General features: G+C 37.7%; 1 protein-coding gene and 1 pseudogene across 4 annotated transcripts; one reads left to right on the forward strand and one right to left on the reverse strand.

The window, feature by feature from the left end:
• The first annotated feature begins 8,763 nt into the window (after positions 1–8,763).
• Positions 8,764–118,280, forward strand: col18a1a (collagen type XVIII alpha 1 chain a). 4 transcript variants are annotated; one of them, XM_073854650.1, is made up of 43 exons: positions 8,764–8,923; positions 9,007–9,080; positions 84,159–84,695; positions 88,309–88,397; positions 90,298–90,351; positions 94,433–94,496; positions 96,281–96,853; positions 97,669–97,799; positions 99,912–99,938; positions 100,228–100,425; positions 100,710–100,736; positions 100,863–100,925; positions 101,054–101,140; positions 101,243–101,290; positions 101,529–101,657; positions 101,787–101,849; positions 102,097–102,141; positions 106,213–106,344; positions 106,432–106,500; positions 106,661–106,687; positions 106,774–106,872; positions 107,066–107,101; positions 107,201–107,290; positions 107,366–107,395; positions 107,689–107,724; positions 108,964–109,023; positions 109,104–109,178; positions 109,267–109,302; positions 109,385–109,438; positions 109,534–109,605; positions 109,693–109,755; positions 109,884–109,914; positions 110,135–110,188; positions 110,304–110,338; positions 110,432–110,554; positions 110,630–110,783; positions 111,569–111,633; positions 111,795–111,923; positions 113,197–113,229; positions 113,362–113,697; positions 113,789–113,986; positions 114,136–114,251; positions 116,714–118,280. In XM_073854650.1, exons 1-43 carry the CDS (start codon positions 8,913–8,915, stop codon positions 116,925–116,927), a joined length of 4,587 nt encoding a protein of 1,528 aa, XP_073710751.1. In that variant the 5' UTR covers positions 8,764–8,912; the 3' UTR covers positions 116,928–118,280. The 4 variants fall into 4 exon arrangements, with proteins under 4 accessions (XP_073710751.1, XP_073710748.1, XP_073710749.1 ...); XM_073854647.1 differs by lacking the exons at positions 8,764–8,923; positions 9,007–9,080 and adding an exon at positions 69,580–70,727; XM_073854649.1 differs by lacking the exons at positions 8,764–8,923; positions 9,007–9,080 and adding an exon at positions 69,616–69,968.
• LOC129452597 (5S ribosomal RNA) lies at positions 43,977–44,093 on the reverse strand (annotated as a pseudogene).
• Positions 118,281–127,900: the final 9,620 nt, after the last annotated feature.

The following is a 127,900-nucleotide window of genomic DNA, read 5'->3' on the forward strand; positions in this document are numbered from 1 at the left end:
AAGAGATATTTAATATGGCTTTAAAAAGGCTTATGTCTCCTAAAAGTACTGAAAATAAAACACTTCATAGACTTTACTGTATTAATTAAATATACACGCATTCGTATTAAGTATAAAAATTCTTTAGTCAAGAGCAGAAAGTGATTTTATTGAGAGATGAATTAGGTTACTGCAGCTTTAAGACGTGAGAGCGAGAGATCGCTCTGTTCACGTGCACTGATGACAGGCTGCTGTGTGTGTGGGCGGCGGCTGAACGCAGACAAGCAGCTGTGAGGAAAATAAAAGTTTAAACGCTCAAAACTTTAAGACGCATGCAAATAAGAAACTTTTGGCATGAGGATGCAATTGTCCGTGATAGATATGTGTTGTACACGCTGTTTGATGGGGATGTGAAGACGCCTCGCGCTGTTTACCGGAGCGCGATCCTCATAAAAAATACGCATGTCTCTGTAAAGGCAAAGAGAGACATACAAATCTGCACGCTGCACATGAGCAACAGGTTGTAAAAATGCTCGCGCTACGTAAAAAATGTCTTTAATTGCAGCCGCATTCAGGATGCTTTTGATGACAAAAGTAAACAGAAAGATCGGTTTATGAGATCGGCAGATTTAGCGAGCACCGATCGAGTCATTTTATGCCATTATCGGCCGATACCGATCGGCGGCCGATCGATCGGAGCATCCCTAGTTAGTTGTAATCAGTGCAATTATGATTAAATGAAGAAGTGGAAAATTATAATGTCTACATAATTTTTGCTTTTGTGAGACACACTTTTATTGAGGGACGGGTTCGGTATTTTACACTTGAAGCCCTGTTTTCAGATTGTTTGTGATGGGGTAGAGCCGTTTTGACTGAAATTTCGACATATGCGGCTGCCTCGAGAATTTTCGGGTGTTTGTTGTATCACCTCCCACCTCTACAATGGGTGTATAGGTGAACAGGAACAATCCTTCCTAAAATGCATTAAACTTTCGTTTACAAAGACGTGAAACTCAACGAGTGGTCAGGGGTGTTCACTGATATGCTCACACAAAAAGGTGTTTTAGCATTCGTTGTAAACTTGTGGACCTATTTTTCCAAACGCCTCACACCCGTACATTCTTCCGCTTAGAGCTTGAATAATAGACACTCCAGCCCAGTTGGTGGCGATAATCCACCTTTGCCAATTGCAAGAATACACAGAAAGTTCCTGGCACGGAGTAATACCGTACCTCACAGCACATATAGTACAAGTCAATGGAGTTGGACAAAAATTACGATAAAACTTGTTGGAATGCGTCTTTTGCAGCGATTTTTGTGTGAGCATAGCAGTGAACACCCCTGACCACTCGGTGAGTTTCACGTCGTTGTAAATTAAAGTTTAATGCATTTTAGGAAGGATTGTTCCAGTGCACCTATAAACCCATTATAAAGGTGAGAGGTGATACAAAAAACACCCGCAAAAATTCTCGGGCCAGCATCATATGTCCAAATTTCAGTCAAAACCGTTCTATTTCATCATAAACAATCTGAAAACAGGGCTTTAAGTGTAAAATACCGAACTTGTCTTTTAACTCTTAGGTTAGAGCTTACTCATATTTTATGGTAGGGCGGTGAGTTGACTTTTTAAACATTAAACCAATAGTAAGCACACACCGCCTTTTATCTCTTTCCCATGAAATTTGCCATTAAAGAGATAGTTCACACAAAAATGAAAATTCTGTCATCATTTACAGTACCTGTATACATTTCTTTGTTCTGGTGACCACAAAGGAAGATATTTTGAGGAATGTTTGTAACCAAACTGAGCAGAAGCCCCATTCACTTCCATAGTATTCCTTTTTTCCTACTATGGAAGTCAATAGGGCCTCTGATTGGTTTGGTTACAAACATTCCATTAAATATCCTTATCCTTTATGTTTTTATTAGTTAACTGCAGTTACTCCTGCTAGTTAAATTATACCAGTTTATAGACTAAATTTACAGGGCTTTTCTCTTTGAATATTGTTTACCTTATTTGCCCCCATCTGTGAAGCAGATCTGGTTCCTTAAGATTTGATGCCAAAAATCTGGGGTTCATGTACTTTTTTCTAGGTCTAAGTAAAAAAAATGAAACCACTAATATGTTCCTGACTAAGAAAACATCTATTCAGATTTACAAAAAAAGCATGCTGTGTGATCCAGATGGCCCTTATTTTTCGTTTTTAAGGGAATAGTTCACATAAAATAAAAATGTTTTATCATTTCTGTCAACATGCCTAATATGACACATTTATGGGTAACAAGTTTAATTTGAGAGCTGCAACAAAAGGCAAGGATAGTAGTGCAAAACGAGGCTATTAAGGCAAAAGTAAGAAAAGAAATTAAAAGTTAGGTTTCAAAATGCAACACTCTAAAAATTGCTGGGTTATTTTCAATCAACCATCTTGAAACAACCCAGCAGTTGGGTTAAAATAACCCAGCAGTTGGGTCATTTTAACCCGGCAGTGTGTTCTGTCCAATAGTAACATTTTTTTAATAAGTTACCGCCAAAATCAGTATTGTATCAGGTCAGTATTAAAAAGTAAATACGCAAAATCCAATATCTGCCATGTTATTCTGTCATCTTTTCTCCCTTTTTTCAAAACCACGACAAACACCAGTGCTCTATCTCTGCAGAATGCAATAAATCCACTCAATCAATCACATCGCACAATTCCACGCGTTGTAAACAATAATGGCAACCCTTTGAATTCACATGGAATCCAAGTTTTCCTCATCTACTTTGTACTTCATGATCAACAAACAAGCAAAACAAAATAATACTTTGATGGCATTGATAAACCTGTGGTGGTTTCTGTGGCGGGGAAGAAACATAAGCCATCAAAATCGAAAAATTTACGTGAGATGCATTCAGGTGAAGGAAAAATGCAGTCTGTTGCTTGTTCTTACACGACCGCATCAAGCTTCTGTCATGCTAACACATTGACCCCAGGGGATCTTATGAAAAACTTTCCATTATTTTACTCAAAGTCAACGAAAATCGAGCAGGACCAAAACAATTTGTAGCTGATCGCTGTCAAAAAAGTTCAGCTACGAGTATTCATTCACAAGTATAACCGCAGCAATGACAGTGTTGTTAATATGACACAGTAAGAGTTTTAATTAATGCCATTAATGGTTTTTTTTTAATCAGTGTATACCACTAGTCAACTAAATGAATATAACATGGCAAAGATGAATGCACATTTATATATTGATTCAATAGATTTTGTCATTTATTCAGTTTTTATAATAAATCTTCAAAAATCAAATTATGGATTTTAATTTTTAATGTTATTATAACCTAAAGATGCCATGTGAAAGTTTGTAACAGAAAAAGTGGTTTTCATCTTGTCACGTTCTTGGTATAGAAATTTTTTTTACCCAAATTAGTCGAAATGGATTTATTGCGTTTTGGAACCGAACTCTTCAAATAAACTTTGAATATAATATATAATATAATTAGGGCTGTCAAAATTGACGCGTTAATAACGCGTTAACGCAAATTCATTTTAACGCCGCTAATTTTATTAACGACGATTAACGCAACGCGCAATTTCTGTTTGACCCTTGGTACAGCCCATAGTTGAATGAACAGAGACGCAGACAAATATGACCCTGTTTAAATGAGTCAAAGGTTTTCATAGAAATAAGAACACTAAGCAAATCGTCTAGCGAATCCAATGCTCTAAATGCTCGTTGGACATCTGAAATGATCTTTATTTATACGTCTGAGAGGTGTAACGTTACCGTCCTCCTAATGCTTTATCTACAAAAATGCGTCTCAATTCATTTTGGTTTCGCTTTTATGCATGACTTAGAAAATAGACTGCAGGACTTGCTTGATGTTAAAAGAGTCATTAAGAGAGATAAAGTTCGCTACCTGATTAATGTTAAAGAGTTATTAAGAGCGACAAGACTCAAAAGCGATCTCCTCACGCTGACTGACTGACATCTGAAGCGCGTGCACACAGACGCGCGAGTGCGCGACCCGGATATATAGACATCTACACAAACTTACAGTTTTTAAAATATCTGTTTTGATAAGAGTTCAGGCAGGTAGGATCTATAATCTGTTATGTCTTAAGTAAATGTTTGGTTAACTGTTGGGTAAAAATATCTGATGTGTAACATTATATTAGATTACTTGGATTTTAAGCAGTCTGTCTTAATGTCAATCAAACAAAAGAAAAAAGTTTAACATATATTGATGATGTTTTTGCTTTGTGTGTGCTAAATCTATTAGTTTTACCAGTGATTTTAAGGTATGGATGTGGTAGTTTAATGTATGGATGTGGTAATTTTTGTGGTAATTTAACTTTGCTGACTCTTTCAACTTCATAGTTCTGTCATATTTTGTTATATTTCAACAAATCATCCATTGTTCTATGTTTTAATAGAGAATGTCAAAATATGAACAACTATTTTTTGAAAATTTGCTACTTCCAACTCAACTTGCCAGCACAGGTCACAAATGATGCAGCAGCAAACAAAAAATGGAGAAAGAAAATTCTTCTGTAAGGAAAATTCATATACAAAACAATGGCTTAATGGGTCTGTTAAAAATGTACACAGGCTGTTGTTCACATACTTTGCATAATGCATCTATATATGTATATATGATTATAGTATTAAAAACCTGAAAAGTGTTAAATTAGGGTAAATTAAGAACAGATAAAATGTGCGATTAATTTGCGATTAATCGCGAGTTAACTCATGAAATCATGCGATTAATCTAGATTTTTTTTTTTAATCTATTGACAGCCCTAAATATAATATAATATAACTACACTCAAGAAAAGATTTTTGTGTACAGTAGGCTATACACATAATTATGTGCCATGTTCTCTGAATGGATGGTTTGCTTTTATAGGAATGCAAAGTTGGTGCAGGTCTGATCAGGGCTGAAAGCGTGTTTCAACAGCATACCAAAAACTTGTGACTGAACCCACTAGCATCAAACACTTTAGCAGACCTCACCATCTTTACTTTCTCCTCCTCACATGAAGCTGATTGCATCCAGTATATAAGAGCAGGCTGGAGATGGTTTGATGAAATAACCCTACTGCTGTATGCTTGCATGTGTGGGTAATATTAAAAAATATATTAAATAAGAGGTGTGGGTGTCTTTTTCCCTCCTGGGGCCTTATGTATAAAGCGTGCGTACGCACGAAATGGGGCTGGAAAAGTGCGTACGCCAGTTCCCACGCAAAGGTTGTGATTTATAAAAAAAAAAAACTTGATGGGAGAATGGGCTTTCAGGGTGGGATATTAGGATGATTCATGTACGCACACTTGCAGGTGATCTGTTATTTATAAAGGGAACATTGCTTTGTTTTAGAAGTCTTCATCATTTTTGGGTATGCCATTTTTGGCTTTTGTGCGTACGTAGACTTTTAGTAAGGATCCTACGCACAGTTTTATACATGAGGCCCCTGGTGACCTGTTGTTTGCTTAAAGGCTGACCTCACTTAGTTGAGTAAGTAAATAGTGTACAAATGAGTGCATACATTTGATTGGACAGCAGTTTTTTTTACTTTTTTACCTTTCTGTTGTTGTAATGAATGTGCCATCTGTCTTTGAAATCGGATGTATTTTAATCATAACTGAAAATCATTTGTTTGATCTCTAACAATGCCTACATGTTTGCCCAAAGTGTCGTGAAAGAGCATTTCTAAGAATCTAAAGAAGTGCACACATCGGTCGTGTCTTATCTGGTTTAGACTTTGAGTCCATTCCAACTGACTGCGCATACCAGAGAGTGACAGACAATCTGACACATATTTGTAAAGCAATCAACTTTTATGTGTAAGGAGCGCTGCTTTCAATGAACTCCAGCTTATCCCTTGTCTTGCACAAGCACACCATGTCAAATAACCTCAAGTTAAAACAGCACTCCGGGTTATGTTTCTTTCCAAAGCATTGGTGACAAGTTCATCTGGAAGACAAATTGGGGGTGGAGAGGTGTGGAAGTGGTCAATAAACAAAGCACAAATCCTGTGTACATATATTATATTGTTCCCAATCTGTGACAGGATCAAATTGGTTTCTCTTTTGCTTGTTTTTTTTTGCAATACAAACAAACATAAAGTCAAATTAAAGGTGATGTATTTGTTTTTGTATGATTGCATATTACTATATTCAGAGTGGTCTGAATGGCTCTGACATAATCACATTGGCTAAACCTGTGGTGGGAGTTTTGAGTTTAGTGATAGATTTTAAAAGTTACACGTTCTCCTAATAGCATAGATGTTGGAGATTAACTGTTTGATTTTATGATTCTATACAATGATATACACCAATCATCCATAACATTATGACCATCTGCCTAATATTGTCCTCCTTTTGCCATCAAAACAACCCTGACCCATCGGGGCATTGATCCACTAGACCTTTCTATCAGAACCAGCATTTACATTTTCAGCTATTTCAGATATAGTGTTTGATCGGACCACACGGGCCAGCCTTGGCTCCCCACATGCATCAGTGAGCCTTGGCCCCCATGACCCTGTTGGCGGTTTACCGCTTTTTATTTCTTGGACCACTTTTGATAGGTACTGACCACTGCAGACTGGGGACACCCTAGAAGAGCTGCAGTTTTGGAGATGCTGTGACCCAGTTGTTTAGCCACCACAATTTGGCCCTCGTCAAAGTCGCTTAGATCCTAATGCTTGCCCATTTTTCCTGCTTCTAGCACATCAACTTTGAGGACAAGTGTAGTTGATGTGTGGTTGGATGAACTTTAGCTTATCCCTTGTCTTGCACAAGCACACCATGTCAAATAACCTCAATTTAAAGGGCACCTATTGTCAGATTCACAATTTTACATTTCCTTTGGTGTGTAAGTGTGTGTTAGTACATGTTAACGATATGCAAAAGGTACAAACCCCAAAGTAAACAATGACGCGAGTTATTGTCTCTAATGTAAAACACTTTTCTTGGACTACAACAAACACACGGATTGTAGGCAACAGTTTACTTCCTGTGATTGGTGATGTGGAGAAGACCGACATTATCATAATTCCTCCCGCTTGGACTCACAAACTTGTAAAGTAACTCCTGTTAGCATTGCATTGTAAGCGAATCTTTCAAACATGTTAAGGAGCGTCATATTTCCGGCTGACGTCAGAGGTATTCAGGCCAAATACAACGTACAGATTAGCTGGCCAATCAGGCACAGAGCTTTTCGAATCAAAGAGTTTTGTACAAAATCAATGCGTTTCAGGGAGAGAGTAAAAACTGGAGCTACAAAAATGTACGGTATGTGGAAAATAATGTGTTTTTTGAACCATAAACCATGAGAACACATCATTTTATACCAAATAGACAAACTAACGTTTTTGGAAATGCAATAGGTGCCCTTTAAAAGAGCACTCCGGGTCATGTTTCTCTCCAAAGCACTGGTGACAAGTTTATCTGGAAGACAAATTGTGGGTGGAAGCGTAGGAGGTGTGGAAGTGGTCAATAAACAATGCAACATAGACATTATAAAACATTGACAAACTTAAACATTCAGGGGCGGTTTCCCGGACAGGGATTAGACTAGTCCAGACTAAAATAAATGTAAGAACTGTCCGAACTGAAAACAACTTGCACTGACATATCTTAAAATACATCAGTGCCCCTTGTTTTGCCTCAAAAAGCACACAAGCAATGTTTGTCGTAAGGCATGTTTGTTAAATCAAGTTATATTTCCTAATTAAACTAAGGCCTAGTCCTGGTTTAAGATAATCCCTGTCTGTCCGGGAAACCACCCCTATAAATTACTTAACATACTCTTCTCATTAAAAAAGTTGGTCTTTATCCAAAATTCTGTCATTTTGTAAAATAACCCATTTGATATAAAAGGATTTTTTTTCAAAGTTAATTGAAGTCGCAATGAAATTGAAATAAAAATAACTGTAATTTCTTTTGGAATATTGTGGTATTTTTTTTTTACAAATGACCAGGGGCGGAGCCAGACATTGTGGACATTGGGGGCCCTACTGAAAAATCCAGCTAAGACCACCATAAGCTGGTGAGCTGGTTTAAGCTGGTCTCCAGCTTGGTTTTAGCTTGTTTTGCTGGTGTAGGAAGCTGGTTTTGCTGGTGTAGCAAACTGGTCTAGCTGTGTTTTGGTCAATTTTTAAGCTGGTCTAGCTGGACTTAGCTGGTCAGGCTGGAAGACCAGCTGGCCCACCAGCATGGCCAGCTTTGTCAGGCTGGGAGGGCCACCGTAAACCACCTTAAACCAGCTAAAACCAGCTACCAGCTTATGCTGGTCTTAGCTGGATTTTTCAGTAGGGGGCTTAGCACAATTTAGGGGTTTCAAAGCTTGGTCACAAAGCTGATATTTTTTCTCCATTTACAGCAGCTTTATAAACTATTTTTAAATCTAAGTGTTCTCTATATTGTCATTTTGTAACTGTAACATTACAAATTTTGAAAATGCGTTTAATGTGGGGAGATTCAGCATATTAATTTGCCTTCAACTCGCATCTCTCATTCATTTTAAGTGGAGTGGGGGACCGGAGGGTTTAAAGCTGAATGCCGCCACCTAGCGTACTGGATGAATTCATTTTACAGATCTTAAAAGATTCGGGGCTTTTGACAAAACATTCGGGGCTTGAGCCACATAAGCCACCCCCTCGCTCCCCCCCTTGTCTGTAAACATTTTCAATGCAGGCCTTTCAATGCAGGTGGATGGAAGTAAAAACAGCGGAAGGCTTTAGGACCCTGGGTCCCGTCTCTCCCCCTCTCTTTCTCCCTCTCTCTCTCCCCTTCTCTATTCATCAGTGCGTCTCTCGGATCGCTCTCATCAGCTGTTGCACCGGCACCCGGTCCCTTCTGAATCTGAAGTGGGACAAACTTTTATCAAAAATTCAATAGGGAACCCATGTAGCTATCGGAACGAATCAGTATTTCCTACTGAAATGGCGAAAAGGTATTAAACTTGTGCACTTTTAGACGAGTTTTAATTTGCTGCAAATTATGAAAATGAGAAACTGATATCGGTCGTCGTTGCAGGTGTGTCGCGTTTTTGGAGGCGTTAATCTGCTGTATGTTCATTGCGCTGTCGCCGGCTGCATCGCAGGGGACAGGTGAGTACACACACGAGACCCGTACAGGGATGCGAGCTGGACCAGCAGAAAGATATTTACTAAAACAGTTAAACTTTACTGGCTGTATCGCAACAAACCTCACGTCCTTGATCAAACATACAGTAGTATAAATTGTGAAAGTTAAGGCAGTTCAGAAAGTTGCTGCAATAGGCTGTTTTCTATCTTTCTCTTAAAACATACCAACATTTGCATTCAGAACTTTTTCTTCTTGTTCACACTTTGATCAAACCGAACTGGATTTTTAAAGTCAGTGTATAGGTTGTGGTTTGGGATTTGTATATGAGTTAGCCTTGAATTTATTGCACACCTGCATTAAACTTAAGAAAGGTCTGTACAGCTGTAATGTATACAGACCTGAAAGGCAGACAGGGAAACTGAGAACTTCTTCATAAATATTTGATTGACAGTGATCACCATTGCTGTAATCCCATTATAAGGAGCATAATGCACAAACCTGCATTAGTTTATGTGGCATTACCATTGTCTTTTTAAATAAGATGCAAGACTGAGTCATGAGTATTACATACCATGGTTATTGTAATGGATTGTTTTTAAGTTAGTGACTTTGTGTGAATTGTCTCCAGTTTATAGATCACATTCCCATACTTACATGTAATAATTCACTGTAAAATTGCTGTAATTATGCAGCTGGTTGCCAGTAACTTACTGTAGAAGATAAAGACTGAAAATGTTTCATTTAATTTTAAACAAACTGTTGCCAGTAAATAACATAAATGTAAAATCTACAGTAAGTTACTGGCAGCTGTAATACTCAGTAATACTGTAATTTCTACATAACTTTTTTACAGTGGGTGCTTATAAAGAACTATGTCAATTTGTCTGAAGTATAGACTACATGTCATTGCCGGAGTTGGTTATAACACTAATGGAAAATATAGTCAACTGTTTACTTTGACGTTATCAAAAGAATCTAATTTACCTGTTCAAAGTGATCGTTATGCTTACCAGATGTGTATGCTAAAATTATTTTTTTGCATAAAAGTTTAAAACTTCAGCTGTTACCTCAGAGGGTTTCCATCATATCTAATAATGATTCCAGCCCTGTAGCTAATTCCCGAAATCGTTTAACTCATGCATGTCACAACAATATCTGATCTCCCCTACCTCGCAGGTTTACAAAGAAGTGTATGTTAAAAAGCAGTAAATTCTCAATGTCCCAAAAAGAAAACAGAGGATGATTTTAAGAGGAAGGTTAGCGGTGTCAAGTGTTCCCCTCCATAAGAATGTCTGTTTGATGGTTTTGCATAGTCATGCATAGTCCCTGTCATCGACTTGTCACCATGATTGTTTAAAGTAAGCTACATCATACAATGGAATAGTAGATATTAAACGCTTTCTATGATTAAGGCTTATAATAGATTGAGTGGCACTATCATTTGACATTGTGTTGGGACTGCATGAGCTTTTCCTTAAGTTTGTCGCTCTTTGACTCGTCGTGGCCTGAGGCAGGAGGGCAACAGCTGTAAGAGGACACCCTGCCAGGATATTTAATCGCTGAGTGAATTTCTGCATTAAAATCACAGCAAACAAGGGTCCCACCTGCTGTATATGAATGCTTACGCCATAGGAGGCAGGAAAGTCCTGTTGTGAGCTCTGTGGTTGCACGTAACAATACGCTTTTGCCCGAAACAAAGCTTTCTCCATGCTCTGAGATACCTGGAGACCGACAACCTCCGTGACCCGTTCTCTGTTTAGAGACCGAGTGAGACCAAGTTACAAGACAAGAGGGTATCAGATTCTCAGTTGAAACTGGGTGCATGCACTGCAAAGGATGACTTTCTTACTTGGTATTTTTCAGTAAAAATATCTAAACATTCTTAAATTAAGATGTATTTTCTTGATAAGCAAAATGACCTGGAGAAGTGGGTCTAGTTTTTAGACAAGAAATATCGACTTTAAGTGAATGAGTGCTTAAAGGTGCAGTGTGTAATTTTAAGAAGGATCTTTTGACAGAAATGCAAAATAATATACAAAGCTATATTATCAGTGGTGTATAAAGACTTTTCATAATGAACCGTTATGTGTTTATTATCTTAGAATGAGACGTTTTTATCTTCATATACCGAGGGTCCCCTTACATGGAAGTCGCCATTTTGTTCCGCCATGACAGAAGCCCTTAACAGACAAACTATTTTTACTAAGTTGTGTCCGATGACATGTTTGTCCAGTGGCGGCTACCGTAGCTTCTCTACGTGATTATCTATGTGTGGACTGAGTCGTTGGTTGCAATTCACCACAAAAATTTACACAATGCACCTTTAAAACAAGCAAAAAAAATCTGCCAATGGAATAAGAAAATTTTTCTTTAATTAAGTTACCTTTTTTATAAACACTAAATTCAAGAACATTTTTTCTTATTTCATTGGCAGATTTTTTGCTTGTTTTAAGCACACATTTGCTTAAATTTATTATTTATTGTCTAAAAACTAAACTTATTGTCCATTTTGCTCATCCGGAAATTCAATTTAAGAATTTTTAGATATTTTTCATGAAAACAAGACAAAAATACTAAGTAAGAAAGTAATTTTTTTTGCAGTGTGTTGAGAAAATAGCATTTTGTAATGCAGCTGATGTGTGCTTTGTCATTTATGATGCTTCCAACCATCTGCTCGCAGGCATTTATTTAGGTTTTGATACGTGATACCTGAGTAGTGTTACCACGATGGTTTCTTTTTGCATTGATGATCTCACAATATTTACTTCCAAAAATAGCATCTTCAGTGTTATTTTACTCAATATTGGAGGTTATGTTGCATTTCCACTAGTTTTTGATGATGTTAGAAATGGGTGGATTAAACATGACATGACATGACGACTTTAAATTGAAGGGCTGATGCTTCGGTAGATTTATGTTAACTGCCTAAACATGTTACTGTTACCCACAGGCACCATCATATTCAGCAATAATATTTTGAAACGCATTAAATATAATCATTACAGCCCTCAGAGCAGTCCTTATGTTTAGATTTTTTCTTGAAATGGATGATCTAGGGTCAGTTTGAGAAATGAGTGTGATGCACCTGTGAAGCTTAGCTACTTTGGCTCAGAGGCGGTGCTTGTGTTATTCTAACCCCGTTTTAGTTTGTAGTATGTTTTTAATTCAATCACAGTTGTAGACACCAATGTAGACACAAAGTTACCTTTTATTTGAATGAAAGTGAGATTTGTGAACTCTGGCGAATATTTTCTGTGGATATTGGGTGCTTACGTTTTTTTGTATTCCTTATATGAAGTGATTATATGGCTTCAGATGATTTCTAAAATAGTGCACCTGTTTTTTTTTAACATTTGTATTGTGTTTTGGTGAGGGAGAGAGTATGTGATGGTAAAATTTTAGGGTAAACTTTTTTTTTTTAAAGTCTTTGTCCTGGCTCAACAATTTATGTGGCTTCAGTAATCCATGGATTTTCCAGTCAATAAACAGATCCCTTTTTTTGCAGGCTCTAGTAGGGGCCATTTTCTCAGTCTGTGAAGTGTTTGTGCTCAGATGTGAATTGGATTTTTCTTTAAACCCACCTCTTCTTTTCAATGGGAGCGGTGGAGACTGCATTATCCTGTGAGTTAAATGGGCAGTATTTAACCCACTTTATGAGAATAGGAGCCCCTGGGATCAAGAGATGGTTAAGTTGAATGAAGGCAGGAGAGAGAGAACGTGTGTTTGTGCACCTCGCAAGTACCTCAGCGGCACAAAGATTCTGGATTTGCCATTAAACCGAAGGTATTGTGATCTGGTCCCACGTCCCAGTTGATGCGAATGCTGAGATTTTTCAGTGGAAATTTACAAAGTTGTCAAGGAGACGTTTTCTCCACTCTCAACATTTAGACCAAAACTGTTTATTTTTTGCCATGATTAGTACTTCAAATACGAGTTGTTTATGATCCCACGCTATGTACTTAGAATGTGGCCACCCAACAAACAAATCAGTAAAAGTAAACAAAAACATTCTTAAATGGGTAGTTCACCCAAAAAATGACATTTCTGTCATTATTTACTTATCCTCAAGTTACAAACCTGTATAAATGTATGTGTTCTGCTTAAAGGGATAGTTCGGCCAAAAATGATATTAAACCCATGATTTACTCACCCCCAAGCTGTCCGAGATGCATATGTCCATGCATATGTTTTCAGACGAACACATTTTCAGTTATTTTAGGAAATGTTTTAGATCTTTCAGTTAATCAAATGTAAAGTTACGGGGTCCACGTCCTTCAAGTCCAAAAATGTGCATCTATCCTTCACAAAATAAATCCAAACGGCTCCACGATGATAAACAAATGCCTTCTGAGGGTAATCAGCACCGTTTTGTTGTAGAAATATCCACTTTTAAAACTTTATAAACAAAAATAACTAGCTTCCAGTAACGCCGCCATCGTAGTCGCGTCCGCATTCAAGATGAGAGCTTATGCAGTTTATGGAGGTTTCTCTGCTGCTGCTGCTCTGTGCCCCCGCCCTCCGAATTTGTCATACATCACTAAGAAAAGTACGTACACTACGCTAATACTCTCTCCTGAATACAGAGGAGTCTAAGATGTCGGAGTTACCGGAAGCTAGTTATTTTCGTTTATAAAGTTTTACATTTGGATATTTCTACAACAACACCATGCGGATTACCCTCAGAAGGCCTTTGTTTATCATCCTGAAGCCATTTGGATTACTTTTGCAAAGGATGGATGCACATTTTTTGGACTTGAAGGACGTGGACCCGTAACCTCACATTTGATTAACTGAAAGATCTAAAACACTCTCCAAAATAACTGAAAATGTGTCTGTCCGAAAAACGATGGACATATGCATCTCAGACAGCTTGGGGGTGAGCAAATCGTGGGTTTAATATCATCCCTTTAACACAAAAAAATGATAATAACTAAACAGATCAGGGCTTCCAAAGTAGGAAAAAATAATACTACACTAAAATGCTGAGTTAATTTCAATCTGCTGGATTGTAATTTAACCTATGGTTGGTTGCTTTAACCCATTGTTGGGTTAAATATAAACATTTCCTGGGTTAATTTCACCCAATGGCTTGTTTTGTCCCTTTTTGACCTAATGCTGGATTGAATATAAACCAGCTTTTTTGTGTATGGAAGTCGATGGCGCCCCAGATCTGCTTTGAGGGTGAGTAAATGATAACAAAATTTTATTTTGTGTGAACTGGAAGCCGGTCACTGAGTGATATAATAAAAAATCAGTCTGACCCCCAACCCAGAACCTTCTTTACATAAATGTGTGGGGCGTAGTTTACAGCGTAACTTGAAACACATAAACCACATCCAAAGGTTGAAAGTTCATGGCGTAGGTGTGCTTTTCCTCGTTTCCACATATTGCAGGCTAGATACAAACCGCCTTGGAATTTATTGGTTGGAAAAACATGGAAGAGTTCATTTGCTTAAAAGGAACATTTTAGTCTTGGCCAACCAGTATGAATCCAACGCTAACATTTCTATTAATTGCATCAGGTGGAAATAGTCATCGCCCAATACTAGTAATCATAAATTTGCGTTGATGAACGTCTGCAGATTTTTTTTACCAAATTGCTCCATACTCTATATGTATGCATGAAATACAACACATTGCCAGCTAAAGGGTGGGGAACGCACTGAAGAATGAGCCAACTGCAACACATCTGCGTTTAACAACATGTTTCGTAAACTATTCACAGTATTCTTGCAAAAACATAGGGTATTGCTGCCTGGAATGGGAACATATGTGACTAATTAATGCTTGTCATCACATTTTTAGGATTTAGGAGTCATTCACACACAGGAATGTATACAGTAGATGAAGCCACCTTTCACTTAAAAGTACTAGAGAGGAGAGTTAAAGGCCTACCCATCATGTTTTCCTTTCTGGGTCACTACCTTAACTGGTTCCTTTATTGGGTCACAAAGTTAGATTTGCTCTTTGTTTGCTTGCCACAATGAGCCATCAGCTGTTTGACTGCATTTGTGTTCTCTCAATAAAAGCAGGTGTGCGGTGGGTATATAGGAGGTCAGAGCTGAAAGGTCTTTCATTGTGGTCCAGTGCCATAAACCCGGCTATGTCTACAGTAAATTATATTTTCCAGACAATTAGGTCTATTCTAAGTGGTGAAATAGTGATCTACAAAGCTTCAACCACAATTGAATTCATTTTTTTTATACTGGCTCATACCTCCAGACATTTTTATGTAGCTTTGATGTGCATTTGCTCTAGCATGTTCGCTTCCTTTTCAGGGCGAGGCTGTAGGCGCTAGCAGCTGTTGTTTGTATATTTTTTCATGTAGCGTCTGTCCTCTGTGTCTGAAAGTCTTTCTCTCACACTGAGCTTTGGCACTTCAGTGCCAAAAAACCTATAGGAAAACCATAATTACAGCTTTTGGGTCATGAAAGGACGATTTGTAATGCTTTTTTACAACTTGCACCCTGCTATCATGACGGCTAATGACCCACCGAGTGGTCTCTCAGTCCTTCCTGACCAAGATGATACCTTTACTTCATCTCTTCCTTTATCTGTAATTCTGGCTGCAGTTTACCTGCGGTGTTATTTGACAAATGACAGGCCGTTGGGTTCTGCACACATTTTAAATTCCTCAAAAATGCACCGGTGGTTTAAAGGCGTCCAAAGCAAATAAGACAAGTTGACTTTTGGGGATTCGCATTATTCGGATGTAGGCGCTCTGTATGCTTTTATTGTAAAAGGTGTGTTGCGTAATTGTTTTACAACAGATGATAGATTTCCAATTTGGGTTTTACAGATTGCTTTTTCAGCTGCTGTGGAGGAAGATTGTGTTGATAAAGTGGGCAAGGAGGGTGGGCTTGGGGACAACTGCATTGTTACGTTCTGTTTCCATTGGTGTTACGTTGTGGTTCAGTGGATAAAATAAATGTTTTTGATCGTCATTTGTGTATCATCAGGTATTATATGTGTTGTTAATGATTTGGACAACTTTAAAGGGTTTAAACATGGCTGAAAATGCCAGGCAGGTGCCAACTGTGGGCCCTTGCTAGCGTTTTTTCAACTAAGCGCTTTGTTTGCTATGATAATTCTGTTTTATTTATAAGTCGTTGAATGATGCGCCGGTTGGTTGTTGTGGTATTTGTCTCGCCCCTTCTCCATTGTGATTGGACGGCTGATTAAAAAGTGACATTGACAAGCTGAGCGTTTCAAGATTTTTTTTAACTTTTTCAAACATGCGCAGACCGCACACGTAAACACCTTTTGTGGGTTCACACCAGACGAAGTACAGGCGGCAAAAACGAGCTATTCGCGCGTAGTTGGACGCATGAACATTTTGAGTTTACACGCTTCATTCGCACGTGAAATTCTAGTCATTCAAGACATTCACGTGGAAAATCGTGTCATGGGAGGCTTGTTCGACTTCGCTCCCTTCCTGTAATTACGTCACTACTAGAGTAAGCTCCTGATTGGTTAACGCGGCGCGTTTTTTTGCCGAAGTTCAGATTTTTCAATTTGCGTGTTTCCCATGGCAACCCTCAATTCGAGTCATTCGCGCGAAGTAGACACGCGAATGCAGCGGAATCGCGTCTACTGCGCCACGCTAAATGCCTCATTCGCGTCGCAAGACCTCCAGAGGTGCGTAAAAACGTCTTTACATTTACTTAACATTGAAATCACTTGTGCTTGACACCTTTACCGCGGCTGGTGTGAATGCAGCATAAATGTACACGCCTCTTTAGGGGTGGTTTCTCAGACCGAGTTTAGATTAAACCAGTAAGTTATTGCCTGTGGCTGGCATATGTTTTTAGGTGTTTTTAAAAACGCCAACAGCTGGTGGGTTTTGTCTGTGCTGAGTGCCGACGCTTGCCATTTTATGTTTAACTTTGGGTGAAAAGCTCAGCTCATCAATGTTACTTTTCACTCAGCCGTCTAATCGCATTGGAGGAGGGACGGGACAAATACTACAACAACCAACTGGCGCATCATTTAATGACTGATAAGTATCATAGAAACCAAATCGCTTAGCTGAAGAAACGCTGGCAAGTTTCCACAATTGGTGTCCACCTTCCGTTTTCAGCTCTGTTTAAATGTTTCGATGTATATTCCCTCTTATATCTTGACATTTAAATCATTTTTTACAAACATACCTTACGAAAAACATAACTGGTGTGAATCTTGAGACAAAACAATGGCACTGATATATTTTAAGATATGTTAATAAAAGATGTTTTCTGTTAAGACGCCTGAAATGTGCATTTTAGTCTGGCGTAAGCCCTGTCCGGAAACAGCCCCATATAGTTTTATTTCCAATCGACTATCGTTCGGTCTCTAGAGGATACCAAGCGGTTTCCATGCCTGGTACTGTACATTTGTCTGGCACAAAGTATTGTTGGGCCCCTGTGTAAGGGGTAAGATCTTCTTACCTGGCCCTTTATCTCCACCCAACTTAAAGAGTGTTTATATGTCCTCAGTAAGAGTCTGCTGAACGCAGGGCTGGATGAAACCAGATACAACATCCTACGAAATCCATACCTACTTCTTTATTCTCATGAATGAAAATGAGATTTGAATGACCACCACAAGACAAATGAAGGCGAGGGAACGGATACCTATAGGATATTCCCTCAAGAACCATACAACGCTCTACATACGCATGATACGATTCTTTCTTTATTGAAATCAATTTCTTAGTATGATGTGGATCCCCAACAGCAGCGTCTGCAGACAGTTCCCTCATTTCACCTCATGTAAAGCTCTCAGCCCAAGGGTGTAAGACGTCTGTCTCCTAGGAAGGTAAGATTACTATCAAGAGCAGATGCATTGAGAACAAAACACAGATTTGCAGAGGTCCCTCACCCAATTCTGTCTCTTCTGAGAGTTCTGGGAATGTGTGCAGAGGTCAGATATGTGAGATCTGTATCATTAGAATACCAAGAGGCTCTAGTACTCTAAAAGCCCTCTGTAGGCAGGTGCAAACCCTATTGTCTGTAGCAACACCTTTTTCTTTAGGAGGTCACGACATGGCATTCAGCGTTCCTCTCTGTTCTCCATGCTGGAGCAGCTCTTTTCGTTTCAGCCGGGGGCATGTTAAAGCATGCTGGGATAGAGCAAATATTATGCCGTGGCCATTTCCACCCCTTCTCTGATTTCAGGAGTGGTGAGTCAATGCGTGTGGGTTTATCTTGGATGGAGTTTTAGTTTGGAAGGAAGTGCCTTTATTTGAGAACATGAGGGAATTAAGACAGTGTTGGGTTTCTCCGTGCATGTTAAGTCAATTTATAGAGATGCATCTAATTTGCAAAATACAAACAGTCTCTGGGTGCAGTAAGTAAAAGTTTAGAATAGTTTCCCCTTGGGGGACAGAGTTGTTTTGTTAATTCATAGACTTGTATCAACACAAAAGCCAAAGCATCACTTTGCTCGGCATGTTTGGAGACCACAACTGTCTTGTCTGTGAGCTGAAACAGTGAAACATCTCTTCTATTCTTCTTTCTGATGTAGGCCAGATGGCTCAATGCCATGCTTTAAGACACTGACAGAAAGAAAAAGGGATTAAGCCAATTGTGGGATACTTTAGACATCATTGGACGTCATACCAGGTTATTCCTCTACATAGGTATGAAGCTATCTGTGCAACAAGTGAGGGACATCAATTTGGATGAAAAGTCTACAGTTGACTCTGGTTTCTGGCTAAAATTTCCCCAAAACTGCTTTACCTGCTACAGTAAATTGGCTTGAAGCATGAACATGGAAGTTTTTCTTTAGCTCAATCAACAGAGGATGATGTTAGCAACGCAATATTAAAATGTTAGATCCCAGGGAACATACACTCTTAAAAATGCTGGGTTATTTTCCAAGCATTGGGACAAAAAAGGACAAGCCCAGCCGTATGGTTAAATTAACCTAGAAAAGTTTTTTATTTGACTCAACAATGGGTCAGTAGGTTAAATTACAACCCAACGGGCTGGGATCATCCCTTTGTGACCCAACTCTGGGTTGAAAATAACCCAGCAATTTTTAAAAAGTATACATATAGATATATAGATTGAATGCACTGAAAGTCACTTTGGAGAAAGCATCTCCCCAATACATAAATGTAAATGTTCTTGGTTTTCAATGGCATGGGGCGGCACATTGGTTAGCACTGTTGCCTCACAGCAAGAAGGTCCCTGCTTCGAGCTTCGGCTGTGTGGAGTTTGCATGTTTTTCCTGTATCAGTGTAGGTTTCTCCGGGTTCTCCGGTTTCTTTCCATAGTCCAAAGACAAGCAGGCTACTGGAGATGCCAAATTCTCCTTTTCCAGCTTGTGTTTAGATTAAGCAGTTCTTGCAATAGATATAGCCATAGATGCTGGAATGACATTAAGAAATAAACAAACATTAATATGTTATGAATAGTTTTTTCTGGCTATGTTGATTCACACTTAAAAATTACAATCAAGTAAGGTTATCAGGTTGTCTGATAGTAGATAAACCCTTAAGATCATTTTCTTTTCTTTTATCTATGTACGCACCATGTTGACCATTGTAAAAAATACTTTTAAGGTGGTTCGTATATCGACAAATCTAGAAAAGTAATGCTCCGGTGGTCTACCTTCTGATCTTTATTAAAGCAACCATACGGAAAAATCAAGCAAAGACCAGCATAAGCTGGTAGCTGGTTTTAGCTGGTTTAAGGTGGCAGTAGCTGGTCTAAGCTGGTCTTCCATCATGACCAGCTAGACCAGCTTAAAAAGTGACCAAAACACAGCTAGACCAGCTTAAAAAGTGACCAAAACACAGCTTGACCAGCTTGCTACACCAGCAATACTGGTGGTGTAGCTGGGAGACCAGCTAAAACCAGCTCACCAGCTTATGATGGTCTTTGATGGATGCATTTTTCAGTAGGGAACAGATCAGACATTTACTTTGGTTTTACATAGTGGCTGTCCATTGTGGTCATAAAAGCAATCATTGTGGACAAATTGTGAAAGATTCACAACTTTCGGTTCACACAGACGTTACCTTGAACCCAGCCGGGTCATTGTGAGTTTAGTTCAGTAAGAGAAGGGAACTACTAAAAATGTAAAGTCTGGCAAGATTTTTGTCGGTGCCTGGTGCTGACTGATTTTTTTAATGTACTGATTTTTTTCCTAACTTGTAGGACATTTAACACTATTAGCTATAAGTTTTATGTCTTCTGTTGTTGAGCTCCTTTTACCAGGCCCACAAAACACATTGAGTTAATGAGTTCTCTCCTGAGGCAAGTGTCACCACAGTTCCCTAAGAGATTTTTCTCAGATTATCATTCCTTTGGCCTTTTTATCTCGAGAGTGGCTGGAAATCTAAGACCCTCTTTTGGAAAACAATGTGGCCGGCGGTCTCTTTTCAGTCTGGCTGTCACTAATTGAGGAACGGGCACAGCCCGACTGATAAAGGGCTTCTTTGTCATGCTCAGTGTTCCTGTTGAATCCGAAGCTTCTGATGTTGCTGGAGGCGAGACGTCACCCTCTAGATAAGTTCTTACTTCATTACACAGGATTACTCTGTTGACTAAAGAAGTGTAGGTTATGGTTACATACAAGTGTATTGAGTTGTACATACACTATGTAGTTCTGTTTTATCAGCAAGAATTAGTCGGACTTAAACTTCCACTAGTCTTTCTTAGAAATAAGCAGAAAGGTCTCAGTCTGTCCACTAATCCTTATGTATTAGATTTCATTAAAAGTCACAAAACAACAAGGATTCGTTTTGAAGCTGGAACTGTTTTTTCGTACTGCAAAGTTTTAATGCCAGCTTTGAGCTGTACTTTGCAAGATTACATTTTGTAGCTGTAGGCTTTAGTATAAGAAGGGTTTTCCTCACATGAGTTGCTGTTTCAAAGCTTGGAAGGGTTCATTGAGTTTTACAATTTATAGACGTTAGAGATGCGTGGATCAGCTCAAATTCATAATGACCGCGAGATTTAACGTTTGTGTTCGCTAATGAGAACTGGGATCAAGATTGCTAAATTAAGGGTTGAATTTGGATCTGTTCCTTGCAATCGTATAAATTGAGTTCAGCAAATGAGTAAAATTAACATCATCTGTGAATTTATCTTGTGTTTTGGTGTAATTATTAGTGCACAGTAGAAGACTGTATAGGAGAAAACAGTTTTTGCGTGTCATGGCAAACTAGTAGCACTTTTCCATTGCATAGTACCCCATGGTTTGGTTTGGGTCAGGTCGGGTCAGCTTACCTCACTTTGGCTTGGTTAGCTTTTCCATCGAGTTTAGTAACACTTCGGAGTGGGAGGGATTATAAGGGTGTCGTTATATATGCGCTGCCTACTGCGTTGTACATTCCAATACATTCATTTATTTCTCAGTCCGCCAAAAATTATGGAAAAGCACCATAACAAAATATTAGAAAATGGTTAAATGATTACAGAAATGTTCTTCACTTTAAAGTTTAAAAGTGTAGTTTTGTTTAATATTGTGTAATTCTTCGAAAGCCACAAACATTTCATTAGGTAAATGAGTAAACTGTCTTAAATAAATAAGTCAGAAAATACGACTGAAAACATGCTATTAATATGAAATGCCAATGCCCACTATTTTAATAATTACGAATAGGAATACGTACAAATTTGTATGTCTGTAAAGCTGTTAATACGTAAATAATTAACATATTAGTCCTGTTAACACGTCGATATTATACGTTTCAGTGTGTATGAAAACCTAACTAAATGTACGAGAGGTACAATCACACTTAACATAAAAATACTCATGAGATCACTTTGGATTATCACATTACCATTTTTCTTGGTTTTAATGATCCCTTTTCAGTTTTATCGCGAATCTGTTTTGCCTCAATTTCTCTGCTTTAAGAAATGGTATCAGTGCCTGTCTAATTAATATTTTCTAATATTTTAAATTAATTTAATATTTTATATTTGCATCACTGATGATTTATTTCATCCATCCGCGAACCATCCGAAATTAATCAAAATGTAATTTTTATTAGTGGACCCACCCGACCCACGGATTATCCGCAGTGCCCGCGGTTATGCCCGCAACCCACGCATCAATAATAGACATACAACTATGCACAAAAATTTTAACATTTTAAGACTGACAAGTTTATAATGCAATGCGAATGTGCAAATCATCAATAACGTGTGGATCGTCTTGGATTTGTGGATCCTGGCAGTGCTAACCCCTCTCATGTCGATTGTCATACTCTTAGCCAATCAGATTTAAGATTATAATTCAACAAGTGTTCATCGTGTCTTATGCTTAAATAATTAATGAGACAAAAATTGCTCCATAGATTTTTCAGCTCATTTTATTGACCCTGATATTTCAAATATATACCTTACTTTGTGTGCCAACTACGATTTATGCCGCTGCAGTGCACTTTAGTTTTGTTTTTGAGTAAACATGTTTTAAAGATTTAGATGCAATCCTAAAGTTTCATTTGTCATTTTCAATCACGCATGTTCATATAGACCAGGCCAATATTGTTTTAACAGATAATTTATCTTTCAACTGTGGAAAACATGCAACATCTATTTACATCTGTGCAAGTAATTCACCATGAGAATGCATTGACATATATAATCCAGCTATCATAAGTCAACTACGAATGACTGCTTAGGTGTGCAATATGTTTCACATTTATAAGAATCCCCCCTTTTGCATGGTGTCTTCAGTAGAAATGATTTTGGGATCTTTTCTAAATGAAATAGACTGGTTCTTATATGAGGTTAAAAGCCTCTTCACAGTCAGTTTGATCAGTGGAACTGATAATTACAGACAGCGACGGCTTAAAAGCTTGATGTTGTGTTGTGTCATCACTAACATCCCATTCAACTGTTCATTTAAAGACTGTAAACTTCTTCAATCTCCAAATGATGGCTTAAAATAAACTACTAAGAGGCTTTTACGATTGTCATTACTGCGCTCTCCCCCACTTTGGCTTTGGGACCCTCAAAGTAGCGCAGGCAACATAATGAGAGTAAGGTTATACACACACCAAAGGTGTGAAGATTAAACAACACAGAATCATGATTACAGAAGCAGAATTTGCTTGGGGAACATCCTAAATAGAGGCAATTTGCGTCTTTTACATTAACATTTATGCATTTGGCAGACGCTTTTATCCAAAGGGACATTTTTTATGTTAAGTTGCCCACTTTCTCTGTAGTAAAGATTTTTAGAAAGTACTTTGTGTTATATTGCGCAGTAGTCTGTTTTCTGTCTCTCTTTTTTATGTCATAAATCAAATGAGAAACTGACATTGAAGACACATCACTGTGGTAATGTTGTTTCCAGAGCCATATTACATACATTTGCTGCAAACATTTTCCAGACCCTAGACTTTATATCACTTGTAGATGGAGCTAGCGATACTACATAAGAGCTCAGATGCAAAACCCTCTAAGTGCGTCTGACATGTTTTCTTGTAAATAAGCATTTTTATCAGACTCTTGATGGATTCTGCCAACAAAGTGGTTGTCTGAATGACCTGAGGCTGGGATAAAGCAGATTTTAATAGCGAAGGTACTTGCTGAGAGCATCTAAAGCCTTTTGCATCTGAGCTCCTCAATTGCAAATAAAGATGTATACTGTCATCTGTTTTTTTAGCTTATATCCCAAGTTATGGTTAACATAACATACAGAGTTTTTTAAAGTATAAAAGTTAATTGCTTTGTGATATGCCCCAGAAGTTGTCAATCTTTGTCATTATAATTTTGTGGTGATAAAAGTCAAATCAGATTGACAGGGGAATCCCAAGAATGTCAGATGTCTGATTGGTGTGTAAGTGGATGCCCATGGAAAGGTGAAGCTATGGGCCCCTATTTCATTAGATATGACTACTTACAGGAATGTATATAAGCACAGAAGCCTATAGACGGCATCCAATGAAGCAACAGCAAGGTGCAGATTTTATATTTTACTTATTGACAGGGTTTGCATAACTAATTATTTTGTGTTATTTTGGCTTGTATATGTTTGGTCTTTGCACAAACCATATTGCAATTTACAAGCAAGCATTGCAATAGCAGCTGCTCAAGTTTGATTAGTCAGAATAATATAAATAGATGCCGGTACATTGTTTAAAGGGACACACCACTTTTTTTGAAAATGTGCTCATTTTCCAGCTCACCTAGAGTTAAACATTTGATTTTTACCGTTTTGGAATCCATTCAGCTGATCTCCGGGTCTGGCGCTAGCACTTTTAGCATAGCTTAGCACAATCCATTGAATCTGATTGGACCATTAGCATCACGCAAAAAAATACTCTATACTCTCATTCTGGCGTAATAATCAAGGACTTTGCAGCTGTAACATGGCTGCAGGATTACGCAGCAGCTGAAAATAGTCTCCTTAGTAACTTTCAATGGCAGTGGACTATTTTCGGGCAGTGCGTAATATCACTACGCCTGCTGCAGCAATATTACAGCTGCAAAGTCCTTGATTATTATGGCAGAATGTCGCTGGGTCCCAAACCGCCTACTTCCATACTATATAGTACGTAAAAAGCGCTACTTTGCGTGCTGTATGGTATGGAGGTGGGCGGTTTGGGATCCAGCATGAGAGTATAGTTCCTAGTCATATCTGCCTAGAAAATCGCAACTTTTAATTTTCCGTCGGTCTTGTTACTACAGAAGAGTCAAGTTTTAAATAGGAAAAATATCAAAATTCTTTGGTTATTTTTTAGAGCGATGCTAATGGTCTAATCAGATTCAATGGATTATGCTAAGCTATGCTAAAAGTGCTAGCGCCAGACCCGGAGATCAGCTGAATGGATTCCAAAACTGTAAAAATCAAATGTTTAACTCTAGGGGAGCTGGAAAATGAGCATATTTTCAAAAAAATTGAGTGTCCCTTTAAGCTTTTTCAATAAATTGCTGAATAGGAATGGGGTTTGTAAATGACTCCATTAAAAAAGTCACTAATGGATAAACCAAACTGGCATATTTTTTTCTCATGTAGCCACTTATCGTGGCTTTGTTGAAGTGCTTCCATGCTGAAGACTTAAGCCGAGTTCAATTGACGTTTATCATTGAAACCAAAGTTTAAATCCTTTGCACTGCTTGCCATTGGATTTCTGTAGTGATATAACTGTGTGGCCTCACCTGGTCAGGTGGCAGGGATTAGGTGCATTAAGTGCAACCCTATGAAAGTGACAATGGCAGGTTTGTTTAAGTCTCCTTATGAGATCAGCTGAGCTCCGCTTATTTAAAAAGCTTGGGGCTAATCTGTCCGCCGGCAGAAAGCGTTTTTCAGACTTGGATTTTTACTTTCCTGTTTTTTTTTTTTTTTTGAAGAAAGATATAAGAAACAAAACATTTTCATGTAAAGAGGAACCTGCAAAAAGTTTTCTCCTGGAAAAGCAATTCATTAGGTTTCGATACGTTCAAAACTCTCTGATTTGTCACCATAAGATCTACTGTAATGTTACCTCTAATTTTCTTAGTTATATTTATGAATTATTAGACAGGTATGTTAGCAAATTGTAGTTGCTTAAATCTTTGATCGACAATAAAAGCTGAAGTTTTGCAAATTTGTTTATAACAACAACTCTATTTTTGGAACAAAATTAACTTAAAAATGAATCAAAAGCCAATGATGTAGTGGGCAGTGCTCCAACATATGGTGCAGTGCACTTTCGGGACCCGAGTTCAATTCCCACCTCAAGATCCTTTGCTGATCCCGTACCCTCTCTCTCCACCTTATAAACAAATAACTTTAAAAAAATAATTATAATAATAACTTAACATTGAATTACCAAGAAGTAATTTGAATCAAGCAAACCTATTTATGTTGCACCAATGACAAGTGGAAAGTTTATTTGTAGTCCTCCCAGAGCGTTTTCTGATGGTGCACTCCTAACAAATATTTGGAAGTAGATGCTTGACTTGTTTGTTGGAGGGGTCGTGTGAAATGCTCATTATTTTGCGCTGTTTATTTGATTCAGTAATCATGCTTGAGACGCTACTTATGCCTTGACATTAATGAGTTTTCGTCATCATGAAACCATAAGCCTTTAAGACTTTCTAAGTATTGTGAAATAGTCATAAACTCAGTAACCTCACTGAAAATCCATGGCGCGAGTACCTGCTTCTGGCACACTGTGTAAAGGATTAATCCATCTGCAGACTGAATTAACTTTGACTTTAATTCATGATTATGCAAATCACCTGAATGAACAAAGAAAGCAACTTCAGACATAGTTTTATTCTTGACTTTGGGCACAATTTTCCTGTATGGCTCAGTGGTAGAGCATTGCATTAGCAGCGCAAAAAGTCATGGTAATAAAAACATATACCTTGTAATGCACTGTCAGTCAGTTTGGGTAAAAGTGTCGGCCAAATGCATAAATGTAAACACATAAGAAAAAATGTATATCTTGTCATGCACTGTTAGTGCCAAATGATTCAAGTCATGGATTTGATCTATCCTTGGTGATGACAGTGTTAAGGATTTCTCTTGCAGACTACTTGGACTTCATTGCTGCCAGCCAAAACTCTGTTAGATGTGTTGGGCTGCCAAGAGCCACATCAGGAGAATCACAATGGGTGTGAGTTTTAATGGGCACTGGCGGTGATTCAGAAGTAAATAATTTCACTGACAATTTACTCTGAGCGGAGACGCATAATGGCGTCAAATTACTCCTTAAAGTCAAAAGTCTTGACATTTTTTCAGATATGTGGTTAGTGTTTCTCTTGAGGGCAGAGGGGGATACTTTAAACTTTTAAAGTATGATTCAGTCAGGTGTAGCTCCCCTCGAACCAACAGTGGTACCTGCCCACATTCCTGCCATGCATTTTGCCTGCCTGCTCTTACAGCACTATTCAGTTACACTGTGTCATTCAATACACCTGATCTTTGTTAAACAGACCCCGAACATTTACAGAGGAGCTTATTTAGCTGATTTCTCAGCCACAGGCCAGCAGAACAAGCGCTCTCGATGTCCAAGTTTTCACTGCCTTTTTAGTCACCAACAATCAGGTCTTGAAAAGGAAATGTGACTAATTGGATTTGCATATGATGTGGTAAAATTCTTTGAACTACGGTATTTAGGGCTTTTGGATGCTTTTTATTATAGTTGCACTTATTGGGTTTGTGTCTTTCCGCAGTTCACATGAGTGATTACCAAAAGTTTGCCCTGAGGTAAATACAAAGCAGAAACATTTCTGAAGTATAATTTGTTAAAATCTGGAGAGAAGTTGCTTTGTGTGGGAAACATGCTTGAGAAAATATAAACTTTAGGATTTGTATATTCTGGATATATACAATGGTCTTGCAGTCTGTGACCTTGTTTTCCATCATTGTCATCAGACATATCATTCAATGTATTTATAACATACTTTGCTGGACTTTAAATGTTAAGAGTCTTGTGATGATGTGTACGCAATATTAAATATTCACAACACTTTTGTGGTGATGCTTTGTAAAGTAATACAGTATTAGTCAACGTGCATACATATCGTATTTATTTAAACACTTTTATTAAAGGGATAGTTTACCCAAAAATGAAATTTCAAAAACCTGATTAAATTTAATTGTTCTGATGAACACAAAGGATATTTTGAGAAAACCAATCCGATCAGAAGCCCCATTGACTTCCATAGTATACTTAAAGTATGAGTAAATTACATACACGGTCTATGTAATTTACTCGTGCAAATCATTGAATTCGCGTTTGGTGTGTATGCCCCACAATGCTGTGTACACGCCAAATGCGTTCCTCATTCCCTTTTCAGTGTTGGGAGTAACGCATTACAAAATATAATATATTACAGTAATATATTAGTTTTTGCTGTAACGCAGTGATATAACGCATTACTAATAACATTTTGGTAATATTTTACTCGTTACAGTCTTAGTAACGAGCGTGTTACAACAATGCATTTCAAAATTAGACTGTGTTATTTTAATTTTTTTATTTTTGACCAATGCGCGCGACCAGCATCCACACATGAAAAAGCTGCGTGTAATAGTTATGGCTGCGTCCCGGGCCGCATGCTTCTATACTATATAGTGGGCGAAAATCACTATTTCTCGTGCTCTTTGCCTACTGTGTAGTATGGAGGTGGGCGGTTTGAGACGCAGCGTATGTCTGTTTCCACATGCTGTATGCAACATGTTAATTTTTACTTTAACTTTGTATTTGAAATGCGATTTGGACGCGGTGCGCTTCAACTATAGACGCGTTTCTTAAGTTTCTTGTACTGAAATGAGCTGTATTCCTTGAGGCCTTATCCTCCAATAGCACTTTTTGTTAAGTTGTGTCAACCCAGTGCAGGCCAGGAATCTGAATTAAAAGTGAATTAAAGAATAGAAATGAAAAGAAGTTGCGTGTTTTGCCATGTTATTAGGCTATAGGTTGCATTATAGTGGGCTCTATTGTGTTTGGTATGTGTACCATAATTTACCAGACTTTTACCAGATCATTTGTCTATGTTTATGATTCTGACATTGATTTTTACTGTAATTTGCCATAAGTCTTCACTGTGCCTATTCAAAGCTCGAGGGCCAACACATAACTTCTAGATTTATAAGCATCAATAAACTACATTTTAACATTTTATAATGCCTAGCTAGTCATACTTCTGTTATTTTGATGAAAGTAACTCAAAAGTAACGCAAAAGTAGTGTAACTCATTACAGTTCAGAGACAGTAATATTGTAATGTAACTAATTACTTTCAAATGACAGTAATTTGTAATATATAATGTATTACACTTTGGAAGTAACTTTCCCAACAATGACCCTTTTTGACCCAGTGCTGGGTTGAAAATAACACAGCATTTCCTGTTTGGCTATAAATAAACCTACACTGGAATGTTTCAGCTCAAATGCTATAACAAAAACCCAGTATAAGATTATTTATAACCCAACGCCTGATTTTGTCCATATTTTACCCATTTTGTTTTGTGTATATCTTATACACCATACACAACATCCTATACATTTCATTTTATATACTTGTGAAAAGCACTATTGTCACGACAGGGTTGGAGAGACAGGACGCAAACGCAAAGTTCAAAATAAATAACATTTAATAATAAAGACACGAGGGCTGACATGGTGAATACAGGAACACAGGAAAACAGGAACATCCAACACAGGGAACAGACAGGGTAATGACAATAATCCGGCAACCGGTGTGACAGAAACAAGGCATATAAATACAAAGACAATTAAACATAAGACAGGTGTAGTGTATTGGCATAATGAGTCAATGAGTGTCCAGGTGAGACGGATCAGTGCAATACACAAAACATGACACGGACTAGCCGTGACATAACCCCTCCCTCTACGAGTGGCTACCAGACACTCACATAAACACAAAACAAAAACAAAGTCTGGTAGCGAGAGTCCAAGGGAGGGGTGGAGGGCTTGGGGACCCTGGCGAAGCCGGCAGCCGCCAGGACGAAACCAACAGGACGGTGGGTCGGACTGCGCCAGGAGAACCGGAGCGATCGCTCCGAGAACCGAGGCAGACGAATTACCCCCCTTCTGGGAATCGTCGACGATGAGATGCCCCCCGGAAGTCATCTCCCGTCCCCTCGCGGAAATGGAGACCCTCACTCGGTAGCCACCCCGGGGAAATGATCGGGCGTGGTCCGTTCCGGATCCCCCTACGAGCGGGACGGTGGTCCTCCGAGGGACTCAACCGTTGGGGGACCGCCTGGGCCGATTCTCCTCCCACAGGCCCGCAGGAGCGAGCGATCGCTCACGGTGGTCCCCAAGAGACATCGGGGCTGATGGGGAATGAACCCCGATGTCCCTACTCCCCCTCGACGAAACTCCTGGGGGAGCCGCCCTCCGTGAACTTGCTGCGTCCAGTTTGGCCGGATTATTCTGTCACGACAGGGTTGGAGAGACAGGACGCAAACGCAAAGTTCAAAATAAATAACATTTAATAATAAAGACACGAGGGCTGACATGGTGAATCAGTGCAATACACAAAACATGACACGGACTAGCCGTGACAACTATAGGATTAAGTTAGAATTTTCCATGGACCCATCGCCTTCCTCCCTCTAGATTTCCCATCTTTAACTTGTGCGAAGAAGCGTTTGAGGTGAATAGCGAGTGTTTTCATAACAATCACGTCGCCCAATTCATGACATTCGCATCGTCCCGCTCGAGTTTGCGTCTATTTGCATCTTTGCGTTTGAATCTTCAATAGACCCATCGCCTCCCTATCTCTAGATTTCTCGTCTTAAACTTTCACGAAGACGCGTTTGAGACGAATAGCAAGTGTTTTTGCAGCAATCGCATCACCCAACTCGTGTCATTCGCATCATCCCACGCAAGTTTTCTGTATTCGTGTCTTTGCTTGACTGTATACTGTATAATTTACTCATGCAAATGTGGAACACGTTTGGTGTGTACGCTCCATAATGCCGCATACAGGCCAAACGCAAAGCATCCCGTTCCTCGCTCCCTTTTTGAACACAACCCAGCATTACTGTTGTTTTCGCAGCAAACGCATCTGCTATCTGCTAGCTGACTGTCCCCTGAACTCACTGTAAAAAACGTGGTCTCTGTAGACAGCCCAGACTCCACAAACGGCAACAAAAACAAATTGGCGCAGCATACAACCACGAAACATAACAAACGTGTTCCAGCCAATAAACGACAAGAAGGATTTGGGGGTGGAAGCACGGAAGGGAGAGGGAGGGGCAAGGGGGAGAGTGAGAGAGAGGGGAGAGGGAGAGGGAGGGGGAGGAGTTAGCTACGCTCCGTTTTGTTTGACAACACTACGAACGTCAACAAGAAGTGACATCACACAGATTCGCTTAGAGCGCCTTTAAGAGAACAAAGAGATGCAAAATAAACTTCAAGTGAATAATATTTAGCTGAGATATTAAAGAGAGATTTTTTCTATGCATCTATAAAAATGCATATAAATAAGAACACTTGATGTCGAGATTCCGAGGGAAAACACTGATAAAAAATATAAAGTTTTGAATGAAAGCATTTGCCAAATGCATTGATGTAAATGAATCATACTAAAAATACCCCAAATATATATATATATTTAATATGAGTGTGTTTAATAGCTCCCTGAAGCACACAGTAAGATTAATGATGTTTCCACAAGTCAGTGATTCAGCATATAATGATGAGTCACAGCATCATTTGTGTCTGATTCCCTCCTGTTCACTGATGGGAAACTCCTACACCGTCCTGTGTTTATACAACCGCAATCGTTTTGCGTGCAAAGCCCACAACTAAATACTCATTCTTTAGCAGATGCTTATATTCTTGAGTATACACTTTAACAGCAGAACACTTACCCCTCCAGCCATCTACCACCCTAATTCTTGCCTTTCCATTGAATGCCACCTAACAACAGGCTTATCTAATCCTTTTTCACAACCTCCGTGGTCACACAAGTATGACCTGACCGGGTATGTGACCGCAAAGCTTCCGCACCAGTGCTTGTGACCAGACTGTGAGATTTTCTTGGCGGGTCATTTCAATTGTACCAGCTGTAGCTGCTCCTTAATCCCAAAACAAGATTTTTTTGACAGTCATTGCGTCCGAACATCAAAAGCCCCCTGCTAGTGCAATGTACGAGTGCATTTCTCTGCAGTCCTGTCTGTGAAACAGAGCCTTTTACAATGGCCCTTTGCACTTTTTAATTCGACATTCCAAGCGATGAAATAGCTTTTGACTTTCTTGAACACATTTTCCTTAAAAAAAAGCCTGACAGGCTTTTGTGTTAAAGAATGAGAGTGCTGTTGATCCGTGACGAAATACGGCAAATCTTTTCTTTGACCTGGTGAATCTAATATGGGAAAAGCTTTTCTTGGCTCTTTTTTATTACACAGACATCGTGGTTATGCGCACACAAACCCTGTTTTAAAAAAAGTAAAATTATTTATTTGAGATCGAACCCATAATCTTTGCACTGCAAATGCAATGCTCCAAGAGCTGAGATACACAACGGCCACACTGCAAAATGCATTGCAATGAGCTGTAAGGAAAGGTGTCAGATGAATCAATACAGAAACGGATTATGTAAGTAGTTAAGTATTTTATCCTTATTTTAGTATTGCATCATTATCTAGCAAAAGTTTAACATTAAGTAAGGGATAATGTAGAGGCAGCCGGTAGTTATTGGGAAATAAGCCCCGACAGTGTGATCAGGACCCGACGCGAAGCGGAGGGTCTTGTATCACACTGAAGGGGCTTATTTCCCAATAACTACCGGCTGCCTCTACATTATCCCGCTTATTACACGGCTACTTGCCACATAAGAAAAAAAACTGGACATGAATATGAATTTGAAACATTTTATTGGCATATTTGTTTTCAATTAACATTTTTATCCTTCCGCGAAACTTTGCACAGATGCATAAAATGATCGTAATACCTTATAAAGATCCTCTGCTTCATACTTGTCTCCATTTGTTCTCTTTGAGAAGTTTTAATCCCCATTCTGTATTTTTTTGTGTGTTGGCTTCGTAGCTGTCATGCTCTATTTTGTCAAGTTCAGTCTCAGTAAGCTGTCTGTCTCTTGTCGTGGTTGTCGAGTGTTTGTCACAAGATGGCGCCACACAGACAGTAATCATTATTGATCTTTATTGGCGCAGAGCGATATTACTCGTGCAAGTAGCCCGGCTATGCGTTATTATTTTGGAGCGGTTATTATTCGAAAAGAACGAACCTGCAAATGTGTCAGGACTCTGCCTTGAAGTCTTGTTATATTTGTATTTTGTCATGGTGGCAGAGTTCTGGCAGTCCCTGGCCTTGTGTGGAGGTTCATGCCTTGTTTTTGTGTTTGGCATGTACCTCCGGTGTCTTGTCATTTGTCCCCGCTCCCTCGTTCTCCTGCTTATTGTTAATTATTACTTATTCCCATCACCTGTTCCCGCTCGTTATCTTGTTTGGTTTTCTCTATTTAATGTCAGTGTTTCTTGTGTTCTGTGCAGGTTCATTGTGTTGTGCTGTGTTCTGTACCTTGTTGTACGTTCTAGTCAAGTCTTGCTAACTAGTAGAAGTGTAGTGTTTCATGTTTCATGTCCTGTACCCCCTCGTGGGTCTTTGTTTTGTTAGTGTTAAGTGTAAAAATAAAAGTGTTTTCTGTTTTCCCCGACATCGTCTGCATTTGGGTTCATCTGTCCTGCAACTCCTCACACAAATGTCTCAACTGACCAATCAGAATCAAGCATTCCAGAGAGCCGTGTAATAAAATATATTAATCAATCATCTCAAAGCACTATTTGCATGAGTTGTTGTCTATGTAGTGTATTCCTTAAAGGAATATCCATTTTCTTAAAAGAAAAATCCAGATAATTTACTCACCACCATGTCATCCAAAATGTTGATGTCTTTCTTTGTTCAGTGGAGAAGAAATTATGTTTTTTGAGGAAAACATTCCAGGATTTTTCTCATTTTAATGGACTTTAATGGACACCAACAATTAACACTTAACTCAACACATAACAGTTTTTTTCAACGGCGTTTCAAAGGACTATAAACGATCCCAAACGAGGCATATGGGTCTTATCTAGCAAAACGATTGTCATTTTTGACAAGAAAAATAAAAAATATACACTTTTAAAGCACAACTTCTCGTCTAGATCCGGTCCAGCGCGACCTAACGTAAATGCGTTGTGACGTAGGGAGGTCACGTGTTACATATATAAAACGCACATTTGCGGACCATTGTAAACAATATACTGACACAAATACATTAATTAGTATCAGTTGACATACAACAACATAGGAACGGTCCTCTTTCTCTACACTTGTAAACACTGAGGCGGAGTTTCGCGTTGGTCCTCCGTGACCTCTTGACGTATTGCGCGGGGTCACGCTGGCGCATCACGACCGGACCTAGACGAGAAGTTGTGCTTTACGACCGGACCTAGACGAGAAGTTGTGCTTTAAAAGTGTATATTTGTTATTTTTCTTGTCAAAAATGGCAATCGTTTTGCTAGATAAGACCCTTATGCCTCGTTTGGGATTGTTTATAGTCCTTTAAAACTCCGTTGAAAAAACAGTTGAGTTAAGTATTAATTGTTGGTGTCTATTAAAGTCCATTAAAATAAGAAAAATCCTGCAATGTTTTCCTCAAAAAACATAATTTCTTCTCGACTGAACAAAGAAAGACATCACATTTTGGATGACATGGTGGTGAGTAAATTACCTGGATTTTTCTTTTAAGAAAATGGAATATTCCTTTAAAGGCACTCCACTTTTTTGAAAATAGGTTTATTTTCTAGATTCTTACCGTTTCGGAATCCATTCAGCTGGTTGGATGATTCAGCTGGATAGATTCCAAAACGATAAGAATTAAATGTTTAACTCTAGGGGAGCTGGAAAATTAGCATATTTTCAAAAAAAGTGGAATGTCCCTTTAAGGGTCATTTTTTTATTGAGATTTATACATCATGAATAAATAAGCTTTTGATTGATGTATGGTTTGTTAGGATAGGAAAATATTTGGGCATATATTATTCACAGAACATGATTTTTGGCATAAAAAATTGAGAATTTTGACCCATACAATGTATTTTTGGCTATTGCTACAAATATACCCATGCTATTGATGGTTTTGTGGTCCAGGGTCACAAATCTGTCACCCATAACAGATCTTTACCGTACAGTAGTTAGGATGCTATAGTAGACTGTGAGGCACATTACTACATTTTGGAACAAAGCCTTTGCATGACATTGCTCGGTACAGCTATGAATATCCCAAAGAAACTAAACTGACAGAAATTCCTAAACTGTACATCGTAAATAGATGGGAAAATCTTGTCTTACAGTCACATGACCCTGCACCTCAGTTGATCGTAATCCCATAAACTGACTCACTTTCCCGGGAGAATCAAAATGCGTAAGCTATCCTTCCCTTTGGACATAAAAAACGCATTCCCCCCTCCATACTTCCTCTTGTCCCAAAAGTGTTGAAGGCCTGGACCTTCCTAAAGATTTTCCCAGATCTTGGGGATTATGTTTGCTAAGAAGAAATATATAAATATGTATATCTATGGGAAAAACAGCTGAAATCATCTAAAATCCGTCTGCTTGTCTTTCTGACTGTAAGATGGTCGTCTGACCTGGCTTAGGTGGTCTTTTGGTCGACTAGTTGATTTTTCAGATGGTCTTCCAGCAATCTGAATGGTTTTCAAAACCCAACTAAAGACAGCCAACACTCTTAAAAATAAAAGTGCCTTACGATGCCATTTTGGGCTAAATGGTTCCATTAAGAACCTTTAACATCTGAAGAACCTTTTTTTGTATGAAAAAGGGTTATTTGTGGTGAATAAAGGTTCTTCGGATTAGAACAAGCTAAGAAAGAAAGGATTCAGTGAAGAACCTTTGACTAAATGGTTCTTTGAGGAACCAAAAAGGGTTCTTTTATGGTATCACAGTGAAGAACCATTAAGGACCTTATCAAGCTTGGAGACTTACTAAAACCAGCAAACCAGGAGGTCCGGGGCTTAAGAGCAAGAGCAAAAAATAGACGTACTGTTATGTCCACATGTCTACAGAGGGACTTCCCTATCATAACCATTACCACACTATGTTAGCCTTTATATGTCTGGAAGGGATGGAGCTCATGAGAACAGAATTAATGGGCATAATCAGAGAGCCGTTTTAAAACACTGTGGTTATGAGTCAGAGTGCCAAGAGACAATGGCAGATGTACACAGCCTGTGTTCAGGGCACTAACCTTATGTGACAGACAGACATCTCTAACTGTTTAAAAAGGCTAGACAGAGGAAAGAAATCCTGAAAGAAATTTTGGCAAAGTAGTTCTCCAAACACCCCCTTTCTTTGCCCTTGCTAAACTTTCTTGTCCTATACAACTCCAAAGGCCCCCTGAAGAGAAGACATTCCAACTAAATTATCCCGCTGGAACAAAAGAGCCATGCCAACAGAAAGAGAAAGTGCAAGAAAATGAACAGGAGGTTAAATCATACCGAGGCTAGGCATTACCCACGTGTGGATTCACAAAGAGGAGAGCAAAACCAAAACGACACAAGAAAGGGCTCAGGATACCTAGTTCTTTGGTTTTATTACTCTATGCTCCTAATGCTAAAGCAATACCATCTGGTAGATCGCTATCATAAGATAAAAAGAAAATATCAAGCTCTTCCTGTTCGTAGGTTTAGAGAAAGTGAAGTCCCAGACGTTTTCGCTTGGCCTTACTACCAGGCCACTCCTAAAAACCTAAAATTATATTCAAGACTAAAAAAGGTTGCGTGTAGGACAACTCGCAGGTATCACACACGGCCCGTGCGCATTCAATAGTGCAAGGTTACTCAGACAGGGTCTACTTCCAGATGCAAAATGTATGTTCGCAGCCTATGTTATGATGTTATTTAAAGTCGCCATGAAATGGAAGTAGCGGTTGTCTTGTTTCTCCGTGGTGACGTATACGGCTTCTAAAATGAAAAAGTAGGACTGGACTTCGTCTATCGAGAATTGATTGATTTGTTTGAAGTTGGGTCATGTTGCTAATTGCTAATCGGACCCCGCCCACCTGCCATACCATATGACTGGAAGTAAAGAGAGATTGTTTCGAGGAGGGAAGGAGATTTGCGCTTTTGATTAAAGATTGTGAGGCCACATGAATTTTTAAGTCATTTGTAAAAATTACCACAATTGCCGTAATAATCAGGGACTTTGCTGACGTAACCTGACTGCAGCAAAATATAGCCCGAAAATAGTCCCCTTGGTTACTTTCAATGACAGGGGACTATTTTCGGTGGTGCGTAATATCACTACGCCTGCTGCAGTCATGTTACATCAGCAAAGTCCTTGATTATTACATCAAAATGAGAGTATAGTTCCTAACCATATCTGCTAGAAAATTGCAACTAACTATACACGATGTAACTACAGAAGAGTCAAGTTTTAAATAGGAAAAATATCAAAACTCTTTGGTTATTTTTTAGCGCCATGCTAATGGTCTAATGAGATTCAATGGATTATGCTAAGCTATGGATTCCAAACTGTAAGAATCAAATGTTTGACTCTAGGGTTGCTGGAAAATGAGCATATTTTCTAAAAAAGTGTAATGTTCCTTTAAAGGCACTGCGATGCAGTTTCTAAGATATTACAAAAAGTTGACTGAGGTACTCCTAAACATTAAGGTGCTACAAAGCGTTTTTACAGTAATGCCATAGAAGTAACATTTTTGGTTCCCCAAAGAACCATATAGTCAAAAGTTTTTAAAACAATTTTTTTTTCTTACCTTTTTATACTTGTGTCATTACAAATATTATTTTGAAACCTTTTTTGAAAAAAAGGTTATTTGGATGTTCAAAGTTCTTTATGGAACCAATGGTACAGTACTTCAATGGCATTGCTTAGCACTTTTATTTAAGAGTGTTAAAAGATAGATAGACAGATAGACAGATAGACAGATAGATAGATAGATAGATAGATAGATAGATAGATAGATAGATAGATAGATAGATAGATAGATAGATAGATAGATAGATAGAAATATTATAAGCACACTGCAAAAAAAGACTTTCTTACCTAGTATTTTTGTTTTGTTTTTACTACAAATATCAAAATATTCCTAAATTAAGATGCATTTTCTTGGACCTTTTTTTTAAAACAAGCTAAAAAATTCTGCCAATGGGGTATGAAAAAATCTAGCTTGCTTTAAGAACAAATTCATCTAAATTGTATATTTTTTGTCTTAAAACTATACACTGTAAAAAAATCCGTAGAAATTACAGTGGCATTGCAGCTGGGTTGCCGGTAAATTACCGTAGATTTAAATTTATGTCATTTACTGGCAAGAGTCTGTTCAAAGTTGAATAATTTCCAAACATTAACAAGTCTTTATCTTTACAGGATAAAACTATACAATAACAGCCTCATGCAAAGCATTCTGGGAACCAGAAATCATCATCAAACGTTTCTGTTTTTTGCTTCAGATTTTGTTTCCCAGAATGTTTAGCTTGATGCTGTTTTCTAGTTTTGTTCTGTAAAGACGAAGACTTGTGAATGTTTAATGTTCGTTTAACTTTGAACAAAATGTTGTAATAACATAAATTTAAATCTACGGTAAGTTACCGGCAACCCAGCTGCAAATTTCTACGGATTTTTTTTACAGTGTAGACTTATTTTGTCATCTTGGTCATCAAGAAAATACATCTTGATTTAAGAATTTCTAGATATTTTTACTGAAAACAAGACAAAAATACAAAGTAAGAAAGTTTTTGCAGTGTACAAGTATATTTAGAACAATTTTGGGGATTTTTGAAAAAAAATCCTATGTTTGCTCAATAACAGTTGTCTTTGCCAAGCCAACATAAACAGATATTATAAACACACATTTTAATATTTGAAAGTCACTGAAGTAACTTAATAGTTTTAACCTGATCTCATCCTGGCTGTGAAAAGACTTTTAGAGAATCACTATGGTGGTGCTGAGGTAAGAGAGAGAGCCATTGTCCCCCGGCCACATTCCTAATGTTGTCTATGCTTTACTAAGGAGACCCTGCGGGGTGGGCAGCGGCCCCTCACGCTGACCTCTGCTGGGACTTCAGTCACTGCTCTAACCAACATTTAAAAGCAATGGCGGGGAGCAGAGATGAATCAGCAGGAAGTTAAAGGCGCTTGTTCAACATGAGAATGGACAGAAATCAGGTCCTTCTATGAAAGACCCCCCATAGCACAGGGGATTTATCAGAAGTAATAGGGAGTGACCCAAAAGACAGTGTGAGCCGCTCTCTCTCCCCTTCACTTTAAACAATGCATCATTCATAAACGAATAAAAACACACACAAAAAAACTGAAGGAACACAAAGACAATTTGTAATTTAATTAAAGCACAAAGGAACTGGAAAATGGTCAGAAGCTCGTCCCATAGTCCAGAGAGTTCACCCGGGTTTACTTGTTTCTATTATCTCTGAATTTTATTTTAGGCAATGACACAAACACATAAAAGCACAAATTTGTTTGCATTTTTATATAAATTTGCATGATTTAAAGGTATAGGTCACCTAAAAATGACAATTCTGTCAACATTTACTCAATCTCATGTTGTTACAAACCTGAATGTCTTTGTTTTTTAACACAAAGGTAGATATTTTGAGGAATGTTTTTAACTAAACCAATACGGACTACCGGCACATCCGGGAACTTGTAAATTTCGTCACCGCGCCTTTTTGGGGGAAAACAGACTAGACCTTCCATTGACTTCCATTCAAAATAGCGGAACAAAGCAACGTTTTTACACAGCCGGCAGGCGTAAATAACTTATGAAATCACTCAGATTAAACATGTTGAGTAATTATCTGTCCACCCTGTCTGCCATAGAGCGCGAAAGATACATTAACACGTTTAATTTGGTCAATATAAAAACATGTCCCTTTCATTCTCCCAGCGTCAAATTTGTGTAACGCTATGATTGCTGGAAATTACTAAGGCTAGTTGTATGGCTGGACGGAAAAGTGCACTCAGTACTCTACATATAAAGATATAATATATAAATACGAAGTAACTTTCAAATACGAGGTAAAATCATTCACACTCTTCCCTGTTGACTCGATGAGGTATGAGTAAATGTCCGGGTAAGACACTTCTGGCCAATAGGGAGCGTTGTTACACAAATTTGACACTGTGAGAATGAAAGGGACATGTTTTTATATTGACCAAATTAAATGTGTTAATGTATCTTTCGCGCTCTATGGCAGCCATGGTGCACAGATAATTACTCAACATGTTTAATCTGAGTGATTTCTTAAGTTATTTACGCCTGCCGGCTGTGTACGAGCATTGCTTTGTTCCGCTATTTTGAATGGAAGTCAATGGAAGGTCTGGTTTATTTTCCCCCAAAAGTGGGCGTGAACCTGTTCAGAGACATTCTATGACGTTGCGCCGGTTGTGCGTATCAGAAGCCCCATTGACTTCCATAGTCGGATAAAACACGTACAAAGTCAATCCAAAGACGCGAATGGACGCAAACTCGCGCGGGACGATGCAAATAACACAAATTGGGTGACATGATTGCTGAGAAAACACTCGCTATTTGCCTCAAATATTTTCAAGTTGAACACGGGAAATCTAGAGGGAGGAAGGTGATGGGTCCATGGAAAATTCAAACTTAATCCTATAGTGCTTTTCACAAGTATATAAAATGTTGGGTTGTAGATACTATGCTGGTTTGTTGTTATAGCATTTGAGCTGAAACATTCCAGTATAGGTTTATTTATAACCCAACAGTAAATGCTGGGTTCTTTTCAACCCAGCCTTGGGTCAAAAAGGGAACGAGGAATGCGATGTCAACAATTTGCATGAGTAAATTATAGGGGTGTCAACAATAATCGATTCGGCAATGCATTGCAATGCGCGCATGCATGATTCAGCATCGATGCAGCAAAGTGCCATAATCGATTATGTCACTGTTTATTTTCTGGCCTCAAGTGGACAATAAAGTTGTGAAGTTTCAATTACTTCCGGGGGCATAACAATAACAATAAAGATGGCTGAGGCGGAGAGAGATGACCGTGATAGGCGGGTAAATAAAAACGCACCCTTTTCCATGGAAAGTGGACATATGGGCACATTTCGGATTCTACGAAGTTAATGGGAAACTAGTCAAGACTTAAGCTGTGTGTAAATTCTCATCTCAGGTATATAATTGTCATTGTCTTAAAGCTGCTAAGCTTCCGTTTTTGTTGAGAATAGTTGCACTTGCCTTGTTGTGTACAATAGAGGGTTTTCACGACGCGTCATCAGAGCGGAAGACGCCATATTGGAGGCACTCCGCATCACAAAGAGCACAGACACTGATGTATATGCCGAACGTCGTCAAGGAAAATGGTTAATTATTGCCGTGTTTGAGATGGTACCAACAGCACATATTGAGAAAAACATTTGGATTATTATCGACATCCAAAAGTTATTAAAAACCAGGAAAGGAATGCAAGAAATTATCAGAGGCGGCGCTTGTGGTTGGTAAAGCTCAGGAAAAAGGGTAGTATTGTATTAGAAATATGATTGAAGTACATAAAGTATAAAACAATTATGCTTCTACTTGTGCTTTATTTAAAGAGTATTTAATATGTACTTTAGTGTATGCACAAAATGTACTTAAACACAAATAAAATTTGCGCTGCTATGCCTTAATGCCAGTGTGCTTAATTGCTCATAACAAATTTTCTATTGTAATGATAATAATATTTTTAATGGTAAAAACAATTATTGCTTTTATTTTTTACTGTGCTTATTTTACTGTAAAGCACTTTGGTAGGACACTGGCTATTTTAAATTTGCTATATAAATAAAGCTGACATTGACATATGGGCTCTGCATAAAAACTAGGTAGGTCACTAACTTATATCGGGATATGCAACTGAAGGAAGAATCGCCGGGTCGTCACGGATCCTAGAAGAGGGAGCTCGTAGGAATCTGCATCGCCTATAAATTGTAATTTCTCGAAATATCGTGCCTTTTCTTGTGGTCCAAGTCCTTCCCTATATGCCTTTGCATCTTGGACGCGTTTTCTGTTGTTTAGACATGTCTACATTCACTTAAAGTATCCAAAGCGCATAATATTCCATTGTACTCCGTTCAGTTCTTTACACCGAGTGCCTCCACGATGGCCGCGCATCCGGGTTACCGCCCAGAACGTGACGTCGGTGAAAACCCTCTATAGAATTCTGAAGCATCGCAATGCATTGTAGAATCGAATCGAATTGAATTGAATCGTTACCTGGTGAATCGTAATTGAATTGAATTGTGAGGGCAGTGCCAATGCACACCCCTAATAAATAACATAAAAAGTCAATGCAAAGACGCAAATAGACTTGAGTGGGACGATGCGAATGACACAAATTGGGCAACGCGATTACTGCGAAAACACTCGCTATTTGCCTAAAACGCGCAAGTTAAAGATGAGAAAGCTAAAGGGGGGAAAACAATGGGTCCATGGAAGGTTCAAACTTATTCCTATAGTGCTTTTCAGAAGTATATATAGAAAAAAAATGTATAGAATGTCGTGTACGGTGTATAAGATATACACAAAACAAAAATATTTGTTGTTTTAATCCATGCTTGGGTAAAATATGGACAAAATCAGCCGTTGGGTTATAAATGCTGGGTTATTTTCAATAATTTAACCCATGCTGGATTGTTTTAACATATTGTTGGGTCAAACAAACATTTTCTGGGTTAATTTGAAGTTTTGAACCCAACTGCTGGGCTCGTCCCTTTCTGACCCAAGCTGGGTTGAAAATAACCCAGAGTGTAGGATATATGGTATTGTCTCAAACTGTGATTTGCTATTGATGTCTGCAATTGGCTCATTTTGTCTATATTTATGTCTCATTAATTTTCAAAGCAACTTAGACTCTTGTGGGTTATTTTCCCCAGAAAATATTTACATTTGACCCAACAATGGATTAAAACAATCCAGCATTTTGGGTTGAAACAACCCAGCATAGGTTAAATTATGACCCAATGGGTTGGGTTTGTCCCTTTTTGACCCAACGCTGGGTTGAAAATCACCCAGCATTGTTCTTAGCAACTGAATCCTGAAGTCATGAGCTATGAAAGAGCATCTGTGTTTATCCCTGCATTACAGTAGGTCTCAAGATAAAACCTGGCTAAATTCACAACTATCATTGAACGATGGAAAAACTCATACTGATGAACTACACATAAGCTGACAGCAGCAGAATTGGCCAAACATCGGTCATGTCTTAACACATCTGTATGCTGCTCCCTTAATTCCTCAGGTGCAAGAAAACATTCTTCCTGTCTTTAAGATTTAAGGCCATGCACTGTATGTTTTTTTATCTTTTTATTCCTTCTTTGCTGTGCCGCTTGAAGTAGTAACAAAATCAGGGGACAAAAGATAGTTTTGTTTGTTCAGGGAATAAATTATGAGGGTAGATGTTCAATAAAACCAAATTTAGTGAGACAGTATAAAACATGGGTTTGTTGAGTGACACAAAGGAAATGACTTGACATGAAAGAGCAGGCAGAGGTAATGTGCTGGCTTCATGCTCTTCAGATTTAACAAAGTAAAGCTCAGGATATGTAAAGGTTACATGATGCAGTCTCCTGTAGACATGTGGGTCCTGTGGGACCGGTGCAGGTGACTGAGTAATCTTGACAGTGTTTGCTGTAGACCTGCCTCATTTCAACCTGATTAAAAGCTTCTTGCGCTCATTAACGCTGCTAGCCGGGGAACTGACAGATAGTATTTAGTTTAGACTGAAAGGAAATGCTGGTATTAGCGTGTAACTTCCTACGTTTTCCCATTTGGCCCATTTTCAAAGACATCTTGAACTGTCAGGGAGGTCCAAAATGGCTTTTCCATTTTCTGTGTTAATATGGAAGGGGAATTGGTGGTTGTGGAAATGTAAACTTATTGATAAGTGTTGTAATGTTAGTACTGTAGAAACTTTATTTGTCATTTGTGTATTATTTTTAATAAATTCATTATATGCAACCAAGTCTGTGAAAACCCAGCTAAAGTCATTTTATTTTACTGTTTTAATAATAATAATATCTTACATTTATATAGCGCTTTTCTCAGTACTCAAAGCGCTTTACATATGAATGGGGGAATCTCCTCAACCACCACCAATGTGCAGCATCCACCTGGATGATGCGACGGCAGCCATATTGCGCCAGAACACCCACCACACACCAGCTTATTAGTGGAGAGGAGACAGAGAGATATAGCCAATTAGTATATGAGGTGATGATTAGTAGGCCAATGGGCAAATTTGGCCAGAATGCTGGGGCACACCCCTACTCTTTTTTCCAAATGAAATCCTGGGATTTTTAATGACCACAGAGAGTCAGGACCTCGGTTTAACGTCTCATCCAAAGGACGGCGCTTTTTTGACAGTATAGGGTCCCCATCACTATACTGGGGTGTTAGGACCCACACAGACCACAGGGTGAGCACCCCCTGCTGGTCTCACTAACACCTCTACCAGCAGCAACCTGGTTTTCCCAGGTGGTCTCCCATCCAAGTACTGACCAGGCTCAGCCCTGCTTAGCTTCAGTGGGCAAGCTGTCTTGGGCTACAGGGTGATATGACTGCTGGATAAGCCATATCACCCTGCTTTATACTGTACATAAAATGTGAAGAACATTCTGTGAAAATATAACCTTGATGTCTTTAATTTGGACTGGTCATGTAGAGATTGAAATTAATTTGAAACCAATTATTTGATGCTAATCTCATCGTTAGATTTTGAGACAGTGTCACATATTGCCATGAAATAAAACTATGAATGTAACCAAACATTTTAGATCTAGAAGAAACACATTTTAGAAATCGATTTTTAAATCATTCATACTGTATACTGTTTAAACATTTCTGTAGAAATTACATTATTACTGACAGCTGTTTGACAGTAATTTACTGTAGATCTAAAAGGACACTCCATTTAAAATGTCCGCCAAAAAAAATGAATTCATACTCCACACTCCAAAAAGATGGGGGCAGTATACCTCCAGAAAGTGAGTTGGTCTATTTTAATATATCATCTCTCATATATCAAGTTTGATTTACATTAGCAACTAAGTAAGTTATCATTAGTCACCAAAAAAAAACATTCGGTCTCATTAACATTGCAATGTTTTCCATGCCAGTATTTACTCTGGTTCGGTTCCTTTATTTAGCAGTAAAGTCCTTGATTATTATGCCGGAATGAGAGTGTAGTTCCTAGCAATATTGGCCTGTAGTTGCATATTTTAAATAGGAAAAATATCGAATCTCTTGGGTTATTTTTTAGCGCAATGCTAATGGTCTAATCAGATTTAATGGATTATGCTAAGCTATGCTAAAAGCGGTACCGCCAGACCCGGAGATCGGCTGAATGGATTTCAAAATGATAAAAATTAAATGTTTAACTCTAGGGGAGCTGGAAAATTTGTTTATTTGTTAAACTTAACTTTGTAAATGTTTACTGTATTTTTCAGCCTATAAGCCGTGTTTTTTTTCATAATTTGGCTGGTTCTGTGTCTTTAGTCAGGTGCGCCTTGTAAGTCAGTATTAATTAATTTTGACATTTATGAGGCAAGAGACATCATTACCGTCTACAGCCGCAAGAGTCCGCTATATGCTGCTCCTGTATTTATGTAATTAAATGGATTCAGTGATGCTGCAAACTTCATGCTAGTTGGCTTGTTCGGTTAATGTAGCCTATTCCACCTTGCAGGTAAGTTCTGTATGCTATGATTTATCGTTTAAATAACTGATAATATTATTTTAACGTACAGACATCTATTCAGCCTGCTGTTCTGTCTGCTATTGTTTAGTTGAATAACTTGCCTTGCCAGATTAAATGTCTGTTCTTTGGCTTGGAATAATTTTCTAAATAAACGTGACGTATAGCGCACTGTGACTTATATATGTTATTTCGTCTTAATAAGGCATTTTTGAATGATGCGGCTTATACTCTGGTCCGGCTTATAGTCCGGAAAATACAGTAATGTTCATTTAACTTGGAACAAACTGTTGCCAGAACATGTAAATATACAGTAAGTTACTGGCAAACAGCTGCATTAACTACAGCAAATTTCTTTACAGTGTATGTGAACCTTCAGATTGCATCTGGATGGTGGTTGTCACGATGTTGCATGGAATTGGGTATGACTGTCTCTGTTTGCAAAAAAGTCTAAGCCTTGATGATAAAAAGTTTAATGAAAGAGTCAAGAACCCATAGTTTCTTTATATTCAGTTTAACCTTGCATTGGAGTTTGAAATGATCTCACACTGTGACCTTTACTAGTGTTTGGGTGGGAGGGCACAGAGAGGACCCTGCTATTCTCCTCCTGGCAGATGGCATTTTCCACCTTTCTCTTTGAGGGTGCTTTGTTCTCTGACCTCAGAGATGTCTGGAAAATGCACGACTGGCCCTTAAACTACTCCCGAGATGGCTTTTGTAGATCGGCACCTTTTATTCTGAAAGCCTTTGGTTATCTGGACACGGAGAGGCAACAGATGATTTCTGAATAAACATATTCGTTGCATAAAAAATCCCCAACAGCGCAAACACATGTTGTATTACAAGGTATCCGGTCAGTGTAGCGGATGTAGTGTTTTCTGTCAAAGAACACAACAGTGTTTAGCTTGGATTTACAAGAGGTTTCCACAGCTGAAGTTCGGTTGGGTACAGATGTTGTCAAGTAGCTTGGATCCCATTATGGCCTCTACTCCAGATGTTCATGTCTGGGATCACCACCATCATTTCCTCCTGCGTTCCCCCTTTCGAGGAAGATGAGAGAGACGGATGGTTGACATTAGAAATAGGCTGTTGTTGTGTACTTGGGTGTACAGTATGTGAAAGTACAGCAAATGTGGTATTGGGCTAATTTCTCGTTTTTTACTGAAGCCATATTTGGGACTTTTCATTTCAGTAACGTTTAAAATATGACACACTGAAAAACGTTAAAGCAATAGTTCACCCAAATATCAAAATTCTTACCTTCATACCATCCCAGATGTATATAACACCACTGTTTTTCAATATTTTACTATGTTCTTACCTCAACTTAGATGAATTAATACATACCTATCTTTATCAACGCGTGCACTTTAATCTTTGTACAGCGCTGCTTGAATGTATTAGCATTTAGCCTAGCCCCATTCATTCCTATGGCTCCAAACAAAAGTTTTATTTTGTGCCACCATACTTACTTGTGTAACCACTCATGTAACAGTCTTTAGGGAACACATAGAAGTGTTTGGTGGCTTCTAAATTCATCCTGTTTGGAGCCATAGGAATGAATGGAGCTACGCTAAATGCTAACACAATCACATGGCGCTGTTCAAAGATTAAAAGTGCACGCATTGATAAAAGATGGGTATATATTCATTTGTCTAAGTTGAGATAAGAACAATAAAATATTGAAAATGGTGGTGTTTTCCTTTAAGTTAAACACAAAAAATATTTGGTCTTATTTTGAAATGCGTCATCATGTTATATGGGGGCCAATATGGTGAAGATCCATCCATCATAAAAGTAATCCAAATCACTCCATACTGTATGTCTTCTGAAGTGAAACAATGTGTTTGTTAGAGAAATTATTAATATTTTATGATTGATTCATTGCGTATCCATGAAAACATTCAGATCATTATGCTAAGTTTAAATACGGTTGCACGATGAAAACGTCGGATCTCATTGGTTCTTGTAGGCATCGTGACAAAACACACATACGACAGCTAGTAAGCTAGTAAAAAGACATGCAATAACCAATTTGATTTGATGTTAACCACGTGCCGACATACAGTATTTGAACTTACCGTGCTTATTGCTATGTTTCCATGGATACACATTGCAAAATATGCTTAAAATATCATTCGTTTTTAATAAGAAGCACCCATTGATTCTTGAATGCCTTCTTGGATGATGTCATTCTCCCCTGTTGAAACATGTGCCTTTATATATTGTTCTTTTTATTCATTCCTGTTTTTTTGCATTATATAACAGTGTTGTTTTAGTAGGCATTATTTTGAGATTTTCAGGTCTATTTCTGCTAGCGGCACAGAGTTTTGTCTCAAATAACCAGGTTTACAAAGGCCCTTACCCAACAAACAGCTGTTGTCTGCGGTCATCCCCAACCCCCCTCGAGCTTTCAATAGAGCTTTAGGATGGCAGAGGGCTCTTTTCAGGAAACAGATTGATGGGCATTTTAAAGACTGACAGGTGTGGGTCTCTGTGGAGAGGTCAGTGACCGTTATTGTTTCAAACAATGGAGGGCAAGATTTAGGTCACTGCTTGGTCACAAGAATTATTTAAGTTCCCCACATTTATTTCATTGAAGTGACCAATCTATTCTTAATTCTTCTTAATTTTACAGTTTTTTACAGACGCTAGGACACATTTCTCAATACTTAGGTCACTTTTGCAAAACTCTTCAGTGGGCTAAACTGAGGATCAATTATCATTGCTTTGGCACAAAATGCATTGAGTGACTACATCTCTCAAATTTCATGAATTCTTTTCTCACTCAGACACAACAATTGCCAAAACTGTTTGTATGTACAGGCCTATTTATTTATTTATTATGTTCAAAACAATAATATAATACAAAACTGAATAAGACAGCAATTTGCTACATTTCTGCAGTAATATTTTACAGACGCTAGGACACATTTTACAATACTTAGGTCACTTTTGCAAAACTCTTCTTCACACAGTTTTCCTTTCCAACTTTCAGCTTGGCAAAGCAGTTCATTTCACATTCAAAATGCACTACAACTACCAAAACAGTTGATTTGAGACCTGAATAAAGTGTTTTGGTAGCTGTAGTGCATTTTGAATGTGAAATGAACTGCTTTGCCAAGATGAAAGTTTGTTAGGAGAACTGTGTGAAGAGTTTTGCAAAAGTGACCTAAGTATTGAGAAATGTGTCCTAGCGTCTGTAAAAAACTGTAAGTAATTGTGTATAAATCAAATTTTCTGTCATTTTTAATGTATGAGCAGTATTTTGAAGTGGGATTTCACCCTACATCAGTATTTTAAAGGGATAGTTCACTTTAAAATGAAAATTCTGTCATGATTTAATCATCCTCATGTTTTAAACCTGTATGAATTTCTTTTTTCTAAAAGAAACACAAAAGAAGATATTTTGAGAAATGATGGTAAACACACAGCATATAGTGTCCATTGACTTCCATAGTAGGAATAAAAAATATGATGGACTTTAATGGGTACCATCAACTGTGTGCTAACATCATTTTTCAAAATATTTTCTTCATCATTTATCACAATACTTCCAAAATATTCTTTCCCTACTATGGAAGTCAATGGTCACTATCACAGCATCATAATCATTCACAGGACGTTTGTGTGTCACATATACACCCAAATATGTGAAATCCAGGCAAGTCTCATAATCTAATGATGAGATTAGGAGCCTTAAAAAAGTTTGATTTCAGTCATTGATTTCAATCTTTGACATGATCTAAATATGACTTTAGCGGGGTTTTCACATGCAGGGTCACATATAAACATAGGCCTGAGTTCACAAGCAACCATCTGTAAAGTTTTTTTTTTCCCGGGCGTGTTTGTTTTATCTAAGCCTCGCCCTTTGCTCAATTCTTATGACCCGAGGAGAGACACAGACGGCCGCACCTCGGCCTTGACTCGGCCATGTCGGAAATCTCAGCGCAGGTAAATGATTATCTTAAAAGCAGTGCCCAGCCCCACTGTTGACTTGTTCTTGCCAGACGGATAACATGTCAGGCAATGCAGTCTGTTTTCCCTGTGTGATTCAGGACGCAAGCAGTGTAACGCAGCACTCCGGTTAAGCCCCGTTAATGATGGCACTTTGATTGAGACGTCTCTGTAATGAGGTCAACATAGGAATGTCTGTGCTCAGCACCTCAAAAGGCTCTGTGACTTTAGGCTCAGCAGCGCCCCCTTATGGTTCTTTAGAGTACATTTTTGCAGTTTTCCCTGACAGGGTTTAGATCAGGGGTCTCCAATTTTTGTGAGCAAGGGCTACTGCAATGGATAAAACAATCTGGAGGGCTACGTTTTGATATAGTCTACTCATTTTGTTTTACTTGTTGATTTCACTTGTTGATATGTTTTAGTATTTTTAAAATTTTAACATGGATAAGCCAAGCTAAAATAAAAAATAAGTATAAATAAATATTACAATTAAGACTATTAATAGAATGTGCTTTGGGAGGCACGGGCACCACGTTGGAGACCCCTGGGACTAGGCCTATTAGGACATTTAAGACGTTTTTAAAAACAAACCTTACAAAAAAACAATACTGGTGTGCATCTTGAGACAAAGCAATGGCACTGATATATGTTAAGATATGTCAGTGCAAGGTGTTTTTATATTAAAGGCATAGTTCATGCATGTTGTTACAAACCTGCATAAATTTCTTTGTTCTGATGAACACAAAGGAAGATATTTTGAGAAATGTTTGTAACCAAACAGTTTGTGGACCCCATTCACTTCCATAGTAGGAAAAAAGAATACTATGGAAGTGAATGGTGTCCACGGACGGTTTGGTAACAAACATTTCTCAAAATATTTCCCCTCGTGTTCGGCAGAACAAAGAAATGTATACAGGGTTGTAACAACATGAGAGTCAGAAAATTATGACAAAAATTTCATTTTTAGGTGATCTATCCCTTTAGGGACGCTCAAACATGCATTTTAGTCTTGGACTAGGATAGGCCCTGTCCTATTAAAGTTTCAATGTACTTACTTTTTAAAATCTAAATTGCTTAACTAATTTCGATAAGTCATTTAAAAAAAAATTGTCATGACTTATTCATCATATAATTTTTTACAGTGCTTCACAAATCCTCCTGTTGCTCTTCATTGTTTTTTTAATTTACTTATAATTACTTTTACTTTATAATAACTTTTAAATTGCCTTACTATAAACATTACACAGTTTTTGTTGTGTTTTTGAACTGGAACAAATCATGAGTTTTTTGTATGGTTTTCACAACACAAACCTATCAACCTGCTTCCCAGACAGCAGGCGACTCTGAGCCGGATCCGTACTGGATCTAAGCCGAAGTCAGCAGCTCCGGTGCAGATCTGGTCCGAAATCGTATGTTGTCTAGGTTTGAAAATAATCTTTTGGTGCGATCACCCAAAAATATTTTTTCTTGCATTTCAACCAGGTCTGACCTGACCCTGTTCTGGGAAATCAGGTTTATTGTTAGGCTATGGTAATTAAAATGGCAAACCTTTTTAAAGCAAACCAGTCAGGAAGCAGTAATGGGTAACATATGCCTGTGGTTTTGATGGCGCTTTGTTTCAGGTCGGCATTGTGAAACATTTGAGTCAAGAGATTTAGATCTTCACTTGGTGTGTTTTCATTGCCTGTTTATCGTATTGCCTTGAGATAAAGCTCTTCATGGTGTTTTGGAGATCCAGCTAAACATCACTCAGGTGGATGATCATGTTAAGTGCAAAACAAACCGCGGTGCTTGTAAGGATCACGGGTGAAAAAGTGAGATTGCTGATCTTGGATTACTTCTGTATGCATGTTTATTAGATTTTTTTCCCGGTCAACACTTATCCTTGGCCAGGATTTTCCCAGGACCAGGCAGACAAACATGCTCATGCATTATTTACAGACCATCGGATAAAGGTTGCACACAAAATCCAAACCATTACATAAAATAACCTTAAAGGAACAGTATGTAAGAAATGTATATCAATTAATCATAAAATGGCCCCGATATGTCACTAAACGTTAAGAAATCATTTTAATTTCAAATACTTTTATCACTGACAACTGTCATTTAAAAAGTGGAGTTGCAGCCCTCAACTGATGTTTATGTTGTCATTTTGTGTATTGGCCACCAGTTGTGTGATTGCAGTACCAGTTTTAGCCACAAGTTTTGTGATTGCAATACCAGTTTTGGCCACAATCCTACATACTGTTCCTTTAAATAAAATAAAGATATTTTATAGATATCTACCTAATAAAATCCTCAAAATTATTTTGGTTTTCCACATTATGCTTTTAAGTTTTGGACAGACAGAAATTTAGATCATACAGTAGTCACATAAAACATGTTTTTAAGTAAATGTAGTTTACTGTAAATATACTTGCATTTTACATCTATAATTTTTTTTAGATATTCATACCCCTGCGTACAGATTGTCAAAGTAAACTGTCTGGTGAAACCAGGGCACGCGATACAGCCGATAAAGTGATGTACAATCAGCACATTATTGTAACTGTATGTTGTATAGGTCCTGTGTGTGTTGATATAACATAAGATAAAAGGCATTAATGTCAACACTCCTTCACTTTAAGCAGCAGATGAGAAGCGACCCTCTGTGTTTACGCTTTTCCCTGTCCTGTCCCTCTTGAATGAACTGTGTGAACCGCAGGTTTTGTGTGAGGGAGGTGCAGAGAGCACAACATGAGACGCTGACATATCTTATTAACAGTGTGTGTGTGTGTGTGCATGCGTGTTTGAACAGGTGCGTTTTGGCCAAAGGGGGTGATTTTTATGCTTTGGATGTACGTGCTTGATCTCTCTTCTCGGATTCGGGTATAAGCGCTATAAGATTGAATGATCAGATACAGTCAAGCTTTGGAAAGTGTGTTGTCATGGAATATGTGAAATGTGTCAGCGTCTGTCAAACAGCAAGATTTCCACTTCACATTTGAGGTGCGCATAGCTAGAAATGTAGATGAAGATAAATCACTTTATTTTTTTTTCCGTATATTTTTAAAGCACTGGCTGTTCTCTTTATGATAGTATACTGGTAAAATACTTTTGCTGCATTACATTTTTAAGTATAATCAACTTTGCTTTGCAAGTCAATTCAACTTACCAGTGGCGGCTCGTGACTGCTCATCCGAGGGGCGCAAATTCAAAATAAGTGTTCGGAGTGTCATGTGTGTTGCTTGTCCTGTTGAAATGTGTAAACTATGTTTTTTCTGCATTTTGATGACTGAAGGACCAGCATCCTGATACAAAACAATAGGTTTAAAGCGCACGCTCTGGACGTCCATCCCTCACAGCCTCAGTTTGGAATCAACATGGCGGACTGAATAAGACGAATATTCTGTAAAATTAAGTTGATGATATTTCCCAAAATACAAATTCAGTTGTATTCCCAACAAGTATTACAGGTGGTAATCTCTAATCTCTAAAAGTTTGTCTTTTCCACATTAATCACAAGGGTGCTTACACAGACCACTCAAATATTGACTTTGAGTGAGGCCTACATCTCCTGCTTTCAAAAGGCCTACAAGAGCCACATAAGTAGCACATTTAAAAATACTAAATATAATTTTTTATTTAAAACTAATACTTTATAAGAAAACAGGACCGGTAAAAATTGCTCCTGTATTTAAAATAATACAAATAATTTTAAACTCTTTCTGTTTAAAATTAGTTAAACTAATAAAAATGAATCAATAAAATCTTAAATTGAATTAGCATATATTTTCAGTGTTTTTCAGTTTACTGTGATCATTTGAACAACCCTCTTTTCATGAGTCTCAAAGACATTGCATTCTGTAAATCTTTTGTTTGTCAGCAGGGGGAGCCACTCATAGTCTTATTCACTGAAGTTTCTGCTTTAGGCTTATAGAAACACATTCTTAGACATCTTTAAAATGTATTATAAAAATGTTTTTTTTACAACAGCCCACACATAGTTATCTGAGCATTTTGCAGTGTACATTTACACGGGCACTGCACAATAAAGTTTGATTTTGAAATCTGCTGTAGACATATTTATTAATCATGATTACACGTCGCATTCAGATTTTGTTCTGCAATATATTCAGACGTCCGTTGTTATGTGATAACATAACAACGTGTGATGCTGCATTATAATGGGTGATTGCGAGTCATACGAGCGTGTCTGAGCAGGATAAAGACCCTCTGGGCTGTAGCCTTTATGGGGTTGTCTTCACTCCATGTGTTTATCCACAGCACAGGACCTGATTGAAGCCTGAAAGATACTTGTCAAGAGGGAGGTCTCTTTATCTGCTGAGCCTTGACACGTCCCTGACAGAGTCCTGTGAGACATTTTCCATCTTCCCTTTATAGACATCTACCCTGACCCGTTCCTTCCTGTCCTATTTCTCAATGGGGAGACTCCTCTGCAGCTCGGAGCTGAGAAACGTCTGTTGCGATTGTTTCTGCCCGAACACGTTTCTCTCGAGTATCCTGCAGGCTTTTAAGCCTTTTAAGTTGATGGGTTGACCTCATCGTACAAATTTTCCAAAGTCTGTTTTCATTCATGAAATTTTTGAGTTTTGACACACTTGGTTTTTGTACGAATTCCTGGCCTGAGGTTCAGTATTGTAATACATCTCCCATTTCCCATGGTGGAGCTTTATGGATTTGGTTTCAGCGAGACTGTGGATTACATATTAGGGAATTGTCTGACCCTCCAAGCAGTTGTTTTCTGGTCTGTGGGACAGATTTAATGAAGCGTGGGACTTTGATGGTGCGCTGGGTTGATGTGAAGAGCACAGAGGGAATTTTTCAATTCATTAGACATTATTTCGTTCACAGCACCTCAGGTTTTGAAGACAGCAGTCACTTATGTTTTGTGGATTTTGGAATGTAAAATGATCCATGGGAACCAGGAGGTGTTGAAAATTAATGTTGAACCATATAAGTCACCCTTATGTCAATGAATTATGTTTTGCCACAAATTAACCATGGTTTTGCTACAGTAACCATAGTTAAAAGGGGACATTTCACAAGATTTTTGTAAAATGTCAAATAAATTTTTTGGTGACCCAGAGTACATATGTGAAGTTTTAGCTTAAAATACCCCACAGATAATTTATTATAGCAACGTCACAATATATGGAGTCATACATAACTGATAGGTAAATATCACTGATAGCACTACATTCAGATAAACTATCATGTACATAAACTAAATTCAGAACATCTCAGATAAACATCTGCAGTGATTAGTTTTATAAAAAGCAGTTTTCAGATTCTCATCGACTGATCGTCTAGCTTCTGTTTTTAACGCGTTTCTGTAAGCACGTATGAAGTTTAAAAACACATCGCATATGTGCGCAAGCTCGCGTCTCCAAACAACGCGTGTCACGTGTAAAAACGGTGTCACGTGTAAAGCGCAATGTATGGAATTGCGATGCATGTAAACAATATATGGAATCATTTTGCTGCACACACTTAAAAGATCCTGCAGTGCAGCTTTACTGAAAGTTGCCATGTAGGATACGAAAGTGAATTACTGTGTCTAATACTGTACAACATGTAACAGTTATCCGCCATGACGTGAGTTCATGCGTCCTGGTTTGTAAACAATACAGTCTGCGTACAGTCTGCTGAGGTTGCTTATGTAGGCTGAACTGCACAAGCCATAAGCATATTACATGATAGCAAATATAAATCTGGATAAATTACTTACATCAGTAAAATTTATCCTCATCCTGTGCGTCTTCCATTGTTCTTCTTCTTAGGTAACGTTAACGTTAAAGATAAACGCTTCTCTTCCTAAATGTCCAGACATAAATGAAGATCTTCCTCACGTGTGTGTATAAAGTTTATCATCCAAACATGCGGTAAAGTCTTCAAATCTGATCAAACTTTACGCTTTGTTTGTTATTGTTTGAACTGTTCGTCTGTTCATTACCATGTGAACAGCGGGTACCGCCTGTGGGCGTGACCGCATTAAAGATAATGAAGTCAGTCAGGAAAACCTGTACTCTCTTTACTTCAATGCAGATTATATAAACAGGCAATATTTGTTTTTGATTATAATTAGCTTGTTTAAAAGTAGACATTTCAGGCTTTCTTTGGATATATGTATCATGTTTGTGTAACGAGTATTCGCGGAGTTTCAACTGATTTTTGTAACGTGTTTTGAGAGACAGCTGGCGGAGACAGAAATGTCTGAATGTGCACCCTGTTTATTTTCTTTATTTGACAAAAACACAAAGATTTGTTGTTATTGTGAATGTACACAAATTAAAGAAGACCCACGTAAGTGTATGATTATTAATGATGGAGTATTTTAAGTTGATTCTGCTATGATAAGGAGAAAACACGTCAAAACGCAGTGCCGCGTTTTTGGACCCCTGGGGGTTAAAATTGCTACTTTGTGGCGTGATTTTGGGTGTGTCCTTTTAAATGCAAATGAGCTGATCTTTGCACTAAATGGCAGTTCCATGGTTAGATAATGTAGATTTAGGGGCGGTGTTATCCCCTTCTGACATTAATTATAGAATTTAAACATGGAAAGTCTGATTTTCATGATATGTCCCCAATACTCCCAAAAAATTATTGCATGTGTATGGTTACTAAAGTTTTAGTATAATAAAACCATGGTTAATTTTCGTAACGGCATAATTTTCTTTTTTTCAAACCAAGCAAGCTTCCTACGGGGGGAACACTTTGAGACACAATGTGTGACCTTCTGATAAAAACTGTGATTTTGGCTAAATAACATCTGACTTATTGGAATTTGAAGTTTCATATCTGTTAGGATGCTCTATGTGTAGGCAATATAATATACAGTAGGTTGCATAAGGGTCAGGTTTTGAAACATAGCTATTGAAGTAAAAAATCTGCCAAAAAAAAACTTATTTTCATCCACGTTAATAAGCTTTATGCAAAGAGAATAGTCATATTGTTTCTTTATAAAATTATGTGAAAAATGATGACCATGAAAGAGACTGTGTGGCAACTTTGAAGTTTTTCTTTAACATTTATGATTCACGTTAATGCTTTTGTGTTATTCACTTATTTCAGTCATCACTTAGATAAAAAGCTGAAACTGACTAAACCAAAATTAATTGCATTTAATTAAAACCACTTTTGCGCACTTAGTTGATGCGTTATGGCATACAGTACTGTGAGACAACAAAGTGGCAGCTGAAACCGTGTGAGATGTGATAAAATCAGGACCACCCTCCTTTCAGGAGATGCCCCTTAACTAAACTCTTTACCCCCTCTGGGTAATCTCAGCCCAGCCCACCCTCCCTTAGGAAGCAACGTTTAGCATGTCAATACCCTCCATTGGCTCGCCTGCTGACTTCTCTGCCCACCGGAGAGCGGAGAGGTCCAGACAAAAGCCTGCTGGTCTCATGAAGGCATGCCCTGCATTCCATATCATTGTCACCGAGTCTTTGAAGTTGTTAATGGGGTGTCCGTCTGTAAACCCATCCAATTCCTCAGTTCATGCTGCTTTAATGCTATGTCTCTTTCTTTTTAGCTACTAAGATAATATGTACACTATATACACTCAAAACGTAGATCAGACGTTTTTCGTTTTACTCAGAATGATTTATTCAATGTATACTTATTCTAGTTTATGTCTATTGTCTGGAAATCAAACCCATGACCTTGGCATATGTGCATGTGTGTGGGGTGTAGTTGATTCAGACTGACTGTGTTTATATTGTACGAGCTGTCTGTAATGAGTCCTGTTGCTTTTGGGCGCTGTAGGGCATTGGAAAGCACCCTATCATCATTTGACCATGCTGGTTTGTTTTTTTAGAGCTTATGGAGAAACAGCTCAGGGGTTACGACCCCTTGGTGCTGTAAAAACATATATATCTGACAAATGCTCCTTAGAGAGCCACCAGGTCAATGTTTCCCAGCCTTTTTTGTCTTATGTGCCGACACACCCTCATCAGTGTGATTTGAGTACTGCTTTGTCAACACTAATCAGATGTGTTATGGTTAAACTCTGTTATACAGGATATTATATATATGTGCAGTATTATTGGAGATAATTTAATATTTTTTTAAATGCCACACAAGAGTGATGCCGATTACAATTAACAAGTATGTTTTGACATGTATCAACATGTGTGTTCCCTGGGATCAAACTAGTGTTCGAATTGAGGGGGGGCTGGGGTGGTCCAGGACCTCCTATAAGCATTGAGGTACCCCCTGTTTTTTTATTAAAGCAACACTATGTAGTTTCCATGTAAAAATGACTTACAGCTCCCCCATGTGGTTGAAAAGCACAACAGTGCCTGGTATCAGACACTCTTCTGCAGGCAGGGGGAGGGGCGGGGCTGTGTGCTCTACCCTCCACCGTCACTTTCAGAGTGTGCTTGTAGCAGCTAGGAGGCTGCTCAGGTTGCAGCAACAGTACAATTTGTCCAGTTAAAAGTTGTTCTATCACTGAAATAATTTTAGAGACATTATTTAAAAGTAAAAAAACTACATAGTGTTGCTTTAAAATACCGCATGAATTTAAAATTCTGGTACTGCTCCATTTGTCAGGATTTCACAATAAACTAATCTAAAACCACAGGAACACTATTGTGATAACATTACGAGATGAATTGTTCCCTTCAGTTAATCTTTTTACTGCCTTATTTTTGTATACATTAGGTTTAGCAAATCAAAACGAAATCTTATCAAGCTCCCCCTGTAACCTAAATGTAACCCTGGTTGTAAATCACTGATGCAAGTTATGGTTTAGCTTGACCTACTACACCCATTTCCACTTCCTATGTGTATTGACTTAACCTAAGTTTTTTTTTTTAACAAAGCAATCACCCTGTAATGGAATTTTGTTTTCCATTATTCACCCTCATGTCTCAACACTTGACCCTTCTGTATAAATTTTGATTAATGTTTTCTCTCATACATTGAAAGTGATGGAGGTTATCTGTCGATAAAATTCTACCAAACATCATTTTTGTGTTTCACGGTAGTCAGTCAGTCACACAGTAATTGTAATTGTAATATTTGGGTGGACATAATCTACATTCAGTCTGTTGAACTTTCTCATTTTTACAAAGGATCTGTATTGAAATGTCTGCAGCTTTTGTTGGCAGAGGTCTTATCGAATTCATTCATTATGTTGCATTGTATTGTGTTGTACTGGATGTATCGTTTACTGAATGGATGTATAGAAAAGAGACTTGAAAAGTAAGGAGATATATAGTAAACACTACAATGCATAGGACACTATAAAGGACTATGAATCATGCTTATTCATTTCCTGATTGACCGCAGTGTGAATCTAAAACTTTGTTTGGTCGCATAGTTAACCCATTAGTTAAAGACATTCACCAGTTGGGCACTTTAATAAGCCAGTTTTAATGCCACAATATGTAGGATTTTTACCAATAAAAGTCACTATTTCACAAAAACACAAGGTGAAGCTTAATGACGTTATTAAGGACAGTGGAATGATGGGCGTTGTTGTTTTCATCATCCAAAGATGTGTGGAATTTACTAATCATGTTTAATGAGGTAAAACATTTTTTTTACCTGTACGTGTGATCACATTATTTTATGCCATCGTAATGAACACGACTCCATGCAATATATCACACTATGCAAATGGTTTTTATATTGCATATTGGCTTTAATGACACATGGAAAAATGTTACGGGTTTTATCATGCTCGACAGTTTTGTAGGCTTCTATCCCATTAAGCAATTTTGGATTTAAAACCATCCAAACACAGTCCAGATGATATTCGGGTCACGGTCGGTTGGGTTGTTTGAAATAAAGATGCCAATTAACTATTTTAAACAATTACTACTTTTAAAAAATGCTGGACAGGAAGCAGGTTGGTAGAATATTTTTTTTTTGCGGTCCGAGTTGCGGGCGAGTAAGTTGAAAACTTTGGTTGGGTGCGGGTTGTATATACAATGACCCGCGCATTACTGGTCCAGACATCTAGGTAAAAAAAAATGGGCTGTCTATGGTTTGACGTCTATTTATTAGACATATCGGGTCTATTGTTAACCAAGATGGTGAAATGACGGCTGTTGCTTGTTTGGTATATTGGTGGTGCTTTTTACACTTAATTCCAGACCGGCCATTTTATTACACCCCATTCAGACCGCCAGCGACTAGCACTGGCAGAGCGATCCGATCTCATTCATTTCAATGGCAGCTTGTCGACTTTTAGCGGCATGAGCGAAAGTGACTGTTGGAGACCGGATGGGCTTGTCCAGCGACGCGAGAAAGTTTAAAAAAGTTTAACTTTATATAAATGATGAGCGATTTTAGTGAGAGACTATCTATCAGTGGCGGCTCGTGACTGCTCTTCAGAGGGGCGCAAATTCAAAATATGTGTTCAGAGTGTCATGTGTGTGGCTTGTGTATTAAAGATATGTGTTTGTTGTGTAATGTGAACCAGATGCATCACGTGTTTTGTCAAAATAAGTGCCGTAAAAACCGTTTACGATAAAAGAGACGCTCACGTTCACAAAATACACGCAAGACACTCCCTATATACAGTAAACTCTGATTACGCATGAGATTATGCGAGTATCTGGCAAACGCGAGCGTCTCTTTTATCATAAGCCCTTGTGGCGTGTGTGCAGCGGGTACTTATTTTGACAAGACACATGATTCACATGGGTTCACTCGACACACCGAACACATTTTTGAAACTACGATCCACACACATGACGTTTTATTTTGTGTCACCATACTTACTCGTGTAAACTACTCATGTAACAGTCTTTAAATAGGGAAACATGGAAGTGTTTGGTTGCTTCTAAATTCATCTTGTTTGGATCCTAAGGAATGAATGGGGCTAGGCTACATGCTAACACATTCACGACACGCTGTACAAAGATTAAGTGCACGCATTGAATAAAGATAGGTATGTATTCATTCGTCTAAGTTGAGGTAAGAACATAGTAAAATATTGAAAAACGGTGGTAAATCTACTGTCTAATTTAATCTATTTTATTGTAATTTTGTTTTCCGATTTAATCTTTACTTCTCTTATCCTTTATTAAGTAGAAGGGGTGATCCATTTAGAATTCATTCTTTCCATGATCTCCTCTTTAATGTGTAGTGAAATTTTTTTGTGATCTCTTCCACCTCATGAGTCACTTTATTAATGGTATCGTACATCAATGCAGCTCTTTGATTGCAAATAATTGATGGCTTATCTGTGACTTTGCACATGCTAAGACAAGTCAGGTCAGATGCATTGAAGCACCATTTTGCCTTTACTTTGTGTGTTCTTTTGCTTAAAAGTAGGCAAACATTAAATTCATAATGAAGGGAGACTGTGACCTTGGGTGTTAATGATGCTTAGTCCAGGACTACAACAATAGCCATGTTCACTTTCTGTTAGACTTAAAGGATATGTCCATTTTCTTAAAAAATCCAGATAATTTACTCACCACCATGTCATCCAAAATGTTGATGTCTTTCTTTGTTAAGTCGAGAAGAAATTATGTTTTTTGAGGAAAACATTTCAGGATTTTTCTAATTTTAATGGACTTTAATGGACCCCAATACTTCTTAGTTTTAATGCAGTTTAAAATTGCAGTCTCAAAGGACTCTAAATGATCTCAAACGAAGCATAAGGATCTTATCTAGCAAAACGATTGTCATTTTTGGCAAGAAAAATAAAAAATATGCACTTTTGAACCACGGCTTCTCGTCTTCCTCCGGACGCCCAGCGCGACCTCGCGTAATTGCATGATGACGTGGAAAGGTCACGTGTTACATATATGAAACGCACATTTGCGGACCATTTTAAACAATAAACTGACACAAAGACATTTATTAGTATCATTCGACATACAACAACGTCAGAACGGTCCTCTTTCTCCACACTTGTAAACACTGGAGTTGTAGTTTCGCATACATCATCCTCTTGACGTGATGACGTATTACATGAGGTCGCACTGGCGCGTCACAGGACCAGAGGAAGACGAGAAGTTGTGGTTTAAAAGTGCATATTTTTATTTTTCTTGCCAAAAATGACAATCGTTTCGCTAGATAAGACTCTTATGTCTCGTTTGGGGTTGTTTAGAGTCCTTTGAAACTGCAAGTTTAAACTGCATTAAAACTAATAAGTGTTGGGGTCCATTAAAGTCCATTAAAATTAGAAAAAATCCTGGAATGTTTTCCTCAAAAAACATAATTTCTTCTCAAGTGAACAAAGAAAGACATCAACATTTTGGATGACATATTGGTGAGTAAATTATTTGAATTTTTTTTAAGAAAATTGATTAACCCTTTAAGTGGGGATCCCCAAATAAATTCATGTAATCAGGTCTTGTTGTTCTGTCTGGTCCTGTTTACCGATGCAGTAAACCAGTGTCACATCTGTTTCTTTGTTGTAATGGATGCAAGACACCTTGTTAGTCTTCTTCAGCATGTGTTACAGGTTCAAACTCAGTCTGCATTAAATAAACCTGTAGACCGCGGAAACAGCTTGAGATGCTGTTATTATCCACCTATTCAGTTTAATTATAAGCAGTCTGCAAATTCCCTCTCACTTAAATATAGTGCTGTAATACATACTGTACTGTAGTCGCTTTCTCTAAAAACCCTTCTCTTGGTTATAGCCCTCGAATTTCTTCATTCAGCATCAAACTGGAATTTTTTCATGGGTAAAAAATAACAGCATACATGTTTGGGATGAGATCAGGCTATTAAGTAAATAATGACAGAATTTATTTAACAAACTATTTAATCTGTTATTTTAGTTATGAAACACATAAACACTTATTGCACCATTAGCTCTACAAACCATATGGTTTCATGCAGAATTTACAAGAATAAAAAGAGGCATCATGTGAATTGATGTTTTGAAAAACAATAGTTTCATTCAGACGCACCCAACGACATAAACTGTACAGTACAAATCACTGTTTTAGACAGGAAACATCTTTCTTACAGGAGTTTGACTGAAAGCATGCCGGTGTGGGGGTGTTTTCGGCCACCCGTGTTTTCTGGCAGCTCACCCCAACTATCCCGAGAGCTTAAAAATCCTCAAGCTCTTTAGTTTTATGCATACTAAATTTGACAAATTGCGTCTTTAATAACCGACTTTACTCAAATCTAAAAGTATGACAAGTATCGACTTACAGCTTTTCCAAATCATAATGGTCCTTGGTACCTCCCTTTCAAAACAGGATATCCCAGTTCAGTCAGAACGGAAAGGGGACTCCCTGAAAAAGACCCAAGGACTTTTTTAAAAATAAAATACGTAAGCATTTATGTTTATTTAAAGTCACATCTGGATAAGCGGTCGGCTTTCATTTCCCAAATCTTGTGGAGGTACATGTTGGCCCTGAACGCGTGCCAGGAAGGTTCATGGGTGTGAGGGAGTTGCCATAGAGAATTGCAAACTTTGTTTTCCGCCACCTGACTGATGTGCTCTTACATTAAACTTGTGTTAAAACTTACAGTGGGACATCAGTCAGATATATATTTATTAACTGCTTGGGTGATGTAAGTGATGTTTTAGCTTAGTTTAACAAAAAGCATGTGTTGGTATTATGTTCTCATAGTGTCCTGTTTCAATGTCTGTTTGGGTAAATGAAACATTGCGGTTCATTAACCTTTGCTATCCGTGTTAAGAGGATGTAAAAGAATGAAGAAAGTCGCTTCCTTTAACCTGCAGTGAAAAATGAAGTCTCATCAACTTAACTGTACTTCTTTCCTGTTATCTGGGTGATTCTCACGAAAACTTGGTTTTAAAAATGTCAAGCATGAAAATGTAAAAATTGCTTAAATTTACTTTTTTCCCACCAGACATTGAAAAACAAAGTCTGGAGTAAATGGGAACATTAATTTAAAAGTTTTACTTATCAATTAACAGTTTTTGTAACATAATTTAAAAAATTAGTCCTAAAAATCTCATTACCGCAACAGTCAGAAAACATCAACACTGACATATTTTCAAAATGACATGACAAACCTGAAAGAACATAATTTGGAGATTCTGCACATGCATTTAAAATCAAAGTATTATGCTTCTATTAATTAAATTAACATTTAATAAGCATCTGTTGCGGTAATGATAATCAAAATGTCGTGTAAGCATTCTGACAAGACAATATTTCAAATTAACTGTAAAAAAATGATCTTACCTGGTAGTCATCTTGAAGTAACTGGTTCATGTGCTTGGTCACTCAAAATCAAACTTTATTCAAATTCTGTATGTGTGCTTAAACTGTTCTCAAAAAGTGTTGCGGAGGATGAGAACATCAGGCATGGACACATCATTTTCCTAATTTTTCTTCATTATTATTATACATGAATATTCAGTAAATATTTTTTTCTGTCATCTAAAGTAGTCTAGCAAAACATCCATTTTTTTTCTTAATATTTTTGTGTTAATTTGATTAAATTACAACATAACGCATGTTCAAACACAACCGGACACATTGCGGTAATGAGAATTTCTGCAGAAAATGAGATAAAATTTCCAATTATAAATTCTTATGTTGAAATCACACATTGTGCAAGGTAGAACACAGTATTGTGTTAATTCTGATGCTTTTTAGTGTTACTATATTACACATTTTAAAGCTAAAATCATTAGTGCTGTGGTGTTTCAATGGTTTCGTGAGAATCACCCATCTAGACTTTTTTGTATTGACTGTAAATGATATAAGCCATTTTTAACTCTTCTTTGTAAACTTTATGCCATTTTAAGCTCTCCCTAAAACAGGGTTTAAGTCTTGTAGGGACAGCATCCACCTCTCTCAGTATAACCTTTTTTACATAAAGATTCTGGAAAATACATAAATGTCTGGGATTTGTCCTAGGATCATGCGATTTTGGTTTATTTACACTGCAAGTGATTATTTTATTTTTGCATGCATTCACACACATCCCGAAAAGTTCCCGCAAACACACGTGACACAGTGGTGGCTCGTGACTACTCATCCGAGGGGCGCAAATTCAAAATATGTGTTCGGCGTGTCGTGTGTTGCTTGTGTATTCAAAATATGTGTTTGTTACATCATGTGAACCATGTGCATCACGTGTTTTGTCAAAATAAGTGCCTGCTGCACACGTGTCAAAACCTTTTATGATAAGAGACGCTCACGTTTACAAAATACACACAAGACATTCCCTTAACAGCAGAACACATATTTTGAAATTACGAACCACACACATGATGGGCTACATACAAGTTGTGACGAACTTTGCATCAAGTGCCCTCGAAAAACTGAGGTGACATCAGGGTGTAAAGTTTAATGTAATTGTAATGTGCACTTGGTGGATTTATCAATCATAAACTAATGCATTGCATACTCTTCTATTAACCTGGCAAGCAGTCTCAGCTTCAGTGATTAGCTCCCTGATCTCTGCTTCATTCCAGTTTGCAGACATTTTTTGTCAAGAAGGTTGATCTATTTAAAGGGGACATTTCATTAAAATCTGACTTTTTCCATGTTTAAATGCTATAATTGGGTCCCAAGTGCTTGTATCAACCTAGAAAATGTGAAAAAGAACAACCCAGTAACTTAGTTTCTCTTGCAAGCATGTGTATAAATAAGTCATTGTAATTTAGCTCCCCTTGTGATGTCAGAAGGGGATAATACTGCCCCTTAATCTGCACTATCAAACCACGGCACTGCCATTTAATTCTGAGATCAGCTCATTTGCATTTTTGGGGGGACGCTCGCAAAATGGCACATTTTTGCTCACATCTACAGGGTGGCAATTTTAACATAATACATTTAAAGGAGGTGTTTTGAGTTGGAACTTCGCATGTGTGCTCTGGAGGCACCGGAGATTTATTTGACATATCAAAAAAATGAAATGCCTCACATAGCCTTGCATTCTTCCTGCCTTTGTTCACACCATGCGCATTCTCAGACTGATCCTGTGAAAGTTGGATCTACTTAAAAAAATTACTTCAATTGGTAAAACTTAAAAAGTGAAAATTTTACTCCTAGAAAAGCTAGAAAATTTAAGCTTAATCACTTAAAGTGAGAAATATTAAGTTGAAAAAAAGCAATTTTTTAAGGTGTTACCAATTAGTCATCCAAGTTAATCCGACTTTCACTTTTTATAGGTCCCCATCCCAGAATCGATCCCAGGAACAAGTCTGGAAGTATTTGCATTCACACAGAAGGCACTCTGGCAAATTTATGGCAACTTTAGTTTCGCGCTGTGTGAAAGGGGTTTATAAAATACTTTTCAAATTCAAATAAAAATGTATTTTATTACTCTTTAATTAGAAAATGTAACTTCCATTGTGGATGCCTTCTTTCAATAACAGTTTGCCTTAAAACACGGCAAACTACAGCACAAAGATTTCATAGACAGCCAGTCTTTTGCTATCAATTCAACAATTGGCTTTGTTGTCTTCTCAGCTATGCTTGCGTTGCATTTCTGTCTGACAATAAAAGATGTTATGTTTGTCTGGTATCGCCTTTCTGGTATTGCTTGACTTTTGATGTTTCAATATAAGATGATAGCACAGTGTATGACAGCTTTCTACATATCGTGCACTTGACTGTATTTAGCATCTACTTCATAGAAGTGAATTCGGACAGCATGCTGTTGAAGTCATACTCTTGTACTTCATTTCTGGACTTGCAATGCCAATGCAATGCCAATGCAATGCCAGTGCAATGCCAATGCAATCAGAAACAAAAATATAGTTTTTTATATTTTCGAACCTTGACTTGACTACTCGTCTCGTGTCCATCCCTAGTTGTAAGCTTTATATGAGTATAGGGCTGGGTATTGTTTAAAATCTTTCGATCCGGTGCCAATTTCGATACCTCCGTTTCGATGCCGGTTCCTAACGATACTTTTTTCCGATACCATGTTTTAAAATCCATTGAAACATTAACAAAAATACATTAAACACACAGATTTTATTTTTCACCTTAATTAAAACAAATTCTGGTAACACTTCTCACTCAGGGTAACATTAATAAAACTGGTTGTGCTTTTTGGATAGGGGTGCGCCAGCAGACACACTTTTTTTATGAAAATAAGGAAACAAAAATAAAGAAATTAAGATTATAATTAACACTGCTTTATTTTATGAAATGTAAAATGGTATTTAGCTTGGACTAACAGTATTTATTATAGCTGCAACTTTGACAAAAAGTTAAAATATTTAAATGGGTGACTGAGTTTTACTGGGAAGATTTGTATGCATGTTTGTTTTTTTAAACAATACTCAACTTCATAATTATCAAAATATTAAATACATTTGGGATTATTAAAATGAGTAGACTGTCACAAAGACTTTCTTCTCATATTGCATCCTTTCTACACTTGTGTTGGGTGACTGCGAGGTGGACTGCGAGTATTTTCAGAAATCCTCCTCTTTACGTGGTGGTGGACAGCCAATCGCCGGCGCTTTAGGTCCTTACACGCAAGTACAGGCTCACAGACACAGACGCTTTTGGAATCGAAATTTGGCATCGAAAGATAAATCACTTTTTCGATACTCACAGTATCGAAGTTTTTCATTCGATACCATAAAAGTATCGACGTTCGGTACCCAGCCCTACCAGCCAAAGTTGCTAAAGCCCAGAACTGCTGAGAACCCTTCACCAATGTCCACTTGAAATCCAATTGCTAACAGTACAGCAGTGATTCATTGTGTTCTTGGCCGAGGTTTGCGTAACATCCAGCCCACTGCTGCTCAGCATTTGTTAATGTCATTCCCACACTTAGTCACTCACTCCCCGAGGCATTTTGACTGTGTCTCTTGATGAATTGTACTGAGGGGTTGACTTCCCCATTGTGCCTTAAGGGGTTTGCCAGAGCTCGTAAGTTTTTTAAAAATCTGCTCGATGTGTCCTTTGACTCAATGTCACTGGAGAACTAACAAATCCACTTCAATGTGCTGCAAATATACAGTTTACATAAAATTATGCATCCTTGATGCATCTTAAATCCAGTGTGCTCTCAGCTTTTAGGAGAAAAATCACAGAGTGCTTCACGTGAAACTTTCATTTGTCTTTTTCATGCACAGTTTTAAATATCTGTTTTGAACCTGTTGTTATTTTTTGCTTTTACCATTATTTTTTAACATTATTTGACCGGAAAAGACTAGGGCTGGGTATTGTAACCAATTTGGACATCTCAAACAGCGTGCAAGTAGTGCATTGAAATCTGTTCTGCGTCTTCTTTGCTCAAATAATCAAATTAGCAAACCTAAAACATGTGCAAATGATAAACTTTTATGATGATGTATTACTGACCCGTACGGACAAGTGACAGTTCTGTAAACTGTCCCGAGCATCGTTCATGCTTGCCCCATGCCATCTGGCATTCCTTACGAGCCCTGCCTGAAGTAAAGCACGCACATTAAGAATCGATTCAGGGATTTCCCAAATCTAGATTATTTTGTTATTGAAGATCGATTAAAATATGAGAATCAATATATTTTTTACCCAAGCCCTAAAAGAGACAGAGAAGGGCCGAGGGAAATAAAGGTCTGGCAAAAACTTTTAATCTTCTGCAATAAAATTCCTACAGTATGTATTTTATGTATGCTTACGTTTTTTGTATGATTTGCTTTCGCCCTGTGATGTTGGGGTTAAAGGCGGAGTTAGGGATGGAGTTTCATTATTGTTTTTTTTATAATCATCTTACATATTTGAACAATTCACTTCGTACGAATTCATACAATTTAGCCAACTACAAATAAACATGAATTCCTGTAAGATTAGGCTGGATTTTGCTACATTTTGGGAGGATATTGTTGGTCCTACAATAATTTATTGGTTTTATTTCCTATTATCTGCGACTCAAACTATATTGCAAATCGCTCTGTTTCTTTGAAGTTGTGTCATGTTGTCTGGCTGTTTTCAGAGATCTAAGCATCTTGTCACTTGCATTTTCATTGTCAAACATGATAAAGACACTTTACTATCAAGGGTCGTGTCTTTTTTTGAGGTGTCTGATGATAAAGTTGCTGTACTACTGAGGCAGTTCACGCTTTTAGTGAACACAACATGATGTGCTTCACGAAATACAGACAGCAGCAGAATGTCCATTTCATTTGCATGATTTGTTTCTGACTGTCCTCGTAAAGCCGAGTCAAACGGTATGTCGGGGTCTCTGTCACAAACTCATCTGGACTTGTTTGTACCTGTCTGAACAAGAACACAGAGCACTATGTAACTGTTGCCTGCACAAAGTTGATAAAAACTAATCTTGTAGTTTATGGTTGAGTTAGGAAACAAGTAATTTTTTCTAGAATGAATTATTGCTCTTGACTGAATGGCTTCAGCCTGCGTGCTTTTTATGCAAGTTTAGATGACTTAAAGCTTGCAGTGTTTGGAGTTAGGCACTTCATTCATGTATACAGCTATGAAATGATTTATCGTATCTGTCTTGAGGAATATGCAACACAATCCTATGGCAATTTGTAACTATTTTATGAGGTGACTACGTTCTCATTTATTACTCATTTTATTATGATCTGCTCTCACAATGACAATGCAGTCATCATTTACCTACCCTCATGTTTTTCCTCATTGTGTTGAACACAAATAAGATATTTTGATAAATGATGGTAACCACAGTTTCCCATTGACTTAGTTGGAACAAAGAAATACTACGAAAGCCAATGTCTGCTTAACATCATTTATCAAAATATCCTTTGTGTTCAACAAAATACAAAAACTAGGTTTACAACAACGTGAGGATGAGTGAATAATGACAGAATGTTCATATTTGGGTGAACTGTCCCTTTAAGATTAAAGTTAAACCTAAAGGGGCGGTTTCCCGGACAGGGTTTAGATTAATCCAGGAGTAGCCCTAAGTTATGTTAGGACATTTAAGTAGTTTTTGCAAGCAAACCTTACGAAAAAACAATACTGGTGTGCATCTTGATACAAAACAATGGCATGATATATGTTATATGTATATATGTATATATGTTAAGATATGTGCAAAAAGTGTTTAAATTAAGGCAGCTCAAACATGCATTTTAGTCAAGGATAAACCTTGTCTGAAACCGCCCCAAAGTGCACTTAGGTTACCAAAATGTCCACAATACTCCTTTTCTCACAAGCACTTTAGCAAATATAAATCTAGCATCAAGACTACATTAAAACTAACATCAGAAGGCATATAGCATAGGTTTCTGCATTTAAAGTGTGCTTTGGGTACGTACCCCATTCGTTTCTATGTCACAGGGGATCAGACAGTGGAATTTCTGTGCCCCTATTAAGGCTATAAAAGTTGAAACAACTCTAAATTCCATCAGCGAGGGCATTTACAAGCACCAGAGTATACAAAAGGACGCCTTGCAGCCATTTTTGGTAAGAATATCTTTCATCAGAGACACTCTTTCAGTACAAAGACAAAGGGAAGATGAAGCTACGGGGGAGGAAAGGTCCCAAGCTCGGCCAGGATTGAGCCAGCCCCCTACTCTCTTTAAATATTTTACTCCTCCTCTAAACTTTTCTGCCTGGCTTGTGGGCTGTTTTTGGCGAGTCTGCGGTGAGCCGAGGAAAGGCTCTGTGTGAGGTTTGGATTACTGATGTCAGATACGATATCCTGACTGGAACATGATGCCTGGGTTCAGGATGTGGCTGTGCCTTTTTGTACTGGCGTGCATGAGGATTCAGCACTCACATGGATGGTTCTGGTCTGGTTCTGATGGGAAGGGCACACGGACACCAGTCAACCTGACTACTTTAAACCCCACATCACCATCAAGGACAGAAGCACCACCCAGTACGGCAGGTACAAGTGCTTCTGTGACCGAGGTCCCTAAAGTGGCCGAGAAATTAGGTATGTATGTGAGATATGGAGATGGGTTTGAGGGGTCTGCTAGGGAGGGTGGCTCTGGATTATTTAAGTCTGAATCTTTAAGTAGGTCTGAACTTGCTTCTGGATCTGGATCTTCTCAGTTTGAAAGCCAGGAGAGCTATGTTACACCAACTGACTTGTCGGGCATTTCAGTTGAGAGTACTAATGTGCAAATGGAGAGCAAAGTGGATCGGATGGATGGACACAACAGCAGTTTTGTAGAAAGGCAATTTAACCAAAGCATTGTTTCTTTAAAAAATAATTTATTTGGGGATAATTCTTCTAAGCATGATAGTTATAACACAACACAGTATTCCCTTGAATACTCTGTCTCAGATAATGTACTAACCAATGAAAGTGACCGATCTGTTATAACCCCACGCTGCTTGGAAGTTCATTCCAAATTGCCATTTTGCACCAGAACAGGAGCGAAGAGTTTCGCAGTGCCTAATTTTCTAAATCAAAGCAGCGTGGAGGAAGTTAAGGTGGTTTTAAGCAAATGGGCGTCGCTGTTACGGTCACACTGCCACCATAGCTTGGAATGGTTTTTCTGCTTGCTGTTGATGCCGCGATGCGGCCCACCTGGACTGCCGGCCCCAATGCCCTGTCGCAGTTTTTGCGAGGTCTTGCGCGACAGCTGTTGGACGCTGCTGGATGAGGGCCGCCTCCCCGTGGAGTGCCATTCTCTGCCTGAAGAGCCGCATGATGGGTATCAGTGCTTGTCAGTTAGTAACCAGAAAGGTAATAGCCGGTTAAAATGCCATTTCTTTGAAACAAAGAGATGCATTTTCAACCAGCATCACCTGTTTGTCTGTTTGTCACCAATTCACTGGTCCCAATGAGCTTTTTGTCTGCATGCATTGCATCACTGGGGAGCAGATGTGTCTGCAATTAAACACTTTATTACTGTGCATGCTTGTCTGCGCTGCATGAAGACACAGAATAAATGCATGATGCTACTAAATCAATTTTTCGGACATTTATTAGCATATGTGTGACTTTACTGTATAGACGTTATAATATCTAGACGTTTTAAAATAATGATTTTTTACTTTTACTTAGGTCAGAAATGTATTTTTTTGTAGCATATATATAATTTTTGAGTTTTAGTCCACAGTTTTTGCCAGTATAATACACAAACAACTGGAAAACTACTCGAAATTCATTGCCCAGAAGTGTTTACACCAACTCAAAAAGCACACATCCCGTGACTCACATTTTCTTCTAAGCAAGTGCATGTTATTTTATTCATTGATAAAATTGTTTTTGGTCAAGATAGCTTAATGTGGTTTAGCAGTTAGTGGAACAAACATGCATTTTTTTATGAATGAGGTTGTGTTTAGATCATAGACTGTAAAAAAGATGGACGTGGTGTCCGTGACGTCACACATAGGTTTCTGAAGATCGTTTTTGAAGCCAATAGTCGCCATCTTGGCCGCACGTCAACGTGGGTGAAGCTGAGGTGGCTGGTTGCTGAAACCACGCCCGCCTAGCTCGACTCTAGTGACTTTTGGATCTGGATCTTCTCAGTTTGAAAGCCAGGAAAGCTATGTTACACCAACTGACTTGTCGGGCATTTCAGTTGAGAGTACTAATGTGCAAATGGAGAGCAAAGTGGATTGGATGGATGGACACAACACCAGTTTTGTAGAAAGCCAATTTAACCAAAGCATTGTTTCTTTAAAAAATATCAGCAGTAATTTACTTGGGGATAATTCTTCCGTGACATCACCCATAGGTTTCCGAAGATCAATTTTGAAGCCAATAGTAGGTGGTGCCTGCCTTCGCCATCTTGGCCGCTCGTCAACGTGCATCAATCCGAAATTGGTTAAGAGGTGAGCGTGGGTGAAGCTAAAGTGGCTGGTTGCTGAAACCACGCCCGCCTAGCTCAACTCTAGTGACAGCAGTGTCTGTTTAACCATCACTCAAGTGGCCACGCCCTTAATTATGCAGAACTTTAAGGCTTAATATAAATTAAACGGATGAGTTACAAAAATATTCATCCCCCTCACAGTTGTCATGAAGGGCAAAATTAGCTATATAGACGGTTTCAGCAGTAACAACATAAACATCTTTCGTGGTCAACACGTAACATCCGGTAAACTCCCCTAGGAATAAATAACAACAAAGTACTTTAAACGTAGTTTATTTATATAACAAGCAAAATAAACAACACATAGATTACCTAGGAAACCAGAAAATTTGTTATTTTCGACAAGGTATTTGTTCAAGAGTTCAGTTTAGCAACTAGTCAGAAAAATAATGAAACCGGACCAGGCGCGTTTCGCGTCACTGCATGTGCGTCCGATGAAGCGGTCTATAGAGCACAACCACTTTTTGTACCAGACTTTAAGCATATTTTTTTCTGCTCTAAAGTTGGGCATTTTAACATGGAGGTCTATGGGATTTGCCTTCCGTATTGGGTTCATGAGAGAGATCGCAAGGTTGCCCCTCATTTTAAAAATGGTAAACTTAAAGGGATACCTTACCCAAGGATGAAAGTGTTGTCTTCATGCTCACCCTCGTGATGTTGCAAACATGTATAAAGTTCTTTGTTTTTATGAACACAAAGTTGAGGAGTGTTTTCTAACCAAACTGATCCGAAGCCCTATTGGCATCCATAGTAGGAAAAGAGAATGCTATGGAAGTCAATGGGGCCTCTGATTGGTTTGGGTTACAAACATTCCTCAAAATATTCATAAGAAATTTATACAGGTTTGTAACGACACAAGGGTGAGTAAATAATGACAGAATTTTTATTTTTGTGTGAACTATCCCTTTAAAATGCCAAAATTGTGAGTCAATTTGGCTTAAAAATACCCTAGATTTTTCTTCTAGGAGATCTGATGTTTCTCTACACCTTCCCTAGCGTTTACTGTTTCTCATTCAAGCATGCAGTCTGTGTTTACCATTTCATACATCAGCACACTCTCAGAAAGGTACAAAAGCTGTCACTGGGGCTGTACCCTTTCAAAACGTACCTAAAGGGTGCATATTAGAACCTCAAATGGTACATAAACAGCTTTTCTTTCTTTGTTTATTACCAGATATATTGCATCCTTTTATGCATGCGTGCATGTTAAAGCAATGGGAAAATAATTAAATAGCTATTTATTTATTTGAATATTTAATGTAACCATACAGTGTGTCCGATTTTAACATTAATATCAGTAAATGTACAACAAAAGCTGTATTGTGAGTAGGCATGCTGCAAGCCACATGCTGTTTTTGTTTTTATGAAATAAAGATGACTAAAATAAGTACTTTGCTTGGAACTAACAAGATTTGATTAAAAAATGAAGTTGGAAATTGTTGTTGGAGGCACACACTTTGATCTTTAAATGCTGCTCATGTGATTTTTTTCCTCAGTGTTGACTGAGTTTTGTTCTTGTGCTAATAAATTTTGGTTGTCACAATGGCTGGAGGACAAACCCATCTGTCTTTTAATAAGTACCTCTACAGAGACATGGTAAATGCAGTATTCATTTTGGCAGCAGAATTGCAAGTCTATATGTTCTGGCTAAATTTATGATGGCACGCCTCTCCCAAGTAAACCTTGAGAGCATGCGTTTGGTATTTCTGTGGTTTTATGACAAACATCAAGACAAACGGTTACACATAGATCTGTCATGTATGAATGAACATACATATATACACAGTAAGAAAACTAAGACGGCATATCTAAAAAGATGTAGGAGTTCAAACATCCTTCAATTTCCAATGCTGTATTGTCAGACCTCCTTTAACTTAAGCGATTGTCTTATTTAGACTTTATCTGTTTAACAGCTTGTTAAATTGACATCCATGAGTAGACAACTTGTTTTAGAAGTGGCTCTGAATGGGCACAGTAGAAATAAACCTCTGACTTGCTGTATAAGGAGAGTCACTACTGTATGTCAATGATTTTAATGTAGATATGTATGCTGCTGATATTGGAGATATGTTTGCATCAGTAACACACACCTTAAAATGTGAACTATGTGTATCTCTTGTATCCCCAAGCATTAGTTTTCCAAACACTGTCCTTGCTCGAATCAACAGATACAGCGGCGCTTTGTTAGGATAAAAATGGCTTTGTTAAAGTTGTCCTTGCGTATTAAAATGGGATATGAGAAAGTATAGTAATAATGAAAAAGTTACATGTAAGCTTTAAATAATGAAATCTAAATTAAATCATATTAAATTCAGCCGTTTCAGCCAAGGCAGACATTTAATACTGGTTTAGTGCCAAAGATGCCATCGAAGTACAATAATGATTTTCATTTTAATGCAAACAGCATGTTTGAGGCAAAGAGCGCTCATCGTCTATTAAGCTTCCTTCATGGTCTCTATAATTTACATTTATGCATTTGGTGGATGATTTTATCCAAAGCAACTTACAGTGCATTAATTTTTTTTAAATACATTTCCATATGTGTGTTCCACAGAACTGAACCCATGATCTTTGCACTCCTAACACAATGCTCTATCAATTGAGCTTTTGTCAGGAGGGTGATTCTCACGAAAACTTGGTTTTAAAAATGTCAAGCATGAAAATGTAAAAATTGCTTAAATTTACTTTTTTTCCCACCAGACATTGAAAAACAAAGTCTGGAGTAAATGGGAACATTAATTAAAAAACTTTTACTTATCATTTAACACTTTTTGTAACATAATTTAAAAAATGAGTCCTAAAAAATTTCATTACCGCAACAGTCATAAAACATCAACACTGACATATTTTCAAAATGACATGACAAACCTGAAAGAACATAATTTGGAGATTCTGCACATGCATTTAAAATCAAAGTATTATGCTTCTATTAATTAAATTAACATTTAATAAGCATCTGTTGTGGTAATGATAATCAAAACGTCGTGTAAGCATTCTGACAAGACAATATTTCAAATTAACTGTAAAAAAATTATCTTACCTGGTAGCCATCTTGAAGTAACTGGTCCATGTGCTTGGTCACTCAAATTCAAACTTTATTAAAATTCTGTATGTGTGCTTAAACTGTTCTCAAAAAGTGTTGCGGAGGATGAGAACATCAGGCATGGACACATCATTTTCCTAATTTTTCTTCATTATTATTATACATGAATATTCAGTAAATATTTTTTCTGTCATCTAAAGTAGTCTAGCAAAACATCCATTTATTTTTTTTCTTAATATTTTTGTGTTAATTTGATTAAATTACAACATAACGCATGTTCAAACACAGCCAGACACATTGCGGTAATGAGAATTTCAGCAGAAAATGAGATAAAATTTACAATTATAAATTCTTATGTTGAAATCACACATTGTGCAAGGTAGAAAACAGAATTGTGTTAATTCTGATGCTTTTTAATGTTACTATATTACACATTTTAAAGCTAAAATCATTAGTGCCGTGGTGTTTCAATGGTTTCGTGAGAATCACCCAGGAAGACATTTACTGTTGCTATACATAAAGAAAAGCTAATATGTAACAAACTGTCTGGTCTTATATTAACTACAATTGATTGTTCTTGTTGTTTATTAGTCTATCTTTGAATGCATTTGCAGAAAAAGATGGTCAAAATATGTACCCTTGTTCCCATTGGGGCTTAGGTAAAAGTACCTACAAAGTTCATATTAGTACCTCAGAGGTACATATTGGTACCAAAGAGTGTACTTTAGTATCTTAAAGTTACATATTGGTACACACTTGTACCTAATGGTACACATTAGGACCTTTTTAAAAGGTACTGGCCCACCCCAGTGACGGGTGGGGGACATATTTTTACATTTTTTTTCTAACAGTGTACCATTGAACTTCCTTGTTAAAATTCTTTTACACAGGCACTCTTATGCTTTGTCTCCCATGCATTTTTGTATTTTCCTACAAACAGTGTCAAACTGATTATAGAGGGTTCATGTAGTCTCTGGTGCGTAAATGCCCTCATTGATGTGATTATTCATATTTTCCCACTGGATCCGGGGCGCTTTTCACAACAATAGGGCTATAGACAGTGTGTTCAATTCATTCTGTAATGAATTGACTGAGAGGCGATTATTTAAATATTTCTACCAAGATGATTTTTCCCGCAAAATGTGGAAGGGTTGTATTCAGGAATTTTAGCAGAGATGTTGTTTTCTGTCCGATTTGAATGTGAAGTTTAATGTTTTCTGGCAGTGCTTGATATCACATTGAATTGTATGGGCCAGAGTGGAAGTGTTGCTGTGCCAGTTTCCAGTTGCATGGAAATATCTCTGCCCAAAGCTTTGAATGCTCTCTCGTGTCCCATAAATTGCACAAATTGTTAATGCAGGCCTGTTAGCTATAAAGATTGCTTTAAGGGATAGTTTACCAAAAATGAAAATTCTGTCATCATGTTGTTCCAAGCCTGCATACATGTCTTTGTTCTGCTGAACACAAAAGAGATATAGTTGTAATCAAACAGGAAACAGGAGCACCATTGACTTCCACAGGAAAGAAAAATACTATTGAAGTCAATAGTGCTTAAAAAAGGTTTGGCAATGAACATTGCTCAAAATATTGTCCTTTGTGTCCAGGTGAGTATATGATGACATCATTTTTATTTTTGGGTGAACTATCCCTTAAGTTTGTAGCATAGACTTACATCCTTGCAAGTATCACAACCCAAATTTGATGAATGACATTTAACTTTTCTGTCTAGATTAGTAGCATCACCCAGTAAGTGGCTGTCAGAAGCGTCCATATAATTAAAGTATTTGATTATACAGTAAGTTGCATTCTGGGATGGCTACAGATTAAAATGCCAAACTTCTTATGCAAACTAATCCAAGTTCAGGCCAGGATACACAGAACATGGAACTCAGTAAATGTAGTTATTTAGTTAAAAGTCAGTACTGTATACTAGGGATCGACCGATATGGATTTTTCAGTGCCGATGCCGATACCGATTTTTGTTTCATCAGCCTTAGCCGATGACCGACACAGGCTGCCGATTTTCTTGAGCCGATATTTGGAGCCGATACTGGTCTTGCTCACTCAATTTACATCTTAAAAATTATGTAAAAAATGGCATGTTGTTAAAAAGAGATGTTATTAGTTTGCACAGTTCTTACATTTATTGTAGTCTAGGACTAGTCTAATCCCTGTCCAGGAAACCGCCCCATAGAGATGAAAAAACCCCACTTTGTTCAGCTATGATTAGCTGTTAAGCCGAGCTTTCAATGTTGTCGTGAAAAGGTTGGTTGTTTTTAGTCACATGACCTGCAATCGCTTGCGGGTTCCAGCACTCTGTCTGTAAATTATGCTGGAAAAATCGGCAAACACGGCAGCCATGTATCGGCCGATGCCGATACACATAAAACTCGCAAATATCGGCCCGATATATCGGCCGGCCGATATATCGGTCTATCACTACTGTATACAGTATGTGGGTCAGTAAGTGACTAAATGGTTCTTTGAAGAACCAAAAATATGCTACTGTATGGCATTGCAGTGAAGACCGTTTTAAGCACCTTTATTTTAAAAAAAATTATAATAAATTAAATGTTTTTTACTGTAAGTTGTCTTTGTAATTGACTGAGCTTTGCTGCTTTTAAGTGCTGCGCAATATACCAAAATCAGTGAAATACTATGTGCATATTGCAAAGGTTTGCAATAAAAGAGCGATTTAATTTGAATACTTCAACAAACTCTATGTTCAAAGGTTTAGGTTGATGCGGATAAAATAGTATTTGGCATGCGGAAGTTAGTAGGGATATGCATGCATGTGCAACTGTGCATGATAGCAGTGACATTTTTTGTATTTCTTTGCTTAAATTAAAAAATGTCTAATTTGTTTTATGCAATAGTAAAACATGGTTGTTTGCTTTCAGAAGTTGTGATGCGTTCATTTACCTGAAATATGAAACATGTGTTGGTTATATATATATATATATATTTAAGCAGTGGGGTACGAGAGGCTGTGCTGTGTCGTGAATAAGTAACGGCTGAAGGGCGTTGTTAGGCACGACGCGAAGCGGAGTGCCTGCAACCCCTTCAGCCGTTACTTATTCACGATACAGCACTTGCCTTGAGTACCTTGTTGCTTTTATAAAACGGTTACCACACAATATTAAAGTAAAAAAAATATTAGTGCAACTTTCATGAAGTAAAATCAATAAAAGCATTCCTTCCGCTAGAAAAAATAGTCCCTGAATGCAAACAACAACATGGAAGCTCAAATAAAAACAACAAACTGTTCTCAGACTTTGTCTCATTATATCTTTATGTGTTGCTAAGGGTGTTGCTAAGGGCGCAGTGATATTAAATAGAACCGTTGGGTGAAGCGGTCATAGCAGTGTTTTATCGTGAATAAAGCACACCTATTGACCAATCAGAATCAAGGATTGGAACTAACCGTTTTATAAATGTTAATACAATTTAAATTGATTTTGGGAAAATAAATATTGTATCGCCTATGGAATATAGCATTATTTAGCATGGTACCGCATATCTTTCTTCAGTATCGCACAGCCTTTTTAAAATATACTCTGATCAGTGATCAGCAAGAGCATTGAGAAAGTTAGGACAAGCTTAAACATAAAAATTTCCCTCCAAAATGTACTCCAGTGTATCTGTACGCAGCCACTGGCTTTTAACCCATGTTTTCAAGAGGTCAGCAGTGTCAGTAAAAGTTCCAGTAGGTAAACAGGCATTTTAATTAAAGTGCTAATTTTTAACCCCAGTAATGCTGAGTCTTTAACACATTAAAGTGGGTTGGTAAAACATTGACCGTATATTAAAGCCAAGGTTTTTTTTGTTTGGTCAATGCAGATGCTACAGCCAGGTCATAAGCAGCATGTGAGCAGTTTAGTCAAACCTCAACAAGCATTGAAATTTCCTTGCATTGCAACTATTATATTGAATCAGTATAGCTTCCTTAAAGGGACACTCAACTTTTTGGAGGTGTGCTCATTTTCCGGCTCCCCTAGAGTTAAACATTTTATTTTTACAGTTTTGGAATCCATTCAGCTGATATCTGGGTCTAACAGTATCATTTTAGCATAGCTTAGCATAATTCATTGAATCTGACCATTAGCATCACGCTAAAAATAACCAAAGAGTTTTTATATTTTTCCTATTTAAAACTTGACTCTTCTGTAATTACATTGTGTACTAAGACTGATGGAAAATTAAATGTTGTGATTTTCTAGGCCAATATGGCTAGGAACTATACTCTCATTCTGGCGTAATAATCAAGGACTTTGCTGTCGCAACATGGCTGCAGGAGGCAAAAAATATTCCCTTGCTATTGAAAGTAACCAAGGGGACTATTTTCGGGCAGTGCGTAATATCACTACGCCTGCTGCAGCCATGTTACGGCAGCAAAGTCCTTGATTGTTGCGCCAGAATGAGAGTGTGGTTCCTAACCATATCGGACTAAAAAATCACAACATTTAATTTTCCTTCAGTCTTCGTACACGATGTAACTACAGAAGAGTCAAGTTTTAAATAAGAAACACATTGAAACTCTTTGGTTATTTCTTAGGGCTATGCTAATGGTCTAATCAAATTCAATGGATTGTGCTAAGCTATGCTAAAATTTGTACCGCCAGACCCGGAGATCGGCTGAATGGATTCCGAAACGGTAAAAATCAACTCTAGGGGAGCTGGAAAGTGAGCATATTTTCCAAAAAAAGTGTAGTGTAATGTTGCAAAAAAGAGCTGTAATGTTACATGATCTGGTGTTTGGTTGATGATGTTGTCAAAATGGAAATACTTTTCAGATGAGAACTTTCGAACGTCTTCATGACATCATTAATGTCAAATATCCGGGGTTTTGTGTTCATGTCAAAGAGCAGAGACGCGGTGCCTCTGGGATCTCATCAGTCCTCAATCTGTCTCCATGCACATATGGATTCTGCCATCAGAATTTATTGCGTGCTGTCAAAAAAGTCACAGTCAAAGATTTTTGCTTCCCTAAAGTGATTTTCACAAGACCGGCATATCTGTGAGAACTTGTGTCTTGTGTTCATGTGGCATTCAGAACTCTGGTTTAGCATGTCCGGCTGTTTAAACAACAGCACCTGAACATGTGCAGGAATGCAAACTCTCATCCTCTTCTAAGCTTGTCATTATCCTGTCATGATCTAAAGACACGCTTTACTCTTTCAATAGTGAAACTCTCCCGTGTCTAGATAAAGCACGTTCCCAAACTAGACATTATCCACTAGAAGCGCACGTCACACCAAAGCCGTATGTAAGGTGCTTGTTTTCATTGCTGATCCTTTCATGTGCAACAAAGATAGTAGGGATTTTGTTTCGACTCGTAACAAAAGCACCATCTGAAGAACTTAATGATGAATATGTAAAGCTTCTAAAGAACTTTGATCCTTGTTTGCTAAATAAGACCATGTGCTCATGAGCCATACCGAGGAATCTTAACATGGTCATGTAGAAAAGTAATTCACGGTTCAAAGTGTTTATTATCCATTATGAAAGCAAGTTCGTGTTTAACGGATCTTTAAATTTTCAAATAACCGTTTATATACTTTTATATTCATATAATACAAATAGGATGATTTTTGTTAGATGAATGCACTTTTATTTCCCCCCTGTTTTTTGGTGTACTAATTAGCATTATCATTGGCAAATCCATAGTTTTACTATAATAACTATGATTTATTCATGTTTTTGTCACAAAACCATGGTTGTTTTGTAGTAAACATACACTCTAAAACAAACGGTGCTATATAGCACCAAAAGTGGTTCTTTGCTCGTAATCATAGAAGAACCGTTTTAAGTGCCATATAGTACCGGTGAAGCACCTGTGTAGAACCATATAGGCCCCATATAGCACCACATATGGTTCTACATAGCACTATATGGTTCTACACAGGTGCTTCACTGGTATATGGCACTAAAAATGGTTCTTCTATGATTACAAGCAAAGAACCACTTTTGGTGCTATATAGCACCGTTTGTTTTTAGAGTGTAGTTTAACTATACCAGCAAACTATTTTGCATTTAAAACATGTCAAATGGCTAAAACAAGGCAGAATTTGAGCCGTCTGTGAAAATGTAATAGACAACAAACCCAAAATAAAATAAAATAAAATAAATAAATTAAAGCAAACACCTTGTAATCATTGTTGACTTTGCTTACATTATGGTATATCATACATCTCGCAAGCTATTTTGACCAGAAGTGGGTTACTCATAGCCAGACTACAGTATATCGGATCTATAGACCATTTCAAATGATGTAAACAACACTGGTCCAGAAACACTTCCTGTTTCAGTTTGTGACTGTTTTTTTATTATTTCACATATATCATTATCTTTAAGATGTTTGTTTAACTTCAGTTAATTCAGTTCTATATGTTTTGTTATTTTATCCCAACATTTATCTAGGGTTAAAAAACTGAAACAGGGAGTGCTTCTGGACCAGTGTTGTTTACATCTTTTGAAATGGTCTATAGATGGTAAAATGACGGCTGTTGGTTGCTGTGTTTAGTAACCATGTATTTTTGGTTTTAACTGTGGTAAAACCATGTTTAATATTCGTAAGGGAGGTTTGCGTGTGTCTTGGTCCAGCTGTAATCTTACACCTTCTCTTCTCATGACATGTCAGCACATGGGGTCTGTGATGTTTCCATCTCAAACTTATCTCCACCAACTAGCTAAATATTGCCTGCAACTGATATAAGTCTGTGCTGAGTGATGCTGGCATGAGTTTGAAGGTTTCCATCTATAGGTCTTTAAGACGAACCCATCCAGCAGTCTAAGTGTGATTTGTGACATGTTTATGTAATCTGAATCAAGTTGTCCCAATCGGAAACACTGCTTAATTCCTTTAAATGTTAGGTCAAGTTTGAGCTGATATTTATTTACTGTAAAAATGTAATCGTCTTTAGAATTGTGTTTAAAAAATTATCTTACACCCCCCCCCAAAGGGAGAGTTCTACAAAAAAATGATATTAAACCCATGATTTGCTTATCCCCGGGCCATCCGAGATGCGTATGTCTATCGTTTTTCAGACAAACACATTATCAGTTAGATTAGAAAATGTATTAGATTGTTTAAGTTAATCAAATGTAAAGTTACGGGGTCTACTCCTTCAATTCCAGGAGATTAGCATTTGTCCTTCTCCAAAGAAATCCAAACGGCTCCAGGATGACAACAAAGGTCTTCTGAGGGTAATCCGCGCGATGTTGTAGAGATATCCATATATTTAAAACTTTATGAATGAAAATAACTGGCTTCCGGTAACGCCACCATCTTGGACTCCTCTGTATTCAGGAGAGAGTATCAGCGTAGTGTACGCACTTTTCTTAGTGACGTGTGACAAATTCGGAGGGGGGGGGCACAGAGCAGCAGCAGACAAACCTCCGTAAACTGCGTACGCTCTCATCTTGAATGTGGACGCGACTAAGATGGCGGCGTAATCGGAAGCTAGTTATTTTCATTTATAAAGTTTTAAATATGGATAATTCTACAACAAAGCGGCACGGATTACCCTCAGGCCTTTGTTTATCATCCTGGAGCTGTTTGGATTTCTTTGGAGAAGGATAAATGCACGTTTTTTGGACTTGAAGGACGTGGACCCCGTAAACTTTACTGAAATCCTTGAAAGTTTGTGAATTTGGGGTAGGGGGATTCAAGGTCCTGGGAGTTTTTTAAAAATAAACATACATAGATACAGGTGATTGAAAGTGCTTGAATCTATTTTATGCAAGAAGTTTTCTGGAAAATCCATATTATTCCCTGTGAAGTGTAGAATAATATCATAAAAACTCTATACTTTTTAAGCACACATGCTAAATTGTTCACTTTAAATGCTTATTTCTTCAGTATGCGGATGTTGATTCATACCAAAATGCTTTTTTGCATAGTTGTTTTTTACACATGAAAACGTCTCGGGTTACGTATCTAACTGTTGTTCCATGAAAAGGGAACGAGACGCTGCGTCTTCCTTGCCATACTTCCTGTGTCCCTGTAATGCCATCTTTGGCAATATTTCAGATAGCGATGTATTTCCTTGCTCCCACGTCACCCTGTCTTTGTGGTAAAGCCTTACCATTGGTTGAATTTCATATACACATTCAGACGCACTTACCCTTGGAGGCGTCCCCAAAGTGTCACAGCGTGAGTTCCCTCGAAAGGGAACTGTAACAATGTATCTTAAAATGTATCTTAAAAGTCCTTGAAAGGTCATTGAATTTGAAGTTAACTAAGGTGTGGGAACCCTGTTTACTGTTAACGACTGGAAGATATAAGACATTTTCTAAAATAACTGAAAATGTGTTCATCTGAAAAATTATGGACATATGCATCTCGGATGGCTTCGGGATGAGTAAATCATGGGTTTAACCCTCTGGGGTCCGACCATTTTGGGACACTCTCAGAGGTTCGGACATGCTCTTACATTTAGTCTTCTTTTTTGGTCTTTTATCATTTTTGGCCGCATTATCCCTTTAAGTTGTTACAAGCATGTGTAAATTTCTTTGTTCTGCTGATCACAAAGGAAGCTATTTGGAAACAGGAAACAGGAGCACCGTTGACTTCCATAATAGGAAAAAATACCATGCCATGACCACCAAGTCAATGGTGCCCAAAAATGGTTTGCACAAATTCAAAGTATCTTCCTTTGTGTTCAGCAGAATAAATAAACTCATGCAGGTTTAAAACAGCATGAGGGTGAGTAAAGTATGACAAGATTTTCATTTTTTGGTGAACTATCCCTTTAATAGGCATGGAATTCCCCTAGCTGTCTCAGGTCGAAACAAGCTTTATATTGAGTCAAGTATAAAGTACTTTGGTCCCATGGCTCGAATTTCTGGAGATTTTTTCGGAGTGTTCCCATGGTGCAAAGCATCCATACAGTAGTAAATGTAATTCTCTATTGATTTAAAAGAGGTCCTCTGGAAACAATAAAACCGGAGGTCACTATTTATTCACACTAGAAAAGTTTAGTGGCCAATAAATGTGCATTATAATTCAATCAAACCACAATCAAGTATCTTAGAATGGATAGCTGCCAAATAAAACACATTATAAGACTAAAGCCAAGACTCACTGCCTGGTTTCCACCACAGCTGCTGTCAATGTTGAACGCTTTGTGATCAGACTAATAAAGTGCTTTCTAACCTGGTACCAGCCTGCTGCCCAAACCCTGACTTTTTAAACGTTCTGCACCCATTTTGTTCTCATCAAAATCCAAATACATTATTTCTGTTTCCTTCACAGAACAGAACGGTATATCACTGTTGCAGTTAATCGGTGATCCTCCACCAGATGGCATCACTGAACACTATGGCCCCGATAACAGCCTTGGCTACATGTTCGGGCCGAGCTCCAACGTGGGCCAATCAGCTGCGGCCCACCTCCCCAACCCATTCTACCGCGACTTCTCACTGATCTTCAACATAAAACCTACATCCACAAAGCCTGGCGTCATCTTCTCCATCACCGACCCCTCCCAGGACTTCATGTATGTTGGTGTAAAGTTGTCAGAGGTTCAGAACGACCAGCAGGACATCATCTTTTACTACACCGAGCCGGATTCGGAAAAGTCTTACGAGGCGGCCAGGTTCTCCGTGCCATCCATGCTGAACACCTGGACGAGGTTTTCCATCAGTATTCTCAATGAAAAGGCATCGCTGTACTTCAAGTGTGACTCGGACCCACAAGTGGTCAACTTCGAGCGGTCCCCAGACGACATGGACCTGGATGCTGGGGCCGGAGTGTTTGTTGGTCATGCCAGTAGAGCAGATCCTGATAAGTTTCTGGTACGTATGCCTGAGATCATGCCATTTTTATGAAAACAAACCCGGTGGAGGCTAGCTCCGGCCACAAAGTAGTTTTAACAGCCGGTGCATGTGTGTGCAATGAAATCGCTCTGGTTGAGTGACTCTTGCATGATATGATTGCCCAAATTGGCTGTTTTGAAACACAACGTGTATTGTGTGGTGATAAAAGCCCACCCATCTCATCAATGTTGTGTGGCAATTCAAGCTACTGACCCTACAGCAACACTTTACTTCAAAACCAATCACATGATATCTAAAGCAGAGTCAGGAAGGTCTGGTACTCCCAAATAAATATCATGAACTTACCCTTCGAGAGAGAGAGACAGAGAGAAATTGTGTCAGCACATTTGGATGCTAACAGAACAGTCAGATGATATAAGCAGACCGATTTTTCACCAACTACAGGGAATTACGGTACAGTGTCCTTACTGATCTGTGAAGTTAGATGATCGACTGCCCTGCCTTGTTTTCATTCATCACAGTAAAGCTATAATGCACATTGTCCTATAACTGTTGTGAGGATACCGGAGCAGCAGGAATCCCCAATTTTTCCCAAAGCTTAATGACCATCCAGAAGCAGATGGATCTTCTGATGTTTCTGTGTTTCATGTGGCTTCCATTTCCTATGGGAACGCCATCGTTAGGAGATGGCCATCGTAATTACAGGCCTGATTTAGCAGGATATGATTTCTATTCCCTCCCACTGATAAAGACTGCATGCTTATCTGCAGAACTGTTTGGCGATCGGGTCTGTACATCTGACCCTGTGTTGAGACTGTGAGAAGGTCTCGGCTTAGGTCACTTTGAGACCCAAAAGGGCAATTAAGACATAAAGCTTCCTTTACTGCATTCAGTCCCTGAACCTTTGACCGTTTACAGAGACAAAGGATTGAAAGTCTGTTACCAGCTAAAAATGCCCATTTCCCCAAGCGAGGAGCAGGTCTCGTATGGAGATTCACTATGATTTACTCTTAAAAATAATGATGTTGAAATGGTTCTTCACAGCAGTGCAATAGAAGATCCATTTTTGGTTACAAAACAAACATTTCGGTCAAAGGTTTTAACAAGAACCTGTCTTAAAGAATTAGTCAATTTTCTTTAAAAAAAATCCAGATAATTTACTCACCACCATGTCATCTAAAATGTTGATGTCTTTCTTTGTTCAGTCGAGAAGAAATTATGTTTTTTGAGGAAAACATTCCATGATTTTTCTTATTATATTCAATAGATCCCAAAACTTAACAGTTTTAATGTAGTTTAAAATTGCAGTTTCAAAGGACTCTAAACAATCTCAAACGAGGCATAAGGGTCTTATCTAGCGAAACGATTGTCATTTTTGACAAAAAAAGCACTTTTAAACCACAACTTCTCGTCTTCCTTAGGTGGTGTGATGCGCCAGCGCGACCTCACGTAATACGTCATCATATCAAGAGGTCACGGATGGCGTATGTGAAACTACGCCCAAGTGTTTACAAGTGTGGTGAAAGAGGACCGTTCAGACGTTGTTGTATGTTGATACAACATGAATGATACTAATTGATGTGTTTGTGTCAGTTTATCGTTTAAAATGGTCCGCAAACGTGCGTTTCATATATTTAACACGTGACCTTTCGACGTCATTACGCAATTACGTGAGGTCGCGCTGGCGTGTCACACAGCCGGAGGAAGAAGAGAAGTTGTGGTTTAAAAGTGCATATTTTTTATTTTTCTTGCCAAAAATGACAATCGTTTCGTTAGATAAGACCCTTATGCCTCTTTGGGATCGTTTAGAGTCCTTTGAAATGCAATTTTAAACTGCATTAAAACTGTTAAGTGTTGGGGTCCATTGAAGAAATTAGAAAAATCCATGTTTTCCTCAAAAAACATAATTTCTTCTCGACTGAACAAAGAAAGACATCAACATTTTGGATGACATAGTGGTGAGTAAATTATCTGGATTTTTTTTTAAGAAAATGGACTAATCCTTAACTTAATAGTTCTTCATAATTATAAACAATAGAGAAGTTAATCCAGGCACACAGCATATCCAATTCCATACATACTTTACATAGTTGGCGAAAGTTACTACAGTATAAAGCGTTAAAGAAAAACTGGTAACACTTTACAGTAAAGTTATATTTTGTTAACATTAGATAATGTATTACCTATCATGAAATAACAGTTAACAATACTTCTACAGTATTTATTCATCTTAATTCATGTTAATTTCTGCATTTACAACACGTACAGAAATTATAGCATTAGTTACGCTAACATGAACAACTGTATTGGCATTACCAAGCATTACAAAAGGCGAATAAATGCTGGAAACTATATTGTGCATTATCAGTTAAAGGGATAGTTCACCCAAAAATGAAAATAATGTCATTAATAACGAGGGCTTGTTGACCCTCCTTTGAAAATCTATGTACAGTATACTGTCCATGTCCAGAAAGGTAATAAAAACATCATCAAAGTAGTCCATGTGACATCAGTGGGTCAATTTGAATGTGTTGAAGCATCGAAAATACATTTTGGTCCAAAAATAAATAAAATGATGACTTTACTCAGCATTGTCTTCTCTCCCGCATCTGTTGTGAAGCGCATGTGTGAGACCAAAGTCACGTGACTGCAGTGACGTGAATGACGTACGAAGCTGCTGACGTGTTATCTGGTGTGCCCCAGCTGTTTTTTTGTTTGTTTCTTTTTTTGTGCGCCCGGCCTTCGTTTACAGTCTGAGGGAGCTCACGCTGTAAGTTTGAAAAAAAAAAACTTCACAAACATGTCCGAGGATAACGCGTCATCCGCGTCACTGCAGTCACGTGACTTTAGTCTCGCGCATGCACTTCACAACAGACGCGGAAGAGAAGACAATGCTGAATAAAGTTGTATGTTTGATGCTTCAACACATTCTAACTGACCCACTGTTGTCACATGGACTACTTTGATTAAGTTTTTATTTCCTTTCTGGACATGGACAGTATACCGTACGTAGATTTTCAATGAAGGGTCAACAAGCTCTCGGACTAAATATAAAACTTCTTAAACTGTGTTCCTAAGATGAACGAAGGTCTTACGAGTTTGAAACGACATGAGGGTGAGTCATTAATGACATAATTTTCATTTTTGCGTGAACTATTCCTTTAATGTTAGCTAATGCATTTACTAATGTTAACAAATACAATTTTTAAAAATACTTTAACCTCCTTGATTCAGTGAATCACACGCTAAAACAACACAGACAGCGTGTAAAATATAAATGGTGGGTAATTTGTCCTAAATTACCCCCTTAATGAGACATTAAAGAAAGAACAGTCGGTCTTTGTGTGTCAGCCATTGAAAGCATAACAAGGCAGCGCTGCTTGGCAGATAACAAACTGAATGCTATCACCATCAGAGCTGTAATTGTGCCGAAACCATAAAAGGGAAATCCCACAAGGAGACACTTTTTTGTTTGAAAAGTGAGATCGTGCACACGTCAATAATATCAGACTGCCAGCATATCTGCCAAGGCAGAAAAAGAGCCACAAACATCTTGAGCATGAACTCTGTACCTGTCATACCCATCAAAACAAGCTTACCAACCCATGTGTGTGTGTTTGTGTGTGTTCTGGGTGTAATCGGGGATCTCAGGGTGTTGAAAGACCCCGGGGCAGCTCAGCGTCACTGCGAGGAAGATGAGGATGACTATGATATGGTAAGACTTTAATCTCCAGCGAGAGCGTCGCAGTTAAATAATCACTTTCACTCATGTGTCGTCTCTTAATTACATCTCATTGTGCGTCACGGCACGGATTTGCATCTCAACAGCTTTATCCAGAGCAGCTTTGGATTTCAGTTAATTATGAAATGAGCAATCGCAACATAAATGTTTCACATTGCAGCTGCTTTTCTTAAGTAAGCTGGAGGCTATTAGCTCTTATGTTTTAAGAGGTTTGTAAAATGGGTGATTAAATTCAAAGAATGGCTAATACAGTGGGTCGAGAAGTATTGAAACTGTGCTTGGATAGATCAGCGACAAAAATTATGACTTTTAATAATCAATTTTTTTTAGCATGTGGTTTTTTAAAGGGTTATTAGAAAGTTTGTGTGCTACTTGATGATCAGTGCAAGGTTTGGATTTAGTTTTTATACACTAGGTGAATTTGCTTTGCCACAACTTTTAAGGAAACTAAACACTATACTTAATTCTTTCCCTGCCGAGAAAACTAATTAATAGAACAAATTGCATGAAAAATGTGTTCCTGATGAATTTATATGGTAATGTGTAATACTGCGATTATCCACTAACCCAATTTATAAAAAAAAAATCACTCACCCAATTTATTGAAAAAAAAAACTGAAGCAAAAATGCAATTTTTTTAAGAAAAATACCCATGTTTAAGAGTTTGTAAGCAGACAAAATAAATAAATAAATAAATAAATATATAATTTTTTTTAAATAGCTCTTATTTTTATATTTTAGTTTTTATGTTAATTTTAGTTGAATTTTTAGTTTTAGAATTGTAACATTCTTACAACATTTTAACAAGTTTCTTGTAACACTTTACAATAAAGTTGCATTTGTTAACATAATTTAATGCATTAGCTAACATAAACTAACAATGGGCAATATAGTTTATCATCATTTATCTTCTCTGTTAGGTAATGCCATTGCAATTGTTCATGTTCGTGCATTAACTAAAGCTAACCCTTTTGACTTTAAAAATGCATAAACGCTGAATAAACAAGATATAAATAATATTCAATTCAATTAAATTTTATTTATATAGCGCTTTTCACAATTGTTAATTGTTTCAAAGCAGCTTTACATTAACAGATGTAGGAAAAGCATAGAAAAGCGAGCGTAGTAATAATGTAACGTATACACTGAAGTAGTAAGTTAAGCCAAAGGTGGCGGACTAGTTTATGTTAGCTAACACATTAAGTATTTTTAACAAATGCAACCTTATTGTAAAGTGTTACAGTATTATTAATTTATTTATTTTTTAACTAATTTTGCTATTTAAGTGTAAGCCTTTTTAAAGTTTTGCTTAAAAAATTGCCTTATCTTAAACTTATTTCAGTTTATTGCTAAGGAAAAGTTTTTAATTTTAATTTACTTCACGTTTTTCAGGTAATATTTAGGTTTACATTATATTTCATTTGAATATACAGACATGTTTTTAATAATTTTAGATATAGTTGATGATAATAACCCTGCATTAGTGTTTTAGGTTACAACTAATTTAGATTTTCTATATTTTCTTCTATTTTCTTCGGGTCTTGCTTATTCCATATAACAAAAGAATAAGATAAACTAAGATTTACATCTCCAACAGAGATTATTTATCATATAGTCCACCTAACACCTGTTGTGTTTTGTGAGTGATAGACTGATTGTTATCACACCGTGTCTCAAAGCGCTTGGAATTTACATCCATTCATTTCTAGAAAGAATGCGTTGCCTCTAGTTACAGTAGGTTTTGAACAGGATAAAGCCCATCAATATGATGCACGACCTACACATGCCCTCCAGCTGTCTAGATAACACTGTTAACATTGTTAACAATCAAAAAGGAATTCATGCATTTTTTCATCTTCCTCCTAATCTACAGACATCAGGTGATGGACCAAGTGGCTATGGGGAGAGCGAAACAACATCAGTCCAGGTATGAAGATCATTGTTTTGAATGTTCCTTGTTTTTTTGACCTCTCACTGCTGCAGCTCATTTAATCCCCCCTCTCAAAACCACAACCGGAGGTTCTGGGCTATTTAAAAAAGCAGCATTTGTGAGCTTTAGTGGCTCTGTTTCTGTACACTCGCTCATCTTTGAGTTGAAAGTCCCGGATAAACACAAATCTCCAGACTAAACCCAGATGTTAAAGCCCATCTTCCCATGCCTTGTGTTACAAATCCAGAAATAGGCCATGTGAAGATTGAAATGAACCCTTGCTCCTGATATGCAGGCTTGTGCATGCCAGAGTTAATTACAATGGGAAGAAACCAGGTGCTTCTTAAGTGTGGACTGAGGGGTCTTTTCTTTAAAAAATCTGATTTCTTAAACGCTGAAGTCATTTTATAATGATTAGGCCACTTTATAAATAATATGCTTTATTTTGATTAATTAAAGATTGTATTTATTTATTTAATTTCTAGTCTGTTTTACATTTAAACATCCCCTGCACTACAGAGGTGTCAATTTATGTTTTCAAACCTTGTAATTTTAAATTTTACGTGCAATGCGTTTTAACACGCCGTGACAGACAGAGAAAGTAGACTGGCATTTTCCAAGGTCCTATAAAGTGAACTTTCCTTTGTCTTACCATGCAATCCATTTTGATTGATGCCAAATTTCGCCCCAGGACATTTTCCATCCTTAATTCAAAGTCAGTCTGACTGTGCATGGATGATTTTAAAGGCATCCGAGGCAAGGACACCTGGTGGGCATAAACTCACTCATGATGCCTCATGTGAAGGCTTCTTTGTATAATCGAATTATGTAAGATTATTACATCAACGGGGATTGGAAAGTCTTCTGATAGAGTGGAAAACACAAGTCTGAATCATAACATGTTGAAAAAGAAAAATGAATGTTTGGATGTCATGTCATCTATGATCAATACACAGAGAAACTATATATAGACTGGACACATTCAACTTCATGATTTTAACGAAGTTTTGTAAACAAAACATTTTTTGGTATCAATTTGGCAGATGTTTTTTTCACAAAATGACTTTAAATCTATACACTGCAAAAAATTATTTTCAAGAAAAAAAATTCTTAAATTAGATGCTTTTTCTTGAAAAACAACCCAAGAAAATGAGTCTAGTTTTTAGACAAAAAATATCAAATTTAAGTGATTTTGTACGGAGCCCTACACTGCAAAAAATTATTTTCAAGAAAAACATTTCTTAGTATTTTTGTCTTGTTTTCAGTAAAAATATCTAAAAAATTTTAAATTAAGATGCTTTTTCTTGATGAACAAAACAATCCAAGATATAAGTCTAGTTTTTAGACCAAAAAAATCACATTTAAGTGATTTTGTGCATAAAACAAGCAAAAAATCTGCCAATGGGGTAAGCAAAAAAATCTTGAACATTTTTCTTAAACACTAAATTCAAGAAATATTCAAGAAAAATTTGCTTACCCCATTTGCATTTTTTTTTTTGCTTGTTTTGTGCACAAAATCACTTAAATTTGATTTAAAAACTAGACTTACTTTCTTAAGTCGTTTTGCTTATCAAGAAAAAGCATCTTAATTTAAGAATTTTTTGATATTTTTACTGAAAACAAGACAGAAATACTTATAATTTTTTTTCTTGAAACTCATTTTTTGCAGTGTAAGGGGAGATGGAGAAAAAAATGAATAAAGTTTAGTTTCGCGTGCGCACGTGAAACTATCGCGTGTGTGTCACGACAGGGTTGGAGAGACAGGACGCAAATGCAAGGTTCAAAATAAATAACATTTAATAATAAAAACACGAGGGCAGGAACACAGGAACATGAACACAGGAACTTTAACACAGGAACAGACAGGGTATCAATGACAATGATCCAGCAGTGAGCAAACAGAAGACAGAGGTATATATACACACACAGACTAAATGACAAACAGGTGTGATGAGGCAGGTAATTAATCAATGAATGTCCAGGTGATAACAATCGGAACAGAGACAAGACATGACACGGATTAACCGTGACATTACCCTCCCCTCTACGAGTGGCTACCAGACACTCACATAAAACACAAGAAAAACAAAGTCTGGTAGCGAGAGTCCAAGGGAGGGGTGGAGGGCTTGGGGACCCTGGCGAAGCCGGCAGCCGCCGGGATGAGACCAACAGGACGGTTGGCCGGACTGCGCCAGAAGAACCGGAGCGATCGCTCCGAGAACCGAGGCAGACGAATTACCCCCCTCCTGGGAATCGTTGACGATCAGATGCCCCCGGAAATCATCTCCCATCCCCTCGCGGAACCGGAGACCCTCGGTAGCCACCCCGGGGAAATGATCGGGCGTGGTCCGTTCCGGATCCCCCTGCGAGTAGGATGGTGGTCCTCCGAGGGACCGTCGACGACGACTCAACCGTTGGGGGACCGCCTGGGCCGATCCTCCTCCCGCAGGCCCGCAGGAGCGAGCGATCGCTCACGGTGGTCCCCAAGAGACATCGGGGCTGATGGGGAATGAACCCCGATGTCACTACTCCCCCTCGACGAAACTCCTGGGGGAGCCGCCCTCCGTGAACCTGCTGCGTCCAGTTAGGCTGGATCATTCTGTCACGACAGGGTTGGAGAGACAGGACGCAAATGCAAGGTTCAAAATAAATAACATTTAATAATAAAAACACGAGGGCAGGAACACAGGAACATGAACACAGGAACTTTAACACAGGAACAGACAGGGTATCAATGACAATGATCCAGCAGTGAGCAAACAGAAGACAGAGGTATATATACACACACAGACTAAATGACAAACAGGTGTGATGAGGCAGGTAATTAATCAATGAATGTCCAGGTGATAACAATCGGAACAGAGACAAGACATGACACGGATTAACCGTGACATTGTGCATGTGAAAGCGAAAAATTTCACTTGCGCACGCAATAGTTTCACATGCAAATGCAAAACTAAACTTCTGCACATGAAGGTTTCGTGTGAACACATGAAAGTTTCACGTGAGCATGCCAAAGTTTCACGTGAGCAGGCCAAAGTTTCATTTGAGCACGCCAAAGTTTCACGTGAGCACGCCAAATATAGTTTTTCTACGTTTTTCTTAAACACTATATTCAAGAAAAATGCAAGAAAAATTTGCTTACCCCAATGGCATTTTTTTTGCTTGTTTTATGCACAAAATCACTTAAATTTTATATTTTTGGTCTAAATGCTCTGTATAGTTTTTTTTATTCGTATTTGTTCCTGGGATTGAACCCATGACTTTTGGATTGCTAATGCAATGCTCCACCAATTGAGCTACATGAAGACATTATTTGTCTATGTAAATGCATAAATGTAATGTATTATTTTTTGTACAAAAGATGTTTTACATTTCTAAATTGTTATATTTTAGCCAACACTTTACCATTTGAATTGCATTTGCATTTTTTTATATATTTTTAAAGACTTCTCAAATTTCTATGCCAAAGTCATGATGTGCACCAGCTCTGGAATATTTCCAAATAAAGCCATTACAATCCAAGTTAAATATACAAATTGGTCTCAGGAAGAACAGAATGCAAAAAACATGTGTCGGCAAAGAATGGCCCTCTTTTCAGCACTTAAAAAATATCCTCTTGCGATTTAAGATCCTTCCTCACTCTTGAGTAATCCGTTCAAGGTCAGTAAAAAAGCTCAGACGTTCGTCTATCAGCAAGTGGCTGGAGAGATTCTTCCATCTCCGAAGAAGTGTTGGCAGATGTTTAGCAACCCCTCCTTGTCTAGCCGCACAGCCTCCCACCTGCCCACCCGACCCCTATCTTTAGTCCCTGGGACCCACGGCCTCCATTCCCCAGCACGGACGTTTGTCCGAAAATACACCCTGCCAGCATCCCCTTACATTTGCCATCAGAGCACTCAGTGTCTTCTCTCGCCAAAGTCTCCATTTTCTCAATCCCTGCTTGAAATATGATAATCAAAAAGTTTTAAGAACCTGATGCCTGGTATGTCATCAAGTTTGTGGTTCTGCTGTATCAGCAGTACATGTTGTCCTAAATGCAAGGTCAGGTGATTTATATCCATCATATCATTTGCAGGTTACACCTCCATCCTCTCGACCAATCCAGCAGCCACCGGTGACCTCTGTAATACAGCAGACAGGTAAGTGTGTCTCTCTGTTCATTGTCATCATTTGGTACCATCACCTAGTTTGACATTACATTTTGGATATTAAAATACGTTTATCCCAAATAATATGTATGTATGTCTCTGTAATGGAGAAATTATACACTTTGGCCTAAATGACTAAAGTTTGGATAGATTGAAGCAAACATCTTTATCATCATTCTTGTGTTTTTATTTGTTATTTTATGTTTTTCATGGACAAAATCAACGCATCTCTAAGGTTTTCTTATGGTAGTATTCATCAGTCCTCACTCCTTTTGCTTAAAAATGAAGTTGTCTACAAGTTCTTAAACATTACTCTGAAATTCTTGCATGTTGAAATTGACTGGCTTTATGGAAGCCCATTGAGTTTATTGACGGAGCCACTATGATATTTGGCTCCCTCTTCTGGCAAACAAAATTTGGCCATTATAACTCAGGTGGGACATTTGTTACCCTCGACCACAAAACCAGTTTGAAGTAGCACAGGCATATGTGTAGCAATAGCCAAAAATACATCGTATTGGCTAGAATTACAGATTTTTGTTATTATGTTATTATATTATGTTCCAGAGATTTTGTACATTTCCTACTGTAAATATTTCAAAACTTTTATTTATTCATTTATTTTTCTCAGGACTTCATTTGGACAACTTTAAAGGCAATTTTCTCAATATTTAGATTTTTTTGCACCCTCAGATTCCAGATTTTCAAACAGATATCCAACTGTTTGGCCAAGCACACAGCAAAAAATTATTTTCAAGAATTTTTGTCTTGTTTTCAGTAAAAATATCTAAAGCTTTTTCTTGATGAGCAAAACGACCCAAGAAAATAAATATAGTTTTATAAAAAAAATATATCAAATTTAAGTGATTTTGTCCATAAAACAAGCAAAAACATCTTCCAATGGGGTAAGCAGATTTTTACTTGAATTTTTCTTGAATTTAGTGTTTAAGAAAAATGTTTAAGATTTTTTTCTGGAAAATAATTTTTTGCAGTGCATTATCCTACACTGCAAAAAAATTACTTTCTTACTTAGTATTTTTGTCTAAAAATTCTTAAATCAAGATATATCTTCTTGATGAGCAAAATGACCTAAGAAAATAAGTCTAGTTTTTAGACAAAAGATAAACAATTTAAGTAAATTTGTGCTTAAAGCACACAGCAAAAAAAGATTTCAAGAAAAAAAATTCTTAGTATTTTTGTCTTGTTTTCAGTAAAAATATCTAAAGCTTTTTCTTGATGAGCAAAACGACCCAAGAAAATAAGTGTAGTTTGAAATAATATAGACCAATAAATAAGTATAGACCAAAAATATCAAATTTAAGTGATTTTGTGCATAAAACGAGCAAAAATATCTGCCAATGGGGTGAGAAAATTTTGCTTGAATTACGTGTTTAAGAAAAAATAAATCTTATTTAAAGATTTTTTTTCCTCACCCCATTGGCAGATATTTTTGCTTGTTTTAATCACAAATTTACCTCAATTATTTATGTTTTGTCTAAAAATAAGACTTATTTTCATTATGCTCATTAAGAAAATACATCTTAATTTAAGAATTGTTTTATATTTTTCCTAACAAACCATACATCAATGAAGGGTTTATTTATGATGCATGAATCTCAATTTAAAAAAAATTACTCTTATGACTGGTTTTGTGGTCCAGGGTAACATTTAGACTTTGTAATAGATGGATTAAATCTATACAAGCATCTCCATATAAAACCTGTGATTATTTTTCATATGGTAACAAGCAGTTAATAACTCTAAATGATCATTAGGCTCTGTTGAATTATCTCGCCGAATTTCTGGCTCACATGGTGATTCTCGCCAAACATCTGGTTCATACGGTGATTCTCGACAAACTGGTTCACACGGTGGTTCTCGAAAAACATCTGGTTCATACGGTGATTCTCAGCAAGCTGGTTCACACGGTGATTCTCATCAAACATCTGGTTCATACGGTGATTCTCGGCAAGCTGGTTCACACGGTGGTTCTCGAAAAAAGTCTGGTTCATACGGTGATTCTCGACAAGCTGGTTCACACGGTGGTTCTCGAAAAAAGTCTGGTTCATACGGTGATTCTCGACAAACTGTTTCACATGGTGGTTCTCGACAAACTGGCTCAGACAGTGATTCTCGACAAACTGGTTCACACAGTGATTCTCGACAAACATCTGGTGATACTGGAAAAACCCACACCTTAGTTGATATTAGCAAGCAAATTTTAGTGTCACATGATGTTTCTAGACAAGCTTCAAGCACAGTTGACCACTCTCTGAGAGCTTCAGGCTCAGCTGATGATGGCTTGCGGTATTCTGTGGAGTCCAGACTCGGTCCTGCAGGTACAGCAGGTGGGTCGCCGGTGAGGAGATGAAAATCTCTCGAATACAAAATGGATAGAAATTCTCTGCCGAATTTCTACATGATGCTTTGCATGAGATGCATAAATGCATCGATGTCTATGAATGGCCAAACAGGATGCAAGCTTAATGGGAGCGAGTGCTAGCGATGCCACATATGTATGTTGTATGCATATGTATGTTTATTGTTCAGTGTTTACTGGACAAGCATAAGTGTTATATCCTTATTGTAAACAGACTGCTTATTCAGCTGCTTGAAATAAGCTTTTGCTGGTATATGCCTTCTGCAGGTATTTTATTATACAAATGTGTGGTGTTTTGAATACATTTGGAAGAAATATTTAATAGTATACCCTTATGAAGTAATATGTCCAGGTTATATTTTACCTCAAAATCAAATAAAGGAATAAAAGAAATGAATATAAATGAGGCCTATATTAGGTCCATATTTTTGATTTGACATTTTCCTTCAATTTTTTTGTATCTTTTCTTTTTTAAATCGGTACCCTTTTGAAAAGCACACCTTCATACCGAGAGCGTTCATATTAGTACCTCAAAGTTATTAGTATCTCAAAGGTGCATGTAGTTTATCAAATGAATACATATCTAATCGTTAATTTTAGGATCTTTATTAGGACCGTATGGTACTGCCCCATTTGACTGTTCAAAAATCAGGATTTATTTTCTTTAAACAAAATATTATTTATTTATTTATTTTGATTTTGTGATTTAATATAGCCCAGACATGTTCTTGATAGACTTTGTAAGATTCACCCTCATTTAATAATTTATATCAACATCTACAGGTTCTGTTGGTGCAAAAGGAGATAAAGGTGACAGAGGAGAGAAGGGGGCCAAAGGTGACCGGGGCCTTGTGGGACCAAAGGGTGATTCGGGGTCTGCCTCTGTGTCTGGTGGAGGATCAAAGGGAGAGAAGGTGTGAACCTTACTGAATCAGTTGTTTCCAACCTGGTGTCCGAAGCCATGTGAAGTTGCATAATTTGCATGTTTTTTGAAATATTTATTTAATAATTTTATTTATTTATTTATCATTTACCATAAATTCTGTGAAATTAAACTAGCTAAGGCTACAATTTTTGAGATTAATTTATGTCATGATTTTTTTGTGGGCCCGAAAAGGGATAAGTGGGAGATACCGAAAACTTTGAGAACCACTGCATTCCTGCTTTAAGCCAATACAGTATGTGAAGTTCAATAAAGGCAACATGCAAATTGGTTTAATCATTTGTAAATAAAATCTCATATATTTGACTGTCATTAGGCGTTTTTTTATTCAAGGGACACTCCACTTTTTTTGAAATGCTAATTTTCCAGCTTCCCTAGAGTCAAACATTTGATTTTTACAGTTTTGGAATCCATTCAGCCGATCTCCGTGTCTGGCGCTACCACTTTTAGTATAGCTTCGCATAATCCATTGAATCTGATTAGACCATTAGCATCGCGCTAAAAAATAACCAAAGTTTCTGTATTTTTCTGTAGATGGGTGATTCTCACGAAAACTTGGTTTTAAAAATGTCAAGCATGAAAATGTAAAAATTGCTTAAATTTACTTTTTTTCCCATCAGACATTTAAAAACAAAGTCTGGAGTAAATGGGAACATTAATTTAAAAACTTTTACTTATCATTTAACACTTTTTGTAACATAATTTAAAAAATTAGTCCTAAAAAATCTCATTACCGCAACAGTCAGAAAACATCAACACTGACATATTTTCAAAATGACATGACAAACCTGAAAGAACATAATTTGGAGATTCTGCACATGCATTTAAAATCAAAGTATTATGCTTTTATTAATTAAATTAACATTTAATAAGCATCTGTTGCGGTAATGATAATCAAAATGTCGTGTAAGCATTCTGACAAGACAATATTTCAAATTAACTGTAAAAAAATGATCTTACCTGGTAGCCATCTTGAAGTAACTGGTCCATGTGCTTGGTCACTCAAAATCAAACTTGATTAAAATTTTGTATGTGTGCTTAAACTGTTCTCAAAAACTGTTGCGGAGGATAAGAACATCAGGCATGGACACATCATTTTCCTAATTTTTCTTCATTATTATTATACATGAATATTCAGTAAATATTTTTTCTGTCATCTAAAGTAGTCTAGCAAAACATCCATTTATTTTTTTTCTTAATATTTTTGTTTTAATTTGATTAAATAACAACATAACGCATGTTCAAACACAGCCGGACACATTGCGGTAATGAGAATTTCAGCAGAAAATGCGATAAAATTTACAATTATAAATTCGTATGTTGAAATCACACATTGTGCAAGGTAGAACAAAGTATTGTGTTAATTCTGATGCTTTTTAATGTTACTATATTACACATTTTAAAGCTAAAATCATTAGTGCAGTGGTGTTTCAATGGTTTCGTGAGAATCACCCAGTTACATTGTGTACGGAAAATAAAAAGTTGTGATTTTCTAGGCAGATATGACTATGAACTATACTCTCATTCTGGCGTAATAATCAAGGACTTTGCTGCCGTAACATGGCTGCAGGAGGCGCAATTATATTATGCAGCGCCTGAAAATAGTCCCCTGCTATTGAAAGTAACCAAGGGGACCATTTTTGGGGAGTGTGTAATATCATTGCGCCTGCTGCAGCTATGGTACAGCAGCAAATTCCTTGATTATTACGTCAGAATGAGAGTATAGTCCTAGCCATAACGGCCTAGAATATCGCAACTTTTAATTTTCCGTTGGTTTTAGTACACGATGTAACTACAGAAGAGCCAAGTTCTAAACAGGAAAAACACCAAAACTCTTTGGTTATTTCCTAGCGCGATCCCAATGGTCCAATCAGACTCAATGGATTATGCTAAGCTATGCTAAAAGTGCTAGCGCCAGATCCGGAGATCCGCTGAATGGATTCCAAAACGTTAAAAAATCATATGTTTAACTCTAGAGGAGCTGGAAAATGAGCATATTTTCAAAAAAAAGTATAATGTCCCTTTAAATTGAATTATTAGTATTACTATTAAACTGCACTGCTTTTTTTCTCTGTATTTACAGGGCGAAATAGGAGAAAAAGGCATGAAGGTTGGTTGTGATAATCTTTGAAAGATTAACAAATTAAGATTTAAGAACGACTTTCTTAAATACCTCTACTTACAGTATATATATTTCAAATACTTAATCAGAATATATCTGCAACTGTGAAATGTGTATTAAAAGAATAAGTTACCGAAACAGGGTGCATGGTGACAAAAATAAGTTTCTTTGTAAGCAAATAGACCTGTTACCTGTCCTCACTGTATTTCTGTTTGCTGAGATTGTTTTTTATGCGCGCAAAGTTTTCTTAAGATTGTTTACTGCCTTTTGATTTTAGGGCGGTCCTGGTTTTGGTTATCCTGGATCAAAGGGAGACCGTGGCCCTCCTGGACCCCAAGGGCCTCCTGGTCCACCAGGGCCCAGTGCAGAGGTAGAGGTGAGAGGTGATGGGTCAGTAGTGGAGAGGGTGACGGGACCAAGAGGACCACCTGGGCCACCAGGACCCCCGGGACCTACCGGAACTGATGGGGAACCGGTGAGTAGCACAGAATGCCGAAAATTATTTATCGCTTTCATTTTGGAGTCTTATCTCTAAGTAGGCGCATTTACACAAAATGAAAATGTGTGTATTGCATTTGCTTTTGATGTATTAGGACAGTAATTGGTTTCCATGGTGTTTATCATGGTGTTTTTAATACAGTTTAGAGATATGCATCAGTTCAAGCACAAAGGCGAATTGTGCTTCTGCCCTAAAGACTATGCATAATGCATTAGACATATCTGAACAAAACTTAGATTGTGTTCTGTCTGCTTTTATAGGGTGACCCTGGTGAAGATGGGAAGACGGTAAGTACTCATACTGTAACGTATTTACTTAAGAAAAACATGCACATTGTACATTTCAGTATTACTAGAGACTGTATTGCTGTGTATATGCTGTTTGCATTTATAATGTTGATGTATTTGTAACAGGGCCCTGTTGGACCTCCTGGTTTTCCAGGAACTCCGGGGAATACAGGACCTAAAGGAGAGAAAGTAAGTATTTAAGTTGACAGTCAACTATTAAGGCAGGATCCTAACTGAAATGGGAGCTCATAAGTAGCAGACGTCTTTACCATTCATATGTCCATTATTATTCATATGTCTTTCATGTATCATTTTAGGGTGACCGAGGTGATGGTAATCCAGGACCCCGTGGGCCTCCAGGGCCTCCTGGCCCTCCAGGACCCCCAACTCGCTCTGACAGACCCGTGAGTTCATTCAAGGACCTGTTTTATTGGTCTTTCTTTTCTTCAAATGATCATATATCAACAAAAAAGCCTTGTTTAAAACATGGTTTCCTCTGAATACAGACATTTGTGGACATGGAGGGTTCTGGTTTTGATGCTGAGAATATGCGGGTAGGTATATATTTACTTATAGTTTAACTCATAGTTCTCTTAGAGTCTCTATGGTGGAGTGTCACATTGTTTGTTAGTCATATTTTAAACTTTATTTCTTTCTTTATCTTATGTGTGTAACTTGTATGCAGATGTTTTATACGTTTTGTCTGTCAAGTAATTCAAACATTTATTTTTATTAGTTTTCTGTGACAAAATTGAGCAGGTTATGATTTAGACTCTTGATATTTCTTCATAGGGACCGCCAGGTTTGCAAGGTCCACCTGGTCCACCCGGCCTCCCCGGACCCCCTGGCCCCGAATCTGCAGCGTCTGGTGGTTTCGGGCCTCCTGGTCCACCCGGTCAAAATGGTGCTCCAGGTCAACCGGTAAGGATATGACACATGTGTACATAAATATCAGGCTCAGGTCATGTTGTCTCTCCATCTCAACAAAGCCATGATATTCCCATATATAAGTAAAAAAAATCTCATATAAAGATTTTATGTTTATAATAGGGACTTCCAGGTACTCCAGGTGCTGATGGAAAATCAGGTTTACCTGGACCAAAAGGAGAAAAGGTAAAAACTCTTGTTAGTTTTCTTTGAACAATTGACATTTTATAGTGTCGTCTATTTATCCATTTATATACTAAGCATAAAAATTCAATGTATTTATTTAAAAGAATCGCTTGTCAAAAAGTATGAGAACCCTGTCTACATATCCGTGCTTGACCTTTAATGGATTTGGACTTGCATAATTCAGTACTTTTGAGATCTCTGTAATAGTTGCTATCTTTAGACATTGTACTGATTATGTGCTCCACAGGGTGACGCCGGTGATCTGGGTTTACCTGGACCTCTGGGAGAGAAGGTAAATTTGTAAAATATGGACACTCGTACAGTAGAAGTATAGGCTTTGTTATAAAATCTAGCATTATTGACACACTCCCAACACAAAGGTTGTTTCAAAAAGTTGGAATCATACTGTATTATATTGCATTTTAAAGGAAAACACCACCGTTTTTCAAGTTTTTACTATGTTCTTACCTCAATTCAGATTAATTAATACATAACTATCTTTTTCAATGCGTGCACTTTTAATCTTTGTACAGCGCTTCTTGAATGTGTTAGCATTTAGCCTAGCCCCATTCATTCCTATGGCTCCAAACAAAAGTTTTATTTTCTGCCACCATACTTACTTGTGTAACTATTCATGTAACCGTCTTTAAATAGGGAAACATAGAAATGTTTGGTGGCTTATAAATTCATCCCTATTTGGAGCCATAGGAATAAATGGGGCTAAGCTAAATGCTAACACATTCACAAGGCGCTGTACAAAGATTAAAAGTGCACGCATTGAAAAAACATAGGTATGTACTAATTCATCTAAGTTGAGGTAAAAACATAGTAAAATATTGAAAAACTGTGGTGTTTTCCTTTAAGAAATAATAAGTTTTGGTAAATCTAAAGTAGTCTGGAGATGGATATCCCAGTAATGAGCTTGCCAAAAAATTAGGGTGACCATAATGTGCCATTCTTCCCGGACGCATCCCGTCCAGGATTTCGGTGCGTCTTCCGGAAGTTGTATTTGTTGACCGCATACGCCATTCAGTTAAAAACATAAGATATACAATCGTAGTTTCATTCTTACCTTAAAATGTAACGATTGCTTTTCTGTAATAATAATAATAATCCTCTATGACGTATGCGGTCGACAAATACGACTTCCGGAAGACGAACACAAAATCCTGGACGGGATGCGTCCTGGAAGAATGCCACGTATGGTCACTCTAGAAAAAATTCATCCAAGGTGATGGATGAATCGAGAAAAATAAAATGTATCAAATGTCAAAATAATTAAATCAGTCACGTAACACATATTATTAGTTTGAATGAGTGACTCGTCGTTTTTATTTCACTTGAGTTTGTAGTATGTTTCTATGACACTGCTATCTGAATAGGGTTACTATTACTATTAGGGTTACTATTCTCGAATAGTAATGCGGTTGCAGTTTACTGTGTAGGCTGCAGACAACAAGTCACTTGATTCTGAAACAGACCTATATCTGTACATTACATTACTTTACATGACTAGTCTCACACATCTAAACGTATTTGTATTCTAAGTACAAATATCGCATGCAACTGAACTGATAAGTGCTGCACGAAATAAATGGAGCAGAATATAGTTTTTAGTATCTTGTGAAACAGTCGAGCCCACTCAGGGTCTTTTATGTTGTCTTTTTTGTAGCAAAACTCCTACTTGCCCAGCTATCTCTCTGATCTCCTCTCCTACGTTACCTCATCCTTCTTCTTTAAAGCTGCAGGTCTTGAGCGTGCCGAATGACTTTCATAGGCATTCACATCACTTACCAACACAAGGATCTCGGTTTAATTCTCTGCAACTGTGATAAAATGTGGATTTTTGTTGTGTTGATTAAAAATACTACGCTTTTCTTTAAAGGTGACATAGAATGATTGAACGGGGTATTTATCCTTGTTCTGTGATGTGACATGTAGACACATTTTTTTTGTTTGGGTGTGTAATGCCTTAGAAGCTTCCTAAAAACCTCTCTCAGATAGCTCTATTAGGGTGGGGGATTTTAAACAAGTGGTTTTGCACCTATTTGGCTCCCCCTACTGGCTAAACCTGTATTCTCATTACTGATTGGCTGACTTTGTTGCCACTCAAAAAATGTAGCCAATTATTTTAAAGTGGAGGGGCAGTGAGATGCCTGTGATGTCATAAGCATCAGTTTTTCAGATTGGGCCGTTTTCTGGCTGACATTTCTAAAAGAGCAATTTCTATGAGACTGAGATGTTCAGCATGTCTAGCACTTTTTGTATGTTCGTGAATGCGGGTAGACTACCATTATTCAACAAAGACAAGGTAAAAATGGTTTTTCATTCTCTGTCCCCTTTAATAACTAATAGTTCTGCATAAAGCTTGGTAGCTATCTTTCTCCCCTAAATTAAATTCACCATTAAGTAAATCACTAGTTTCCATTAACCTTCAAATAGGGCTTGGGCACCGCGTTGCACTCTGGGACGTCGCGGCCATGATGGTGGCCTCGCGAATGTAAACATACAGCAAGTTGAACGAGGAGCAGCGGTGGAGTTGGGAGAATTAAAAGAAAGAAAAAAGATGTTAAAATCCGGAAAAGGATGTGGAATTTACTGGGATACGTTAAACAGGGAAGCAGGGACCCGTATGTGGACAAAATCGGAACTATTAACGGTTAGGATCCATATGAAAAAAGAGTTAATAAAGAGCCTTTTAAGATAACAGCGTGGTTGTTGTGAGAGCACGATTTCACGCCAATCTGTAAGCAAAGTCACGTATGACCTAGCATCACAAGTAGCTTAGTTAATGCAGCAGTTTTTGCTGTCAGCAGAGGGATAGCAACAGAAAGATGAATGTTGAAATTTTCCCGTATTTTGGGCGAGTAAACCGGGACAGTTCCCTTATGTTCAATGTTGACTTAAGCTATATAAATTAATATTCAGATGTTATACTTCACTGTCGTATATATAAATGTCATTTATATGTCATGTATACACATTACTGAGGGGTTGAGGTTAATGTTTGGTTTCCGATATTGAATAAAACATAATGACGTTTTCTGTAATCTGTCATTTTTAATGTAAATTACTTTTAATGTGTTACTTTATTATTAATACAGCAACGGTTTACCATGGTTGAAAAAATAACGATAAATTAATTAAATTAAGACACACAATTGAGAGAAAGTATGTCTATAAACAGAGCGCAGCATGGAGCCCAGCAGTAAAGGAGGCAACCAACATGGCCGCCACGACAAGTAATGACGTCACGACGCCCAAGCCCTATTGCGCAAATTGAAATATCGAATTGAAAATGTGCCCAATGGAAACACAGCAATTTCGAGCGAGATTCAGGAGTTGACTGCTCGGTATGCTTTAGAGTCGCTCTCGTGGTATTTTGATGTCATCCGCATGTAGAGGAGGCAAGCGCAAGTGATTTCATGTTACGTCAATGTGAAGATGCGTTGACGTGCCTCTGGAGGTCTCGCGACGCGAATGAGGCGTTTAGCGCGGCAGACGCAATACCGCCTCATTCACGCGTGTAGTTCACACGAATGGCGCGAATTGAGTGCTGCAGCAGCAAATGCGCGAGTTGTAAAATTTGAACATTGGCGGAAAAACGCGCCGCCTTAACCAATCAGGAGCTTGCTCTAGTAGTGACGTGATTACAGGAAGCGAGCGGAGTCGCAGAAGCCTATGTAAGGCCCACCCATGACACAAAATTTCCGCGTGAATGTCTCGATGACTAGAATTTCATGCGCAGCTTTAACGTGCGAATGAAGTGAGTAAATTCAAAATGTTCAAGCGGCAAACTAGATGCGGTAGATTCGATTTTGACGCCTCAAACGCGGTTGGTGTGAACCCACGGTAAGAAGTCGAACACATCCGTCGCCATGGTTTTTGGAATTACTTATAGCGAGACAACAACATTACATTGTATTCACATAACCTTTTGGAATCCATTTAGCTGATTTTAAAACGGTAAAAATTAAATGTTTAACTCTAGGGGAGCTGGAAAATAATAAAATTTAAAAAAAAAGTGGGGTGTTCCTTTAATAGAAACACGGTCATTTCGCAATAGTTTTTTGAAATAGCGTTAAATTTGTACACAATTTTTGAATGGAAACGCAGCTTTAATAGCCAATAGCCTTGAATGTGCGCTACAGGTGTATTCACAGCAAAATAGACAATGTTAATGTCAATAACACGATACAATTGGAATATTATTGTGTGAAGTATAAGTCATTATAAGTTTTTGGATTTGTTATTCAAGAAGAAAGTATCGACTGTAAATGTGTATTTTTTGCTAAAAATTTATTTGTACACTAGCATATAGATGACCTTTAACTAATAGACATGGACTAATTTTGTTTTAAAGGGTGCCCAAGGTGTTCCTGGTACCCCTGGTCTTCCAGGAGAGAGTGGACTTGCTGGGCTTCCAGGACCAATGGGACCCGTTGGACCACCGGGACCACCTGGTCCTCCTGGCCCAAGTTATCGTGTTGGTTTTGTGAGTATTACTCTTCAAAAATGAAAACTTTTTTCCATAACTTTGTTGTTATCCAAGTTTAATTTTTTGTTTGTTTTATGTGCTCAGGATGATATGGAAGGCTCTGCTTTTGAATTCGGTTCAATTTCTGGTGTAAGAGGACCTACAGGAGTGCGGGTTAGTTTTCTTTTTACCCAGTTCAACCTTTAATAGTTTATCCATTACATTTATTCTTACATTTGTTCTTTACCATGCCGCTTTTATCCAAACAAAGAAATAACTTACAAATGAGAGAACATCTAACATTTTGTCTTATGTTTTGTCCATTTCATTTCAGGGACCTCCTGGTCTGCCAGGACAACCAGTAAGACTTTCATACAAATCACATTTATAGCCCATTATTTTCAATATACATTTTTTCATCTACGATATGTGTATTTTCTTTCTAAGGGTAAGCCTGGTTTTCCAGGACTTCCTGGTGAGAAAGGCAGCGAAGGGCCTCAGGGAATTGATGGACGGCCTGGGTTGGATGGCTTTCCTGGACCACAGGTACGTTTCACAAGTTCTGTGAAAACTTCCCAAATATTTGATCACTTAATTGACAGGTGACTTAGGGGATACGGTTACAAAATGTTTACATCTTTATTAAGTGCTATCCACTTTAGATCATTTTGGTAAGATAGATGTTAATATCACGTGGCTTCTGTGCCCCAATTCCAAAAAGTTTTACTTCTGTCTGCAGGGACCAAAGGGGTTCAAAGGAGACCAAGGCGAAAGAGTAAGTTCATATTGTATACAGATCTGAAGTCAATATGTGTAATACCTGGTACTCTGAAACATTTAATTTTGTTAATAAACATTGTTTTCATCTGTTTAGGGTGAACCTGGTCGAGATGGGAATGGTCTTCCTGGTCCACCTGGTCCTCCAGGACCACCTGGCCAGATTGTTTATCGGAATAGTGAACATGTAAGTCTTCAAATTTGTTGCTTCTTTGTCTATTATTGTTCATGATTTTATTAAGCTGTTGTTTTTTCCGTACAGTATGATGCAACTGGAGAAGCAGGGCCTCAGGTATGAACATCCTGCTTTTATTGCTAAAAAACTGTCTGTTGTTAAAGGGATAGTTTACTCAAAAATGAATTTTCTTATGCTTTAATTCCTGTGCCCGGGTCTGTCAGGTTTTGACATTTTGTCCACGGGCGGAAATCCATAAATTCGATTTGAAATGACTTAAAGGAAAATAAATCATGGCAGTTTTACATTTGATGAACTATCCCTTTAAGAGGATATATTTAGATTAAGATACCAGATAATTTAATATTTTAAATTTTACAATATTTTACTTTGTTTTTGGATCTTTTCAGGGAGGGTCCGGTCGTCCAGGTCAAGCAGGTTTCCCTGTAAGTTTATAGTTGGCTTTGATTTTTTTTTACATTAAACCTTATACTTTAGATCGTTTTGCATGTAACCAAATGCAAGTGCAAAGTGTAGGTAAGAAGAAGTAAAGAGAGAAACATTTATTAGCATTATTTAAGTGACTTAAAGGTGCAGTGTGTAATTTTTAGAGGGATCTCTTGACAGAAATGCAAAATAATATACAAAACTATATTATCCGGGGTGTATAAAGACCTTTTTATAATGAACCATTATGTTTTTATTACCTTAGAATGGTACGCTTTTACCGACATACACTGCGGGTCCCCTTACGTGGAAGTCGCCATTTTGTGCCGCCATGTTTCTACAGAAGCCCTTAATGGACAAACTTGTCTCCGTTGATGACACGTTTTTCCTGTGGCGGCTACCATGGTTTCTCTTTGCGTTTCAAAAGCTAGGGGTGAGCAGGGGACTGAACCATTGGTTGCAATTCGGAACCTCACCACTAGATGCTGCTAAAATTTACACACTGCACCTTTAAAGTGATAGCTTCATGATTTACTCCCCCTAAAGCCGTCCGAGATGCATATTTCCATCAGACGAACACATTTTCAGTTATTTTAGAAAATGTCCACCTCGGGGTCCACCTCGTTTAAGTGGGGTCCACTTCGTTCAAGTCCAAAAAATGTGCATCCATCTTTCACAAAAGTAAGTATCTCTATGACAAACCCGCACGGATTACCCTCAGAAGGCCTTTGTTTATCCCCCTGGAGCCGTTTGGATTAATTTTGTGAAGGATGGATGCACATTTTTTGGACTTGAAGGAGGTGGACCACATAACTTTACAGTTTATAAATGGAAAGATCTAGAAAATATGGACATATGCATCTCGGATGGGTTTAATATAATATTTGGCCGAACTATCCATTTAAGGTGCAGTCAAAACTGCACTTATCGTTCCATTGACTTCCATTCATACGCATGCAAATGCATCATCCTGGAAACGCAAGCTCGTGCGAAAAGTTTCCCGCAAATTCATATCACGTGAAAGCGTGTGACCAACAGATAATCTGTATGTCAAAGCGGGACCTTTTGCATGGTGAAAGTCTAGTTTGATCAGGCTTTAGGCATTACAGTATGTGTGTACTGGAAATCAAACCCATGACCTTTGCACTGCTATGCGATGCTCTACCAATTGACCTGCAAGGACATTTAAAGCCGTAATCGTTCATCTTATACAGTAGTTTTTCTCTTCATTACATCAGGGCCCAATGGGACCGAAAGGTGACAGAGGTGAACCTGGAGCACCAGGTTACGGCATTAAGGTTTGTGAGAAGCAGCTAATAAACAAAACTTAATTTGAAGCGCAATAAACCTCACTTTTGCAAAATGACTTTGTTTGCAGGGAGAGAAAGGAGAACCTGGATATGTTCTCGGACCTGATGGAAACCCACTTTACCCTGGTGGATTGGGGGGCATTGTAAGCATCCATCGTTGGTATTTTGTTTGTATACAGATATTCAGTTCTGGGTTTTTTTTCAATTTCTACATTACATTATTTGATGCAGGGCGAGAGAGGAATTCCTGGACCGGTTGGACCTCCTGTAAGTTTGTTTATTTTTTACATTTTATTATGTATTCATATTTTAAGGATATAGTATACAAACACCTATCCATCATGTTTAGGGACCAGTTGGACCTCCAGGTCCGAAGGGTGAATTTGGAATGCCAGGCAGACCCGTAAGTCTCTTGCTTTAAAACAACATGACCGTAGTAGGTATTGTTGTCTAGTGCATTGAATCATGTAGGAAATGCCTTTTATTCTATATCTGTAGGGCCGTCCAGGTGTGAATGGTTATAAAGGTGAAAAAGGAGATCCAGGTTCAGGTTCTGGATATGGCTATCCGGTGAGTACACCACACACTGTTGAAATTGTCAGTATTTATATACTGTAGATGTTATGCCCTGATGAGTAATTTTTGGTACTTTTTAAGGGTCAACCTGGTCCTCCAGGACCTCCCGGTCCCCCTGGACCCGCTGCACCTTTGGATAGATTCGTAAGTGCTTTTTTGTGTCAAATAAGCTGTAATTCATGCATCAAATATAGCTACATACTATATGCTGATCATGCCTTTTGGCTCCTTATTAGCATCTTCATCTTTGTAATTTTCTTCTTATGTTTCAGAGATATGAAGATTTTGTTAGACAGTATACAGGTAAGTTTTTATACAGTAGTCATTTTTGTACAAACAAATAAAAGATATTTTATAAAATGTACATAGTTAAAGACCTTAAACTCAGCATGATAATATTATTGCACTTTCTTTTTATTGTGAAGAATTCATAGGAGCTCAGTAATCCAAATTAAACCAAATGAACTTGGTTGTAATGTTTCATATCATCCATAGCAGCACTAATAATTTTTGTTTTCTAAAGCTACAAAAGGAGAGAAAGGAGAACAGGGTCTTCCTGGCGTACCTGGGACCCCAGGTAAATGACTTTTTTAAACACTTGAATACAAAAGCACACTGAATTACCAGCTTGACATCAGTATTAAACTGCATTGTACAAGGCATTATCATATTTAATGTATAATTTGTCACAGGTTTTACATCTGATATTGACATCTATACTCTTAAGGTATGTGAATTAAACTAATAAATGCATAAATGAAAGTATCTGATAAAACAGTTGTTTCAATATTTAAGTAAAATGTGACGTCTGGGTCATCAGAATGAGATGAAAGGAGAACGTGGCGAGCCTGGTCCAAGAGGAGAGAAAGGAGAACCAGGTGGTGGATTTTATGACCCTCGGTTTGGAGCTATAGCAGGGCCACCAGGAAACCCTGGACTTCCTGTAAGGATTCACATGGTTAGAAGCAAAATTACTCTTAATGTGAATGTTTAGTTCTTATCAAGGTCTTGTTTTTAGGGACCTAAAGGAGACTCTATCACAGGCCCACCTGGACCTCAGGGCCCACCTGGACCACCTGGGGTTGGTTACGATGGGCGTCCAGGAAACCCAGGACCTCCAGGACCCCCCGGTCCTCCAGGGTCGCCATCATTGCCAGGGCCCTACAGACCATGTAAGGAAACATTCTTCATTATGATGTCCTTAAAGGGACATTCCACTTTTTTTTGAAAATATGCTCATTTTCCAGCTCCCCTTGAGTTAAACATTTGATTCTTACCGTATTGAAATCCATTCAGCTGATCTCTGGGTCTGGCGCTAGCACTTTTAGCATAGCTTAGCATAATCCATTGAATCTGAATAGACCATTAGCATTGCGCTCAAAAATAACCAAAGAGGTTTTTTATATTTCTCCTATTTAAAACTTGACTCTTCTGTAGTTACATCGTGTATTAAGACTGACAGAAAATTAAAAGTTGTGAAAATTAAAAGTGATTTTCTAGTCAGATATGGCTAAGAACTAAACTCTCATTCTGGCGTAATAATCAAGGACTTTGCTGCTGTAACATGGCTGCAGCAGGCGTAGTGATATTACTCACTACCCGAAAAAAGTCTCCTTGGTTACTTTCAATGGGGGGGGGGACTTTTTTCTTAGTTCATGATGTAACTACAGAAGAGTCAAGTTTTAAATAGGAAAAATATTGAAACCCGTTGGTTATTTTTTAGCGTGTTGCTAATGGTCTAATCAGATTCAATGGATTATGCTAAGCTATGCTAAAAGTGGTAGCGCGAGACCCGGAGATCAGCTGAATGGATTCCAAAACGAGAATCAAATGTTTAAGTTTAGAGGAGCTGGAAAAAGAGCATATTTTCAAAAAAAGTGGAATGCCCTTTAAGGAATTTTTTTTATAAATCTGAGATCTGTATATTTACAGTAGTATGTGATTTTGGATGTTTCAGCACTCAGTATTCCCGGACCCCCAGGTCCGCCAGGCCCTCCTGGAATCCCCGGACATGGAACTGGGGTGAGTGGGACCTTCGTTTCAGAAGACCATAATGTTTACAGATAAAACACAAAGTTTGAAACTTAAATAATTTTACAGTTTGTTTGTATGATTGATGAGATGAAAAGAGAATGTGGTGAACTGAAAGTAAAAAGTAACATGCTGTTTTTTGCTGTTGACAGGTGACTGTGCTCAGGTCTTATGACATCATGCTCGCGACAGCACGCAGACAAACAGAAGGAGCCCTCATATATATTATGGACAGAAGTGACCTTTACCTCAGAGTTCAAAATGGAGTCAGACAAGTGATGGTATGATGCTTTCAGGCGCATTTAAAGGGGACATATTATGAATATCTGACTTTTTAATGTTTAAGTGCTATAATTGGGTCCCCAGTGCTTCTATTAACGTAGAAAATGTGAAAAAGATCAACCCAATTTAGTTTTGGTAAACCGTTCTCTGCAAGCATGTGAAATAATAGATCATTGAAATTTTGCTCCCCTAGTGACGTCAGAAGGGGATAATACCGCCTCTTAATCTGCACTATCCAACCACAGCTCTGCCATTTAGTGCAGAGATCGGCTCATTTGCATTTTAAAGGACACAACCAAAACGGCACATTTTTGCTCATACCTACAAAGTGTTAATTTTAACAATTATCTATATGGTATTTTGACCTAAAACTTCACACATGTACTCTGGAGACACCAAAGATTTATTTGACATCTTAAAAAGTCTTGTGAAATGTCTCTTTTAAAACATACAATAAAAACACCTGTTCTTTAAAAAAACTTGAATTGGCATTTTCAAAAAATAAAAAATTGCAATTTTATATTTACTGTACATGTGTTGCTGTACTTAGCATATAATTAAGACAAAAAAATTTGTAATCCAGCAAAGCATTTTTTTTTTCAAATATTATTCAACCAAAGAAATATGTCTTCTTATTATATTATAAAATATATTTTTGTTTATTTTATTATACAGTTTATCATATTATTGTAATTGTTTATATATTTTATAATTCAGTTGTTGGTTACAAAGTTTTTAAATATCTGAAAGCAAATTTTATATTACGTTTTTTTAAGACCTTTTATATAGATTTTTTATAATTCATAATAGAAGTGGCGGCTGGTGACTTCTTTTTTTCGAGGGTGCTCAATGCAAAGTTCGTCAAACATGTATGTAGCACATCATGTTGTCTGGTTCGTAATTTCAAAATATGTGTTCCGTGCGTCGAGTAATCCTATGTGCATCACGTTTCTTTTCTAAATAAGTGCCTGCTGCAGACGTGTCTAAAGGGTTTATGATAAAAGAGACGTTCGCGTTTGCCAGATACCTGCATAATCTCATGCGTAATCAGAGTTTGCAGCAGGCACTTATTTTGACAAAACACGTGATGCACATGGTCCACATGACGCAACAAACACATATGTGAAAACACAAGCAACACACATGACACATATTTTGAATTTGCGCCCCTCGGATAAGCAGTCACAAGCCGCCACTGCTTAATAGCTATAATAACCTATTTCTATTACAATGCATTTCCCTTAAGTTCACACAATTGTCTTTGATTTGCAGCTTGGAGATTATAAACCCTTCTATGTAGATCTGGTAAGATCTCAGTTTTTTGCTTTAACATTCAAATATGCACCCACCACCCATCAAAGCTAGTTTCTATTTATGGATATACACTACATATCAAGGGCTGAAGATTTGACTTTAGCTTACTTGTTCTTCCTCCAGGATAATGAGGTGGCAGCAGTTGAGCCACCCCCCGTTGTCCCGTATTCCCAGGACCACACAGCCAACAACGGAGCAGAGCAGATTTCTCCACCACACCAGCCTGTTGATTTGCCGAGGGAGTCAGAGAACAGAAACCCGAGTCCACCTGAAACCTTCTACCCAGAACCGCAATATCCCCCTCTGCCCGACCCTAGATACCCACCTAACACCGACAGCAGGTACGATTCCGGCCAATCACCTATCAGGTACCCTGAAAGATACCCCGTGACTCCTCCTCGTCGTCCCAGCCCGCCCGTCAACCAACCGGAAGGCCACACGCACACATCTGGACCTGGGGTTAGTTTACTAAACTTTTATATGACTTTTAAAATTGTATGTGCTTGTTTCCTTTTCATTGACACATTTTTTAATTTGTGTAACTGTGCAGTTGCATCTTATTGCTCTAAACTCTCCACAAGTGGGCAACATGAGAGGCATTCGTGGGGCGGATTTCATGTGCTTCCAGCAGGCTCGGGCCGTGGGTCTGAAGGGAACATTCAGAGCATTCCTTTCCTCCAAACTCCAGGATCTCTACAGCATCGTCCGCAGATCTGACCGAGATACGCTACCAATTGTTAATCTTAAGGTGTGCGCTCCATCATTTATTCATAAAGTGCTCTGTAAAGTTTCATATAAAGTTTAAGTTATAAAGTTTATTAAAGAAATCAGCTATGCTATTCGAGATTTCTTTAATCCCAAAACTGCCAAATGTCCTCAACTTGTGTCTGTCTGCAGGATCAAGTGCTGTTCAGAAGCTGGGAGTCTCTCTTCAGTGATTCAGAGAGCAGAATGAAGGACGGTGCTTCCATTTACTCATTTGATGGTAGAGATGTCCTGAGGGACAGTGCCTGGTAAGTGCCACTGGCTTTACCCAAATATATTTTTGTGACTAAGCCAAAGCCAAAATGCATTACGCTGTGCCCCCCTGAACCCCTACCCAACTATGTATAATAATACAAATGAATAACAATTGGACATAAAGCTGCAATCTGTAACTTTTTAGTTATAAATAAACAAAAATCAATATTGAAAAAGTAGTTTACATAATCATAATAAGAAGTTGAGCTGTCGGGTCGGATTTTGTGAGAAATGTTGATTTTAACGAACGTACAGCTCAACCCAATCTCACGGCAAGTTGTGTTAGTCACGAAATATTTGATTAATTTATTCATGTTATTGACACGATTTTCCGCTTTTTTTCACCATGGGCACGAATGTCACTCACACAAATTTCTATAAATAGTTTTTCATGTCCGTGGCACCATTTCCTTTACCGTGTCATTTTTTTATATTTTGTTTTCTTATAGTTTTTTTTCTGTTTTTTTACCATTGTCGCTTGGGGTTGGGGTTAGAATCACTTTCTATTACATTTCAGACATCCTAACCCAAACCCAAACTCTAATAAAAAAAAGTGAAAATACTTTTAAAAGTGGAAGAAAAACATGTAGAAACCAGTACATAAAATTACATCCAAACCCCAAATATACCCCAAGCGACAATGATTTAAAAACAGAAAAAAACCACAGAAAACCAAATATAAAACGACACGATCAAGAAACCCAATCTAATGGCAAGTCGTGTTATAGTCACAAAATATTTGATTCATTTATTCGTGTTATTGACACGTTTTTCCGCTTTTTTGTGCCATGAGCACGATTTCTATAAATAGTTTTTCATGTCCGTGGCACGACTTTCTTTATTGTGTCATTTTATATTTTGATTTCTCGTAGTTTTTTCAATAATTTTTTCACCATTGTCGCTTAGGATTGGGGTTAGAATCACTTTCTGTTACATTTCAGACATCCTAACCCAAACCCCAACTCTAACACCAACCCCAAGCGAAAATAGTTTAAAAACAAAAGATAAAATGTAGAAACCAACGCATAAAATTACATCCAAACCCCAAATCAAACCCCAAATATACCCCAAGCGACAATGATTTAAAAATAGAAAAAAACTATAGAAAACAAAATATAAAATGACGTGATCAAGAAAGTTGTGCCACGGACACGAAAAACTATTTATAGAAATTCGCGCTGAGTGACACGAAAAAGAAATTCGTGCTCATGGCATGAAAAAGCGAAAATCGTGTCAATAACAAAAATAAACTAATAAAATATTTCATGCATATAACACCACTTAGCCACAGCTAAGTATGTGAAGTTACCTGCAATTTTATGCTTCAAACAGAGATGGCGAAATAGAGCAGAAAATTACAGATTGCAGATTTAAAAATCTATATGTGACCTTGAACTACAAAACCAGTCATAAGTCACACAGATATATTTGTAGCAATAGCCAGTCCCTCCAGAAAAACGTGATTATGCGATCGCATGATTCAATGCATAATCAGCCAAAGTCCGCATATTTATGCGTGGGCCGCATTTTTTTCAAATACGCCCCACTTTCGCAGCATAAATTGCAGATTTCCGTACGCAGAATATGCGGGGCTTGCATGATTTCATAATCCTTGCATTTTCGTAGCAAAAATCACATATATCTTAGCAGAAAGTTGAAAAATGTTGCATTTACTTCACAAAAGCGCAACCATGTCCCCTGATGGCATGGGAACGTTATGAAGTGATGTGATTATGTGACGTGAACATCATTGAAAGCTGCAAACAGTTTTTGCAAGTTCCTGCAATTTTTGCAAGTTCCCGTAATTTCATTGCATAAAATTGCATAAGTATCCCGCATATTCCATTGCATTTTTTAAGAAAACATGCCGCAAGATCAAGGATTTTTGCCCGCAGCAATCACCAAAAAAACTCTTTCTTTCTTTCTTGCTCTTCCCTTTTTTTTCCCGGAAGGACTGAATAGTCAATACATTTTATGTGTGAAAATTATAACACCAAATTATTGTTTAATGCGCAAAATCATTAGGATATTAAGTGAAGCTCATGTACCGTGAAGATATTTTATAAAATGCCAAATCAAAAATATTTCAAAAATGTGTTTATCTTAAGACTTCATTTGGACAACTCTAAAGGCGATTTTCTCAACATTTTGATTTTTTGTACCCTCAGATTCCAGATTTTCAAATAGTTATATCTCAGCCAAATATTGTCCTATCCTAACAGTTTTATCAACTTTCAGATAATGTATAAATCTCAATTTAAAAAAAATACCATTGGTTTTGTGGTCCAGGGTCATGTTAGGCTACATGCCTTTAAAAAGTTTTTAGCATTTTTCTTTTAATTCAGTGCCATGAAACTCATACACTTTTGCAAATCCAGTGGTCAGCTATTCCTCAAAACCATGGAATAACATATAAGTGTCAATAGATGCAAACTTTGTACTTCCCATCCTATAGGCCAGAGAAGATGATCTGGCACGGGTCTAATGGCAAGGGTCACCGGCAGACGGATAACTACTGCGAGACATGGAGGACTGGAGACCGAGCGGTGACAGGCTTGTCCTCATCTCTGCAGACGGGTCAACTCCTTCATCAGACACCCAGCAGCTGTTCCAGTTCCTACATCGTCCTCTGCATCGAGAACAGCTACATGTCGCAGTTCAAGAAATAAAGCCGTCCAAATGTGTTTTTGCGCTCCACACATCTGCTTATACAGGCTCTGATCCGCCCCAACAGACGCCTGTATCTACAAATGGAAAAGAATATAACAAAATACATGTTTTAAAGAACTGCATCTGCCTTAAGAAGAATTTGCCAGTCATGTCAGTTCTCCCTCACCATCATGCCAAAGAGGCAGATCGAACGTGGAGGTTTTTGCTCTTTCTCAGGGCAGTGGCACATAATTTCAGGGGGTTAAACCAGAGAAGTGAGGCCAAGAGAGGCAGTGTATCCATATCAAATTTTGTATATGAATTGTTAGTTGTCTGTGTTGTTCCAATTTTTTTATGTCTTAATTGGTATAGTTAACCAATTTTAGCTACTTTTGTAACTTTTTCATTTATTTGTCCAAACCCAATTTGTCCAAGGTTTGCTGGATAACAGGAAGGCAAACCTGATATAGTTTTAGAATTAAAAAAGAGAACATATTTATTTTGCAATGAAGAGAGCTAAAATATGATTTGGAACAGAAACAAAAATTGAATTAGTTTTTTTGTTTTTCATTTTAGCAAGCACTTCTTACAGAATCTGTCACAGATTAAAGTGCAAGACTAAAATAGTTTAAAAAGAGTCACTCGCGTGAAAGGAGTGATGTGCCTTGAATATTGCAATACTTATCCCTCAAATGACTTTTGTACAAAATGAAATTATTTTAATTCTGTCTCATTTATAGGATCACTTTTGTGTTTTTCTATTGTAATTAATGTGAAATTTCATATGACATTCTTCGTAATGTCAATGTTTTACTCCCCTGGTTGATTCCAGAATTTTTGATAAAAGTTGTCATAAGAGGGGAGAGCTGCATTTTTGTGAGACTTTTAAGACTTTGCACTGTTACTCCATAACAGTTACATTATCCATAATTCATTGCAAGGCATAAAAAGCTTTTGTTACGTATGGTGCTTTTCACTGATGATAAAACAGCTGCTGACAGTGTTTGGAAAGATGTATAGAGGTGTTTTATAAAGACACTTTATCTTCAATTTGTACGGCATTTCAGACACCTGATTCACTAAAGAGTGCTACTGATGTGTTCAGTGCAACCATGTGGACTTTAACCAGAATGTGCTGTACAGTGTTTCAGAAGCACTGAATAAATCATTGGTTTTATATGCCATAATTTCTTTGGCACTGCTTTTTGAGCTTTCCATGACATGTCTACACATAGCTTAGATATTTTGTCTGTTCATGCACAATATTAACATTATGGATGTCATTCACAAGCCATCTCATATCATGAATGTGTTTACTTTTAACACTGTTATTGTCTGAAAACTGAAAATAAAGATTCATTTTCTTCCTCTAACAGGTATGTTTTTAAAGATTTGTACTGTATGCTTTTGAGATGATATATATGTTTAATGTAAAAAACAATCCTTTTATAAATGAAAATCTTGGCATTCATGTCATCTCGACCCATATACACATGCAGTCTACTGTTATTTTATACCAGTATAACCATCATACCCATATACTGTTATTATATACCGGGTTGATATAAGGTGTGCCCATATACTGTTATTTAACCAGTATACTCTTCAGTAGCCTATATACCAATATAATCATTATAGTCATATATTTTTATTGTGTATTTATGTGATTCTTATAAAATGCATTTTTTATGTTTCACAAAAGCTTGACATGAAAGTGAGAAAATGGTGAGATAATTCATATTTTTGGATTAACTTTTCCTTTATGTTTGAGTTAGGATTAAGTGACATCCTGTTTAATTTCTCACCTCAAATAAGTATCTTTTCATTCTCAGTGCTTGGAAATGTAAACTGCTCTTTTCTATTAAATGCTGTTTAAGCAGTGAACAACTCTCAGGCAAATGTCTGCTCTGCACTTATGGCAGAGGGGTCTGAAGTCCTGATTCATGCATGTCTCTAAATTGCACAGCATGCCTCTTTGATGACATTGCAATCCTTCCTCGGTGCCTATTGCACTGACTGTCCGCCTGAAGGGTTTTACAGCCTGTTCAATAGGATTTAGCAAGGTGGCCTTGGGAGGCCCTCAAGGCACAAATCATGGACTGCTGACAGGAGCTGGTGAAGGGGACTCTTTTGTATCTCAGGACTTTAAAGGTCTTCTGCAAGCATTTCAGACAAGTCAACTGAGCATGTGGTAAAATAACCCATGAAAACAGATTTGGGAAAGTCACAGTATTCAAATAAATAAGCAATTGAAGATTTTGATAAGAAAAGAATGTCCTGCATGTCCAGGTAGTATACAAATGTATTTTTTCCTTTTTAAAAATCAGTAACAATATATAATTGAGGTTAAATGGAGTGAACCACAGCATGTCACTGCAGGAGTTCAGCAAGACGGATGGATATATTTAAAATCTTTTTGTGATTTGTGCATTAAACCAAAGAAAACAGAAAGTAAAATGATCATTTTAGATGTGTGAGGAAAATCACTACATTTACTCCCATAAACAATATAGGGCCACTGATATAATTAATTAGCAATTTCTTTATTTTTGTAATTTTATTTTTTCCACATTTCTTTATCATACATATAATATAATGTGGGGGAAAAGGAAAAACAAGCATAAATAAATAAATAAATAAATACATTGTTGCAACATGTAATTTTGTAATTCAAATCGGATCTAGGATATTTCCACCTCAACCCGGAAATAATGCCTGGAATGGCGCTCTTTTAATGTTACTAAACACTTTAAATGTTTTGATGTTACTACATCATAAGTAACATTACTAAATACGTTTAATGTTATTTAATCCAGACTTTATTTCCGGTTTTAAATTGTAGTATCCTAAATCCGAGTTAACTCTGGCTGTGACAAGCGCATCTGTTGACATGGGAATGCTCTTTGCGTACAGTCGGTCAGCTATTAAAACATAAAATACTTTAAAACTGTGGTAAATGTAAAAAACCTGTATTTGGTATATTTGGACATTTGGTGTATTTGACTTCATGCGTTACCGCTTAGCGCAACATATGACGTTAAAATACCGCGAGAGCGATTTAAATGCAAATGAAGCAATCTGATCTTGCGTTGCTCTCGCGATACTTTGAAGTCTGAGGAGCGCTGCATGAGGTCGAACAGATCTGATGTTGGAATGAAATCAGTAATGATCTTGTATTCGTATTGTACAGTAAATCAGTAATGTTACAGAAAGTACAGAAGTAAACATGCAACAGCAGATGTTGTAAATGGTAAATTGTAAATTCGTTTATTTATTGTTTTTTGTCTAACGTGGCCTATGAAAAGATACACGTGCGGTAAGCTACAGTACCACGTGCAGGTGCAACGGACATACAGGTCAGTTTTGGTTTTGTTATTACCACAGACTGCATTTCATGTACTGTATCATACAGTAGATTTTTGCATGATATACTATTGCACAAATGTAATTTAGCAGCAAGATCACTTCTCTATAGCTATTTTCAGTGCATTCTGTCAACTTTTCCCATTTTGTCAAAGCTGTGCATATTCCAGATTAAGATGAGTTTCATTTTGAGTTTACTGGTATTCAAAATCGCGAAATAAGTACTGAACAACGAGTTAGTAGTATTTTAACATTAACCATACAGTTAATATTAACCATAAAGTGTATAAGTGTGTAGCCATGCATTTTGTATTACCATAACTGTTAGTTTAACTACAAATATTATGGTTAAACTATGGTGACACAGTGGTAAATTTGTGGTCGTTATGGTTTAAATAAAATTACCATAGTACTGTAGACCCATGGTTTATTTTCTTAAGGGTTTTCTCAGGATAAAAGCCACTTCAAGGCATGCAGAATCAATTTTTTCTGGAAAAGTGGATTTAAAATTTTTTTACTAAGAAATACAAATCAGTCTGTGATCAGAAAACAAACATGCATATTATTTTAATTTTAAGTGTTTAGCAGCAGAGGGATATCCTGCATTTAACTGTTAAAAAAATAAAAAATAGTTTATTGCCCCCTCCCCAAACACATCAGATGGAGGGCCCAGAGTCAAATCTCTCTTCCCCCCTCACATGAGCTTGATGTACCCCACCGAGTGATATAGTATGTACGTAAATCTTTGTGACTGCAAACACGAGGAACAATCTGCAGCTGACTGCAATCTCTAGCGCTGGCACAGGAAATCTATATTTAGCAGCAAGTAAGTAATAACAAAGCGCATCCAAATGGTCTACAGACGGTAATGATACGAGAGCGGGACAAGATGTTGGCTTTAATTACATTGGTAGGAAAGGCAAAGCCATGTCTGTTAGACGTGCTGTGTTTATGCTGTCTTTGTGAGTCACTGAAAGATGTTTCGCTGCTGAATGCTTTTGGCTTTATAAAGCTGGTTAATACCACTGCTTCATTTACTCTCACTTACTTGTCTTTGTATTTGAAGGTGCCATCAGAAAAAAAAACATCAATGAGATGCAGCTTAAATTAGATGGCACACAAATGGCTACGAAGATATGGCAGCCCTTGTGCTTCAGTAATGTGTAAAAAAACAATATATAACTTAGTATTTTATTGTTAGACTACAAAGGAAATTTTTAGATCAATTGAATATCATAGTTATTGCAAGCACATGCTATCGATTCCATAATGCATCTTTTGCTAGTTGTTTGCGAACAGAAAATTCACTGATAATACATGTTTTTGCAGAAACTGTATATGCATTGTATATATATTGTATTTGTCCTTCTGACAAATAATTTAATTTGCTGTTTTTTAAAAAAGCACAACAAGGCCATCAAGGTCACAATGCTTCCTAGCATTACAGAAACCTGCCAAAACATATTGTGATTTTGATCCTCATATGTACTTCTGACAGCACAATTTTATCTCCACAAATATGTTTAGAGTTTTAACAGGATTCCCATGAAAAATATCTGTGTGAATCAATTCTGAATCGCAAGGCTCCGATTCTGTGTTTTATGCACAGCTTGTACTACGGCTTTTTGATCAGTAGGATGTCCTTATCAATTTAAAATCACTAAGGTTGTGTCTTAATCAGCTACCTTGTTCAGTAGTCAGGGCACTGATCGGGGAGTCTGCCATTTTAAGGCTGTCTCAATCGCAAAATCTTTCCAATGCACTGGAATGTGCGTTCCATAAAAATTTCCAAAATGCAATGCAAAAACAAGTGAACACTGATGGTCCCTATGTTCCCTTACCGGAATCACGTGACTTTTTCTAAAGCTCTCCAACATCATGCAAAACAACTCAATAAACTTCATGAGATGCGAAATAACTTTTTTAAAGACGTAAAAAGATTTTTTTGAAGATTCGATGCATGCATAGGAGAAGCCTGATTTGACTATCAATCTCACAGTCAAATCGTCGCAGACGTGTTATGAAAAGATGATCATTCAATTTTGCATATAGCAGCTTTCTCCAAATATATTAATATATAGCCTATTATGCTATGCAAAAGTATGTGAAGTAGCTTTTCAATAAATATTTTTAAAATGCGTTAATAAATCCAGCAACCCCTGTGACAGGGCTACAAGTCCATAAGAGGTAATAAACCTCTTTGTTTCTACATAGATAAAGCTGACAATTCAGGTTATACTTTCGTCATTTTAATAATTTTTTTATTTAATTTTATTTATAAATCACTCTGGGTTATCTGATTTAACTATTTGGCTTGTGTTTTGTTCCCCTGCATTTCAGGCATTTTGCACATATTTGTTCTGCACCTTGTTTCTTCTGACCTTATTTTATTATTGTTTTTTATTTATTATAAACGTAAATTCTTTAAGTCTGTAAATTTTGGATTGCTTTTCGTTGCATTGATATTGTGCGGTTTGCGTTCTGGCCATGATGCTGGCGCATGCAATTTAGCCGAACGCGCTAGGTGCTCTGCGTCTCATATTTAGGAGTTCATCAAACTAAACATAAAAAACGGATGTTTTTCGACGGGTATAAGTTTTAAAATGTATTTAAAACAGGGTGGTTATCTTGTCAAAAGTTAAACAACAAAACAGGTAAGCCGTTTCTTTAAATATTGGTGATGACACAGAAAATATCTACACCGAACCTATATTTATGCCTGACATGACTAGAAAAGAGATTCCTGAAATAAATAGTATAAGAATCATCAGGTGTTTCTAAGTGAATAGAGATGATCAAAGTCAAAGTAAGCAAGGAGTATTTCTGTGCTAAATTAAAAGCGTAGTGCTATAAAATCATTAATTTAAGTTTTATTTTTTTTATAAATTAAAATGTAATAAATTGTATATAAAGCTTAGTTTTTATCATTTACTGTAACAATCACATAACATATGTCATTTGTCGGTTTTTTGGTCACGACTGCTTTGGCGCGTTAAATCGTAAAATATAAAAACACTGAATTGTAGCCGGTGTTTCCAAGGCAGGATCACATTTGTTATTTTTTAGGTTTAGTTATCAATTTTTTTTGTTATCTTTGTGTGATGTTCTGTAGATCGTGGCTTTAAAATGTTATGAGGAATCATTTAACAAATGTTTATGTTGCTTTAATTTTACCTTAAAAAAAAAAAAAAAAAAAAATATATATATATATATATATGTAAGCCGATAAATGATGGATTATTTGGGTTTGTTGAACCACTTCACTTGCTCATTGCTGGTCATGTGGAGTGTTGATTGGTGCTTTCTGTGACATAGCACGAAGATGACACGTGTTGCGGGCTTAAGAAGAGTATGCTAGTCTAGCGCAAGGGGAGTTTTTCATTGTGAAATTAATATGAATATTTATCTGCCTATATATATATCGGTTATCGGCCCCCAAATATAAAGAGTTATCGGTATCGGCCAAAATTTCCATATCGGTGCATCCCTAATATATATATGCATCGTCAGTTTTGTCTTCGTTCATCACTTGAAAGACAGCTTTGGTCACTTTCTAGCCCCCTCCCAACCCGACTATCGGTCGACTATAGAAAGATTCGAAAATTCTGATTCAAATATGTAAATCCTTAGTTGAGGACACCCCTAATATTTTTGTGGGAGTTTGCATTGCTTTAGTTTTGCTATATGTTTGCATCCAAATGAAATTCATTCGATTATCTTAAATGATTACTGTACAACAACATTAATCACGTTGTTGCGATCAGTCTTGAATTGTGAATGTAACAGTTTAATATTTTGCAGTTCATAATAAAGCTATAGAGTTTCTGTAACCAGCAGATGTTTATTCATGCCTGGTGATTGTTCATTTAACACCCAGCGTACACTTATATTTCTTATGAATTTTTATTGGCAGTTTTGTAGACATTCTGCATTCTGTCATAAAGACATCAAACCCCAATCTAATGACATTGGCATATACAGTGGCACACGTTATAAATCCTCATCTCTACGCGGTGCCCATCCTTCCCACTAAGCATGACATTTAAAGCGTGATTGTACTTCAGAATTAATGAATAATTGATGCTATCTAACCGAAATTGTAAGCGTAGTATGCCATACTCTCTCTGTTGTAAATGTGTTTATAATGAAACCGATCTGTCACTTCAAACTCTCTCACACTCGGATGTAAATCATTGGAAAAGGATATGTAATGAAAACCTACCTAAATGTTTGTTTTCTACAGTGGTTTTGGAAATTTACCCATCAAGCTATACACAAGCCATTAAATCTCTCGTGCATCAGTGGATTTATGTCTAAATCTGCGTTATTGCTGGCACAGTGTGGCAACGGTTTTGGCAGGTTTAGCAGTGGAAGTTAAGTGCTTTTCTCCTCACTTCTCGTCTGTTATCCCCGAGTTCACTTGTGCCTTTCAGACTCACGGCTTTCCACACACTAGTGTCTCTGCAGCCGGAAACATATCCAATGTGACATCTCCTCCTGTTGCTCATGAATTTTTTATAGGCCCCCTCTCTTCCCAGTCCTCTCAGAGGAAGACCAGCACTCTGGAGCGTGCCATAGTCTATAGCACGTCGCTGTCAACGCCAAACTTCAGTCCTTTTAAACTGGTTTATTCGTAAATACTGACAAGCAGATGTATGTGCTAGTAGGGCTGTGTGTGAATACAGGATCAACCTGAAACCGCCTGCTGAATCATTACATGTCAGTGCTTGCTCATACCATGCATATCGGCCCATGATGTTATTTACCCATGATGCGCTTTGCTACCGATAGGTACATTGATTGAAAGCCGGCAGGGGTTGCTGCGAGAAGCGAGTGCTTTTTTGAGCCTGGGATCCCCGACCCTGAAATAATTCCCTCGTCGCTTGGACGCCAACAGAATCAGGTGATAAGAAAAGTTCTTCACTCCACTTCGATAAGCTTCTCAAAGGTACATCCGTTCAGTCATGCACTCATTTATTGAGTTGCCTTCTTTGTGGGTTGTTCATAAGTAGGGGTGTCACGATTCTCCAAATCCTCGATTCGATTACATTTTTGATTCTAATGTCACAGTTCAATACGATTCTCGATCTGTAAAAAATGTTGAAAGCACAAAAAAATGCTGTGCCATTTTTTGACTAGACTTTTATGAAATATAATATCTGACCTTGAACCCCGGAGATGCCCTGCCATGTTAGTCGTGCTGCCATTGAAAAAATATGGTACACGCACCATGATAAAACGAAACTTCCTGTCAGATGAACATTCCTGTCAGTACTTTGCACCTTAAAAACGCGCTTTTATTACCTTCAGACGAGATTGTAAGAATATATCCCAATAAGTCATGTTTAAATGCTGTTTTCATAATTTTTCAGCAACTGAAATAAGTTATTAATTTTAATGGGTCTCCGTTCAGAGAAACGACTAGTCCTGTCAGGCGCGCTCTGATTGAGTTTAGCTGAAGGAGAGGCGCATGCTTTTTTATTGTTTCCCATGAGCAGCTGGCATGGTGTCTCCGGCATCTGCCATGATATCTTTTGACTGGCTGTAGCTTTTTAAGTTAGAGGAGGTTGACTCGCAGCACTCAACACGTGTTTTTTTCCCGCTTGGCAAGCCGACCGGACGTGACAAGGGGGGGTGGCAGCATCGATGATTCTATTTTTTAATTCGAAGTTCGAGGTTGTGACTTAATTTCGATCGATTTCGATTTAAAATCGAAATTTTAACATCCTTGGGTATGACAAAATAGAGGAGACAATAACATGTCTTTTGATACTTTAGCTGACGTGCTATGTTGAGCTAACCCTGAGATTTAGCCAACATTAGCACACATGTCGGTTTGGGGCATGTTGTCTCAATGACTTAGGGGCAAGTCGTCACATGCTTTTCACACTGGAAAAGTTAACCCCGGGTTATTCTTAACCCCGGGTTAAAGGGCATCCTGGGTTACCTGTTTCACATTTTACACTGTTCGCACTTAACCAGGGGTTAAGAGATAACCCTGGGTATTCATAATCTGACATGTTTCACACTGTGCATTCCTAAACCTTAGGTGTCTGAAACCCTGCTCCTAAACCTGTCTGTATTTATCAAGCAACCCTAAACACCTTGATTAGCTGCTTCTAAATTACGACAGGGTTTCATAACCCTGGGTTAATTTCAGGGATAACCCAGCTTCTAAATTACAAGCAGGGTTTCATAACCCTGGATTAATTTTAGGGATAACCCCGCTTCTAAATTACAAGCAGGGTTTCATAACCCTGGGTTAATTTTAGGGATAACCCCGCTTCTAAATTACAAGCAGGGTTTCATAACCCTGGGTTAATTTTAGGGATAACCCCGCTTCTAAATTACAAGCAGGGTTTCATAACCCTGGGTTAATTTTAGGGATAACCCCGCTTCTAAATTACAAGCAGGGTTTCATAACCCTGGGTTAATTTCAGGGATAACCCAGCTTCTAAATTACTCACAGGGTTTCATAACCCTGGGTTAATTTCATGGATAACCCCACTTCTAAATTACAAGCAGGGTTTCATAACCCTGGGTTAATTTCAGGGATAACCCAGCTTCCAAATTACAAGCAGGGTTCCATAACCCTGTGTTAATTTTAGGGATAACCCCGCTTCTAAATTATGACAGGGTTTCATAACCCTGGGTTAATTTCCGGGATAACCCAGCTTCTAAATTACAAGCAGGGTTTCATAACTCTGGGTTAATTTCAGGGATGACCCAGCTTCTAAATTACAAGCAGGGTTTCATAACCCTGGGTTAATTTCAGGGAATACCCCGCTTCTAAATTACAAGCAGGGTTTCATAACCCTGAGTTAGTTTCAGGGATAACCCGCTTCTAAATTACAAGTGTGAAACGATCCTTAACCTAGGGTTAAAAGCAGGTTTAAAAGCCCTAGAGTTAATATTTCCAGTTCTGGTTTTGAATTTAAAAATTAAGATAAATAATCACAATTAAGTAGTGTTCTTCTTTTATTTTTATAGATAATCTAGTGTGACAACTTACCCACCGATGAGGCAAATTGTCACAAGTGAACATTCTCTATTTAACAGTCTAAAACTCTACAACTGAGATAAGATATGAAAATGTAATGAATACAACATATGTGCCGAAGACTTCCTTTTTACATTTGGTATGAGATTTATACCATTGTGATGTATGGTGCTCAGTAAATGTGAGACAATGTGAAATGTGTGACCCCATATCCCGCTCTCCCCTACATATTAGGATCTTTTTAAAGGGTATTGGCCCATTGACAGCTGGGATACATATTTTGACATTTTTTTCCAGCTCAACTACTAAAGCATGGCTCTACCAACGAGCATACAAGTACATACTGATAAAACAAAAGAAGTCACTGTAAAAGTGTGTGCCAGATGTACGCTCCTTACTGCTGCGCAGATGATAGGACTTTTTATTTAACGTTCTAACGGTTATATTATAACGTTAGCTCATTTAGCAACCTAAGACCAGAAAATCGATCTGGAGGATAGAAAAATAAGTCTTAATGAAATGAACCCCGTTCCGGCTCTACGGTTTCGGCTGTATGCGAAGAAACTGTTAATATCTGAAAGTCTCAAAGTGTCAAAATACCTTAAAGTGATAATTGGGTGCATTGATCAT

This window comes from Misgurnus anguillicaudatus, chromosome 17, assembly GCF_027580225.2.
Source record: "Misgurnus anguillicaudatus chromosome 17, ASM2758022v2, whole genome shotgun sequence".
Lineage (NCBI taxonomy): Eukaryota > Metazoa > Chordata > Actinopteri > Cypriniformes > Cobitidae > Misgurnus > Misgurnus anguillicaudatus.

Coding starts and splice junctions, on each gene's coding strand:
- col18a1a (XM_073854647.1), top strand. CDS start 69,743: ATGATGCCTGGGTTCAGGATGTGGCTGTGCCTTTTTGTACTGGCGTGC. Junction 90,352..94,432: donor GCGAAACAACATCAGTCCAG/GTATGAAGATCA, acceptor TATCATTTGCAG/GTTACACCTCCATCCTCTCG. Junction 100,926..101,053: donor CAGGACCTAAAGGAGAGAAA/GTAAGTATTTAA, acceptor GTATCATTTTAG/GGTGACCGAGGTGATGGTAA.